Below are 144,179 nucleotides of genomic sequence, written 5' to 3'. Positions count from 1 at the left end.
ACACAAAGCCCTGCAAGGAGAAACTTCATGCACTAAACTGAGCTGCTGTTCTTTGCCAGATAATCATCTAGGCCCTGAAGACACAGCAATGAATGAACCAGGCGGGGTCCAAAGCCTCATGGGACTAATCTGCCATTGAGGAAGGCAGATGATAAACAAGGGGAGATATGGAGGACAAGTTTAGGGAGCTGTAAGAGGCTTCAACAGGGGGTCCAAGGACTGTGTGTCTGAGGAAGTGGCTGTAGGCTGAGATCTGAAGGAGCAGAGGGCATTAGTCAAACGACAAGGGGGTGCCATTGGGAAGACCCTTGTCCATTTATTCTCCAACTTCACTGCTGGAAACACCCCTTTAATTATCTTGACAACCTTTTCTCACAGTGACTATGGTCTCTAACCAATTCCCTGATGGCTGATATAGTCTATGCAGATAAGGTGAGTCTGCAAATATTTATTTTCCTCTTCTAATACATAGGCATCCTCCAGCTCCCGAGATGTAGGTCAGCTGGCAGGTCCTGAGTGTTTGCAGATGCTGGGAAGAGGCTTTTCATATGGTGTGGTTTGCAGTTAACCCTGGACAGTGTTTACGTTAAATTACCAGTGACCTTTAGGCTGTCAAATACAGTATCTTTATCTTCAGGCTTCATCCTCCTCCTCAGTGTCTGTCACTGCTCTGAAATTCTGACTTCGTTAGTTTTCACAACACTGAATTACGCTTGTTCAGACTCTCTGGCAAGTTCTTTCCTATCTGCTGTTCCTTTTACTGGGTCATTTGGGGTTAAGTTTGGCTGCAAAAAACAGATACCTATAATAACAATGGATTAAACAAGATGGAAGTTCATCTGTCCCTCATGTCAAAGTCTGGGGATCCACAAATTCATCGAGAGCCCTGGCGCCATACCAGCTTCTACTGTTCCATCCTTAATGTGTAGGACTCATTCTTGTGATCCAAGAGGCTGCTATGACTCCATCCAGTCTTTCACATCAGAATTCTAGGAAGCAAGGTAGAACATGGGACAAAAAATAAGAAGACAGTAGAGACGTGCCAGATGTCTATTAAGACCGGTTCCTGAGAGCAATTACATGACAATGATTCTTAAATCTCTTGGGCAAAACTTAGTTTCATGGCAACACCTAATGACAAGGGAAGCTGGAATATACAGTCTTTATTTTTTAATTTAATTTAATTTTTTCAGTGTTCCAAGATTTATTGTTTACACTTCACACCCAGTGCTCCACGTAATACGTGCCCTCCTTAATACCCACCACCAGGCTCACCCATCTCCTCCCACCTTCCCCCTCAGTTTGTTTCTCAGAGTCCGAAGTCTCTCACGGTTCATCTCTCCTCCAATTTCCCCCAATTCACTTTTCCTTTCCTTCTCCTAATGTCCAATATGTTATTCCTTGTGCTCCACAAGTAAGTGAAACCATTACAGTCTTTATAACAATAAATAATATAATAATAAATAATCCTGTACTTAACTATAAATGTGGGGTCTATTACTGTGGAAGCAGATGAGGATGGGGAATGATGAACAACCTCTGCACCTATGACAGATGTTCCCACCATGAGAGAGTCTGACTTGGTCCCTTTTCTTTATAGCTCCACACTTGCCAGTTCAAAAAAATTTTTTTAATTCTACATATAAGTGACACCATACCTACCTGTCTTTCTGCGTCTGGCCTATTTCATTTAGCATAATGTCCTCAAGGCTTATCCGTGTTATTGGATATTGCAGGATTTCCTTTTTTATGGCTGAAAAAAATCCCATTGTGTATATATACACCACATTTTCTTTATCCATTCATCCATTGATGGACAGTTAAGTTGTTTCCATTATCTTGGCTACAATGAGTAATGTTGCAATGAACACAATGCAGATAGCTCTTCAAATACTGATGTTATTTCCTTTAGATATATATCCAGAAGTCAGATTGCTCCATCACATGGTAGTTCTACTTTTAATTTTGGGGTGAAATTCCATATTATTTTCTAGAATGGCTATACCAGTTTATATTCTCCCCAACAGTGTACAGGGGCTCTCATTTCTCCATATCTTCAACAACACTTATCTTTTCTCTTTTTGATAATAGCCATCCTAACAGATGTGAAGTAATATCTCATGGTAGCTTGATTTGCATTTCGCTGATGATTAGTGATATGGAGTACCTTTTTATGTACCTATTGGCCATTTGTATGTCACCTTTGGAGAAATGTCTACTCAGATCCTCTGCCAATTTTTTTCATTGGGATATTTGGAGTTTTCTTTGTCATTTGTATAAGTTCTTTCCATATTCTGGATATTAATCCCTTATTAGATATATGGCTTGCCAATATTTTCTTATTCCATAAGTTGCCTTTTCCTTTTTTTTTAAGTTTTCTTTGCTGTGCAGTATGTTGTTGTTTTTTTTTTTTTAATTTCTTTTCAGTGTAACAGTATTCATTGTTTTTGCACCACACTCAGTGCTCCATGCAATAGGTGCCCTCCCCAACACCCACCACCTGGTTCCCCCAACCTCCCATCCTCCCCCTTCAAAATTCTCAGATTGTTTTTCAGAGTCCATAGCCTCTCATGGTTCACCTCCCCTTCCAATTTCCCTCAACTCCCTTTTCCTCTCCATCTCCTCATGTCCTCCATGCTATTTGTTATACTCCACAAATAAGTGAAACCATATGATAATTGACTCTCTCTGCTTGACTGATTTCACTCAGCATAATCTCTTCCAGTCCCGTCCATGTTGCTACAAAAGCTGGGTATTCATCCTTTCTGATAGCAGCATATTACTCCATAGTGTATATGGACCACATCTTCCTTATCCATTTGTCCATTGAAGGGCATCTTGGTTCTTTCCACAGTTTGGCGACTGTGGCCATTGCTGCTATAAACATTGGGGTACAGATAGCCCTTCTTTTCACTACATCTGTATATTTGGGGTAAATACCCAGTAGTGGAATTGCAGGGTCATAGGGAAGCTCTATTTTTAATTTCTTGAGGAATCTCCACACTGTTCTCGAAAGTGGCTGCACCAACTTGCATTCCCACCAACAGCATAGGAGGGTTCATTCCCCTTTCTCCACATCCTCTCCAACACATGTTGTTTCCTGTCTTGCTGATTTTGGCCATTCTAACTGGTGTAAGGTGGTATCACAATGTGGTTTTAATTTTAATCTCCCTAATGGCTAGAGATGAACATTTTTTCATGTGTCTGATAGCCATTTGTATGTCTTTATTGGAGAAGTGTCTGTCCATATCTTCTGCCCATTTTTTGATATGATTATCAGTTTTGTATTAGAAGTCCTAGCAACAGCAATCAGACAGCAAAGAGAAACAAAAGGTATCCAAATTTGCAATGAAGAAGTCAAACTTTCTCTTTGCAGATGACATGATTCTTTATATGGAAAACCCAAAAGACTCCACCCCCAAACTACTAGAACTCATACAGCAATTCAGCAACATGGCAGGATACAAAGTCAATGTACAGAAATCAGGGGCTTTCTTATACATCAACAATGAAAATACAGAAAGGGAAATTAGAGAATAGATTCCATTTACTATAGCACCAAGAACCATAAGATACCTGGGAATAAACCTAACCAAAGAGGTAAAGGATCTGTACTCAAGGAACTACAGAACACTCATGAAAGAAATTGAAGAAGACACAAAAAGATGGAAGACCATTCCATGCTCTTGGATTGGAAGAATAAACATTGTTAAAATGTCTATACTGCCTACTTGTAATGCCATTCCAATCAAAATTCCACCGGCATTTTTCAAAGAGCTGGAGCAAATAATCCTAAAATTTGTATGGAATCAGAAGAGACCCCAAATCCCTAAGGAAATGTTGAAAAACAAAAATAAAACTGGGGGCATCATGTTACCTGATTTCAAGCTTTACTACAAAGCTGTGATCATCAAGACAGCATGGTACTGGCATAAAAACAGAAACATCAACCAGTGGAACAGATTAGAGAGCCCAGATATGGACCCTCAACTCTATGGTCAAATAATCTCTGACAAAGCAGGAAAAAATATACAGTGGAAAAACGACAGTCTCTTCAATAAATGGTGCTGGGAAAGCTGGACAGCTACATGTAGAAGAATGAAACTCAACCATTCTCTTACACCATACACAAAGATAAACTCAAAATGGATAAAAGACCTCATCGTGAGACAGGAATCCATCAGAATCCTAGAGAAGAACATAGGCAGTGACCTCTTCGATATCAGCCACAGCAACTTCTTTCAAGATACATCTCCAAAGGCAAAGGAAACAAAAGCGAAAATGAACTTTTGGGATTTCATCAAGATCAAAAGCTTCTGCACAGCAAAGGAAACAGTCAGAAAAACAAAGAGGCAACCTATGGAATGGGAGAAGATATTTGCAAATGTGCAGTAGCTTTTTTATTTGATATAGCCCCATTTATTTATTTTTGCTGTTGTTGGCTGTGCATTTGGTGTCATGTCTAAAAAAAATCATTGTAAAGACCAATGCCAGGGAGCTTTCCCTTGTTTTTTGTTTTTATTGTTGTTGTTATTTTGTTTTGTTTTCCTAGAGGTTTTATGGCTTCAGGTCTTACATTTAAGCCTTTGACCCATTTCAAGTGAATTTTTATGAGTGGTAAAAGATAGGGGTCCAGCGTCAGTTCTTTGCAGTTGTCCCAACACCATTTATTCAGAAGACAATCCTTACCCCATTCTGTGTTCTTGGTACCCTTGTCAAAGATTAGTTTACCATGTATATGTGGATTTTTTTTTCTGGGCTATCTATTTTGTACCATTTGTATACATACCTGTTTTTTTTTTTTTTATATCGGCTCCATACTGTTTTGATTACTGAGACTTTGTAATATAGTTTGAAATCAGCTTTGCTCTTCTTCCTCAAAATTGTTTTGGCTATTCAAAATGTTCTTTTGTTCCATATGAATTTTAGGATTGTTTTTTCTATTTCTGTGGAAAATACATTTGGACTTTTGATGCCTTTTGAAAATTTGTGTTGAATGTGTATTGGGTAATAAGGATATTTAACACTATTAACTCTTCTAAACCAAGACACAAGTTATCTTTTTATTTATTTGTATTTTCTTCCATTTCTTTCATCAATATCTTATGGGTTTTGGTTAAATTTATTTCTAAGTGTTTTATTGTTTTTGATGCTATTGTAAATGTAAATATCTTAATTTTTCAGATACTTCCTTGATAATGTATAGAAATACAAATTATTTTTGTATGCTAACTTTATGTCCTGCAGCTTTACTGAATTTGTTTATTGATTCTAACAGGCTGGAGTTTTGTTTTGTTTGTTGTCTACAGTTGTCATATGCTTATGTATAAGATCATGTCATCCACAGAGAAAGTTTTCCTTCTGCCTTTCTTATTCAGGTGCTTTATACAGGCATACTTTCTTTCACTTTACTTTCTTGCACATCATAGATAATGCCTTTTTTTTTTTTTTTTTTACAAATTAAAGGTTTGTGGTAATCCTGCATCCAGCAAGTCTACTGGCATCATTTTCCTTAGCATTTGCACACTTCCTGTCTCTATGTCACATTTTGGTAACTCTCACAATATTTCAAACTTTTCTCATGATTATTATATTTGTTATGATGATCTATGATCAGTGATCTTTGATGTTACACTGTAATTTTTTTAATCTTTTTTATCTTTTTAAAAGATTTTATTTATTCATTTGACAGAGAGAGAGAGAGATCACAAGTAGGCAGACAGGCAGGCACAGAGAGGGGGAAGCAGACTCCCCACTGAGCAGAGAGCTCGATGTGGGGCTCGATCCCAGGACCCTGGGATCATGACCTGAGCCGAAGGCAGTGGCTTTAACCCACTGAGCCACCCAGGCACCCCTACTATTTGTAATGATTCAGGGAACACAACAATTAGAAAAATCCAAACTTAATCCATGCAGGTTTTGCGTGTTCTGATAATCCACTGACCTGTGGTGTGGTATCAGACCTAACCCTCTTCAGGTCTTGCTAGTCCCTGAAACACAACAATATTGAAATTAGGACAATTAATAACCCTGCAATGGCCCTTAAGTGTTTAAGTGAAGGGAAGGGTCACATGTCTCTCACCATAAATCAAAAGCTAGAAATTATTAAGCTGAGTGAGGAATGTATGTTGAAAGCCAAAAGAGGCCAAAAGTTAGGCCTCTTGTGCTAAAGAGTTAGCCAAGTTGTGAATGCAAAGGAAAAGTTATTGAAGGAAATTAAAATTGCTACTCCAATGAATACATGAATGATAAGAAAAGGAAGCAGCTTTATTGCTGATATGGGAAAAGTTTTAGTGGTCTGGATAGTAGATCAAACCAACCACAACATTCCCTTAAGCCAAAACCTAATCCTGACCAAGTCCCTAACTCTTCAATTCTGTGCAGGCTGAGAAAAGAGAAGAAGCTTCAGAAAGGAAGTAGGAAGCTAGTAAAGGTTGGTTCATAAAATTTAAAGCAAGAAGCCATCTCCATGACATCAAAGTGCAAGGTGAAGTAGCAAGTGCTGATGTAGAAACTATAGCAAATTATTGAGAAGGTGTAGCTAAGATAATTAATAAAGGTGGTTACATCAAACAATAAATTTTCAATGGAGATGAAACAGCCTTCTATTGGAGGAAGATGCCTTCTAGGACTTTCAGAGATAGAGAGGAATAGTCAATGCCTGAATTCAAAGCTTTAAAGGATAGGCTGACTCTCTCATTAGGGGCTAATACAGCTGGTGGCTTGAATTTGAAGCCAATACTCACTTATTGTTCCAAAAATTCTATGGCTCTTAAGAATTACACTAAGTCTACTTTGCCTATGCTCTATAAATGGAAAAACAAAGCCTGGATGACAGCACATCTATTTACAACATGGTTTACTGAATATTTTAAGCCCACTTTTGAGATCTACTGCTCAGGAAAAGAAAATCCTTTCAAGGTATTCCTACTCATCGACAATGCACCTGGTCATGCAAGAACTCTGATGGAAATGAACAATGAGATTGATTTTTTTTAATGCCTCCTAACATAACATCCATTCTGAAGCCCACAGATCAAAGAGTAGTTTTGACTTTCAAGTCTTATTATTTAAGAAATATATTTCATAAAGCTATGGCTGCCATATATAGTGATTCTTTTGATGGATCTGGATAAAGTAAATTGAAAACCTCCTGGAAATAATTTGCCATTCTTGATGACCTTAAGAACATTTGTGACTCAGGGGAAGAGGTCAAAATATCAAGGTTAGTGCTCTCTTCGGCAGCACATATACAAAATATCAAGGTTAATAGGAATACGGAAGAAGTTGATTTCAACCCTCATGGATGACTATGAGGAGCTCAAGGTTTCCCTGGAGGAAAGAACTGGAGATGTGGTAGAAATGGCAAGAGAACTAGAATCAGAAGTGGATCCTGAAGATGTGACTGAACTGCTGCCATCTCATGATAAAATTTGAATGTGTGAGGAATTGCTTTTAATGGATGAGTAAAGATAGTGGTTTCTTGAGATAGACTCTACTACTGGTGAAGATGAGATAAAGATTTTGAAATGACAACAAAGGATTTAGAATATTGCACAAACTTAGTTGATAAACCAGTGGCAGGATTTGAGAGGCTTGACTCCAGTTCTGAAAGATGTTGTACTGTGGGTAAAATACTATCAAACAATGTTGTATGCTATAATAAAATCAGTCATGAAAGGAAGAATCAGTTGGATGTAGCAAACTTTATTGTTGTCTTATTTTAAAAAATTGCCACAACCACCCAGCTTCTAGCAACCACCAACCTGATCAGTCAGTACTCATCAACATGGAGGCAAGACCCTCTACCACCAAAAAGATTATGACTCCCTGAAAGCTCAGAGAGAGATAAGTAATTATTTCTAATCAATAAAGTATTTTTAATTAAGGAATATATATGGGTTTTTTTAGACACAATAATATTATACACTAAATAGACTACAATAAAGTATGTAACTTTTATTAGCACTGGGAAAGCAAAAAGTTCGTTTGATTTGCTTATTACAATATTCACTTTATTGTGATGGTCTGGAACCAAATCCACAATATTTCTGAGGTATTCTTGCATTTCTTTTTCTTACCTAGTTGCTCTCACTAGAACTTCTAGTACAGTACTGAATATAAATAACAAAAGTGGACATTCTTGCCATGTTCTTGATCTTAGAGGAAAAGCTTTTAGCTCTACACAATTGAATATATGATATTGATTGTGGGTTTGTCATATATGGACTTTATTGTGTATATTCCTTCTATACCAAATTGTTGAGAACTTTTATGATGAAAAGGTGTTGAATTTTTATCAAATGCTTTTTCTTGCCTCTATTGAAATGATCATATGATTTTTTTATCCTTCATTTTGTTTATGTGATTATCTATCACATTTATTGATTTGTATATATTGAACCATCATTGCATCCCTGGATAAAATCTAATTGATTATGGTGTATGATACTTTTAATGTGCTGTTTAATTTTGTTGATATTTTTTCAAGATTTTTCATGTATGCACACAAAGAATATTGGTCTGTAATTTTCTTTTCCTATGTGGCTTTGTCTTCAGTATTTAATAATGCTACCCTCATAAAATGATTCTGGAAGTATTCCCTTCTCTTCAACTTTTAGGAAGAATTTGAGAAGGATTAGTGATGATATTTCTTTAAAGGCAAAAAATTAAATTATTTCCCACATTACCTCTTTATTCTGTGTTTCCTACTTTTATGCATTGCCATTCTTTCTCCACCCCATTCCCATTTCCCAGTCTGTCAGAGATGGCTTCTCCTCATCTCCCTCCACATGCTATCTGTATCCAAACCTCTATTATCTCCTGCCTGGACCCCTGCAACAGCCTTTTGGCTATTTCTTGGGGTCATGTTCTTCAATCTTCTGACATATGACTGTCTGATTCTCGATATCTAGAATAGGTCACCCCTTTCTCCTACTCCAAAACATTCAAATGTCTCCATGTCACTCACAGAAGAAACCAATACTTCCCAGACCAGTGCTCAACTTTCTATTAAATGATCCTAGACTCTCCCCCTCTATAAACACTGTTGAGTTTCAAGTATGTGCCAGACTCTATTCTAGCTGTTTGGGGTCCACCATGGAACAAAATGGATACACACACACACACACACACACACACACACACACACACTGTGGAGCTTTTATTCTACTTTTCCACTGTTTTGATAATTCTCTTTACATACCCTTCATTCCAAGCAAACTGATTGACCTGCTGTCTGTCCCAGGCTTCTCCTTTGCTCATCTTTTTTTTTTACTCTCTCTGGAATATTCTTTTGCCTATTCTTTTATAGCTGTGGTTCTCAACCATGTGAGGTTTTTTTTTTTCCTGTAGGGGACATTTGGCAATGTTTGGAGATATTTTTTTGTTTGTTGTAACAGGATAGGGACCTACTAGTACCTCATGAGTAGAAGCCTGCAGTGCTGCTAAAAAATCTTACAATGTACAGGACAGACCCCTGAGAATTAGAAGAGCGAATATTCTAGAAAATATAGAGAGTTACCTGATCCAAAATGTCAATAGTGTTGATGTTGAGAAACACTGGTATAGATAGATCCAAGTTGCACCCATCCCGAATCCCAGCTCATATTCCTCCTTCACAAAATACTCACAATTCCTTCTTCCATTCCTGTTTGCTCAAAGTTATCTGCTGGCCCAGCTGAATTCCCATCTCCCCCATGTGTAGCTCATTAGTGGCACTCATTGCTTTTCATGGGCTTTAAGAGTCTACAAGTGTGGATTTACACCTGATTTTTCTGAGTTCTCAGAGGCCAGCCTGAAGCTTAGCCCACAGAGGAGGGTACCCACAGATTTGTTATTTGCATGCACAGAGGAGGGTACCCACAGATTTGTTATTTGCATGGGTGGGGAATACCTAACGTCTGTCTCTTCTCCCAGACTTCAATTCCTAGGAATTAAGCAGCCGGAAAGCTCCCACTTCAGAGGGGAATCTGCCAGGACCCTTCCAGCCATACCTGGAAGAAACCCAACTGGCATCAAGCCACAAGAAGACTGCCTCTACCAGCCTGAAGGAAAGAGGCCAGAGGAAAAAGAAACTAAACAAACATGGCAAGAAATATGACTCTGTGTGCAAACAGAGGTCCCCAACAAAAATAATTGAAAGAAGGAAGGACATTTGGTTGGATGGGAGCTTGTCCAGCTTTATAAACGAGTTAGGATAACTAGTAACCTCAGCTGCCCTTGAAGTCACAGCCCTAACAGTGCAGAAACCAGGAGCCACATGAAGCCACAGCCAGAGATGGCTCCCAGCCAACGAGTTCTGTGCTGTCACTGGGCCATCGCCCGATGCAGGCCTGAGCACAGACACATTGCTGCTGTAAGGTTTGGAACTGTGTGTCAACCATCACTCATTAACTCAACTTTTCCTGTCTAAGTCCTTGAGCTGTCTGGGAGGCTGAAGTGTCTTGGCAGGCCTAGGAAACTGCTGGATCTAAAGGAACTGGCTCAGTTATCTCAGGCTTCTCCTGAATCCAAATGTGCCAGCTTCAGCCTCCTCCTTTAAGCTGCTGAGAGCAGGGAGCTCTGTCTGCTATGCACCATTTTTTATCTGCCTGGCAGCTGAAATGGCAAAAAAATGTGTGGAGTCCCAGCTCTGAATCCCTGAAAGCAGGCACAAGGGAGCTTTGTGGCTTTTGCAAAAGGAGTGATTGAAGTCAGGTGGTGAAGAAGAAAATGACTCAAAGCTGCAGCCAAAGCCCAAAGACACAGAGCATTTGGTGAGCACTTTACTGCTATATCTATTCCACTTGGGAGTATCTGTCATTCAACCAAATTAATGCAGAATGAGCCTTACAATTAATAAAATAGCATAACCAAATACCTAACCCTCTGTTTCTACATGGTTTGTGGTGAGGTTGGATGTTGTGAGAGAGTGAGTCAGGAAGAGCTCCACTAACTCTTTTTCCCCTTACCCAGGACTCTGGGGGCTTGAGCAGAGAGCAGGGGGATGAGATTCTTTCCAGACAGGGAATGTTAGTATGGTGCCCCAGGCTCCAACTCTTGGCTCTAAATTGGCCTTTCAAACAGAAATACAATACCAGCCACAAACACAAGCCACATATGTCATTTTAAATTTTCTAGTAGCTACATTAAAAATGCATAAAAATAAGTAAATTAATTTTAATAAAATATTTCATTAAATTCAACATATCTGAAATATTATCATTTTAACATGCAATCAACATTAATAGTATTATCAATAAAATAATTTGTGTTCTCTTTTTCATACTATGCCTTTGAAATTCATTGTGTATTTTATACTTACAGAATAGCTCAGTTTTAACTAGCCATATTTCAAATGCTCATCTACGGGGTAGATCTAGAATAATTTAGGACTTTCACAAGTCATCAAATGGTGCCCATGGGGATGCCTGGGTGGCTCAGTTGGTTAAGCCGCTGCCTTCGGCTCAGGTCATGATCCCAGAGTCCTGGGATCAAGTCCCGCATCGGGCTCCTTGCTCAGTGGGGAGCCTGCTTCTCTCTCTGCCTCTGCCTGCCTCTCTGCCTGCTTGTGTTCTCCCACTCTCTCTCTCTCTAACAAATAAATAAATAAAATCTTAAAAAAAAAAATGGTGCCCATGCACTAATGTATCACATTATTCAACAGGGGGCTAAAATAGCACTTGAAATATAATGAGATGGAGAATTTTTTTTTTTTAATTTACAAAACTACCTCAAGGGGAACACATACCACATGTGGTTGAGAGAAATACTTTGAAAAGCTTACTGTGGCCAGAATGAGGGTAAGGGATAAAAGTGGGAAACCCCCATGGAGAATGTTGGGGTAATAATAGACCAACAGCTGAACTTGAACCTCTCAGGGATTTCACTGACACTTGAAACTGAGAGCAACCCTTAATTATTTTTCTAGGACCAAGACTGAGGAAACAGGGAGATGTACCAATAGAGACTCATTTAATTACTGAAGAAATTGTAACAACTTCAATGTCTAATGAGAGGAAATTGTGAACCCACATGAAAGTATATTTTACTATGATGAAAACACTATTTAGAAACGTGGGGATGTACCTACTTTAAATTGTTCAGTGGAAGAGAAAAGCAGAATCAAGTGTAATTGCATATACAAGCTGATTTATAGTTAATAAATGCAGAAAAAGAAATGCACCAAAATGTTGCCATTGTTTTTATGAAGAAATAGCATTATGGGTTATTTTTCTGGACAAGTGCTTTTCTAATAAACACATGTTACTTTGAGAATTAGGACAAAATGATAAAGTAAAAAAAAAAATCCAGAGATTCACTTGTCAGGATTTCCCCCTTATATAACTACGAAATTACATGTGCATGTTTGTACTATGTATGTCTGGGTTAAGTATGCAAGTGTGTGTGTACATGTGTGTATTTGAGTATATGTATATCTTCCTGAACCTTCCCAGAATAATGCTCAGTAGGTCTGAAGAAAGGCAACCTTCTTCCACTTGAACATATTTCCTTGAATTCTGTTAAATTGGCTAAAATAACCTTTCTAAAGCCATTCCAAACTCATTTCTAATCCCCACACCCCCACTTGATTTTTGAGAGACTATATTTCTCATGAATATTTCCAGCTAAGTGTAGAATGGTTTTCTCCTTCACTTTATGTGTAAATAAGAAAATAAATCACCTCTGACCTCCAAGTTCTCAACCCAGAGGCAAAGAACTCAAGATGATTATGCAGAAAAAAAAATTAAGCTACATCACTGTCATGACATCTAATCATATCAGGCTGACTGCACAGCTTTTTAGAGGGTCATTTTTCAATTGTGGGTTTTATATTATAGGGTTAAGAGGAAGAAAGAAAGCTGACAGTAAATTGAAAGTAGAAATTTTAAACTATTCAGAAAAAAGTACCCTAGTAATGACCAAAAAGAGTTTAATCACTAAATATTTATGGCTGTGACATATTCAGCTAAGAGATATATGCTAAAATGATAAGAGTTTGTAACAGAAAATCATATATTATGAGAAAACTCTTTTTCCAGCAGTATGGCAGATTGGATACCCTGAATAACTCACCCAAATAAAATAACTCGTATACTGGATAAGAAATCTTTTAAAGTCTTTTTTGAACATTAAGTTTGTGTAAAGTACATGCCAATCTCCAAAGTAAAGTGAAACTAGGAACTCTAAGTGCCAAAGGCAGCATCCTTCTTGGAAAATTTTGGCAAAACCTAAAATCCTTGAGCTTGAAGTTTAATGATTGCACCAGTACAGGGGACAGAAAATGAAGTCTGGAGCACACCCCAGATAGGAACTGAAATTGAAATTCTCATAAAAAGCTTGGATTCACAATGAAGTCTCACTGTGCAGAAGGGCACAGCAGGGAAACTGACTCTCAACCCTAGAGTTAGAAGGAACAAAAGTAAAGGAATCCCTTGGGAATGCATAACCACAAATTGAACTTCACATGGATTTGTGTTCCTATTACCTATGTAGTCTGAAAGACCTCAAAGGAAAGAGTTAACTTGAGGTGCTTATTTGTTGGTATTGTATTGCTCCAAGACTGGGAAAAAATGTAAGCTTCAACTTCAACGCAGGCCTCAAAGAATCTCCAAAGATACATTTCTGGTAAAAAATGAACAGTGCATGGTAAAAAATAACAAAACACAAGAAAATAAGGCACGTTCTAATGCCCTTAAAGAATAAGTTAATTTTATGGACAAATCCTCCCAATGAAAAAGAGTAAAAATTCTGGCTTAAAAAACATGGGGATAATCTCTTGCCAACAACACAGAAATGGTTAGAAAGTTAATCTTCCCCACAAAAGTAATTTTCCCAAGAGAAGAGAAACAGTTTTGAGGGTATAGATGAGGTGCAATAATAAGAATGTATGTTTAAGATGTTTGTGGAGCATTCAAGTGAGAATGTCCAGTGACAGCAGGAAATAAGAGACCAAAGTTCAGGGGAGAAGCTGGGACTAGAAATACGGCTGTAGAAGTTGAGGGCATAAAGAAAATATAGAACCCAGAAGGATTTGGCCAAAATATTTTTCAGGATCTGAAAGAAAAAATAAAACCTGTGAACTCAGAATTCTATGCCTAGGAAAAATGTCCTTTAAGAGTAAAGGGAAAATCAAGACATCCTCAGAAGGGAAACAAAGCAAATTTGTAACCAGCGCACCTACCCTAAAGAATGACTAAAAGAAGTTTCGTAAACAGAAAGGAAATTATAAAAGAAGGAAACTTGAGGGTTACATGGGTGGCTTGGTGGGCTAAAGCCTCTGCCTTCAGCTCGGGTCATGATCCCAGGATCCTGGGATGGAGCCCCACATCGGGCTTTCTGCTTGGCAGGGAGCTTGCTTCTTCCTCCCTCTCTCTGCCAGCCTCTCTGCCTACTTGTAACCTCTGTCTGTCAAATAAATAAATGAAATCTTAAAAAAAAAAAAAAGAAGAAGAACAACAACAACAACAACAAGGAAACTGGGAATACCAGGATGCAAAAAAGATCATAATAAGCCAAAATATGGATAAATACAAGAAGCTCTCTTCCTCTTGAGTTTTCTAAATTATGTCTGATGGTTGAAGCAAAAATTATAGCATTGTCTGATTTAGTTCTAAAAAGTATTTTTAAAGGCATCAAAGATTTGACAAGAAAGCAAGGTGTTATCAAGATATCTAAAATCTGTATCTTGAGACAGAGGTTAATGAACATAAAAACAATTAAAGGTCTTATCTCTTATCTATTCAGAGTTTAAGAATAAGACAATAGGGGAATAGAAAATGTTCTACAGACAAAACCTGAGACTTTTCCAGAATTATTGAAATACATTAATGTACAGGTAGAAGCCCCAAAAATATACCCCAAATCAATATCTGACTTATGATAGTGCAATTTCAGAACACTGATAGAAAGAGATCTTACCAGGAAGTCAAGGACATCATCCACAAATAAACAACAATTAGACTGACCGCTAACCTCTCATAGCAACAATGGAAATAAGAAGATAATGGAATATCTTCAATAAGCTGAAAGAAAAAATAATTGTCAATATAGAATTCTATAACCAGAATATTAACTTTAAAAAGAGGGAGAACAAACTATTGTAACAAACAAAAATTAAAGGTTTGTTGCCAAATTCTCAGTAAATTAAATTCTAAAGGTTGTACTTCAGGTAGAATAAAGGTGATCACAGATAGAAGGTATGAGATCCAGAAAGGAAGGGTGAGCAAAGTTTCTGGTGAGCATGTAGGTAAATTCAAACATTGACTTTGTCAAGCAATAATTATAAGAAGTTGGAAAATAAGCTACAAGTAAAATGCTGGAAAACTGTAGTGTGTAAGTTGGAATGCAGGTGATTAGGGCGAATGCATTTCAAGGTCACTACATTATTGAAAGAAAGGTAAATGATGTAGAAATGCAAATACTTGAAAGTCAAATACAAAAACCGATAAATCAAATAAACTAACAAAAAATCTGAGTAGTTATATCAATATCACAAAATACAGACTCTAAGGCAAAAGACATCACTAACAATAAAGAGTGTCACTTAAAAATGTTAAAAAGTCTCAATTAACCACAATTCTAAATTTGTATGCAGTTACTAACACAGCCAGCCTTAAAGTATATGAAGTAGAAATTGACAGATCTACAAAGAGAAACTGACAAGTCCACATTTATAGTAGGAAATTTTATTTTTTTTGTCAGTAGTTGGTAAATTAAGGAAACAAACAAAATAAGAAAAGATATAGAATATTAGAATAGCACACTAAATAATATCCATTGTTTTAAATGGATAGCATGTAATATTCAAACACATCAAGCACTTATAAAAATTTATCACATGTTGGACTTCAATGGATTTTAAAGAACTGGTATACATCATACAGCCCAAATTTAATGACCACAGTGTACTTAAACTGTAAATGAACTACACAAACAAGATGCATTTACAAAGTTAGAAATAAAAGGATAAAAAAAATATATTCCATGGAAACATTAGCCAAAGGTAGCTGGAGAGGTCATGTTAATATTAGAAAAAGTAGTATTCTAATTCTAATTTGAAGTAGGGCAACAAATATTACTAAATAAAGAGGGACACTTCATAATGGTAAATGGGTCAATCCAATAGGACAACATAGAAATCACAAACTGATATACATCTAACAGTTTCAAAATATAAGAAGCAAATAACAGAGCTAAAAAGAGAAATAGATTTTCTTTTCCAGTCATAATTGGGAATTGCTTTCATGTGTACACAATTTAATGGGTTTAACACACAATAAACACACCCAGTTCAAAAAAAGAACATTATTTGTAACACAGAAGCTCCTCTAAAAGCCCTTCCCAGTCAACTCTCCCTTCCTTGACTTTTTTAAATGTACGTTATTCCTTAGAACAATTTTATTTTCATAACAAATTGAAGGGAAGCTACAGAGATTTCCAATAAACCCCCTTACCCACACATTCATAACACATCCCCCCAAGAGTGATACCTTTGTCACAATCAATAAACCTTAATTAATTAAGCATCATTTTCTCCCCAAATCCATAATTAACCTAACCAAGGATTCACTCTTGGCTCTGCAGGTATGGACAAATGTATAATGGCATGTATCCACCATTATAGTGTCATACAGTATAGTTTCACTGTCCCTAAAATATTCTGTGCTCTGCCCATTCATCCCTCTGGCCTAACTCCTAGAAACCACTGCTCCAAGGTTTTTTACTGTCTTCATTATTTTGCCTTTCCCCAAATGTCATGTATTTGGTTTTATACAATATATACCCTTTTCAGATTGACTTCTTTCACTTAGTAATACATATTTAAGCTTCCCTCATGTCTTTTTATAGCTCAATATCTCATTTCTTTTTAACACTGAATAATATTCCATTATCTAGATGTACCACAATTCATTTATTCATTCACCTACTGAAGGACATCTTGATTGCTTCAAAGTTTTGGAAATTTTTAATAAAGCTGCTATAAACATCAATATACAGGTGTTTGGGTAGAATGACTAAGGGTTTTAACACTCTCAGTGCCTGATAGACCAAACAAGTAAAAATATCTGCAAGAATATAGTAAATTTAAACACTATGATTAACCAAGTTGATCACATTGACTTGTGTACACAAAATCTAACAACTATAAACTGTGGATTCTTTTCAAGAGTACACAGAACACTGATCTGGATGGACTACATTCTAGGCCATAAAGCAAGTCTTAACAACATTCAAAAGATTGAAACCATACAAAATATGGAGTTAACCTAGAAATCAAGTTTTTTTTAAGATCATTAGAAAATAATGCAAGATGACAAGAGATCATACTATATATACCTTTGTTGGCTACTGGCTATTTTGTCCCTAAGAATGCCATGTTTTATTAACATATCCATAACTTCCTTAGGAATTTATCCTGTATCACATCACAATGGCCATTTGACCCCAAGCCTCTGTGCTCCAAAAGGAGTATCAGAGCAAAGACTACCCTTTAGAAGAGCCCTTTTCCCACCATCTATTTCAGTCTCTGGTTGGGAGCTACCCTAAGAAAAGCATGCAGTTAGTTACCATTGACTTGCTCAGACATTGGATGGAAAGTTTCTCCAAGAATGGTATGACGTTGGCTTGAAGACCAGAGTATACGCTGAGGGAGCTAACAGCTGGCAGCTGGCAGATGACCATACTCAGAGCAATTGGGCAGGTTCTTTGTGAAGGGTTATCCAGTTGGCAATCTCCATGTCTGCCACAGCTTATACTAGAAAAGAAGAAAGGTTGAAAAATCAATAATCCAAGTACCCATATAAGGTGTTAGAAGAACACTGGAAAATAAACACAAATAAAATAAAGGGAGGAAATAATAAAGATAAGAGCAGGAGACCATGAAATAGAAAACACATGAACAAGAGAGAAAATCCAAGAGTCAAAATTAAGTTCTTCAGAAAGACTTAATAAAATTGATGCCCCCTAGCAAAACTTATCAAGAAAAAAAAAGAGAAAAAGACAGAAAGAAAAGATAAACTGTGAATATCAAGATTCGATATATACTAAAAAGGTAATAAAAGGATATTATGAATGATTTTATGCCAAAACATTTGACCACTTAGATGAAATGGACAGATTCCTTGAAAAGCACAACTTACCGAAACAGTCTCTCTCTCTCTCTCTCTCTCACACACACACACACATAACAGCAAACTGAAGTCCTGTATTTGTCAAAGTAATTGAATCCATAGTTTAAAGTTTCCACAAAGAAAACTCTAGTCCCAGGTGGCATCACTGGTAAATTCTTCCACACATTTAAGGAAGAAACCATACCCCTCTACACAAACCCTATAGAGAACCAGGGGGTGAAGCAACAATTTCCAACTTTTTTATGAGGCCCTAGGACCATAATCTGTCAAAGATATTACAAGGAAGTAAAATTATACAGTGATTTATTTCTGTCAGACTAAGACAAAAAATTCAAAACAAAAATAAATCAAATCCAGCAAGTGTGGTTTATCCCAGGAATCCAAGATTGATGCATTCAAAACCAACCTATGCAATTCACCACATTAACAGAATAAAGGATAAATATATAATTAATTCTGTAGATTCAGAAAAAGTATTTAATAAAATTCCATAGTGATTCATAATTTTAAAAAATGCTCAGTGGACTAGAGCTAGAAGGATGCTTCCTTAATGTGATAAAGGGGCAATCCAAAAACCTCCCACTAACAATATACATAAAGTCAGAATATCAAACACTTGCCCCTAACTTTCAGGCTGAACCAGACAAGGATGTCTACAATTGTCACTTCTGTCAATTTTGCATTAGTGGTTAGTCTCTGTAATGTGGCCAGAAAAATAAATTAAAGGTATAAAGTTTCCATAAAAAATATAAAACTCTCATTTGAAAATAATGTTTATATAAATAAAATACTCTAAACAATCTACAAACTTAGAATAATGGCTAAATTCATCAAAGTTATTAGACAAATGATTAATATAGAAAAATCAAATTATCTAGGAAGTGCCATCAATATTCTAAAACTTGTCTTGAAGTCTTCTTACCCTTGGCAATGTATTTTCTGCATTCAGATGACCTTCTTAGTATAGATGGGAGAAAAAATTGGCTAGAAGAACTTCCACATTCTTTGGAGGAGGGTGAAGGGTGCTCCCAAAGGGAGAGCAGACTTTTGTTTAGGGGAATAAACCTTTAGAGTGCTGTTGCTTAGGAAAGGTAAGACCCAAGGTATTGGCTACAATGGAAAGATGTTTTTAGTAATACAAAAGGCTAGTTTTTGTGAAGTGGAGTATGATCTAATTTTAAATGATTTTCAGTTCTCTCTAGAAAAGGGACAAAAAAAGAGGGTAGAAATGACCCTGGGTAGGGAAAGTAGACTCCATAAATATGGTGAGACACAGCACCTAAAGAGAAAGGATTTCGAGTTGTTTCCAATTTTGTATCTTAATTCCTCTCCATTCTCCTCCAATGGCTTCAGCAAAACTTTAGTCAGATTTATTTTAGTATTTCCTTGGGAAATAAAGGAGGGGCTGTGATCATGTTGGTGAGTCAGTTGGACCACAGAAAGACAGAAGGCAATAAAGAGGTATGAGGAGGAGACCAGGAAGAAAACCAACCCAAGAGCTACAAGCATTCTAGAAAAAGCCAATAACTGGGGTTTGCAGTTGACCCACACTCTCCAGGAATTCTCAGAAATATCTGGGTTTATTAGTGCCAGATAAGGGATATGGACTCAGGTTGCTTTATTTAGATATCCAAAATATGGTGGCTCCCTTAGTTATTTTTAGAATTGAGGACACTCAGGTTATATACTTTATTACTATATTGATAAGAAATAACATTTGTGTGAAGATATAACATGACCTGGTTTGCAAAACATTTTCATTTCTTTATTATATTATGTCATAAGTAATTCATTACTGTTTTACTTTCCAAACCTATCCCCATATTTGGAAGAGACAATATATTTTTTCTTAAGTAATATATTTAATGATATTTAAAGAGGACCTAACACCATTTTAAAGTAGAGTTATATAGTGATTTATTTACAATTATTAAATGATTCATTCTCTCTGCAATAAAGCAAACATATCAGGTCATTTGAAATAAATTTTTAGTTACATTAAATTTATTCCCTGGGGTTCCTGGGTGGCTCAGTGGGTTGAGCCGCTGCCTTCGGCTCAGGTCATGATCTCAGGGTCCTGGGATCGAGGCCCGCATTGGGCTCTCTGCTCAGCAGGGAGCCTGCTTCCTCCTCTCTCTCTGCCTGCCTCTCTGCCTGCTTGTGATCTCTCTCTGTCAAATAAATAAATAAAATCTTAAAAAAAAAATTATCCCCAATATTTCAGAAATGTATTTATTAGAGAGCCTTGCTAACATTCTCTAGTGGCATAGGCCAGATGGTCTTCTGAGCCTCCTCCTCTCAGATCCAATGGTGTGCGAAAGTGAAATAGAGTAAATAAAGAGAAGCTCAAAAAGACTCCTGTGCCAATAGAGAAATGCAGCAAATATCCCACTTCCCCCAGCAGATGTGAACCTGTGTTCCCCATGGCAGCAATGGAGGTCATGTTTGTGATGAACAGAGCCATCATTAAATGGCATTTGCATTATCAGTGGGTAAGCTCATCTGGTTTTTCTTCCCCTCAGTTGAAGCTAATTGCTTAGATCTCTGTCCCTCAACAAAGTGTTCATTTTCTACATTAACTACAAAAGCACATTCAAAGTTTTGCCTGATGCAGCCCAAAGCAATGAGGGAAAGAAATTCTGTATGTGAAAAGGAGGTTGGGACCCTCTAAAATTTTTTTCTGTGATAAGGCTAGTGTCAATGTATCATTTTTTTAAAAAGTTAAGAAACATGATTAAAACCTAGAAATGGGAAGAAGGGCAAGATAACAGAGGAGTAATGGACTGAAATGACATCAGGTTACAGGAGTTCAGCTAGATAGTTATCACACCATTCTGAACACCTACAAACTCAACAGGAGGTCAAAGAGAAGAGCGGCAATTCTAGGTGATCAAAAAGAAGAAGAGCAGCAATTCTAGAAACAATTCTAGGAATGACAACTTTGTGAGAGGTAGGACTTTCACAAACTTTCTGAAAGGTGTTGAGAAGTGAATCCAAAGCCATGGGAAGATGGACCACAGGGGGAGGGGATGGATCCCAGCAAGCAGTGGAGCAGTGGAGCACAAAATCAGAACTTTTAGAAGTCTGCTGCACTGACGGGCATTGCTCCAGAGGTTAAGCGGGGGTGGAGCCCTCACCAGTACAGTGTGGTCTCAGGACACACAGGGTCACAGAAGGATCAAGGGTGTCTGTGTATGCAGAGTTGCCAGGTATCAGAGTGGGGAAGCCAACTACAGAGAGAGAACTGAGAGGAGTGAGCTCTCAGCTTGGGGTGACCTTGAACTGTGATCCACAGCACAGTTGGGCCACTGCTATTTAAGCAGGGATCCCACAAGTGGCAGACCCAGGGAGACTCACTTTCCTCCTCTGAAGGCAGGAATCTGCTGGATTTGGAGACTCCGAATGAGGCTGTGCGCTAGAAACAGAAATGATCTGTCACAGGCCGGGTGAGCCCAGAGCATGGCTGGAGACCAGGGAGATGGGACTGATTGACCCCCTTTCTCTGAGGGTACACTGAGGAGTGGGGCCCTGAGCTCTCAGCTCCTCCAGGCTGGAGACTGGGAGGCTGCCATTTTCATTCCCATCCTCCAGAACTCTACAGAAAGCATTTAGGGAACAAAAACACCCAAGAGCAAACTTGAGCAGATTTCTTAGCCTGACCCCTGGCAAGGGTGGTGCGATTCCACCTAGTGAGAATCACTACAACAGGCCCTTCTCCCAGAAGGTCAGCAAGAACATCCAGCCAAGACCAAGCTCACCGATCAAGAACAGCAGGAAATCCAGAGCTAGAGGAGAGCAATGCATGGAATTCATTGCTTTCTTCCCATGATCCTTTAGTCTTGCAAAGTTAAATTAGATGTTTTTAATTTTTTTATTCTAATTTTTTAACTTTTCCTCTTTCCTCTTTTATTGTTTTTAAACTAGTTTATCTTAACAATACTTTTCTTTTAAAAAATCTTTTTAAACCTTCATTTTTATAGCCATATTTTATCCTTCATTGTATTTAACCTTATTTTTGTGTGTATATATATGTATACACACATACACACACACACACACATATATATATGTTTTTCTCTCTTTAAAATTTTAAAAAGTAGTCTCTTCTAAGAGACCAAAATACAACAAAAATCAAGCAGGTGATTCTGTTCTATTCATCAGTCTAATATATATTTCTCCTACTGGTTTGGGGTCTCTTCTGATTTGGTTAGCATACATTATTCTGGGGTCTTTGTCACCCTTTTTGTATTTTATTCTCTCATTCATATATTCTTATCTGGATAAAATGACAAGGTGGAAAAACTCACCACAAAAAAAAAAAAAAAAAAAGAACAAGAGGCAGTACCAATGGCTAGGGACTTAATTAATACAGACATTGGTAAAATGTCAGATCTATAGTTCAGAATGATAATTCTCAAGGTGCTAGCTGGGCTTGAAAAAGGCATGGAAGATATTAGAGAAACCCTGTCTGGAGAAATAAAATCCCTTTCTGGAGAAATAAAAGAACTAAAATCTAACCAAGCTGAAATCAAAAAAGCTATTAATGAGGTTCAATCAAGAATGGAGGCTCTTACTGCTAGGATAAATGAGGCAGAAGAGAGAATTAGTGATACGGAAGATCAAATGACAGAGAATAAAGAAGTTGAGCAAAACAGAGACAAAAAACTACTGGACCACAAGGGGAGAATTCGAGAGATAGGTAATACCATAAGATGAAACATTATTAGAATAACTGGGATTCCAGAAGAAGAAGAGGGGGGGGGGAAGAATGTATATTGGAGCAAATTATAATAGAGAATTTCCCTAATATGACAAAGGGAACAAACATCAAAATCCAAGAGTCGCAGAGAACCCTCCTCAAAATCAATAAGAATAGGTCCATACCCCATCATCTAACAGTAAAACTTACTAGTCTTAGTGACAAAGAGAAAATCCTGAAAGCAGCCTGGAACAAGAAGTCTGTAACATACAATGGTAGAAATATTAGATTGGCAGCAGACTTATCCACAGAGACCTGGCAGGCCAGAAAGAACTGGCATGATATATGCAGAGCACTAAATGAGAAAAACAAGCAGCCAAGAATACTATATCCAGCAAGGCTATCACTGAAAATAGAAGGAGAGATAAAAAGCTTCCATGACAAACAAAAACTAAAAGAGTTTGTGAACACCAAACCAGTTCTGCAGGAAATATCTCTCTAAGAAAAGAGAGAGCCTAAAGTAACAGAGACAATATATAGTAACAGTCACCTTACAGGCAATACAATGGCACTAAATTCATATCTTTCAATAGTTGCCCTGAATGTAAATGGGCTAAATGCCCCAATCAAAAGACAAAGGGTATCAGAATGGATGAAAAAACAAAACCCATCAATATGCTGTGTATAAGAAACTCACTTTAGACCCAAAGACACCTCCAGATTTAAAGTGAGGGGGTGGAAAACAATTTACAATGCTAATGGACATCAAAAGAAAAGTGGAGTGGTAATCGTTATATCAGATCAATTAGATTTTAAGCCAAAGACTATAATTAGAGATGAGGAAGGACAGTATGTCATACTCATACTCAAAGGGTCTGTCCAACAAGAAGATCTAACAATTTTAAATATCTATGCCCCTAACCCGGGATCAGCTAACTACAGCCAACTACATAAACAAATTAATAAGAAAAACAAAGATAATATAATATACTATAACATAATATAATAATATAATAATAGTAGGGGACTTTAACATCCCCCTCACTGAAATAGAAAGATCATCCAAGCAACAAGGAAATAAAGGCCTTAAATGACACACTGGACCAGATGGACATCACCAATATATTCAGACCATTCCATCCCAAAGCAACAGAATACGCATTCTTCTCTAGTGCACCTGGAACATTCTCCAGAATAGATCACACCCTGGGTCACAAATTGGGTTTCAGCCAGTACCAAAAGACTGGGATCAATCCCTGCATATTTTCAGACCACAATGCTCTGAAGCTAGAACTCAATCACAAGAGAAAAGTTGGAAAGAACTCAAATACATGGAGGATAAAGAGCATCCTACTAAAGAATGAATGGGTCAACCAGGAAATTAAAGAAGAATTGAAAAAATTCATAGAAACAAATTATAATGAAAACACAATGGTTCAAAATCTGTGAGACACAGCAAAGGTAATCCTGAGAGGAAAGTATATGGCCATACAAGTCTTTCTCAAGAAACAAGAAAGGTCTCAAGTACACAACCTAACCCTACACCTAAAGGAGCTGGAGAAAGAACAGCAAAGAAAGCCTAAACCCAGCAGAATAGAAATATGCAAGATCAGAGTAGAAATCAATGAAATAGAAACCAAAAGAATAGTAGAGCAAATCAATGAAACTAGGTGCTCATTCTTTGAAAGAATTAATAAGATTGATAAACCCTGGCCAGACTTATAAAAAAGAAAAGAGAAAGGGCCCAAATAAATAAAATCATGAATGATAGAGGACAACCCAACCAACACCAAAGAAATACAAACAAATAGAAGAACATATTATGAGCAACTCTATGCCAGCAAATTTGACAATCTAGAAGAACTGAATGCATTCCTAGAGACATATAACCACCACAACTGAACCAGGAAGAAATAGAAAACCTGAACAGACCCATAACCAGTAAGGAGATTGAAGCAGGCATCAAAAATCTCCCAACAGGGTGCCTGGGTGGCTCAGTGGGTTAAGCCTCTGCCTTCGACTCAGGTCATGATCTCAGAGTCCTAGGATCGAGTCCCACATCAGGCTCTCTGCTTGACAGGGAGCGTGCTTCCTCTTCTCTTTCTCTGCTTGCCTCTCTGCCTACTTGCAATCTCTGTCAAATAAATAAATAAATCTTAAAAAAAAAAAAAAATCTCCCAACAAACAAGAGCCCAGAGCCAGGTAGCTTCCCCAGGGGATTTCTACCAAACATTTAAAGAACAATTAATACCTATTCTCTTGAAACTTTCCAAAAAAGAAAATGGAAGGAAAACTTACAAACTCATTTTATGAGGCCAGCATTACCTTGATCCCAAAACCAGACAAAGACCCCGTCAAAAAAGAGAATTACAGAACAATATCTTTGATGAACACAGATGTGAAAATTCTCACCAACATATTAGCCAATAGGATCCAACAGTACATTAAAAGGATTATTCACCACAACCAAGTGGGATTTATTCCTGGGCTGCAAGGTTGGTTCAACTTCCCAAATCAATCAGTGTGATACAATACATTCATAAAAGAAAGAACAAGAACCATATGATACTCTCAATAGATGCTGAAAAAGCATTTGACAAAGTACAGCATCTTTTCTCGATCAAAACTCTTCAAAGTGTAGGGATAGAGGGTACATTCCTCATTATCCTCAAAGCCATCTATGAAAAACCCACAGCAAATATCATTCTCAATGGGGAAAAACTGAGAACTCTTTTGCTAAGATCGGGAACATGGCAGGGATATCCACTATCACCACTGTTATTGAACAGAGTACTAAAAGTCTTAGCCTCAACAATCAGACAGCAAAATAAATTAAAGACATCTGAATCAGCAAAGAAAAAGTCAAACTCTCACTTTTTGCATATGATATGACTTTATGTGGAAAACCCAAAAGACTCCACTCCAAAACTGCTAGAACTTGTACAGAACTCAGTAGAATTCTGTAAATTGTGTAGATTCTGTAGTGTAATCTAATGTAAATTTTGCGATTGTGCTAGAATTCAGTAGTGTCAGGATATAAAATCAATGCACAGAAATCAGTTGCATTTCTATACACCAACACCAAGACAAAAGAAAGAGAAATTAAGGACTCAATCCCATTTACAATTTCACCCCAAAACCATAAGATACCTAGGAATAAACCTAACCAAAGAAGCAAAGAATCTGTACTCAGAAAACTATAAAGTACTCAGGAAAGAAATTGAGGAAGACACAAAGAAATGGAAAAGCATTCCTTGCTCATGGATTAGAAGAACAAATATTGCGAAAATGTCTACACTACCTAAAGCAATCTACACATTTAGTGCAATCTCTATCAAAATATCATCAATTTTTTTCAAAGAAATGGAACAAATAATCATAAAATTTATATGGAACCAGAAAAGACCCTGAATAGCCAGAGGAATGTAGAAAAAGAAAGCCAAAGTAGTGGCATCACAATTCCAGACTTCAAGTTCTAGTACAAAGCTGTCATCATCAAGACAGAATGGTACTGGCACAAAACAGACACATAAATCAGTGGAACAGAATAGAGAGCCCAGAAATAGTCTCTCAACTCTATGGTCAACTAATCTTCGACAAAGCAGGAAAGAATGTCCAGTGGAAAAAAGACAGTCTCTTCAACAAATGGTGCTGGGAAAATTGGACAGCCACATGCAGAAAAATGAAATTGGACCATTTCCTTACACCACACACAAAAATAGACTCAAAATGGATGAAAGACCTAATTGTGAGAAAGGAATCCATCAAAATCCTTGAGGAGAACACAGGCAGCAACCTCTTGGACCTCAGCCACAGCAACTTCTTCCTAGGAATGTCGCCAAAGACAAGGGAAGCAAGGGCAAAAATGAACAATTGGGACTTCATCAAGATCAAAATCTTTTGCACAGCAAAGGAAACAGTCAACAAAACCAAAAGACAACTGAGAGAATGGGAGAAGATATTTGCAAATGACATATCTGATAAAGGGCTAGTATCCCAAATCTATAAAGAACTTATCAAACTCAACACCCAAAGAACAAATAATCCAATCAAGAAATGGGCAGAGGACATGAACAAACATTTCTGCAAAGAAGACATCCAGATGGCCAACACATGAAAAAGTGCTCCACATCACTCGGCACCAGGGAAATACAAATCAAAACCACAATGAGGGGGCACCTGGGTGTCTCAGTGGGTTAAGCCGCTGCCTTCGGCTCAGGTCATGATCTCGGGGTCCTGGGATCGAGTCCCGCATCAGGCTCTCTGCTGAGCAGAGAGCCTGCTTCCTCCTCTCTCTCTCTCTCTCTGCCTCTCTGCCTACTTGTGATTTCTCTCTGTCAAATAAATAAATAAAATCTATAAAAAAAAACAAAAAACAATGAATTACCACCTCACACCAGTCAGAATGGCTAAAATTAACAAGTCAGGAAATGACAGATGTTGGAGAGGATGTGAAGAAAGGGGAACCCTCCTACACTGTTGGTGGGAATGCAAGCTGGTGCAGCCACTCTGGAAAACAGCATGGAGGTTCCTCAAAAAGTTGAAAATAGAGCTACCCTACGACCCAGCAATTGCACTACTGGGTATTTACCCTGAAGATACAAATGTAGTGATCGGAAGGGGCACATGCACCTGAATGTTTATAGCAGCAATGTCCACAATAGCCAAACTATGGAAAGAACCTAGATGTCCACCAACAGATGAATGGATGAAGAAGAAGTGGTATATATATACAATGGAATACTATGCGGCCATCAGAAGAAATGAAATCTTGCCATTTGTGGCAACATAGATGGAACTAGAGGGTATTATGCTGAGCAAAATAAGTCAGTCAGAGAAACACAATTATCATATGATCTCCCTGATATGAGGAAGTTGAGGCAGAGTGGGGGGTTTGAGGGCTAGGGAAGGAAAAAATGAAACAAGATGGGATTGGGAGGGAGACACAACATGAAAGACTCTTAATCCCACAAAACAAAGAGAGGGTTGCTTGGGGGAGGGTGTATGGAGAGGGTGGCTGAGTTATGGACATTGGGGAGGGTATGTGCTATGGTGAGTGCTGTGAAGTGTGTAAATCTGGTGATTCACAGACCTGTACCCAGGGGCTAATAATACATTATATGTTAAAGAAAAAAAAAACTAAAAAGAAAAAAAAGAAACATGACTCTGATACAGGTAGAATATGAACATGCTTCAAAAATTAACTCATTAATGAAAGAACTAGCAGAATGATAAATAAAGCTGGTTCAAAGAGAATTGGAGATACTAAGCAAATACAAGTGTTGAAAGAAAGAATTCTGTGAGAAGATTAAGTTAGATATAAAGCTGATTACTAGGGCAATGAAACCATAATGTTTATCACTACCTTTTCTAAAGGAGAAAAATCATATGCATCTCTAATCACTTCCACTTTCTAAGTCTATAGGTTAACATCTGATTTCACAGAATTTGAGACCTAACCAATACTAAACAGTAAGGAAAAAACAAAGGTAAAACTTCCCTAAACAATACTTGAGTATGACAACAAAGACACATGGTCATCCTTTTACTTTGTATTTTTTCCTCAACACTTAAAATTCATAATAGAATGAATAGAAAAAACTTGAACTACACGGTTGTAAGAATTTAGCCTTTTCAACCTATTAATGGCAACAAGTTTCACTGGGACTTGTGTTTTTATTGGTGTGTTTGTTTGATTGCCTATTTATTTTTGCAATAAGCAGAGACTCCAAGGCACTTGCTCTCCCCAGAGAAAACACTCTTTATGAAAATATCTGATTTTTTTTCTTTGGCTATTACTGATGTCTTTAGGGAGAAAAGACCCTGCCAGAAAGAGTACAAAGTTCAGAACATTCAGACATTTCCCTAAGCTGGAAAGCCAGATTTAAAGAACTTGATTATTAAATCCTTAAAAAAAAAAAAAAATACCGGAACAAACCTTCCGGAAAAGAGGTTAGGCCAACTCAGAAAAGGAAAGGGAAAGGAAGGTAGGGGAATAGGAGGGAAGAGAAAGGAAGGGGGAAAAAAGCTTATTCTGGAAAGGAATAGTTAAAAGTTCATTTGACTTTCTGTGGGAATGTATCTATCAAAATTTACAGGAAAAGTATTATGAAAAGGCAAACAGATGCTGGCATAGCCCTGGGGACCTGCGCATGCTTCAGTCATTGTCTGTTGCTACAGGAGTGAGGGGACAGTTTCACAGGAAGATCCACAACGAAGTACATGGGGGATCCATCCCTTGCTCTGACTTGGGCAGAAAGGGGCTCTGAACACTGAATGCCAGGTACGCAGGGAGATCCCAGGCAGGAGAGAACACACCAGGGCAGAACGCAGCACTTCAGTGGATCAGAAGAGACGAGGAGTCCTAGCACTCGCAGCTGGTCCCACTGACCCATGAAACAGGCAGCCATAATATCTTATAGAGATATTTGGAAGGAAGCGAAGGCTACCATAAAAATCAACAAATGAAAGTTGGTGTCCAGTGACCACTTCATGTCCTGGCTGGGTTGGAATTTTAAATCCAGTGTCACAAATCTAACACATCAGTAGTGGTAGTCGCATTGCCTGCGTAACTGTCACAGGCCTTGTGGGGGCTGTGGGTAATACACTCCCTATTCCATTGAAGGTGGGCAGCCATTTCCCAGAGCTGTGGATTGCTGCCCTGTGAGAACAATGACCTCATGTTGCCAAGTCTTCAGAGTGTTTTTAAGCTAGAACCTCAATTTGTATGAGCAGTCTCCTAGTTTTAACTCTGAGTCCATTTTTTTTTCTTGAAATGTCCATGAAAGGCTAACAAAGCACATCTATGAGCCAACATTTGGTGACCTCTGCATTGATAGCTGCCCTTTTCTCATATCCAGTATCAAGGATGCTCTAAAAAATCCCTCTTTCAGACCATCTGATCTCCTTCCCCAGATGCCTCATCCCCAGATTCTCTCTTTCTGACTTACTTCTTTGGATGGAAAACTCTCTGCCAAACTTTTGATTTAACCTCTCCTAAGATTTGCCTTTCAAATAATTTTTCTTGGCTTAATCCATTGCAATCTTTTAATGACCAATGTTCTACCTCTGTTTGACCTTAGTATCCTGAGGATACACCCCAGGTTGGGCCCAGCATCCCTACTACCACTTGTATGAACAGAGGTTCTAAACTAGAGCATGTCTGTGCCTCTGTGAGTGTGTGTGTGTGTGTGTGTGTGTGTGTGTGTGTGTGTGTGTGTGTGTGAGAGAGAGAGAGAGAGAGAGAGATGGAGAGATAATGAGTGGGGGGAAAGAGAGAGAGAGAGAGAGAGAGAGAAGTAATAAGAACACTGAATTGAGTTGAGAGAAAGGGATTTGTTCCAACACAAAGATGGGATATGAATAGCATGGAACATTGAGAATTCGAACTTGACAAATTAAGACTATTCCCTTAGCCACACTGGTTAATAATTACTAGCAGTGGCTCTCAACCCTGGCTTCATATTACAATTACTTAGGAAGGCTTTATAACATACAAATGATTGGGCACCACCCCCAGAGATTCTGAAGCAATTTGTCTGCATTATATGATTTGGCATCAGTACTTTTTAAAGTTCTCCAGTGATCTTAATGTACAGCAGGGTTACAAGCCACTGAGTGAGGAAAAGTCCCAAAGCATCATGTTCAGATGGTGGGCTTTAAAACCAGCTTTGACATGAGCTTCAGTTCCAATTTTCTAACCCAATAGCTATGTGACCTCGGCTAATGTGCCTAGGACGTCTAAGACTCACGTAGTCATGCAAAACACAGAAACAAATGCCTACTTCATGAAGCTGGTTAAATAGGACACTGTAAAGTACTTACCAAGTGTAGGATAAATGTTGGCTGTTATTATTATCAGCAGGTGTGAAGGAGACCTGCTGTTCTCCATTGATAACCATTGATTATTTAACAATATTTTAAATAATCTTGTTATAGAAAAAGAATTGTTAAACACTCACATTAAAATTCTACTGGAGATGTGTGTGTGTGTGTGTGTGTGTGTGTGTGTGTGTGTGTGTGTATATACACTCATCTATGTAGGTATGTATATATGTACTCTCATATACACATACATATATGTGTGCGTGTATATGTACTCAGTCATATTGTTTCAACAAATCATTTTGATGATGACATAGAGATTGCAGCTGAAGAAGTCCTTCAAGCATTGTAACATGTGGACACCTGGGCAGAATAGCCATTACAATCATGTGCAGGTAGGTTATAAAAAAAGAAATACATATGGCTTTTATATATATGATAACATATTGAGCCATCTGATCAATCTAAAAAATTCTGATTAAAACAATAGTGAAATGCCTTTGTGGTCTATCATATTGGCAAAGACTTTTTTTTAACAGTAGCATGAAGAAATTTTGAATTTTATGCAGTGATAGGATAGTAAATTGGTGTGCAATTCTTAGAGAAAAATGAAGTGACATGTATCAAAAGAGCTAAACAAATAGTATCACTTGGTTCAATAATATCACCCCTAGAAACTAATCCTATAAGGAAAATAATTGCTTTATATACAATCATCATTATCACAGTGCTGTTTATAATAACAGAATGGCTGAAAAAAATGTCAATTAGAATATAAATAAATTGTGGTGCATCTATATAATGGAATGCCACACTCTCATTTTTTAAAAAGTCATGTTTTCAAAGATTTCCAAATGACATAGAAAAACACTCACCCAAAACTGTAAGTAATAAATCCAAACAGAAAAAAGTCTCGGGAAAATTATCATTTAAGAAATGAGGAAGGGAAAGATAGCAGTGGTGGTAGCAGACTTTTAATTTTCTCAAACTCCTCCATAAAAGTAATGAAAGAAAGTGAGGACAGCAAAAACAAAGGCCCATTGACAATATCTACAATATAACTAGGTGGACAAGATGTTCCACAGATTTCAAAATCCAAGCAGGTGCAAACAAACATTGGCAGCTACAAGGTCTACGTGGCATTAACATCTGTACCAAAGAAAGCTGAGTGAAGCAACAGGGCATCTGCTGGACCCAGAAACTCCAAAATTACTACCAGTGGCCACTTAGAAAAGCTCAGCAGAACAAAGTAGAGCACAGCAGATGAAACTGGAGGGGTTTGCACAACCCAGTATCATATGAGTTGGAAGGGTCTTGAGGAAGGTGTGCAGGGGCTGAAATGGTCTATGAACTCCCCTCAAAACAAAATAGCCAAACTCCCCTCCAAGTGTCCCACACTGAAAACAGAATCCATATAGAGCAGGCAAGGACAACCAACACAGAGAAAGAAGAAAGTGTGGAGAAGTGTGGGGGAGGGGAATGGAACCAGGAAATATAAGGAAGCAAATTTCCATAGTTTTTAATACAATGTGAATCAATAGAAGAGGGAGGTCTCTGAAGTCAGGAGAGCTCTCTGGAACACAACGTGCTCTAAAAGTTCAGTTAAACTAATTCACATTAATACAATCAATAAAAATGTTTGAGGTGAAAAAGATCAAGAAGCAGAATAACATCCCTCAGAAAGAAAAGCAGAAGAACAGTATAACAGAACATTTCAAAATGAGCAAAAAGACATCAAAATGGCAAAATGTACAAAAAGAAAATATATTTCTGAATTAGCAATCTCAGAAAGGGATAAAACTATCCAAGAATGAGAAATGTAGAAAAATCATTTTGGAAGTACAAACTAAATTAGAAGGAACACAAGAGTACAGAAGCAGTGTAGATTATAGTACAACTATGGAAAATGAGGAAAGCTTATGTCAAAAAATGTTTAATTTTGATCGTCTTTAATAATTGTACTGGTCAAGTGTTGGGATTGTTATTCTGATTGTTATAAGATTGTTATTCTTATGTTTGGGGAAAGCTAGTTAATGACTTTGTGATATCTAATTCTATTATCAGTGTATCCTTGAGAACCAGGATACTTAGTTTGGGAACAAATGGATATAAATGTAAAATTAAAAGATTAATCATCCTAGACTGTCGAATTTGGAAAAGAAGTAACATCCTAAACTCATGAGGTGTTTTTTAAAAAATCTTTAAATACCCTAGTTCTGTCCATTGAAAAGTCCTGAGATGATAACCTAACCAGTAGCAATGGTTTCCAGGTTGTGGTCTTAGAGAAATGGCTGATTTCAGGCATCGTGCTGCAAATATACAAAACAAGCCTGGAAAATCATGTCAAACCGCAAAAGAGTTACCAGAGACTATTAGGGGTGGTCAAAGAATGCAGGAACCAACTTGAAAAGACTCCTACAGACCAAGGTAGAACAATATGACCATCGATAAAGATAATCACTGTCATCAGTGATTATCACCAAATACTATTTGTTCCCTGGGTTTATAAAGTGTAACCATCAACCCCCTACAAAAGTGCCCTTTCCCTAATCAGTTGCCTTTGGAGGATGCTAAGGAATTGGCTATTTTGAAAGCCAGTAAATAAAAGGAAGATTTCAAGATATCATTTTGCCTTCCCTTTGAAAACTCTTCCACTGGGTAATCAAATTGTAAATGAGGGAAGTTCCTCTTTTGAAAAGTATTCCAGCTAATAAATAAAGAAGAAATGATGAATAGGGCTATCATCATTTTGCAATATCTAAAGAAGCAAAGGACCCAGGCATTGATTACCAGTAGCTGCTAACAGCACAGACATTAGACATTAGATGCCTCCCAATGAAGAACAAAATGTCACCTAAGGGGACACCTAGGAATTAAGACAGCCCATTTTGAAGTAAAACAAACAGGCAGAACTAAACTATAGTGTAAAGTGATAGTATGTGAGTGATAAAATTATAAAGAAAAGTAAGTGGTAAAGGTAAGAGAGTGGTTACTTATAGTGAGAGGTTTGGAACTGGTCTGCCAAGGTCCCATCCCATAACCTGGATGGCGGTTACAATGGCTACTGCCACACGGGAGAGAGTGTGAGGCTTGAGAAAGAAGAGGGTAGGCCAATGAAAGCTGGCAAGAGAATCAATACTTAGGGCAAGAGTGGAAGAAGGAAAGGAAGACAGGGGATACAAAAGGAGTGAGTAAAGGTCTAAATGAAAACCAGAGAAAAGTGGTCTAGAACCCAAAGGAAATGAAGGAAAGTGTGAGCCATGTGGAGACCAAGTGAAACAAGGCTGGTTCTCCTGAAGGCTACTGATATCCTATATGACCTCACAGTGGCGTCTCACAGGATTGACTACCCACAGCCTGAGAAGCTCTCTTCCCCTGACTTAGGTCATGCTCTAGTTCCCATTCTCACTCTGTGCCTGGATCTTCACTGGGACATTTTCCTGTTCAGAGACCATAAATGTTGGGGACACCTGGGTGGCTCAGTGGGTTAAAGCCCCTGCCTTTGGCTCAGGTCATGATCCCAGGGTCTTCGGATAGAGCCCTGCATCAGGTTCTCTGCTCAGCAGGAAGCCTGCTTTCCCCCTCTCTCTCTGCCTGCCTCTCTGCCTACTTATGATCTCTGTCTGTCAAATAAATAAATAAAATATTTTTTTTAAAAAATGAATGCAGATACCATAAATGTTGGATCAATTCTGGCATTATCTTCTTTCCCCTTTTTTGGCATTCTGCTGTGCCGATTTCTAATGCTCTCACGATCTTACTATCAATCTAAGGTAGTAAATCTGTGTCTCTGGTTCTAAACATTCTCTTCAGCTCTAACTGCTTGTTGAACATTCCCACAAGGACCCCCTGGTCCTCCAAGGCCAATACCTAGGAAACCAAATCAGTCAGCTCCCAACCGTCATCTTTTCCTGCCTCCCTGGAATCTATAGTCATGGTCACCATGCTTTCTTTCACATGAGTTTGAGATCTTGTGATCATCCAGGCTTTTCCTTCTCCTACCTTTCAAAAAAGTGCCCTATTTTATAAAGTCTGCCTTCAGAATGTCTTGTGAACAAACAACCAATATCTGTCTATTTCTCCTGCTACTTCCCCTGTGTAGGTTCTCCTAATTAATGTCATCCCACCCCACTTCACCCCCCAGACCACTACAGTCTTATTGCAACAACTTTCTGGTCCATTCCATTCTGCCTACCACCAGACTGCTCTTCCAGAACAGTTATTTTGATTGTAAGGGGAAAGCAGGATTTTCTTAACATTCCTAATATCACACCAAATAAGTAATTCCTCGCCAATTATAACAAACTATCAGTCAAATAAAGGGAAACCAGTACTGTGTTATGTATTGTGGCAGATGTGAAATAAATACAATATTCCTGTCTGGGCAATAGTTGACTATTAGCAGAAAATAAAACTACTTCTGCTTGTTGTCACAATCTCCATTTTTAAAAGAGACTTGGAAGGGAAATCATGGGTATAAACAGCACGCACAGAGCAGACAGACAGCCACAGGGACAGGGTACATCAGGGACATGTGTTGTATCACAACTGACCCTGAAAAACAAGGTACATCGTCCCAACCCTTGGCACAGACACATCAATCACTTCACTAACACTGGCACAGGATCAGGATCACAGCTGGCTGAAGGAAAGTATGTCAAGGGTCAGAGGCACACATTAGAGGAGCTACTCACTGTGAGTTCTTCAATTTCTTTGCAACAGTCCACCTCCAGGCTACTCCCCCCTTCATTAGTATAGAAAGCAGGTAATTGTGTGCCTGCTGACTTTGGGTATTCTGAAATCTCTGTCCCATTCCATCTAATATTTAATCCATTTTCTGCAAAGCTGAAAATCACAAGAGCAAGACCAAGCCTGTGTGTGTCTGTGTCTGTGTGTGTGTGTGTGCGCGCGTGCATGCGCGCACACACACACACACACACACACATACACACACATAGCAGTATCTAGAGGATACAGTGTTAGGAATAGGGTCTTCCAGGGGGTCTAAAGCTTGGCTGTATGTTAGAATCATTTGGGGAAATTTTTAAAATCCCAATGGACTGGCTCTTGCCTTCTCCTCAAACCAATTTCCACAGAATCTCCTGGCATCAGTATTTTTTTAAAAAGTCCCCAGGAGATTCACATATGTAGCCAACATTGTGAGTCACTGTCCTCTCCCACAAGTCACTGAACTCTGCCTTTCTCTTGGACCATCACCAGCACCAGAAAATCATGCCTTACTCTCCCCTACATTTTAAAACTCCTCCTATGATCGGGGTTGAAAAACCGGGCTGCGGAACCCCTTAGATTCACCGTGGCATGGCGTTGTTCTTCTCACTGCTTATTTTGAGAGACTGACCTTGGCTGAAAGTGGGAGTCATACCTGCCTTTTACGTGGGTCCCCTTCTTCAGGCACTCTAATGTGCTATTGTTTGGTGTGATTATCTGCGTGCATAGAAACCACAAACTCCCAAAGAGCAGGATCACATTTGACACCTGACTCTTCCCAGAGCTTGGCTTCATGCCTTGCACAAAACAGGTGCTCCATGTCCAGCCTTCTGATTTTTCTAGGGTCTTCCATTCCCGTTATATAGAAACAATGAAAACCATTTTAAAATGTAACGTGCTTTTCTGCTGCCCCTGACTATATTTTTGCACACATTTACAATGTAATCCCGAGATAAATGCCTTCTCCCCTCACCTTTCTTGTGGTTTTTGCCACACCTTGCCTCTCCAGAATGTTCCTTCTGGGTTTGGTTTCCATGGAAATCTATCTCTAGGGGAGAAAAGTGTATCTGCTGAAGGAGAACCATAAAAGCCCATTGTCTCCTGGTGTAATAAAGTCACCACAGGAGTAGAGAGAGAGCTGGCAAAGAGTGGGCTCCAACTCCAGTGGGAAGACAGTGTTCTTCATGCTGATTCCATCTGGGGCAGGTCTACAGGGCAGAGAATTTTCTGAAAGCTCAACTCAAGACAGAAGCAAACTAACAGTCACCTTGTCATACAGAATCAAGAATACTCTTAAAAAACAAAATCCAACTGAATAAACTTTAAAGATCTTATTGACTTTTCTTGATGATTCCCCAGCTGAGCAACCTCCTCTTGGACAGACAGAAAGGAGCTCTGAGGAGCTGTACAAAATGAAAGACTTTTGTAGGCATAAAGGAGAGAGACAAGATTATTCTAGCAAAAGTGGGTCTGTCAGACAGATTACTTCACTAGGTCATTCCTGATTGACTGATTCAAGATTCCATATCAGGGAGAGAACAAAACTGTCATTAAGTATTAGGTCTCGGTTTGGTGACATGAAGCTTAGCATAAGTGACTTCATTTTGGGCCTGTAGTCTTGTTTTTAACAATATCAATTTCCCATACTCCTATTCTAGAATGCTTGCTCTTCAGAGAATGATGTGGAGAGAAGTGGAAGGAGACAGTGAAGTTTTTGGTGGAGAAGAGTGAGCAATGGCCTGCCTCAGGCAGGAAGAGTCGGGGCTAGGATTTAGAACTGAAGCTGGGATGTAATCCCTAGCCGTGCCCACAAGGTGTCACAGTGATTCTATAGAAGGTTATTCTTCATCTTTATGAGAAAAAAAAAAAAAAAAAGCGACTGCCTAATAGCCAGCTAGAAGACGCAAGGAGAATCTCGGAAAATTCAGGAACGTAGGTACATTGAAAAGGAGACTATGCCAGCAGGGACAGAGGCCATGCAAACAGAGCCCCCTAGTCCACCTAGAATGTACTGACCATTCCACAGGACCCACGATTTAAGATACAGCACCAAAGATGGGTTTCAAATTCATTACTCATAGGAACAGTGACTGGTAGAAATATTGTAATAGCTGTCTTAATTTTTTTTTATTAATGCTATTTATCTGAGAGGAGAGAGGGAGAATGAGCTGGGGGAGGGGCTGACAGAAAGGAAAAAAGCAGACTCCTCTCCAAGCAAGGAGTCCAACACCAGGACCCCCAAAACCATGACCCGAACTAAAGGCAGATGTCCAACCGACTGAGCAACCCAGGCACCCCATACCTGTTTTAATCTTTAAATGCTTTCATTTAGGTTTTTGAATATGTATATACCATAACTATACACATGCAATGTGGAATTAATGAGGAATGAAAGATAAATAATATTGGGGACCTCCTTCCCAGGAACTCGAGATCTGGGCTTGGACATAGTCTTATAACCAAAGATGGTGGTGGTTGTGAGACCACTCAGCTATTGGAGCGTTATCTCTATCTCCCGGTGGGAGCCAATGCTGGAGATTTTGAGCACTAGTTAGAATTCACTCTCAAACAAGGGGCAAATGAGATGCTCTCATTTGGAGTGAGTAGTCCTAGGAGAAAAACATACTGGCCTTTAAGTGAAATGGGGATTCATAGGCTCCCTTCTAACACGGGGTGGGGGAGGGTATGCTGCTCCGCGATAGTTGTTCCCTTTCTGGCAGTATCACGGTGGTCTGGCCAGCAAGCTGAGATGTAGGGCCAGCAGGAACCCCATCAGTTAGACCTCTCTGAGCCCCATGTACCATTTGAGGCCTGAGTACTAGAGCAAGTCAAGAGGCTAGAGTTTAGAAATCAATTCAGTTTACAGGGCATCACGGGTAGATTCAAAATGTGTAACACTCAAACTAGGTTTTAATACAATTTAATTTAATTGTATTAATTTAATACAAATGACTCTGCCTCTCTTTGACTCCCTCCTCTTGCTGCCTCCTTCCACTGCCTCTTCTATCCTTCAATTCCAGTAGAAACTCTGTCTTAGTTCATTCTATTCCATGTCTCTATTACCATCTTGCCAGTTGACGGTTGAGATGTTTCCATGGTGATGCTAAAGTGCACTTGCATAGAGATTTGGATACAAAAAGCTCTTGGGCTCTTAGCTTGCCCAGCAGAGGCTAGGTCCTCCATCACTGGGATCCAGTAAGTCCAAAGAGTGGTTGAGTATCCCTCTCCTATCTCCTGCATCTGTGTTTTATGGATGAAGAAAGTTGAATCTTCTAGAGATGGGCACTTACCAACATGGGTTAGGGGAAGCCCTCCTTGAAGATATTTGCTTCATGGTCATGAACCTGTTTGTCTAACACATTCATGAGGATCTTCAAAGTCCACAACCTTGAGATTGGCATAAAGGGACATTCCAGGGAGTGACCTTGGGTGATATTACTGAAATGTCTCCCCAAATTCATCCTGTAGGAATTCATTCCAGGCTGCATCAATGAAAGAATAGATTATTTGGGGGGAACTGTTCTTGACAAAAGTTGTGACTACCTGAGATTTTCCTGGAAGAATTGCACTGATTAATTTGGAGTGGAATTCTGCTCTCCACCCGATTATCACAGTGGTCATAACTGTAACAAAAAAAAGAAGAAGAAGAAGAAAAAGGGGAGTATAGCAAAGGTAATACCAGAGCTCTTTTACTTCATCCGTTAAATTTGTTGAGGTCTTTCATCAGCCCTAGCACTGGATAAGCACTGAGGGTGTGGGAACTGTCACTTGGGGCTGGTGAGGAGAGAGAAAAGCAGAAATCCAATGATGGTACAGCAAGAACATTTTGAAGCCTGCAATCATAACCCAGAATCGAAGAAAAGATAAGACAGGGCTTAGAGAAGGGGCAGCTCCGCAGAGCTAGGTGCCACAATTATTCTTGAGTGTGCCCATGTGGCTGAGGGAAACTGGAGACACCTAAGTAATTACAACACAGTGTGGTGAGTGCTAATAATAGAGGCAGGAACAAGGTCGTGTGGGAGCACAGAGAAGTTTCTTTCTTGTCCTCAGGGAAAAGATAGCAAGAAAGGAGTGAACTTTGCATTTGATAGTGAGGTTCCTGGTGGCCTTGTGGAGCCCCAGCGGGCAGGGGGCCTGACTGAAATCAGGTGGGTCAGGTGCCCAGGGCAGGGGGGCACCATAGGACTGATCAAAGGCATGCAGAAATCTTTAGGTGGATCCAAACCACCTGCTTCAAACACTTAGTGAAATTGCCCTTGGTCATCCAGAAAAGAAGCCCTCACAGGCAAGGAACATAAATTTAAAGAGGAAAATGTACAGATAAATGGGGTCTAAAAAGTACTTAGCTCCTGGGTCTCTGCCACCTTCTTTCAAATATCTGCAAAGGAATCCCTGCTCCTTAATTACAGTTTTCTGGAATCCGTGGGGCTTTGGAAATAAGCATATCACATGGTTGGAAGCAGGGGCCCTTCCTGATAAAAGAAGAAGGACAAAGAAGCAGGACTAAGGAAAGGGAACTAGGAAGCCCCCTCACCTTCCATCCGGGTCATGGCTGCACCCCTCTGGCACTGGCCACTGGGCCCATGGGCACAGAAGTTTAGTCCGGTTGCCACCAGCTCCCCACAGAGGAAACTAGGGGTGAATCAGCAAAAGAGGAGGATGCTGGCCAGTTTGCTGTTTTGCTGTAAATAACACTCAAACACTGTACAAAGAGCCTAAAGCAGAAGTAAATGAAAGTCATTTATCTGAAAATCTGGAAACAACTCTGGGAACACAGACTAAATGGAATGGTAACCCCAGCAAAATTTATAAAAAAAGGAAAAGAAGAAACTGTCTGAAGCTAACTTTGGAAACATATACGTAAAATTAGTAAAACTCCCATGACTGTGTCATTAGAATAATGTTTATTAAGGATCGACACAGGTAACAGAAGAGCCTAAGACAAATTCTGTTAGATTTACCAGACAATGTGGATTCATAGCTTATATTTTTGGTAGTTTCTGTCACTTAACTAAGCTCTACTCAGGACTGAGAAGGATTACATATTAGTGGCCAGAAAGGGGGGGGGCGGGGAACAACTGAAACCGGAAACTGGGCAGAGTTGATGTTCTTAAGGGAATTAGCATTTTTCTGGTGCTCTTCTTGACCCTTAATTCTTCTCACTTTCACTGTACTAAGCCCCTTCCCTGATACTAGTAATTTGTTTCCTATCATTGTATGGAATTTCCTTTTTTTTTTTTTTTTAAGATTTTGCCACCTTCTTGTAGTGATATCCCCCTGCAGAAATAAAAAGCATTAAGAAGTCTATGTGAGAGCTCTTTCCTGGTTTGGCTCACCTTGGACTTTAGATTTTTAAAATATGGTTGTTGAGGTACTGTCTGCAGGATCCAGATATTTACATATAATAATTATAACAGTTTGCTTTAAAAAAAAAAATTCAAGGCCTTAAGCAGACAACTAAAGTGTTTGTTGAAAATGACTACACTCACTGCATAACAAGAATTATGTTTAAACCACAACATATGGTTATAAAAGAGATACACTGCATTGTGAAATCGATTTCCAAGTTCCTCCAAGGAAACCACAGGTGATTAGAAGGAGCCTTCCTCTGGGTCCCCCACATTGTTCCTAAGTGCTCTGATTTGGAGAATGTTGAGACAGATGAGAAAGTTCTAGGTCTCATTGCTTCTGTGAAGTACAGGATAATAAAGTAAAATGTTAAATCAGTGCATGATTCTACTCATTCTTGCACAATAAAACTGTAGCTTTTTCTTCCAGATACAATAAAAGACCCAAGAAGAACCCCAATGGACACCATGTTGATTACTGTCAATTATCTGCACTCTTCTCCTTCTTTAGTTTTGTTTTATTTTTCATGAAAGACTGTAGGATATCCACGTGAATCAAAGGCCATTGCCCGAAGGAAAGTCCAGATTTTTTTAAGTGAAACAAGTCTAAAGTCACAGCAGAGAAATGGCACTGTGCTGAGTTAATAGAGTAAGGAATCAAGTGAGGTAAATCACAGAACAAGGACCAGGAGAACCAGAATCAATGCAGAACGCCAAGGCCAACAGATGAGTGTACACAGCAGAGGATAACAGGATGCCCACCCGCTGTATGACATGGAGGTGAGTTTAACAGCCTTAATAAGCTAAGTGGGACAATGACAGATAAACAGATAGATGGGAAAAAAACAGAGCCTGGAGTTATGTCTACACATGTCAGGTTAGTTCCTATAGAAGCAAACTCCGAGACAAGAATTTGATGTACACTATCTGTTTGGGAGACATGGGTCAATGAGATAGGGAGAAGGCAGTCCCTATGGGGTGGCAGGGGGAGCTAAGAGAGCTAAGTCAGCCACAGCAGTGGACTGTGGAACTATTTCCTTGGGGAAATGCCAGGAAAAGGTCTAAACCATGTCTCGGGATTATCTCACCTGAAGAGTGAGGGAGGAAACTGGGATAAGCCAAGTCCTTTTGGACTTTGGTTGTGAACTGCTTCCACAGGATGTCAATTCCCCAGCACTTTCAAGCTTCTGTGGTTCTGTAAAAGTCCCAAACATATGTGTTACATTTGGTTGTTGAAAGAGGTAACCATACATCTGAGTGAAGGAAAAACGAACTATTCAATAAATGACTTTGTGACTAGTGACTACCCATATGGCACAGATAGAGTTAGTTCCCTATCTCACACTCTACGCAAAAATAAAGTCCAGATGGATTAAAGACCTAGATGTTAAAAAAAGAAAAAAATATGTAAAAAATCATGGGCAAATGTCCTTGTGACATGCAGATATGGAAAGATTTGTTAAGATGTGAAAATCACAAATTAAGAATATATGTGTATTTGACTTTCTTAAAAATTAAAACATCTGTATCACAAAAGAACCACAAACAACAGGAAAAACCAATCTACAGATTTAAATAAATTGTTTCTAGTGAAAAAATATGATAAAAGATTAATATCTACACTATAGAAAATTATCCTTTCGACTGACGAGGGAAAGACAGCCCAGTTGATAAAGGAACAAAAGTTATAAACAGAATTTGCAGAGAGGGAAACCACTGTCCAATAATCATATGAAAAAAGATTCAATCTTGATAAAACTCAGGGAAATGTAAATGAAAACAATAAAATAATGTGTCATACACATCAGAGGGATGCAAATTTCTGTCTGGTAGCCCCAAGTATTAGCAAGGATATAGAGGAGCAGGAACTTCCATATGTTGCTGGTGGGAGGGAGAAAGCGATTTTGCAATAGTGAGGGAAGGATGTGTACATTCTACAATTGAGCAATTCCATTTCTAAGCATGCACCCTAGGAAAAAACCACCCACACCGAACCCAGGACACATCCCAAAGGATGTCTGCTGCTGTGTGTCATAACAACTAGAAAGAGGAAAGGAGAAAGGAAGGGAGGGTGGGAGGGAAAAAGGAAGGATCTAAATGTTCCTGAGTAGGAGGAATATATATATATAAACTACGTTACATTATATAGAAAATACTGTTTATTGGTTAAAATGGCTGAGGTAAGTACATGCATATGAACATGGTTAAATCTCGAAAAACATACTATTCAGCGGATGGGAAGAGAATTTGCAAAGAATACTGAGATTATATCATGACACTATCTATGTAAAGTTTTTTAAACAAACAAAGAACAACGTAATTGTTTATGGATACCAAAGAGCCAAACCTCATGATGGAATGTTGGTGACCTCGGGAAACAGGTGGCAGGGGAGTTCCCAAGGCGGGAGACAGCTGCTCAGCCATGTTTTAATGCTTCTTAAAAAGATCTAAGCAAATATGGCAAAATCTCGGCTTACATTTAACAACAGTGGAGGGTACAGAAATTCTCGTTATATTATTTTTATAATTTGGGGGATGTTCGGAGTATTTCCTAATTTAAAATGTTAAAGTATTACTAAATTAGAAGAATAGCAGTTGCCCTAGAGGTCCCACCCTGGGGATCTTTCCCCACAAGGATAGTCTTTATGCTCCAGAACCTCACTATCGCCTGTGATGGTCCTGAACTTCATCTCCCACATGTCCGCTATGGAGCATTCTTTTTCCCCAAAAGTCATCAGTAGGAATCAGATTGATTTGCTAAACTCAGGACAAGCCAATTTTGTGGCTTACAATATTATTTCATTAATAAATAGCCAAATAAAAAGCTAATAGTACTCCCCTCAGCACATTAGGAGAAGGGGGGGGAAAGTGAATAAATCGGAGGGGGAGACAAAGCATGAGAAACTGAGGACTCTGAGAAACAAACTGAGGGTTTTGGAGGGGAGAGGGATGGAGGTTGGGTGAGCCTGGTGGTGGGGATTAAGTAGGGCACTTACTGCATGGAGCAGTGGGTGTGGTGCATGAGCAGTGAATCTGGGAACACTGAAAAAAATAAAATTAAGATCCCAGAGGTGTGCGTCAGTTTCAGCCGGAAGCGTCACCAGTAATCGGTGTCATTATCAGAGGGCAGCATCTTCTATAAAGCAGGTGGGGGGCAAACGGTGCTGCACCTGCCCGGGACCTGGAGCTGCCCCAACTCTCAATATGAGCAAAGTCACATTCCGAACACAGGACCTCCCAACAAGGGATGTGTAAACTGTCACTTCCTGCTCCAATCCTCTCTCCTTTCTCCGTGTTAGCCCATTTTTGTTCCCCTAACAGTAACAAGGATCCTCCACGCTCTGAGACAATCCGCACCCCCAAGTGGTCCGAGAGCACAGTATCAACATCAGGTCCACGTTGCGGCCGCCACGGCCGGTCCTACCCTCATAACCCAATCCCAGAAGCTGTCTAGTGTCTGCTGGGACACCTGCCCGGCCGCCGGGGCCAACCTCCTGCAGCCTGGGATCCCCATCTGTTCAGAGGTCCCGCAGGATGCAGCTCCCAAGCCCAGGCTTGGGAGAGAAAACCTCCAGGTTTTATTTAATCTCAGATCCTCTTTCTACAGACGCGCTCTGCGGCTTTCAGCGTGTTATTTTGCTTTTCTGGATCCAGTTTCCTCGTCAGGAATAGAGACGATAATAATAACAGCTATATGATAAATTTATCATGAGGAGCAAATAGAGAAGAGCGGAAAGGTGCATGTTAGTGCGCTGCCTGCCGCTAAGGGGCGCGCTCGGCGCAGCCGTGGCTAGCCAGGAGCTATCTGCAGCACCAGCTTGCCCTCTGTGGGGTCCCCGGATTTGTACATAGCTCCCACCGCCCTGGGCTCCCCCTGCCCTGTCCTGCCCGCCTGGAAGATCCCTCTATCCCCTGGGAGGCCTTTGGGATACTTCTCTGTCTCCACGCCCTTGAATTCTGTCCTCTCTTACAGGGCCTCACCGCTTCTGCCCTCTCGGTAGAGCCAGAGGGCAAAGACAGGACCCAGTCCTGGATTCTAGACTCTCCCACTCGCTGTGCCCTGCAGTTAGACAGACATCCAAGCTGGACCTTCCTTCAACAGATGATGGAAACGATAGCAGGCTGTCGGTGTTCTGTAAATAACGTTGGCCTCGGGGATGGCAAAGTTAGTGAGATAAGAAGTTGCAGCCAAATCTGAGCCCACAGGTTTTAGACGCATCATGAACCTGGTCCCGTATCTGCAAAGGGTAGGGAGGGATCAGGGTTTCTCAACCTGATGCTATGGACATTTGGTCTGCTTTTATCCCTTTTGCTCAGCATTGCACTGGGTGGGGGGGGGGGGTCTTCGCTTGGAAGAAGATCTTGCAATTCGGCAAGAAGGTGGGGGTAGAGGGTGTAAGGTTGAAAAGGAAAAAATAAAATTATCATTATTTGCAGACAAATTTGGGTATATATAAAACCCAAAAGGAAAAATTTACTGCTTTTATTTACTATTTATACTACTATTTTTAAATTTATTATTATTTTCACAGATTTTATTTATTTGTGAGAGAATGTGAGATAGTACAAGGGGGGAGGCCAGGGGGAGAGGAAGAAGCAGACCCCCCACTGAGCAGGAAGCCTGATGCGGGGCTCCAGCCCGGGACCCTGAGATCACGACCTGAGCCGAAGGCAGATGCTTAACCTACGGAGCCACCCAGGTGCCTGCTCCGCATTTTATAAAAGAGGAAACTGAGGCTCAGAAGGATTAACTATTTTGTCTGAGCTCCCAACAATGTGTGAAATGGCCCAGGATTCATTCTCAGTCTGCCTGACTCTGAAGTCCGTACTCGCCTTAATCGCTTCTCTTGTGTCGACTGTCCCGGCCTGGACCTCTGGTGGAAGAAGATGGTGAGGTTCAAGTGTGAGGATCATACCGGCATTGACTGTCCATGTCTGCCATGGACTTGGTGAGTTAGGACACGTGTTCTGTGTTTGTGCTGTGTCCATTCTACCCCAATGAAAGAGTACTGAACTGGCAGTCCAGCGAGCTGGGTTCTAGGCGTGACTCTGTTCCTTCTATGGGCTGCAGATGTCACTCAGCTCTCTGTGTGTCTGTGGCCTCACCCATAAAACAAAAACAATGAGATCATTTCAAACTCCCCTACGTGTCCTAAAATTCTACAGTTTCTATAAATAAAACGATTCATTTACTCTTCCTCTTCCTGTCTCCTGAAGAACAGTTTGTAAATGTGTAAATTTATACATATGTGCCTACTTGTACATAAAATATTAAGATTTCATAGAAAAAAGAGCACATATTTCTCTCTGAGTAGGATTACTTAGCAAGAGTATAGGATTTCTTACCCAAAAGAGGAGGACGTTTGTCAGAGAAATAGCTGTCCAGTTGTTAGCAAGAGCCTCTTGGATGACTAGTATTCAGAATAATGTGACTCCTGGGTGTTCCTTGGGTAGGAGCTCTCGATACCTCATCAATATCCCACTGGCACACAGGAAGGAATTCCTCCATCATTCATTGTTCAGTTTGGGAACGGGTGACCGTAGGTGGGAGATCATTTGCATTCATCTCAACTATTCAACTGCATTCTTCATTTCTCGGGGGTGCTAGAAGGATTAATGACTGTCTGGCACTTTGACATTTGTAAGGCATTTTGCAATCCTTCAAACAAAAACACCAGATACAGGTAAGGTCTTCGCCAGCCGAGAGACCAACCTCATCCCACTCTCTCCTTCACAACCTGCCAATAACTTTCTCTTTATACAAATCCTGGCATGCTGCTGCCAGAGAATTTAGAAGAAAAGCCAGGGGAACTTATCCCATCTTCTCCCTCTGTGATTCACCATCATTCTCCAAATAAATGTTTCTCCTGTGTCTGAACTATTCAGACCTTGAGAGCTGGGCAGAATCTGATTTGATCTGTCCATTTGGAAGTTGGCTCCTTTACCCCACAGCAGCCCAACTTTGGTCAAAATTTCCCCATGAGCAAAGGACAGGCTGCTTTTGTCTTCTTCTCTACCACAGGCTCTACTCTATATCAAGGAGAACTCCCCTAAGGTCCTCTTAGGGGACAGGAGAACAGAGGCAGTCTGTCTGCAGGAAGATGGAGGTGGGGCTCAGGCCAAAGGAATATGATACAGAATGACCCGAACAACGACCCCAAAAAGGAAAAACCAAGTCAAAGGCCTAACTCTAAGTGATTTCAAGACTTATTACAAGTCTGGGATCAACAAGACCCTGCAGCTTTAGTGGGAATGTAGACAAAGTGATGACTGGAACGGAAGAGCCCAGAAACAGACGCACATGGATATGGTCATTGATTTTTGACAATAGTACTAAGGTGACTCAATGGGGAAAGCATAACCTTTTGAGCAAAGGGTCCTAAAACGATTAGGTTTCCATATGCAAGAGGATCAATCTGAACCCTTACTCAACATCACATATAAAGTTAACTGAAATGGACAGAGACCTAAATGTAGGAGTTGAAACTATCACTTTTCTAGGAAAAGCCGAAAAGAAACTCTTACTGACTTCTGTTTTGGAAATATTTCTTTAAATACAATACAAAAAGTGCAACATTTAAGAAGCAAAAGCAAATAAAATTTACATTCTTAAAATGTTCACTTTGCCTTTCGAAAAGGAAAGGAATATGAAAACAAAAGGTAAGACACAAACTGCGAGAAGACATGCAAAACTTACAGGCAGCCAAAGACTCGAATCTAGATGACATAAAGAGCCCTTACAACTCCACAATAAGAATTCAAAGAAACTGGTTTAAACAATCATGCCCAAGAGATCGGAACACACAGGTTACCAACGGAGATACGCTGACAGCAAATAGATGTTTGCCCCCAAAATTCACTGGATAAATGCATATTAGAATTACAATAAGATACTACCACACTCCCACTAGAATGAGTAAAATTTGAAAGACTGACCATACCATATGCCTGGATACCACATGGTACCACTGGAACATGCATGGATGAGAACATGCAAAGGTATAGCCACTTTGGAAAACAGCTTTCTCTTAGAATGTCAGATGTGCACGTACCATACGATTCAGCCATTCCACTCCTAGGTATTTGTCCAAGAGAAACAAGAGTAGACACACGTTATAAACATTATGTGCACAGATGTGGTTGAATGTCCCTAGAAGCTTTACCTATAGTAACAGTCCAACTGAAAATAACCCAAATGTTCATTAACAAGTGAGTGGAACATTCATACAACAAATGATACCCACCAATAAAAAGGACCAAACGTTTTACTGACACCTGCAAAAAAAATATGACTGAATCTCAAAATCATATTGCTGAGTAAAAGATGTCAGATAAGAGAGGGTACACACTATATGACTCCAAATTTGTAATATTCTAGAATATGCAAATTCAACTATAGTGACCGAAAGATCGATGGTTGCCTGGGGAGAAAACACCCCCCAAGGTCACAAGGAAACCTTTGCAGGGGATGGATGTGTTCACTCTCTTGATTGTGGCAATGTCTTTCTCTGGATTTGCATCTGGCCTCCCCATACTTCCCTCAAGGTAATACGGTTCACAGTCCATTTTACTCCAATAAAGATGTTTAAAAACACAAAGAGAAAGAATATAAAGATATTTAAAACCACCCCCATCATTTTACAGAAGAGAAAGGAAAGGAAAGGAGGAAGCCATCTTTGCCTCCTGGTGTGGGGGAGGCGGGGTGCGGAGGCTGAGAAGCCCCAAGCCAATTCAGGGGCTGGCTGTGTAAAGGCGACAAGGTTTAACTGGAAGTCTCTGAGCTTGGTTTAATGGGAAGAGGAGTGAGTAGGAAAAGGCAGGCATCTCAGCAGTGGAAAGCATACCTTTGCAAAGAAAGGACAGCACAAACCGCAGGGCAAATCGAATGGCCCTGGTACAGCCCTGGAGGGTGCATGAGTACACAGGATGCGGAGGCTGAGCACAGGCAGCTGATGAACGCAGGCAGCATCTCCGAGCCTGGGACACCAGACAGGCCGGCCTGACCCAAAGGAGCCTCGTCCCTTGGGGAGGTTTGGGCAGCCAGACTGTCTGGGGTAATGATGGTCTTGGCAAGCAGAGGACATCTGGCACATGGAAATGAGCAAGCTACACCCACACCGCCTGCCCAGCGGTGAAGACACGGAATGTTCTGTCTGATCCCTCCCACCCACAACAGCAGTCTAAAGCAGCCCTTTCCTTTCTTCTGGTTCCCAGCCCCTTCGCTTGGTGTCATTTCCCAGACACACTTCTCTTCTCCTGCAGCACACAGTTCTGGCGTGGAGGGCACAGGCGCCTCGGGGAAATTCCGCCCCACCTGCAAAAAACCTATCCCTTTTAAGCTCCAACTCAACCTAGAAATTGAGCTATTTAGACTTTCTGACCTAACTGTGTCTATCGGACTGTGAGACAGGCCCTGGAGAGTTCTCGTTCATTTCTCCAAAAATCAATTCTTCAAAAACTAATTCACCAAATGACTAAATTTGCTGAAGGGCTGATTCACCAAAAGCCAATGTGCTGAGTTGTAGATTGAGGCTCACAAAGTATTGATGGGGACCCAAAGATCCAGGCCCAGGGGCTTCTCCCCAGGGCCGGGGGCCAGAGCTGTAGAGTCATGAACAGATTTTGGTTGGTCTCTCTTCATCTTCCCTGCACAGTTGTCCCCAAAGCCTGAAGACGCCACTGGCTGTGAGTCCTAGGATTGGGGCATGCTAGTTCCCACTATTGCTCTCTCAGACTCTTGTCCTGGAGATGTGACTCATGAAGCGGGTTCCCCTTTGCCCGATATCTAATCCCCATATCACTGCCCCCCCTTTACCTTCCATTCCTTTACAATCTCAACATTGTAAGACATAAATCTGTATATAATTTATCTGGGGGAGGGTGTTTTAAAAACCTTTTTATAGGGGTGCCTGGGTGGTTCTGTGGGTTGGGCCTCTGCCTTCAGCTCAGGTCATGGTCTCGGGGTCCTGGGATGGGGCCCTGCGTTGGGCTCCCTGCTTGGCGGGGAGCCTGCTTCCCCCTCTCTCTCTCTGCTTGCCTCTCTGCCTACTTCTGATCTCCTGTCTGTCAAATGAATAAACAAAACCAAAACAAGCAAACAGACAAACAAAAAAACCAAAAACCCTTTTTATAAAGCCATTTTTAAACAAACGTTTGCAAAAAGAGAAAATGATACAGAAAAATAATTAAAATAGAGGGGACAAAGCCAACATGCTCAACAATAAAGGGTTCTTTTTCTTATGCTTTCAAAAAATTTACTTGAGAGAGAGAGCGTGTATGGTGGGGAGGGGCAGAAAGAGAGGGAAAAGCAGGCTCCCCACTGAGTGCAGAACCCAAATCCACTCAACCCAGGGCTGGATCCCAGGACCCTGAGATCATGACCTGAGCTGAAGTCAGACAATTAACCCACTGAGCCACCCAGGTGCTCCTTTCTTATTTTTCTTTTTTTAATACAAAGTACAAGCAAAGGAGGCACATACTCAGAACAGAGCTCAGGAGCAAACACGGAGTCCTGGGGACCCTTCAATAAAAGAGAGCAGGAGTTTGTTTTTCTTCATCTGCAGATAAATACAGAGACTGGGATATGTACAAATCAAGGAGCACAAAAGACCATCACCCACTCCCCATGCGCAATGCATCTGTAACTGACAAACATGGTCAATGAAATCATATTCTCCTCAACCTCATTTCATTTAAATTTAAAAAAAAAAAAAGTCTTGTAAATACAGTGGTTACATTCAAACTTTAATTTCCCTAGTAGGGAGCAACAGACTCAGTACACTGAAGGTATAACAAGAATGCCCAACTCTCTGGTGTCTGATTCTGTATCTAGCAACATTGTAGTCGAAAGAAAGGGCTGTCCCCTTCTCAGCCCATGGGCTAATTCAATACATTGAAACAGGCTCCTCTCTGTAATCCTTCCAGCTCAGAACGGAAAAGATTAAGAATGTAAAACCCAGGAAGACGGGAAGTTTTAGAGCTGGAGCAACAGTGGGAAGGAGGAATCAAGGCAATTACTGAGAACTTGGCTGCTTGCTTCACCTGGCAAGTCTTAGTCTTTCCTTAAATACCTGTGTACAATTTAAATAACAATTTTGAAATCCGCCTTTGCTTGCGTGGGAACTAGAGTTTGCAGATTTTCCCATGGCCTGCTTCACATGCTGCCTCTCTCCCTCCGAACTGAGAAGCCATCGGTTGGTGGGAGCCACAGAGCCAGACTTGACAAAGGAGCAACTAGCGGGCTTCCTGAGGTCTGAGCTGCATGGAAGCCCATGTCACGTGACACCGGGGCAGGCGTGAGCCCCTGGGGGAGGGCAGCTCACACAGCTCTGGCCATCCTCTCTGAGCCTCCGCGGAGACTTTTGGAAATTGACCTCTTGACTTCTTTCATGGCAGGTCCTCATTCATCACTCAGCATTTTACTTCAACAATGTATCTAACACCAATGTCCTACAGCAGGAAGAGAATGAAGGTGGCAGGGTACTGGTCAGGTGGGAGCGCCCACAGCCCGAAGGTGTTAAGGAAGACCGAGGGCACATGGTGGGGTCCGTCTCTGTCATTCCTCACTTTCTCCACTAAGGTGCTTTTCTGGAACATCTTTCCAAGCGGCAAGAAAACCCTTTCCATCTTAGGATGAGAGCCCAAACGCACACCCACAGTGGGTATGTTTCTGTTTCCGTGGATGTGACCACTGAAAACCTGTTCAACCTGCCGCTTTGAGATGTACCTATCTCACAAGACCTGCTGTTTTCCTGACTCTCTTAGTGCCTCAGGGATGTTTGGAGAGGGAGAGCAAAGTTCAAGGACATACAGAATCGATATTGGTATTGAAAATTAGACTGATCTTTGTTCCCATCTACAAGGATTGGAATCAATGTCTTTGTCGAACTTTCTTATCAACAGCTAAGACTCAGGGCTGAGGTCCTGAATTTGGGAATAAATGCTCCTCTACAGATGCCTGGAAAATTTTCAAAATAAGGACTAATAGAGTCTAATTGTCTGACCCATACAGTTCTGGGAACAATCAAGGACTTGGATAAGAGTTCCATGAAGGTTTGGCCCCAGTCGCTAGCCTCATTCCCCCGGATATTCTTCCCACCCTCTGCTTGTAGACCCCAGATGTTTCTCCTTGTTTTTGCTTTTCACTTCTCAGAGGTTTCTTTATAATCCCCTGTGCTCTGTTCTTCCTCAACTTCAAGAAGGACTGCCTTAAATTATTATGCGTCTTCTAGCCAATGAGCATATGGCTGGCCTCTGAGCAGACAGTGCAGAGACTGGGCCCCTTTCTGGTTCAAAGCTCCCTTTAAGTCTTCAGGGTGGACATAAAAAGCCAATACTAAGAACAGACTCAGAGATGGTCATAAGCTAAAATGAATAAACCAACCAACCAGGAAACAGGAAGTACACCATCAAAGGCAATGCCCTAAGGAAATAGGTCGATGTCAAGGACAGAGTTAATAGCAGACAGCTCTAATCCAGGGGACGTGACCCTCGAAGGCTACAAGCAATCTGAGATCTGAGGTAATGAGAGTTAAGAAGAGGCAGGGAAGGAAAGGGGTGTTTGCACCTCTACGGAAGGCATGGGTCTCTGACCTGAGCATCAGATAGTCCCTCCTTTGATGGTCTTTAAGTAATCTAGCCTGGATGTGACTAAAGGCTCCAACATGGCTCTCAAATCAGATATTTAAAACCCTCTGCTTAGAAACAGCAAGCACTGTTGGAGTACAATACCCAGCATGCACTTGAAACCATCCGGCCATCATGCCGGCCAGTTTTCTATGTGGAGGGCATGTCTTACAGTTCTTACTGACTCGTGGACACAGAGGGCCCCAGAGATTAAGACACTGCATTTGCCAGTACTTTTTTAGTAAGCTCTTTCTTAGGAATTTAGTTATTTATCATAAATCATTTATTAAATAACTGAGAATATTTTGGAAGTTGCATCATGGGATCCAGGGATCCCTGGGATCCGGCCAGCAAGCCCTAAGCAGGCATGTGTTTGGGCCTCTGGAATAATTGGAGTCAGAGTCTGAACGTCTCCAGGACTCTTCATCTCTTCCAGTGCCTTCCTTGAGGGGCCTTCCTTCTCCCTCGCTGCTGGATAGCTCTCTCTACAGGGCGAGCAACACAAAGGCCGGCTCCTGCATCCCCCATCTTGCTGCCCTTAGCTCCACAAAGACTCTGTGTTTCGGTGACAATTCAAAGCATTCCCGGGGAGGACTCTCAAAGGCCTCCTGAGTCAGTGTCCAACTGAGCAATCACTCGTAGTCAAAGGGATGTGAGGCTCCACATACCTCAACCATAATACCAATTAACCAGGGGGAGGGGGAGATATGGTAGAGCACTCCATGAGTATGGTAGCTCCCAGGAGAACCACAGAGATGGAGTAGGAAGGGAAAGGGTTAGGTGTCCCCTAACACAGATGTCCAATGCAAGCTAAGAAAATGCTTCACCTGGATGTCTCCCATTTTCCCTCAAGGCTCACCTCAAGGAAACCTTCTCTGATCACGGGTCCTGCCTATGCATTTCCCAACACCTCGCACATACCCTTATCCCTATATTGTGTTTCTGGTCAATTGCCCCACCCCCTACCTGAGATTGCGCTCCCTTTGGGAATACAATGGTGGCCATATCTCTTTGCATTTGGACCACTGGTGCGAAGATAAGACCCTTCAGAAGATCCTGAGGCAACATCACAGCAACCAAGGGCATTCACAGAGTCATCGGAAAAGGGCTAGACTCTGCTCAGTTTATATTGTTTAAAGCAGAGAATGCACATATATTTCAAGGTTTTTATTTAAAATGATGAAAAAATAAATATTCATTGCCTTGATTTCTATGACATTGTGCTATCTGATTCCCTTCTCTATTTCTTTTTTAATGAAGGCACACAAGCAGCCCTTAGCCTGTGCCAATTATGGGACAAAGTGCGAGGTATCAAAGTCATTCACAGCCTGCCGAGGCCAGTCAAGCATCCTTGGGAGCAGAGGATGGAGTATTTCTGGTCAGGTTAGGCTCCCAGGAGCTGCAATATAGAAAAAAAGACGGTGTTGATTTGGGTTTTTTGGTCACAAACGCAGAATTCAACTCTGGCCAACTAAGGAAATGAGATGATAGTAGAAAGACCCTAATGAAGACAGACTCAGGAAAGGCAGGAGTCAGAGCAGACCAAGGGATCTGAGGGTCCAGCCAGCAAGGGACTGCTGGCCATCTTCAGAGCTGGGTGAAAGAGCTCCTAGTATTTCTTGTCCTTCCTCCGGTCATATTCCCCAATCCTCAGATGAGGATTCAGGGGCCCAGCCTCAGGCCCACACTTTGTCCTTTGCCAGGGGAGGCTAAAACCTGAAACTGGCAGATCCACCATCTTGCACCTTCTGGTGGAGAGAAAATGTCCCCTAAAGAATAAGGAGGAAGAGATGTTGATCATAAAACAGGAAAGGATGATAAGCATGGCAGAAACTAGTGAAGCGAGGAAAAAGGGAGATCCTGGCAATTTCATGGAGATGCAATGGCTTCTGTTACTGGAGCCAAAGGCAAATGTCAAGACTGAGTAAGAGGACTATGTGGGTACCAGCTGCAGAGAATTTCCAGCGCCAAGGTACAACCTGAGCTTTCTCCCAACAGCCTGGAGAACCACTGGAAGACTTGAGGCAGGGAAGAGACATGATGGGTTTGCACTTTCAAAAGAGGCCTGGCAGAGACAGAACTGACTGGGAGAGGGTCACCCGGAAGGAGGCAGATCTACTTGGAAGCTATTACAGGGTCCGGGTGAAGGGTGAGAAGGAGCAAAGCGGGAGGGCAGTGAAAAAGAGCAGGGGGAACCAGGAACGACTGTTGGGATGGAATCCTAGAACCCGACAACTGGACGTGGGAAATGGGGCCAGGGAATGGAGGATGACAGGACTTCTGGCTTGATGACTCAATGCGTAGTGACCAGGGTACAAAAGCTGAGAAGTAGCTTCAGAAGAGGACAGAAAAACGTTGAGGGCAATTTGGGGACATGTTGAGTCTGAGGTTCTTAGGAGGCTTACCGGGGTCTTAGAATCACCAGTCTACCCCAAGTCTAAATGAACAACAGCAAGAGTGGCAACGTTATTCCTTCATTCGTTCATCAAACATTTACTGACCACCTGTAGTGTGCAGGTGTTAGAATATAGCACTTAACACAATCCCTATCTTTAAGGACCCGCCATCTGGTAGAGATAAGCTAACGAAGGAATACAGCAGCACACTGAGGTAATGAGCTATTACTTAAGGATATAGTAAGAGGACTACAGCCAGTGTCCTCATTTACTATTGTGATTTGGCCAAAGGCCAGACCTAAATGGAAGAAAGATTAGAAATGATTTTCAATATACTCCTGATGTCATTTTCTTGTGATCCCTAAAGTTTATATTTTCAACTCTCCAGAGGTCTTCAATTTTCATACTAAGACATGAAATTACCAAAAACAAACAAACAAACAAAAAAACCTTCCTCCATAATTCACATCCACTAGTTTCCATTAAATAAGTCTATTTATTTTCACACAGGAAATTGATGAAAACATAACTTGATAGAAATCCAGGCTGTGAAACGAACCCCAGTCATTCCCACCACTGCCATATTCTCTAACACAGCAGCGCTGGGGGTATGTCAAAAGCAGGAAATCTGGAAACACCTGTCCCTTGCTAGTCCCAGTCCCAGACCCAGAGGGTAATATGTTGCATCTTCAGAGATACACAGATCCCTCTAGTCACCCATTTTCAGAAAATAGTGGTGCCAAACTCATCTTGGGCAATGGACTCTGAAAATATCTTTGAAAATATGAAATGTGTTATGAATAGTAGAAAGCAGAGGTGAGGGGAAAGCCTTTCGAGGACTGTCCTGGACTCAGGAGTGGTACATGCTTTTCGTCAGCAGCTTGCTACCTTCTCGCTGGAGGCACACAACTGCCTCTGATATCTCACTGGTGGTCACTAAATACATCTGCTTGATGTTTCTAACTGTATCAGTTAATTTTATGTCACCTCAGCTGGGCCATGATGCCCCCATATTGGGTCAGATATTATTCTGGATGTTTCTGCGAATGAGGTTTAAAAAAAAAATTAAGGAGTTATTTATATAATTTTAGAAGAGAAGAAAGAGAGAAAAAATGGGCAGAGGGACAGAGGGGGAAAATCTTCAAGGATACTACCTGCTGAATGTGGAACCTGACAAGGGTCTCAATCCCATGACCCATGAGATCACAATATGAGCCGAAACCAAGAGTCAGACGCTTAACTGACTGATCCAGTCAGGTGACTCTTTGAATGAATTTTTTGAGTGAGATTAACATGTAAATCATGTAAAACATGTAACATGTAAAAAATTAACATGTGAAACATGTAAATTAACATATAAATTAACAAGTAAATTAACATGTGAGGTAAAGCAGATTTTAATGTTGGGTGGGCCTCATGCAATCTGCTGAAGGTCTTGATAGAACTCTAAGGAATTCTTCCCACATACCAACTCTGTATTTGAACCACAACTCTTCCCTAGATATCCACCTTCTGGTTCACCCTGCAGCCTCCACAATCCGATGAGCCCATTCTTCAAAATTCCTGTCCCTCCCCGATTCTTTCTCTCTTTCTCTTTCTTTTTCTCTTTCTCACACACACACCCTGTTAGTTCCATTTTTCTAGAGAACCCTGATTAGTACACTTGGCTTTTCTTCAGCCGTGTTGTCTGGACACTGCCCCCAGGACTGACAGTCAGTGCCTACTGCCCTAAATCCCAACTGGTTTCTGGAAGCCGCCAGTTTGCGGAGCAGAAGGAAAGGTGGGAAGCAGATGGGTGACAACAGCAAGCCCCTCCCTCAGGCTTTCCGTGACCTTTTTCTAACATCAGTGCACATCTCAACTCACCTCTGAGAATTGGGGCTTCCAACCATGCTAGGTTTCATATGAGAGTGGCAGGAAGGGACCATAGCAAAAAGTTTCAGTCCAACACAGACCATCTCTAAGGAACCAATGAACGCATCAGCTTCTTGCCCCTCCCACATTTATAAACATTTGTTGAGCTCCTATTGTGACCCAGCTGGTGCTGGAACAAGGGACGTAAATAGTAATGAAACACGACCTGTCCCTCAGGGGATCAGAATCTCATGTCCAGTTTCTTTTATGTTTCTTCATAACAGAAAACATCATCCAGACATTAGAATTTCAACTACTTTTTAACCTTGCAGGAACCACTCAAAGGAGAAGCTAAAGAAGGAAAAGGCATAGATCTCCAACTGGGCACCAAATTTTGACAACCCGTAGCCTTCAGGTGACCAACTATACCCAGGAGCATAAGGCAATTTAAGTGCTGAAGAACCAGAGGCACGTATCTTCAGATAAATACAGAAGCATGTTTAGAGACTGCTGTTAAATACATCTGTCTAGTCTCTGAATTGGGGACAAAACTTTTACGTTCTTGAAAATGAGGATTAATCCCTCCGGGTGCAGGTTTTTTAAATATGTGTAAGACTTTTTGAAATTTTAAAAAAAACAACTATTTTTAGTTTTAGTCAAAACACAGCACTAGGAGGGAATGCAGCCTTCATTTTGGTGAGATAACCACGGTTCAAATCTTCGTGCTCCCAGGAGACACAGTACAAATGTGTAGTTTTACCCACTGTGGTCAGTAGGTGGCAGCAGAGGGACTTCTGTGAATTCTGTCCACTGACTTTTATTTGTGGATTTTATCAATATCAATGTTAATGTCAATGTTAATATCAATGTTTATCAATGTCAATATCAATATCAAAACTACAAAGGGCTGAGACCAGGTCTGGCTGTACTGCCCATGATATCCCCAGGACTTTGCATACAGTAGGAGCTCAGTGGTTCAGTGAATCACCACATGAATGTCCACCTGGCGTTCATCACTTTTCCTGGTGAAAGCTATCTGCAGGCCTATTTCTTTGTGCCCAGCATTCAGTTCAGTGAGGTGGCCCCAGACTTCTGTAGCTTAGCTTAACAAACATAGGAGACATTGGTGTTAATTCTCTGGGGCGGCCGTGATCTCCTTGCGCAAACTTTCTATTTGCAAAGTTTACACTTTTTGACCTGAGAAGACAAAAGGCTTCTCTTGGGTCTGTTCCATCACACTGTGACACCTACATTCAGGAGGGAAATCTTTATGTCTGCAATTGACACAAAACTCACCATCTTTTATCAAAACCCACCACATCACTGCCATTCTGGTAATGCTTCCAAATTCCTGCAATAGGTACTTCTCCCTGAGGAAAAGGGGACAGCAGGATGGAAACTATTTACTAGGAGACAGAACAGTAAGGAGGGGAGGGTGCCAGCCCAGAGTTACGGCATAACCCAATGTAACCTTCAACTGATTCTTTGCTTGTTGGGTTTATTTTATTTTTATTTTCCTCTTCAGTAAAAAAAGAAGGTTTGAACAGATAGTATCTCTACCCCTCCTATGAATTTCTAATTATGCCGGGGATATGGTCTGGGAGCAGTCCCATTCCAGGTGAAGTTATTTGCTGAGCCCATATTTGGAAATACCAGTTGGAAGCCTACTTCAACTACTTTAACTACTCCAAAGGTAATAGAAAATTCTAAGAGCTTTTCCTAGATTCTTAAAGTTCTCCTTAAAATGCCATGGCTGAGTCTTGTGGATAGACGTTGACCATGACCTAGTTGAATTACTTCTCCAAATGCTAACAATCAAGTGGACCCTTGTCATTTCTTTGTTTACCATCTGCATTTTGAATTTCCTGAAGGATTGCCCAAGGTTTGCATGATATGGAACCATGGGTAATTTTTCTGGGGCCCCCATTTGAATAGCAGGGTTTATGAAGCAAGACACTTGGCCAGTAAGTGGGCCAGCCTGCCTCTACCTCCATAGGAAGAGGTGGTCTTGTTTTCTCTGCTCCCCTAAATATACTTAGTAACCATCACAAAGTGATAAAAAGTTTGCTTCTTTGATGAACACAGCCTCAAAAGAGGCTTACAAGTTTTTGTGAATTATGGAATGGTTGTGGCTGTGGTCTCTAAAGGGAATGGACCCACTAAGAGTTCTGCTCAGGAGGGACAGCATGGTTCAGGACACTCTTGCAATGAGACTTCCAGCCAGGGCCAGAGATGCTCAGGGAGGGAAGAGGAAAACTTCAGTGATTTATTTCTGGAGTTGTGTTTTCATAGGAGAAAGTGCAGTTTATAACAGAGGTCAATATGCTTTTCCCATAAAGGACAAGATAGTAGATATTTTAGGCTTGGTGGCCCTTTGGTTTATTATGGGTTAAATTCCATCCCTGGCCCTTGCCACCACCAAATTCACATGTTGAAGTCCTGAATCCCTGAGAATGTGACTGTATTTGGAGACAGTGTCTTAAAAGAGGCGATTAAGTTAAAAGGAGATCATTCAGATGGATCCAAATCCATTCTAACTCATATCACTAGAAGAAAGATTAGGACGCAGGCACACAGAAACCCAGGGACAGCCACATAAAGACACAAGAAGAAGACAGCACTGTGCAAGCCAAGGAGAGAGGTCTCAGCGGGAACCAGCCCTACTGACATCTTGATCTTGGATCTCCAGCCTCCTGAACTGTGAGGAAATGCATTTCTACCGTTAAGCAATTCAGTCAGTGGTATTTGTTACAGCAGCCCTAGCAGGCTGATACACTGTCTCCACTGTAACTTCTCAGCTCTCCTGTGGCAGAGTGAAAGCCATCTCAGAGGATAGGAAAACAAAGGGATGCTACTGTGCTCCAATAAAATTTTCTTTACAAAAACAGTGGGAGTCAGATTTGACCCAGGCACCATAGTTTGTTGATCCTTGATCATGGCATCCCTTGTAAGCAGCATTAATTATGCAGGATGTAACAATATAAGCAAGAACAGCAGGCTCAGTGAGTGGATGAAAACATAAGTCAGAACAAGTTCAAGGCTTTGTGTATTATGACACCTGACACTAGTCTGTATCCAGTTTGCTAGTGGGAAAAACAGAGATTCTTCTCTTAATTGTACCTGAGGAGATATTGTATGGTTTGCAAGGCAAATAATAATTCTAAGTTGTTTCATTTTCTAATTAAAAATGAGAACTCTTTGTGTGTAGGAGAGCAAATCAAGTATGATAGCCTACCACCACAAAGTCCTGCCTGCTTGTCTTCTGTGCTGCGAATTATCCCTTGGGTAGAGTTCAAGATCCTTGCTTCTGCGATCTTTTTCTGTACAACAGGTTGGCTGGGGCAAATGCTCTCCCAGAAAAACACACTAACATTTTATGACTCTTTTTATTGAGGTCCTAGTCAACACAGTACAACAAAAGGCACCAAGGAAAATATGAAAGAAATACAAACTTGACTACACGTAACTCGGATGAAACAATTCATTAATAATTAAAAACTGTACATCACGGTCGCCTGGGGGGGCTCAGTCATTTAAGTGACCAACTCTTAGTTTCAGATCATGATCTCAGGGTTGTGGGATAGAGCCCTGTGTTGGACTCTGAGCTCAGCAGCGAATATGCTTAACATTATCTCTCTCCCTCTGCCCCTCTCCCCTACTAATTTTTTCTCTCTCTATCAAATAAATAAATAAAATCTTAATAAAACAAACAGTACATCATTAAGCACTATGTTTATACTCTAGTGCCTCACAACTTTGTAGAGAATTCAGAGGATAGATTAAAAAGATCAGAGACTGGGACACCTGGGTAGCTCAGTTGGTTAAGCATCCGAATCTTGATTTTGGCTCAGGTCATGACCTCAGGGTCCTGAGATCGAGCCTTGCACTGGGGTCTGCAATAGGCATAGAGCCTGCTTAAGATTCTTTTTCTCCCTTTCCTTCTGCCCCTCACCTTGCCTAAAAAATTAAAAAAATTAAAAAAATTAATTGAATATTTTTTAAAAAGAGATCAGAAAAAACACCAGAGCCCACATCAGAGAAAATATAAGGGTTTAGTTTGTGAAAGATGGGCCTGGGGCTTTGGCAGTGGAAGGAGAGAGGCACTTTATTTTTTTGTTTGTTTCTTTCATCTGAGACTGAGATTGTGATTGTGTTTATAATGGAATATATTCATAAATAAATCCAGTAATACAGTAGTTCCTCCTTAACTACAGTTTCACTTTCCATGGTTTTATTTTTTTTTAAGTTAAATTTTTTTAGTTAACATCGGTGCTATATTGGTTTCTGGAGTAGAATTCAGTGACTCATCAATTACATACAACACCCAGTGCTCATCACAATAAATGTCCTTCTTTATACCCATCACCACACATCCGGCCCTGCCCCCATCCACATCCTCCCATCAACCTTCAGTTTGTTCTCTGTCTTTAAGAGTCTCTTATGACTGGGGCGCCTGGGTGGCTCAGTGGGTTAAGCCGCTGCCTTCGGCTCAGGTCATGATCCCATGGTCCTGGGATCGAACCCCGCATCGGGCTCTCTGCTCAGCAGGGAGCCTGCTTCCTCCTCTCTCTCTGCCTGCCTCTCTGCCTGCTTGTCATCATTCTCTGTCAAATAAATAAATAATCTTTAAAAATAAAAAAAATTAAAAAAAAAATAGAGTCTCTTATGACTTAGGGTGCCTGGGTGGCTCAGTAGGTTAAGCTGCTGCCTTTGGCTTGGGTCATGATCTCAGGGTCTTGGGATCGAGCCCTGCATCGGGCTCTCTGCTCAGCAGGGACCCTGCTTCCCCCTTTCTCTCTGCCTGCTGCTCTGCCTACTTGTGATCTCTCTTTCTCTCTGTCAAATAAATAAATAAAATATTTTTTTAAAAAAAGAATCTCTTATGACTTGTTTCCCTCTCTTTTTTTTTTCCTTTCCCCCTTCTCACATGTTCATTGGTTTTCTTTCTTAAATTCCACATATGGATGAGATCACATGGTATTTGTCTTTCTCTGCCTGACTTATTTCACTTAGTATAATACACTCTAGCTCCATCCACATCATTGAAAATGGCAATATTTCATTCTTTTGATGGCTGAGTAATATTCCACTGTATATACACCACCTCTTCTTTATCCATTCATCAGTGGATGGACATTTGGTCTCTAACCTTCCATAAATTGGCTGTTGCAAATAATGCTGCTATGAACATCGAGGTGCATGTAGCCTTCAAATCTGTATTTTTGTATCCTTTGGGTAAATACTTAGTAATGCAATTGCTGGACCATAGGGCAGTTCTATTTTTAACTTTTTGAGGAACCTCCAAACTGTTCTTCAGAGTGGCTGCACCAGTTTGCATCCCCACCAATAGTGCAAGAGGGTTTACCTTTCTCCACATCCTCGCCAACACCTGTTGATCCTTGTGTTGTTAATCAGCCATTCTGACAGGTGTGAGGTGGTATCTCATTGTGGTTTTGATTTGCATTTCCCTGATGCCAAGTGATGTTGAGCATCTCTTCATGTGTCTATTTACCATCTGCATATCTTCCTTGGAAGTGTCTGTTCATGTCTTCTTCCCATTTCTTACTGGATTATTTGCTTTCTGGGTGGTGTTGAGTTTGGTTAGTTCTTTATAGACTTTGAATAATAATGCTTTATCATATTTGTCATTTGCAAATATCTTCTCCCATTCAATAGGCTGTCTTTTAGTTTTGCTGATTGTTTCCTTCACTGTGAAGAAGTTTTTTAACTTGATGAAGTCCCAATAGTTCATTTTTGCTTTTGTTTCACTTGCCTCTGGTGATGTGTCTGATAAGAAGTTGCTATGGCCAAGGTCAAGGAAGTTGCTACTTGTGCTCTCCTCTAGGATTTTGATGGGTTCCTTTTTCACATCTAGGTCTTTCATCCATTTTGAAATTATTTTTGTGTAACAAAGTGGTTTGGTTTCACTGTTCTGCATGGGGCTGTCCAATTTTCCCAACATTTGTTGAAGAGACTTTTTTCCATTCAATATTCTCTCCCGCTTTGTTGAAGATTAGTTGACTGTAGCTTTGAGGGTCCATTTCTGGATTCTCTATTCTGTTCCATTGGATTATGTGTCAGTTTTTGTGCTACTACCATACTGTCTTGATGACTACAGCTTTGAAACATAACTTGAAATCTGGAATCATGTTGCCTCCAATTTTGTTTTTCTTTTCCATGATTGTTTTGGCTATTCTGGGTCTTCTGGGGTTCCATACATATTTTAAGATTGTTTGTTCTAGCTGTGAAAAAAAAATGCTTATTGTATTTTGATAGGGATTACACTACTGTGTAGATCGCTTTGGATAGTATAGACATTTTAACAATGCTTGTTCTTCCAATCCATGAGCATGTAATTCTTTTTCATTTCTTTGTGTCCTTTTTCAATTTCTTTCACAAGTGTTGTATAGTTTTCAGAGTACAGATATTTTACTTCTTTAGTTAGAATTATTCCTAAGTATAGGAATAAATTAAAATGGGATTGATTCTTTGACTTCCTTTTCTGCTGCTTTGTTAATTGGTATATAGAAATGCAACAGATTTCTGTACATTGATTTTATATCCTGTGACTTCGCTGAATTCATGTATGAGTTCTAGCAATTTTTTGGTGGAGTCTTTCCGGTTTCCATAGACTATCGTGTCTTCTGCAAATAGTGAAAGTTTGACTTCTTCCTTGTGGGTTTGGATGCTGAGAAAAGCATTTTAGCTGTGAGAAACTATGTGAATACAAGAATGAAGGCCTTTAGAGGTAGGTAACAGTTTGAGTAGCAGAAGATGTATCTAGAAAGACATGGAAACTAAAATGGTGGTTCTCAATGGCAAGTGGGAGAAGAGGACTGTCAGTAAAATGAACTGGGAAGTTTTCTAAAATACAGATGCTACCTCTTCCAACCAGAGCACTTCATAAGGAGATGAGTATATGATTTGATTCATTGATTCATTCATTCCCTGGTGATTCTAATATCCCCATCTCCATTCTTATGGGTGAAAGTTCAGTGGTTTTCAAAGTGTGGCCCCCATGCTTCAGCATCACCTGGTAACTTACTGGAAATACAAATATGCATTGGCCATGTCCAGTGAACTGAGACAGAAACTCAGCAATCTGTGTTTTAACAAGACGTCTGAATGCCTCTAATGCATGGTAAATTCTGAAAACTCTGGGCAAGGGATCAGTACTTTTTCACCCTGGATGCACAGTAGAGTCATTTGGGGAGATTTTAACAATTGTCCTGGTGAGGAATCTCAGCATGTACTTTTTTTTTTTAAAAAAATTGCGTTTATTTATTTTAGAGAAGGAGAGAAAGCACAGTGCATGCAAGTCGAGGAGGGGACAGAAGGAGAGAGAGAATCTAAAACAGGTTCCATGCCCAGAACAGAGTCTGACATGAAGCTTAATGTCACAACTGTGAGATCATGACCTGAGCTGTAATCAAGAGTTGGATTGCTAAAAAAAAAAAAAAAAAAAGAGTTGGATTGCTTAAGTCACTAAGCTGCTCAGATGCCTCACTGCATCTATTTTTTTTTTTTAAGTTTCCCATATCATATGCAGACAGGATTGAGAACTCCTAAGCAAAATAGTTGAGCCAAATCTACAGTATGGGAAATAACCAAGGCAAATATAATGCCCCCATGTGAACTAAAAATAGGGACTAATTCTCAGACAAATACTTGTACATGAATGTACGTAGAAGCACTATTCATAATAACCAAAAGGTAGAAACAAGTCAAATGTCTATCAGGTGAGTGGATAAACAAACTGTGACATAGACACATAATGGAATGTTATTTGGCCTTAAAAGGAAGGAAATATTGATACCTGCTGCAATGTGGATGAACCTTGAAAACATATGCTAAGTGAAGGAAGTCACTCACAAAAGACCATATAATGTATGTCCACATTTGTATGAAATACTCAGAATATGTAAATCCATAGAGATCAAAAGCAGATTGGTAGCTGTGTAATGGTGTTTTCTTCCAAGGTGATGAAATATTTCAGAACTAGATAGTGGTTTTGGTTACACAACACTGTGAATGCTCTAAATGCTTCTTTAAAATGGTTAATTTTAGGGAGTGCCTATCTCAGTTAGAAGAGCATGTGACTCTTGACCTCAGGGTTGTGAGTTTGAGCACCACATTGGGTGTAGGGCTTACTAAGTAAATAAATAAAAAATTTAAAAACAATTTTAAAGATTTTATTTATTTGTTTGTCAGAGACACAGAGAGAGGAGAGCACAAGCAGTGGAGGAGCAAAGGGAGAGGGAGACAAAGGCTCCCTGCTGAGCAAGGAGCCCAGCTCAGGTCATGGGATCCCAGAGTCCTCTGGGATTCAGAGGACTCTGGGATCCCATGACCTGAGCTGAAGGCAGATGCTTAACAGACTGAGCAACCCAGGTGTCCCTAAATTCTTTTTAAAAAATGAAATGCTTAATATATTTTGCAAATTTCACCTTCATAAAAAATGGAAATTCAAAACTATATAAAAGTCCTAAATTTAAAAAAAAAAAAAAAACAAGTCCTAAATAAGAGTGAGAATGAGCTTACATGATTTTATTGTATGATTTTACTGCCAACATTGCACTGCAGTCCTGGGCTGTTGGTTTTCTCCACATGAACCTGTTCCCACTCCCCCATGTCAAGCAGAGAGACTGGCTTTGCCTCTCTTACATCAGATTCAAATTTGTGGCTTAAAGTCAAAGTTCTCTGTAAAAGTTCAAGGACTTTGCAATAGTCATTTCATGGGTTGATGAAGACAGAAAGTATTGAAGAGAAAGTTTGAGGGTGGCTGGAAGCAGGCAATAGATATTTTCTCCCAGGCTAAGTGGAAGCAAGGTACCTTGGATCCAAGAGGACAGCCAGAACACATTCCCTGGAAGCCTCTGTGGGAAGATGGCAGAGCTCCAAGGCACTGAAAGGTAGTCCTACCTCTGCAATAACAACGAAGGACCTTGAACATCATGTAAGCTTCATCAATACAGCTGCCATCAGAAACAATGTTACTCTGCGGGTCCAAGGATCCACCCCCATCTTCTCACTATCACATAAGCTTGTGACCCTGGAGATGGAACTAGTGTTGAAATTTTTTGCATTAGACAGGATGGGAGTTTTGAATGGAATTTAGGTTGAATTTAAGTTGATATTTAAAGATTAAGAAACCTGACTCTTCTTAGAGCACACCCATGTAGACTGCATTAATAGAAGCACCTACAGGGAACAAGGTAGTGGAGCTAATGGTTCATCTTTATTTTGAGCTGTAGGACCACATCTGGAGTGTCATGGGTAGGGACACTGACAAAGATAGCTAAAAATAGCCCTTGTAATGATTATTCTTTGCCATGCACTAGGCACCTTGTTAAGCACTTATGCCATTACCTTCCACTGCCTTACTTGACATTACATTATCCTTACTGCCATCTTACAAATTTAGAGACCCATTTAATCAACATGGTAAGTGACAGAGCTAAGGGCTTAAGCCTTCTGTCTGATTGCAGAGGCAAAACTTGAGAGCAGCCAAAATCTGATGATACTCAGAAACTCCCAGTTGAGGAAATGACTGGAAAAGAAAGTTTTAGACAAAAGAAGCCATCATCAAATACCGGGAGGACCACTTGCCATATGAGTCAAAATTGAACCAATGACTGAAATTGATAAGGAGGCAGAGTTTGACTCTGGAAAATTGAATTCTCTACTCTCTTCACTAGATGAGAGTCCCAGGGCTCGTGATGAGCAGTAGCACTTGGGACCACCTAAAAGGCTATCTGCTGTTTTTGTCACCAGTTCAGTGCTGAGTGCTATAAAGTTTACACATGGTATTTCTGTTACAGGGCATAATACTGCCACCTAAACCCCAAAACGAGGTCAGTAACACCCTTTTTCCATTCTCCCAAAGCCAACACCAGAGCCTCAGGTGTCTACAGGTTTTGAAAAAGGAGATTTTTGGTTTGTGGGGGAGATTTGGTTGTGTTTCTTAGTTTTATTTCTGCCAAACATGTCTGTTTTTTTTTTAAAGGATAAATTGTTTGTGTGTGTGTGTGTTTACGCTTTAAATGTATATTTTCAATGTAGGCATTGATGTGTTTCCACAGTGAACATCTAATTCAGGCCTCATTCTCTCCCCCACTTTCATCCTCCTCTTTTTTCTCTTTTCATATTCTTGTACTGGTCCTAATAAATGGTTGCTCAAAAAAAAAAAAAAAAAAAGGCTAAAGGAGCTTTCTAACATTCATATTGGTTCTGGTCAGACATGGAAGAAGTGATCCTACAGAAGCAGAGTGGGACCCTACTATAATGGCCCTTGGGGGCCAGGCTGAGGAAGAGAAGAGGTAACACTTAACAATGAACAATTGTTAACAATTGTCTCCCCATCCCCTTGATGTCAATGCTGAGGAAGGGAATGCTGTTCCAGTCATCAGTGGGTGCCATCTTGGTCCTCTTCCTATCCACCAATTCCTCAGGGCAGGAGGAGGAGAGAAAAAGGAAACACAAGAAAGGAAAAAAGAAGGAGAGGAGGAAGATCAGAAGGAAAAAGGGAAAGGAAGATATTTGGTATCTAATAGACACTATTCCTATATCTCCAAGAGCAAAAAGCAATAATCATAAATTTTCAGTTCCAGGAATACACACACACACACGCACACATTGATACACACGCATAGAAATACATATTATAGATATGTATATCTATACATATAACCAACTGGGTGATGAAGGATAAAAAAAAGTCAAGGAGTAGTAAGCATTCCATTATTATATTAAAGTAATACCTAACTCACCCTTATAGATCATAAACTCATCTGGGTGGGCAATATGTCTACTTTACTGACCATGGAATTTACAGGTCTACTCTAGTGCACACACAGAGTAAACTCTCAGGAATAAGTTGTTGAATTATTTTTTAAAGAAAAATAGTAGCTCCAAGCCAGAGCCGAGCATTTTTTGGCATTCTAAGGAATCACTGTTCTAGTAGGAAGGCTGCCGAGAGCTTCTGTTTGCCCCACAGCCCTTGATCTCTGCCTCAGGAGGAGGAAGACGTTATGGGTTCCTCTTTGTGTTGCAGAACTTGATTTACCTGTAGTCACTCTGAGGTCAGATGTTCTTTCTGGAACTTCATGCTCTGGTGTATTCATGTACTGGCATTGATCACAGAGATATGAAGTGAAGCTTCCTTTCTCTGTTGTTTAATTTGCCTATCTTTGTCTATGTTTCTAATCTGAAAGCCTTCTGCCTTAATCCACACAGTCTGCTATAACAAAAATACCTTAGAGTGGGAGACTTCAACATTTATTTCTCACAGCCCTGTAGGCTGGGACGTCTAAGATCAAGGTGCTGGCAGATTCAGTGTCCAGTGAGAAGCTTCTTGCTGATTCGTAGGTAGCCATCTTCTCCCTGTGTCCTCACATGGGAGTGAGAAAAGACTGAAGGAGCTCTCTGGAGTCTCTTCCATAAGGACACTAATCCTCTCATGAACTATCACCTCCTATAGGCCCCACCTTCAAATACCAACACATTAGAGGTTATGTGAATTATTATGTGAAAATATGTGAAATATGAATTTGCAGAGGACACCTCAGTCTATAGCACCTACTGAGACATTAAGAGAGAGACACATTATTTTCTCTTCAGAACCCAGACCACATATTTTCATCCAAATATGAAGTGCAATGATTACAAGGTTAGGTCTCAAATGTTAAGGGGCTTGAAAAAAACGTACATAGTTTTGTGTGTGTGTGTTTTATTTCAAAAATAAGTTGTCTAGCATATGGGCCCAAACCTATTGTGGTCATGTCATTTCTGATTTGTTAGTTTATACATTAAAGATTATTTTACAAATGTCTACCTCTCTCCTCTTCTCTATCTGCCTCCCCATCCTGTTTGTCACATACACACATAGATGCTCACTTTGGTCAGCTGTTCCTGTTTTGTTTTTGTTTTTGAATTTAATTAAGTAAATAAAGTCATTGGCTGAATGTTCAATCTACCTAATGAGTTCCTGCTTCAGTCGTGGCTGGCTGTGTGTCTCTGGGCAAGGCCCCTCCTCCTCTTCTGGCTCCAAATTTCTCATCTAAAAAGGACTAAGTGCCCACTTAGATTTCTTCTATCACCGTGATGATTTAATGTTCTTACATATATATGTACATGTACATACAATAACAAAGAACTTATTCAAGGTAAAGTAAATAAGCATTTTAGAAAGAGTGACTTAGAACAAAATTGGGCATTTGAGCTATCATTAATTCTTCTGAACAGGCTAACCAGTTCATGCTGGAAATGTAATATCAAGAGTCGAAAGACCTGTGATAAGGCTCTGACTCTACCACATCTGATCCCTAATGCTCCTGGACTTCCAACCTGATTCTTTATACCGTGTGTCTATCTCTAGAAATAATCTTATGAGTGAAAAATAAAAAATGAAATGTCCTGAAACAATTTCCACTGTTCTAATGATAAATCTTACCTCAAATTTGGAGTTTCTATAGTTAAAAACATAATGAAGAAAATTCCTTCTGCCTCATTCATTGTCATGCTAGACTTATGTGTAAATGCCACAGAGTACAAGTTTTCTCTTATGAAAGATTATGCTGTATATGTTGTCATGATTCTCAGCTTGGATTAATTCTACTGAAAAGTACTAATGAAACAGGTCCATACAGACTAAGGAGGCTGGAGAGAAAGAATTCATCCTAAAGCAAATCTTAGTCCAATAACAATGTTTCATTAGTCACATATAATGTTTTGTCTGTTGCTACATCTTTCTCCAGATCTACTCATGGTAGAACTGAGCTAAAGGTGATTTCTGAGTGCTATGGTTACTATAGACAAGACTAATGCAAAGTTTTGTGTTTTACAGTAGAAAAATAAATATTTGGTGCATGTGAGAATATGAGTCATATAAATCAAATTAATTGAAGAAGAAGAATGTTATTAAGCAACATAGTATGGAGAATGCTAAGACCATATTAATTAAGACCAGTCTGGCCCACAGAATGGCCTAAATGTTTTTTTAGGTCTTTTCAGATGTGCTGATGATTCTGAAACTTGGAATGACAGAGGGTCCCATCAAAATGAGGAGATATGTACCAAAGATGACATAAAAGAATCAAGAGGATAGGTGATTTTGAGGAAGATTTGACATCCAAAAGTTACATGCGGACAACATGTAAGTCGGCTCCATCTCTCTGGAGCCCAACCTGACAGCACATGATGACTGACCGAGATGTGAACCAGTAACCCAGTGTGTAGCCTCACCCAAGCTGACTCTAAGCCAAAGGAGGGTGATGACCCAGCGAGACCCAAGAAACAACCCAAAGCCAGCAATGAAGACATGGGCTTGTTGGGGGGAACTTATATACAGGGAGTCCAGGAGCAGCAGACTAGACAAAGCACCCATTGCTGGAATCTGCATGCAATAAATTTGTATAGTATAGCAACTAGCCCAGCAGCTATCTGTAGCTTTGCCCTTCCTTGGGTGACCAACATTCCAAAGAGATCAAAGCCTTGACATCCTGCTTTACTAAGGAGATGGCCCAGTTTGGCCACCTCTGGAACCTCTGAACTGGAAAGCTGAACATTTCTACATATCTTGCTTGTGGGAAATGACAGGTAGAGGACAGGATCTATACACTTCAAGATAATAATTATTAGGGGCATTTGGGACAAATCAGCCTTCTGGCCCTTCCCATACAGTCAGTCTTCCATACCTAGAAATATATTGTAGGAAAACAAACTATGCAAGACACAAATATGTGGTTGTTTATAAAAATGAAAACCAAATCTCAGCCCAAAAGTCAAATAATAGTTTCCTTATTAAATGACTGGTGATAGCACATCAATACAATAAAACATTATTTAGTAATTACAAATAAACAACAAAGGTTTCTTAAATAAATTATAGTTCAGTCATCCAATTAAAAATGATTTGTGGGAAGATTTATAAGTCTTCTATTTTCAGGCAAGATGGAGTAGAGGAGACCAGATTTACTCCTTCATCTGAAATGACTAGAAAAAATGAACAAAATTCATGCAACAATGGTTTTCAGACAACAGTTTTCAATAGCACAAGCTAGTCATTCCAGAGAGAAGAGAAACAAATAAAGTGATGTCTACAGTTATCTCCAACTTACTGCCTGGAGAAATATTCCAGACTATGGCACAGAAAGTAGGACCTTGGTCAGAGCCCACTGATCTCTCTGAGTTAAGGAGACAGACAGATGAATCCAAGGAGGTCAAGACAGCTAAAGTTCACAGGACTGAGTACCAAAGGAGAGAGCTGAACAATGAGACAATTCCAGAGACATGCAGATGGTCCTCCCCAGGTACATGATCATGAGAAAATTACCCAAGAGCAAGGAGTAAACTACCCAAAAGTATGAGAAGGAACAATCACCAGTGATACACTGGGTCAGGAACAGTGTGTGACACGGGGTCAAGAACACTGTGTGCTCCCACTAGTCAGAGTGGAGAACATTATAATTCACAGAAAATAGGTATGATACTCAGAAGGGTTTTGTCTTAATTGTGGGGAAAATCAATGCTAGACTAAACCCTGTTCTGATCATCCCCAACAAAGCCTAGAAACAACACCCAAAAGAAGCAAACTATTTATTTGATAATTTAACCATATTCCAGAACAAAGCTCAAGAATATTTATGGAATATAAAAATATCTAGCACCCATCAAGATAAAATTCATGAGGTCTAGCAACCAATTAATAATTACCAGGCATGCAAAGAAACAAGAAAACATAACTCATTAAGAAGAAAAAAAGCAACCCATCCAATGTGATCCAGAAAAGACACATATAATGAACTTAGTAGCAAAGATACTAAAACAGTAATTATTACTGTATTCCATATGCTCGTGGGACTAGAGAAAAGACTGAACATGGTAAGACCCAAATCAAACTTCTACAAATAAAAATACATGTATGAGATGAAAGATTCACTGGATGGAACTAACAGCAATTTAGACACTGTAGAAGAAAAGATAAGTGAAATTGAAGGAAAAAATAATATAAACTAACAAAAATAAAACACATAGAGGGAAAGAGCCAGAAGAAACTGTATAGGGTACCAGTAGGTTATGGGACAACTTCAAGAGATTAATGTATATGAAATTGGGTCTCCAAAGGAGAAAAGAGAGGGTGACAGGAAAAACAATTCAAAGAAATACTTGAAGGCTTAAAAAATATGTTGAAAACTATAAATCCATATGTCCAAGAAGCTCAATAAACTTGAGCATAAGAAACATGAAGAAAATTATACCATAGTCAGATTGCCTAATATCAGAGATAGGTCAATATGTTAAACATAGCTGGAAAGAAAGACACATTGTATACAGAAGAACAAAGAGGAGGATGTTTGCAGACTTCTCTCCAGAAGCTATGTAAGCTAGAAGACAGTGAAATGATACCTTTAAGCTGCTGAAATAAAAAATTGCTATCAATCTATAACTTCTTTCTTTTCTCTCTTTTTTCTTAGAGAGAAAGTGCATACAAGGAAGGGGGGGCAGAGGGAGAAAGAGGGAGAGAGAATCCTAAGCAGCCTCCATGCCCAATATGGAGCCCAACTCAGGACTCAATCTTGCGACCCTAAGATCATGACCTGAGCTGAAAATCAAGAGTCAGAGGCTCAACCAATTGAGACACACAGGTGCCCCTCTATAATTCTTTTTTTTTTTAATAATTTATTTATTTGACAGAGAGTGAGAGAAGGAGAGAGAGCACAAGCAAGGGACAGCAGAGGGTGTGGGGAAAGTAGACTCCCTGCTCAGTAGGGAGCCCGATGTGGGACTCAATTCCAGGACCCTGAGATCATGACCTGAGCCAAAGGCAGAGGGTTAACCCACTGAGCCACCCATGCACCCCACCCCCTCTCTAATTCTTTACCCAACAAAAATATTTTTCAAAAATAGTGACCCCCCAAAGTATACACAAGTATACTTTGTATATGGACACAAGTCCATACTAATTGTGTCTGTTTCCCATTGGTGTTTTAACAATTACCATATATTTAGCAGTTAAAATGACAGAAATTCATTATCTTAAAGTTCTGGATGTTGGTAGTCTTTTGTTTTTTTTTAAGATTTTATTTATTTATTTGACAGAAAGAGATCACAAATAGGCAGAGAGAGAGAGGAAGGGAAACAGGCTCCCTGCTGAGCAGAGAGCCCCATGTGGGGCTCAATCCCAGGACCCTGGGATCATGACCTAAGGCAGAGGTTTTAACCCACTGAGCCACCCAGGCACCCCATGTTGGTAGTCTTTAAAACTACTCTCACTGGGCTTAAATCAAGATGTTGGTAGTGCTGTGTTCCCTCTGGAGAATAGGGGAAAATCCTTGCCTTTGTCAGCTTCTAGAAGATGTCTGTACTACTCCAGTCATAGCTTCCATCATCTCTTCCTCTGACTCTAACCCTTCTGCCTCTTTCTTAAAGGGACACTTATGACATGGGGCCCACCCAAATAATCCAAGGTCCCCAAGTCACATTTGCAAAATCCCTTTTGCCATATAAGGTAACCTAGTTACAGGATTTAGGGGTTAGAATGTGGACAGCTTTGGGAAGCTGCTTTCAGCCTATACACTGATAGGAATAAATAATGCATAAATTTTTAAGTTGGGGAGAATAGACAAATATGCCTTACTGAAGAATTCCAAACAATTTTAAGCAGATACTCCTTCTCCAGGATGTGGACCATAACCTCCTATTTTTTTCTTTCTTTCTTTCTTTCTTTCTTTCTTTCTTTCTTTCTTTCTTTTTTTTCTCCCTTCCTTCCTTCCTTCCTTCCTTTCCTTTCCTTTCCTTTCAGATTTTATTTATTTATTTAAGAGAGAGAGAGAGCATGTGAGCAAGCACAGGAGCTGGGGGGTGGGGTGTGTGCAGAGGGAGGAGAAACAGACTCCCTACTGAGCAAGAAATCTGACACAGGGCTTGGTCCTATGACCCTGAGATCATGACCTGAACCAACAGCAGACATACTTAAATGACTGAGCCACCCAGGGGCCAAGATAATCTTCTGCTTTCTTGAGTGTGGGCTGGACTTAGTGACTTGCTTCAAAAGATATATTATGAAAAATGAAAAATAGTAACTTTACAGTCCCGAAACCTGGCAACAAAGACTAATTTGATAGCAACCAGCATTAACATTCCCAGTGAGAATTCATGACAGTAGAATGTACCCTTGATATGGTGTTAAGAAGGGAACTTCCTCTGTTGTATTCTTGGTCTTGTCACGATGGGAAAAAAAAGAAAATCAGGCAATTTCAAACTGTCACAGACCAGGAAAAACTAAGGATACATGAGGACTAAGTTCTACATAGTATCCAGGATGGGGTTCTGGAATAGGAAAAAACTGTTAGTTGGGGGGAAAAAGGTGAAATCTGGATAAAATCTCAAGTTTAGTTGTTAGTAATGCATGAACATTAGTTCCTTTGTTTGCCAAGTATACCATGACAATGTAAAATAGGAACATCAGGGGACACTGTGAGGGGCATAAAGGAGCTCTCTCTGCTATTTTTATAACTTCTGTGTAAGTCTAAAATTACTCTATAACTTAAATATTCAAGTGAAATGAAGACTTTTCAAGTGTACAAAAGCTGAGAATACATTGCCAGCAGATCAGCACTACAAGAAGTGGTAAAGGAGGTCTTTCAGCAAGGAGCAGCTTGATACCATGGGGACCCCTGGGGCTACACAGAAGAACTGAAGTACCAGAAATGGTAAGTATGTAAGTAAATATCATTACTCTTTTCCTACTATTTGTATATCTTTAAGAGGTAATTAAAAATAACAATGTATTGTTGAGTTTGTAGTACATGTAGAAATAGAAGAGAGAACAACCATAGCACAAAAGTCAGAAGGTGGAAGAGAAATGGAAGGATACAGTTGCAAGGTTCTTTTTCTTTTTTTTTTTTTAAGATTTTATTTATTTAACAGAGAGAGAGAGAGAGAGCACATGCAGGGGGAGCAGCAAGCAGAGGGAGAGGGAGAAGCAGGCTCCCTGCAGCAGGAGCCCAATATGGGGCTCGACCCCAGGACCCTGGGATCATGACTTCAGTTGAAGGCAGATGCTTACCCATCTGAGCCACCCAGATGTCTCCCTTTAAATTAAAAAATATATATACATACACACACACACACACACACACACACACACATTAGATAGATAGATTTAAAAGAGAGAGTGGGGGAGGGGCAGAGAGAGAGGGAAACAAGCAGACTCCCTGCTGAGTGGGGAGCCCAGTGTGGGGCTCCATCCCAGGACCCTGAGATCGTGATCCTAGCCCAAAAACCAATTGAGCTACCCAGGCACCCCTAAAGTTAGGGGTTTCTGATGTTATATGTGATGTGGTTCAATATCAATTGAATGTAGAGAATAATAAAAGCTAAAGATGTATACTATCACCTCTAAATCAGGCACTAAAATAACACAATAGAGAAGTTATGGCTGATAAAAGCCAATAAGCCAATAAAAGGGAAAATGTAATAAAAGGTGAGATTAAAATATAGCCATAACTCCAAAAAGAAGAAAAGAAAAAGAAGAAGAAGGTAAATAGATAGTAACAGATGGGAAAAAATAGCTAGGTGAGATATTTATGCCCACACATATCAATAATCACTTTAAATGGGAGAGATTGGATTAAAGATGAATAATGTCCACCTGTATGCTGCTTTCAAGATACTCACTAAGAGACTCAAATAAGTAAGGAGTAAAAGGACAGAAAAAAATATATATCGTACTAACACTAATCAAAAGAAAACTGGAGTGCCTCTATTAACAACAGGTGAGGTAGATTTCAAAGCAATGAATATTGTAGAGATAAAGAGCATCATTGTGTAATAATAAAGGGATCAAGGTAATGATTAAGAGAATATAAGAATCCTGAAATTGGGGCACCTGGGTGGCTCAGTGGGTTGGGACCTCTGCCTTCGGCTCCGGTCATGATCCCAGAGTCCTGGGATCAAGTCTCGCATCAGGCTCTCTTCTCAGCAGGGAGCCTGCTTCCTCCTTTCTCTCTGCCTGCCTCTCTGTCTACCTGTGATCTCTGTCAAATAAATAAATAAAAATCTTTAAAAGAAAAAAAAAAAGAATCCTGAAATTTATGCATGTGAGCAGCAGCTGATAGAACTACAAAGGTAAGTAGAAAAATTCCCAGCAATGGCGAGAGATGTCAATATTCTCCCAAGTAAGTGCTAGAACAAATAAACAGAAAATCAGGAAGACCAGGGAAGACCCAAACAATACTATCAGCCAAATCAACATAACTGAATTCATTTATAGAACACTTTATTCAACAATTGTAAAATACACATTTGTTTTTTCAAGTGTACATATAACATTTCCCAGACAGTCCACATTCTGGGCCATAAAACTGGTCTCGATACATTCTGAAGGATTTAGGTCATACAAAGTATATAGTACATTCTTTGACCACATTTAAGCATCAATAGCAGAAAGATCTCTGAAAATAAAAATCCTCAAATATTTGGAAACTAAATAATATACTTTTATTCCCATTTTTAAAATATAGCCGTAATGGATAACTTGTACCTTTTTTTCAATCAGTATATTCCCCGAGAGTACCTGGGAAAGCAGCCATCATCAATATTCAATATTTTATTAATCACTGAGGAGCAACTAAAATAATGTTAAAAATGCATGAAGAGAATGCCTGAAAGGAGTTTCCTCACTGTGGAATGGAAAGTTTTTTTTTTTTTCCTCTCAAGAGATTCTTTTCTCATTCAAACCTGCATTTAGACCAATCACAAAAAAGCATCCCTGTTTGCAGTGGTGCAAAGTGGGGGCCTTTCTTCCCCTACCAAATTGTTCCCATGTCAAAAAGAGCAGAAATATCATCAGAGTATATAGGGTGGTTCAGCTGTGAACAATTTTTATATAATTACAACAATGACTGACTATTTAACCAAAAATGTGGTAAAACTCCACTGGGAAAATGGAGAAAAGAGAAAAGCAAATGAAGGGAGAGGAGAAAAAAGGATAAAAATCTTCATTTTCTGCAATACAAAATCAATTCCTAATTACTAAATGCAGATATCAAGAAATTTAAAAGTAAGAGTATTGTCTAGAAAGAAATTAATTAATGGCTCAAGGAATTAAAAGCAATGCCTTTAAAAACTAGCCTTCAGTTCTGATGAGAGATATTATCAGGGGACAGCTAGTCTGGGCTTTGCCATACTATTGACTTTCTAAATTTTGTGCATTACCTTAATAAAAAATATAAATATTTTAAGTAAAAGAAATAAACATTTTGAAAAAGGAAACTGCCCAGTCTTGGCTGATCACAGCATTTTGTAGACCAGAACTTGGGAAATGATCTTCTTCAATAATGCTCTCCTGACTGCAAAGTTTTCTCAGTGCCACAGGGATGGGCAATAGCTCTTCTCCCAAGAGTCATCTGGTCCTTGTCTCCACTGCAAACTATGCAAAGTGATATGGAGAACACCGATTTTGTTCACATCATATATTATACCTGGTCGATGGCTGAGAACTACTAAAGTCACCAATAGTTTCTGAGGTTTTAGAAGTATTCTGCAAGATTTCAGCAAGATATCATAAGAGGCCATTATTTGCAGAATCATTACCTAATACATATTCATAGTAACACAAAATTACATGTCAAAAAGAAAAAAATGACGAATTAAAATATTTGTTTGGCCTAGCAGTGAGGTTCACTTTCATGGCATCACTTGTCGGGTTTCAAGTCTGATCTTCCACATTCTTCTGAAGCACTTAAATTTCATCACCCTCCGTCAACTCTACCTTGAGTTAGCAATGTTTGCCCATACAACCATGTAGATCACAATCCAGGATTCCCAATTAGCCGTTCTCTTTATAGGCTTCCAAACTTTGCTGTACATTAGAATCACCTGGGGAGTTTTAAATGATCCCAATGCCCAGATTTCACACCGTAGCAATTAAGGCAAGGCATCAGTACATTTTAAAGATCCCAAGGTGATTCCAATGCATAGCAAAATTTGAGAACCATTGCAGTACCAGAATGACTTCTTGGGAGTCAATTTTGCAAATGTTAAATGGTGCCAACATACATTGGGAGTCAATTTTGCAAATGTTAAATGGTGCCAACATACACACAAGCTGCTGTTCTCATTTTCCTTTGAGTGCTTGAGTTTAAGGAAACTTTCTTTTATATGTTATATACAGCTGATAGAAGACATTCACTACTTCTTCTGGGATAGGTTGCATCACGCATGTTCTATTATGCATGTTACATTATGCATGGAATTGATGTATTCCACAAAGGGTAGACCTTTATGGAGGCCCAACATAATGATAAATATTTACCCAGCATAAGAGTGATGATTCATTGCGAAGTTTCAGAACACTGGTCATAGAGAGGAGACTTAACAAGCTTTCAGAGAGGTAATCAAGACAAAAGAAACAATACCATATGAAAAGGTCAGTTATCAGAATATCCTTACTTTCTTAATAGTAACACTGATAGCCAGAGATAATTGAGATGTATACCATCTCAAAATTTACTTTCTATATACAATGTTCCGAAAGCCACTGGATGATATGCTTTACAAAAACAAGTAAATAAATCAAGATAATGATGCATAACACAGGAAACAAGATTTCCAACACTAGACAGAGGCAAAGGGACTATCTACCACAATGGTAAAGGAAGAATTTGGATGACATCTAGCATCAACAGAAGGCAATAGGTCGGGTCTAAAACAGGTAAAAAGTTTGAGAGACTCCTTTTGGAAGAAAAAAATGATAAACTACTTCATGCAGATGAATGTATCGAGAGGAGATTTAGACAAATGGTGAAGAATTTCGGGTTGAGTTAGTAATAAATAAATGGAAAACTTATCAAGTAAACAACCAGAACCTCATAATCTCTAGGAAAAACAAAAAGGTATCCAGGACAGAAAAGTAACCACAGTTACTACATAGTCTGGCTCATAATAGCAAAAAGAGTCAGAATAATTATATTAATCTAATTAGAATTAAAATATGACTATATTAGGATGAAGGGACAGGATAAGTTGGAGGGAGGGGAAGGCGGGAGGGAGGAAGTAAGATAAACCTTCATCTTCAAGAGTGGGAAGTCAATAGGCAAACATCTAAAACTCAAAAATTAAAAAACAAAAATAAGTTTACTATTTAGAAATATGGAAGGCATACCAAAATCTCCGACATGGCAGCGGAGATATGTTGAAGATTCCTCTTTGCCTTCACAAATCTTATAATTTCAGTGGGCTCTTTAAATCATATGAATGTGGGGCGCCTGAGTGGCTCAGTGGGATAAGCCATTGCCTTAAGCTCAGGTCATGATCTCAAGGTCCTGGGATTGAGCCCCGCATGGGGCTTTCTGCTCGGCAGGGAGCCTGCTTCCCCTTCTCTCTCTCTGCCTGCCTCTCTGCCTACTTGTGATTTCTCTGTAAAATAAATAAATAAATAAAATCTTTAAAAAAAAAATAAATCGTATGAATGTAAAACTTGAATAAAAACTTAGAATTTAAAAAGTTCTGAGGATTTATATTATTTGCCCGCTTTATAATGTTAAGGTGAACCTCACCTACCACTCCAAAGATATCATCAGTATATGTACATTTCTCATGAATATTTTGTGGAATAGATTCCTGTGGTGGGATTCTTGCTGCGAGGTTGACGCCGGCAAGCTAGCAACTTCCAATGAGAGGCCAACCCCATATGGTTTGCTCTCATTTATATCTTTTACGAGGGTTCAACTTGAATACAGTTTTTACATATATTAAAATTCCAGCACGAAGCCTCAATAATTTAGCTAGTCCATGATTTGAGGATCTGTGCTGATTAGCTAACTTTCTATACTGCCATATATTGGCTAATAGCCTATGTTATTAAGCCATACATAATAGAACTACAGCAATATAAAATATCTTAATCTCACAACATTATTAGTTCTTTTATTAGATTTATTAGATATTTCCTATTCCATGTTTTCTATTTAAAAACCTTGTTCAGTGGGGCACCTGGGGGGTTTAGTCAGTTAAGTGTCTGCCTTTGGTTCAGGTCATGATCTCAGGGTCCAGGGATTGAGTTCTGTTTCCTGCTCCTTGCTGGGCGGGGAGCCTGCTTCTCCCTCTCCCTCTGCTGCTCCTCCTGCTTGTGCTCTCTCTCTCCCTGTCAAATAAATAAAATCCTTAAAAAAATAAAATAAAAGCCTTACTAAACATAAGCCATTAATACCCATTGGGGAATACTCTGGCAGCCAAATTTAAGGATTCACTAACGGAAAGGGAAGGTGGAGGGGAGAGTAAGAAAGAGGTGTGAGTCTGGACAACTTTAACAACAAGCCAGCCCATGCAGCTGGTTCATGAGAATCACATGAAATACTAGCCTTTGTTCTCCTTACAATTTACATCTGCTTTTCCCCACTCTTGCTGTTACATTTATAAATCCTGTTTCCATTCAGCCTTCGCATTTTCCCCATGGTCTGCTCAACCGTAATATTAAAGTCAGTCATATTTCAGTTAAAAATTTACCTCATTCAGCCTCACTCATTCTTCAGAACATTAAATTTTTTTCTCCCTAAATTAATCTCCCTACTTGTTAAAATTTGCACACACACCCCTTCAAGAGGGAAAAACCATTATCACCACTTTCCGGTGCTTGCATTGTGTACCTTTCTTTTTCACTACTCTTCTGGTTCACTGAGCTTCTCTCTCTAAATGTATAGGCTTTCTTCTTCTCAGTTAAAATCAGCAGGAGTATCAGCGATGTGTCCTAGCCTATGCTGCAAAGTTATTTACTGAAAGTACACTGTTAACCAGAATTTATCTAATAAGAACAATTTCATAAAGGAGGTTATATAGATATTTACACACACACAACACGAATAAGAATGAAGCATTCGAAATTTTCTCCCCAATTCAAGCAAAAAAAAAAAAAAAAGATGAATAAAAGTTCCAACTAAATCATCAAACTTCTTTTTCTGTGCTAACTTATCACAAAGGGGATCCGAGACCCTGAATTTCACCACAAGTGTAGTTTTTTTACATGGCTTTAGTTATACTCCAACAGACTATGAGAAAAATGAAAAATAGGAACTCAATAAACAAGAGACCAAAGTCCCTATTCCTCAGTGTGCTGAATGGTACCCTTAAATCCCGTGAAAAGGGTAGGCCAACTGTACATGAGAATGCATACATTATCTTTGGAAGATGTATCAAAGTCTTAATGATTTTACTAGGTCTTCATTCCATTACTCTACATAGATTGAGAATTACTGGCATTATATAAAAATAATTGCACTGAACATTAAAACTAATTTAAAATGTAACAGTAAGTTAAAATAGTCATCAAAGAGAGGATAGTAAATTGACCACAAAACCATTCTTAAAAAATATTTTAATAATGAAAAATTAGTAATAAATATTGGATAGGCTGTACATAAATTTTATGTACTTTTCTGTAATTATGGTGTATTTCAACCCCCCAGAAATGCCTTTTAAAAAAACTATACATCCAGACAGAAAGAGAAACTGCGTTTGAATATGTTTTAAAAGACTAGAAGTTGAAAAAGAAAGGATTAGAGAAATAAAAGCGTGATAAATGTGTTTCTATGCATGGAGATGACTTTAAAGTGTGATTTTGTTATTGATTTTTATAAATCAAGAAATGCATGTTTAAGTAAAAATTTAACAAACAAAAATAAACATTTTTGTTGAAACCAGCATGCAAGATGAAAAGACAAAAAACGAAATACAGTGTGCATATAAAAGAGAAGGACAGGAGGAGGGCAGGGAGGGACTGAGAGGAGAGAGAACAAAGGAAAGGAGCCGGGCCCTGCTTACACACACACACACACACACACACACACACACACACACACACACACGAAAACAGCCACATGGAAATTTAAAGAACTCCCCTCTTGGGACAAAAAGGAATTTAAAATTACTATTTACCAACTACATTCAAAACATAGGGAATATGATCAAAACTGTACTCAAAATGGAAGTTTTACACTTAATTACTTTTAATTAGTTTAAAAGGAAGAAAATAAATAATAACTCGAAAAGGCAAGAAAAACAAAAGGAAAGCACCAAGAGGATCTTTGAGAAAAGTGAAAGAAAAGAAAAAAAACACCAAAAAGGCCAAAGTTGCAGTTAAGGAATGAGAAAGCAGAACGTCTGTAGAACTGACCAAAAAATCTAAGTATGTCCTAGTTATTTGTGTTGTAAGAGGGAAATAAAGTAAAAGCTAAAATGAGGGGGAAAATGTGAATAAAAATGTAAGTTTTCTGTCACATATTTTTGTTTCTCTTTTCTTTTCTTTACTTTCCCTTCTTTTCCTTTCCTTCCATCCTTCCTTCCTTCTTTTCATTTTTTCCTTTTCTTTCCTCTCCTTCCGTCCTTCCTTAAAAAACCCTTTAAAAATGTAAAAAACCATGCTTAGCTCCAGGACACTACAAACACAGGCCTGCTGGAGTGGGCCAGTAGCAGCAGTTTGCCAACCCCTGGTTTGACCTATAAATTCAAGAACGGTTGAATATTAAGAATATATTACTTCTATACAAGGCCTCAGGGAAAAAGAGAATTCTTTCATTAATACCAAGAATATCTTCAATAAAATTCATCATCCATTTCTGTTGAAAACTCTTCAGAAACTAGATCCGGAATGATAATTCATTAATGTGAGAAAGATTCCCTCTACTAAACCAAAAGTCAACTTCATACATAAAACCCTCAAGTACGGCTTCTACAACCATTACCATTTTATAATATCTGGAAATGGCAGCAAATACAAAAAGGAAGATGAAACAGAAATAAGAATTATATTTGTAGGAGGGAAAAGAAAACATGTCATGATCTGTGGACAATAGTTATATTGTCATATATAAAATAATATAGTCATATATATATAGTCATATATAAAATAATTTATATATAAAATATAATTATAAAATAGTTTTTATTTTATAAATATAATAATTTTATATATTATATATAAATATTCAATATAAAATAAAATAAAAGTTCATGTTAGATCTTTGTATTTATATTTTATATAATATATTTATATTTATATTTTAAATTTATATTTTTATATTTAATATATATTAAATATCTTATATAATATTTATCTAATATATTAATGTATTTCTACACAATAATATATATTAAATATAAATATATGAAAAGATACATAAATATCTTTATATTTATGTTGAATATAAATAAATATTGTATATAAGTATACAATATAAAATAAACTAAAGGTTTATTTTAGAACTCTGTAAAGTTCTCTTCATTTTTGGAAGCTTCTCCCCTTTTCTGGAAACTGGCCCTGTGCCCTACCATCTTGTCCCTGTGGTCATTTAAAGAATGCGCAGGTTAGTACAATGGGACTCCATCATCTGGCAACAGCTGACTGATGGAGGGAAACCCTTTCCCTAAGCTGAACAAGCCTTTGTCTTTCTCTGAATACCTAAACTGTGGTATGTGAAACCCTGAAGTAGGAGGTAGCCATACTTGACTGAGAAGCAGGAAAGTGGTCTGCAAAGAGAAGAACCAAGAAGACACACTGACAGAAGTGAAGAGAGAGTATTCTGATCACCTTCAATCCCCAATTCCCATGCATACCTGAGACTCTCTCCTGTTCTTAGATTCCAGGAAGCATTCTTAAATCCTTATAATACATTTTCCTTTTGTTTACGCTAATTCAAATGCTATTACTGTTTCCTATTGCATCAGAAAATGTTTTAATTTGTAAACTAGAAAGTTTCAGTGAATCATTTGAAAATCATTTGAAAAATATTCATTTCTTTTTTAAATTCTGAAATAATATCAAACTTATGAAAAGACAGCAAGCACTATGCAAAAAACCTTTTTCCCTAAGGCATTTGAGAATAGTGCAGTTATTACAATCCTCACCTCTGAATACACTGGCAAATATTTCTTATAAACAAGGATATTCCCTAACATAAAAACAATATAATTGCAAAAACCTACCCTCCCATTACATAGACATTGACCTTGCTCTACCAGCCTAATGGCTTTAGGATTTTTCAGCAACGGAAGAGTAAGAACTATTAAATATCTGTTAAATATTGGAAAGATATCTGGATACAAGACAAACTGGACCTTTCTATTTGAGTTTTTATGGGTAAGGACGGGTGATTTATCATTAGGGAATACAATTTTCAAGTATGAATTTCATAGAGATGGCTATCAGAAAAAAAATGATATTGCATGTCAGAAACTTTCTGCTCTGGTGTTTTTCTCACTGAAATAGTTTTATAACATAATTTTTGATGCTTCAAATTGACATAAAAATTAAAACAAGCCACCCAGGTGGCTCAACTGATTAAGTGTCTAACTCTTGATTTCGGCTCAGGTCATGACCTCTGGTTCTGAGATCAAGCCCTGCATCTGGCACTGTCTCAGTGGGGAGTCTGCTTCAGATCCTCTCTCTCCCTCTACCTTTTCCCCTCTCCCAATCTGAGCACTCTCTAAATAAATAAATAAACTCTTAAAATATATATATACATATATATTAAAACAGGGGTTATTATGCATAAATATTGATGCCTTTCCTAAATACCAGAAACAATCCAAAAAATAGCTCTAAGACAGATCTGATTTTGAACTCCAACCCTATTTTTCCAACTCCCTACTTACTATACTAATTTGTATTTCCTATAATCCCTTTATACTTATGACATTCAAAATTAGACTTTTGATATATAATCCACCAAACATGTTTCCCATTCTCTCAGAATGCTCTGACCCAGCCCTTTGTTTTCCTCAGCCCAGAAGAACTTGAAGCCAACCCTAACTCTTCCCCTTTCTTGACTTCTCCCAGTAGTCCATCAGGAACATTTTACTCCCAAAATATACCCCTAAATCTGCTCTCTTTGCTCCATTCCACTCTTCTGCTAGCCAGGTGCCACCATCTCCATAAACACCAAATGATGGCCACATCGGCTCTCCACCTCTGTGGATAGAAATACCTTCCCAACCCATCCTCCATACCAGAGTGATACTTGTAAAACAAGAAGTAAATCAGGGTGTTCTCATTCGTTAAATAAATGAAGAAACAGGAAGATTAATGATTTTTAAAAATTGATCAAATGCTACCTTTTTTCCTAGAGAAAATATCTAAAACTCTTGTTTGGGGTACTTTCTAGAATATCTGAAGGAAGGATTCAGGCTATTTTTGCCACCACACTACCCCTCACCAGACCAGAATGTCTGGATGTCAACACCAAAATGCACTGGATTCCAGTCTGCTGCAACCCAAGGGGCATGACAGATGCCAAAGAAAAATTTAGAGATGTGGTTTATCTGCATGCCATTTATTCATAAGAGGGAAACACAGTCTGTAGTCTGGCCAAAAAAGGTCTTTAAAGACAAGAATTACAGGAGAGGGGGTGACAAGACAGAGGACAACTGCAGTGGACAAGGTGACCCATGCTTTAGGCTCTCCAGCTTCAATAGTTAGAAAATAGTAGTCAGCTTAAGTCATCTGTCCTTAAGCAAGTTGACCAGGAGATTTGAAAACAAATGTTAGTTGTTTCTGGGTTTTCCAAAAACCATAGGCATTGCACTCTGCAGGGTAAATGACAGACTGCCCATGTCCTTCCTGAAGACTTCCATCTTGATTAGGTCGATCTCACCCATTCTCTCCACACAACTTCTCTGATGCGATGATAATTTTAAAAGTCACTTTAATATTTTGCAAAGGGCTGATTCAGAGGCTAACAGTTTTGCCCTCAGATTATATTTGCAGTAATAATGTTTTCTTCTAATTCAACCAAGACCATACCATCCTGGATTACACCCTACCCTCCCTCAGCTGGAAGTTTGGTTACCCCTTGAGCTCCAGCACACCTGCCCCTTACCCATCTCCACCTGTGAAAGTCTGCTTAACTCTGATCTGCTCTTGCAACTTACCAGAACCTCTCCTCTGTTCTGAGGGGATTCTCTGTCTCTTTCCCACTTTCTCCTTGACTGCACCACAATGATAGCACAAATAACTGCCTGGACCTTAGGTAGAAACCCACCTGAGCTCAGAAGGAACCTTAAAACCAGAAACACTGCTGAGATAAGGTGAGGTCCGAAGCAGCTCGTTCCCTAGCAAAGCCAGTGTGAGGAACTCCCTGCCACAGCCCAGTCCTGCAGCCCCTGAGACCAAAGTCAGCCACAGCTCTATGTCTTCACAGCAGCCCTGGAAAGGAGATGTTACCTCTCTGGCCCATGCCTCCAAGACACAGGGCTTTCAGGGCCGCTTGCTAGTAGTTAAATCTATGACTACCAAGTTAACTCTCCAAGTGGACTTACCTAGTTGTCTGAATCTCCCAGTAGATGGGAAGCTGCTGAGGGTAGGTGTACTGTGCTCTTCTCTTTGGTCTCTCTTAGACCCACCCACAAACGGATGATCAAGAATAGCGGTTGAATCTAATTACCTTAATTGCAACCTAACACCTCCATTTGGAAGTCTAATATGTGTTTTTATAACAGTTGCATCACATTATATTTTTATATAATCACTATAGTATCTTAAAACACCTGGGTGGCTCAGTCATTAAGTGTCTGCCTTGGGCCCGGGTCATGATCCCAGGGTCAGCTCCTGGCTCAGCAGGGGGGGCAGTCTGCTTCTCCCCCTCCTTCTGCCCCTCCCCCTGCTTGTGTTCCCTCTCTCACTATCTGTCAAATAAATAAATGGAATTTTTTTTTTTTAAAAAGGCACATTATATGAGACAAAACACTCTTCATTCCCACAGCACTCAACTCTTCCTGTCCTAGGGTTTAGTGTTATCTGACATGTACCACCACAGCAAGCCAAATGTCTAGAATTTACCCATAATTCTTATCATCCATTCATCTTAAGGCCCTTTAGGCTCCCCTTCCGAAATACATGTTAGATGGAACTACTTCTCTTCACCTTTTTGCTCCATTTGGTTCAGGTTTTTCTCTTACCCGAACTACAACACTGACCCCCTAATTACTCTTTCCCTCCTTGATCCTTCTCCAACACTATAGCTGGACTGGTCTTTATAAAACATCTTCCTACTTAAAAAGTTTTCTGATGACTTCTCTTGAATTTTAGGGCAAAATCCAAACTCTGAACATAACCCACAAGGTCCTAAATGCTCTGGTCATTTCCTACTCTTCCTTCTTAACTTCATCTGTTCTCCATCTCTTGCCAGATTCACACCACATGAGTCTTTCCTCTGTTCCTTGAATTTCCCAAGTTTCTTCCTGCCTCAGGGCCTTGTCACTTGTTTCCTCGGCTTGGAACATTCTTCCTCAGATATTCAGATGTGTAGCTTCTTGCCGGGGTTTAAACTCAAACCCAACCTCCTCTGAGAAGTCTTTTTTGGCAAACTCCTTCCTAGCACCTTTAAAAATCAGTACCTTGTTCGAGGCACCTGGCTAGGTCAGTCAATGAAACATATGACTCTTGATCTCGGGGTTGTGAGTTTGAGCCCCGTGTTGGGCATAGAGATTATTAAAAAAAAAAAAAATCAGCACCCTGTTTTATTTCCTATATAATACCTGAAATTATTTTATTTTTCTGCCTGTTATCATTTGCTTCCCTCCAATAGAATATGAATTCTATGAAAGCAAAACTCTATCTGGTTTACCATCATCTCCATGATGCCTAGGACAGGCCTGGTACATGATAATTCTTCAATAAGCATCTCTTGAAGGCATAAAGGAATAAACTCCAATTTTCAATATCTATGATTTATTTTAAAAAAAAGTTAACCTATTTCTGTGGAAATCTTCAATAAAAGGGAATTAAATTACCCAGAATATCTGGAATATATCCAGAATATATGTTTTTAAATATGCTTGAGATCAGCAATTAGAAATTAATATGAATTTGGGACACCTGGGTGGCCCAGCTGGTTAAACATCTGCTCAGGTCATGATCCCAAGGTTCTGGAATTGAGGCCCACATTGGGTTCCCTGTTCAGTGGAGAGCCTGCTTCTCCCTCTCCCTCTGCCTGCTGTTCCCCCTGCTCATGCCCTCTCTCTCTCTAAATCAAATGAATAAATAGAACTTTTTCAAAAAAATATTTAATACGGGGCACCTGGGTGGTTCAGTCATTAAGCGTCTGCCTTGGGCTCAGGTCCCTGGCCTCTTAGATCCCAGGACCCTGGGATCTTGACCTGCATCAGGCTCCCTGCTTGGTGGGAAGCCTACTTCTCCCTCTCTCACTCCCCCTCTTGTGTTCCCTCTCTCGCTCTGTCTCTCTCTGTCAAATAAATAAATAAAATATTTTTTTAAGTATTTAATTTGAATTCAAAAAAGTATAGTAGCCAGAGACAAGTTGTCCCTGGCTCCTGAAAATTCATAAAGGTGAGTACAAACTGAGAAATCATTGCCTTGATATCCACAATTAAACAATTTTAAAAAGCTACAAGTAAAAAGATTTATGGCCTTTGGTTTATTTGTCGTTACTTTGAGTTAAGAAGCAACTTATTGCGGTTAAATACCCAGCATCAGCAATAGAAAACAGCTTAGTTACTATTTTTCTTTAAAAATATATCCTTTTACCGAGTGAGTCCTTATTCCTTTGAATATATCACATAATAGAATTCCCTGAAAGATGCTTAAATTTAGAAGTCTCTACCTTCTATGGAGTTTTTAAAGAAGATTGTTTGTATTAAAGAAGATTGTTGTATATCCTACAACAGTGCATACTACTGATCTATAAGCCTGCATTTGCCATGTAGTGTGGGCTTTGACTCCAACATGAAAGTAGATAAAAGTCTTCTGAAGAGAGACCATCTTTCCCTAGGTCCTAAGTATCCACTTTCTTTCCTCATTTTGAAGACCTTCCCTGGCCACGCCCACAAGGGCCACTCCCACCTCCAACTCTTCTGAGTCTGCCTGTTCAAATATTAAGGGCTTACTGAGCCAACAAACACACTGGGTCAACAAATATTTACTCAGTTTCACAGTTTAACTGGAAATGGGACCAGCAGAATGAGATTGGAATAAGCACGGTTGTGCAAGAACGGTTAGTGCCGAGCAAAGAGACAAATACGGGTTTCAATTCTGCAAGCCAGGGGCTGCCTAAACCATGTGTTTATGGGGCTGCTTAGGTCCACCTGATTTATCCTTTCTATTTCAAACAAAAGTGTGCCATGTGGATTAATATTGACCTTGATCTTCTCTTCTTCTTAAGAGAAGAAAAACAATATTCTTCAAGTCTCCTCACACCTGTAAAACAAGCAGGTATTCTCTCCTCTCAGACCAAACTTTTATTTTTTTTCATTGAAAAAGATAGGGAAATCACAGGATATCCGTGGTCAGGGACTGGCCCAAAGGGTTTTTATGGTCCCTTCATTCCCAAAAAGATGCAATGCTGGGAAAAATTCAGATATTGCCTGAACTGCTCCTTCAGTTTTTTGCATGGGGCTCCTCATTTAACTGAAGGCTGGTGACCATGGGAGCCCCATGTTTTCCAGCTGAATGTCTTTACTCTGTTCGGACATCCTCCAAAGCAGGGAGTTATTCATAGTCTTTTGACTTGCTCTGGGGCATAACTTATGGGCTAGTGGTGACCATTATCATAACTCAGTTTGTTCGACCAAACCTCTCTTAACTCAATTGGTTCAACAAAGTATAGTTGCTTTCTAGTCTTATTTTTCTGTAGAAAATGGAAAGCTGACTCATATAATTTATAAACCAAGAGCTTTTTTTCCCCCAGAAAATTCGCAGAAATTACCTATTCTTCTCACTGATTAAAACATAGAACTTATAGGAAAGAGAGTCACAAAATATTTAGAGATCCTTGGTTAAAAATAATCAACAACTGGGTATATACCCAAAAGAATTTAATGCAGAGTACACCTGTTCATAACAACATTATTCACAATAGCCAAAAGGTGGAAGCAACCCAGGTGTCCACCAACAGAGGAATGAATAACCAAAATGTGGTGTACATACACAATGGACTGTTACTCAGCCTTAAAAAGGAAGGAAGCTCTGACACAGGCTACAACATGGGTAAGCTTTGAAGACATTATGCTGAGTGAATTAATCCCTTTGCAAAAAGACAAGCACTATATGATTCCACTATATGAGGTCCCTAGAGTAGTCAAAATTAGAGACGAAAAGTAGAAGAATGGTTGCCAGGGCAGGGGGAAGAAATGGGAAGTTATTCTTAATGGGTATAGAGCTTCAGTTTTGCTGGATGAAAAGGGTTTTGGAGATTGGATATACAATAATGTAAATGTATTTAACAATATTGAACTGTACACCCAAAATGGTTAAGATAAATTTTATGTTATATGTTTCACCATAATCTTAAAAAACAATCAATAACAATTGTAATCCATTAATTTCATGTTTCCTTTAAGAAAATAAAAATCTGCACATATTTTTGTCAGATGGTTTAGACCCTTAAATGTATTTTCCCAAGAGTTTTCCTCATACCCCTCTAATCTGTAATCTCTTTCCATTCATATCAATTCATTTATTTAAATTCAATTTAGCATAGATTAAATTCATTGGAATAAATAATAAGGTATTTGATCTTTTTACATAATATTTGTATTTTCTGGCTTTTTAGAAAAGTATTGCTCAGCAGAAACTCTGTATGTTTTCACAATAATCATTTTCTTGGTTCTCTGATCACTGTGGGAGTGAGCACCATGGATCAAAGTTCAAGCTTCCGGATCAGAAAGCTGCTTACTGACTCAGATTTGCGGCAAGCTAGTTAGACTCTCTGTGCTTCAAACTCTTTATCTGTAAACAAGAATAATTGTGCCTATCCCTAAGGTAATTTCAGATAATACATGTGGTACATTGTGGCTTATTAACATTGTTAAGAAGAGTTATTGAACTCTTCTTCATGTTGTTATTGTTGTTATAGTAGATGGGCCCCTGACATTCTTCCTCCCTGGCGTGTGACTTCCTGGATTTGTTCTGCTGCAGACTCACTCTCCCTTCTCTGTATCAGCAGGGACAGTAGAGATCCATCATTACCTAGCTTCTTCTCAACAAACCTGTCACCCCACAGGTACCCAGGGCTCAACATGAAAGCCTCGGAACACACTCCAATGGCGTCCTCTGCTACTGCCAGACGCATAATAAATGTCTGCTAAAGGAAAGCTTGAAGAATGAGTGAATGAATGAATGAATCAATCAACTTTCCAGCCTTGCTAAATGCTGCCAATATCTTAATGAAGCAGATGAGCATGACAGAAGAATGGCAGGTTATTTTAACGGATGCTTGGTTTGAACTTGCTGTGATTGACAGTGACACTCTAAGACATGAATTCCACCTGGCCTGGGTACCTACGAAGTCTCTGTAAAATACAGAATTAGATTTATGAGGGTTGCCTGAAATTATAATTGGGCTACAAATGTTGAGAAGTGTGGAATGTGCACGACATTTCTGGTGCATGAAATTCCACAGATATTTGGAATGAAGAGAGTTAGTCAAGATAATAATCACATTGTAATGAAGTATTACACTGACTAACTTGGACCTGTGGATTTTCTATCAATGAATCCACTCACTTTAATTTAAGTCAAATTGTCCAGCATGATTGAAGACACTCTTAAGGGAAGAACTAACTGTCCTAATCTAATCACCAAAGCTCTAATAGCCTAGCTGAGGGCCCAAAACATACTTTTGATGTGGCACCATCAAATGCTGGACTGCCCAATGCAGTGAGCCATGAGGGTGGAGTTTTCCATCAGACAAGCAGGAGTGGTAAGGTGCCAGAGACCGAGAAAATCCAAGAGGTCAAATGCAAGAGACCAAACCCATAAGGCAGTGTTGAATAAAGCCAACAGGAATCCATCATTTAAAGCAGTCACTATAACATTCCTCCATGAGGTAAATGTGAACACTTCTAAAATGAAAATAAAGATAGGTGTTGTCAGTAGAGAAAGAGAAACTAGTCAAACGAGCCCAAAAGAAATTTAAGAATGAAAAAATAGAACGTCTGGTGCACCTGGGTGGATCAGTCCATTGAGAGTCCAACTCTTGGTTTTGGCTCAGGTCATGATCCCAGGGTCCTGGGATAGAGCCCTGCATGGGGTTCTGCACTCATCAGGGAGTCTACCTTCCCTCTCCCTCTCCCCCATCCCCTGCTCATGCACTCTCTCTCAAATAAATAAAAGGAAAAAAATAGAATGTCTGAAAGTAAAAAAACTTACTAGGTAGGCTCAATAACAATGGAAATGACAGAGAGAAGAATCAGAAAATTTGAAAGTAGATCAACAGAAACGATCCAGGGACACCTGGGTGGCTCAGTTGGTTCAATGTCTGACTCTTGGTTTTGGCTAAAGTCATGATCTCATGGGTTGTGGGATCAACCCCCAAGTTGGGTTCCATGTTCAGTGATGAGTCCACCTGAAGACTTTCTCTCTCTGCTCCTGCCCCCATTTGTGTGTGCCATCTCTCTCTCTCTCTCTCTCTCTCTTTCTCTCTCTCTCTCAAATAAATAAATAAATCTTTTTTTAAAAATAGAGATGATCTAATCTGAAGAATAGACCAAAAAAAAGATTAAAAAATAAGCAGTCACAGGGACCTATGGGATAATATCAATATCACTGGAGTAGTTAAGAAGAGAGAGACATCGTGACAAAGTATCTGAAGAAATAATGACTAAAAACTCCTCAACTTTGGTAAAAGACATAAATTTATAAATTCAAGAAGTTTAGTTAGCCCCAAACAAAAAACTCAAAGAACAACATGCTTATCCACATCAAAGCCATGCTGAAAAACAAAGATAAAGAAAAGTCTTGAAAGCAGCCATAACAAAATGATGCATTACATAAAGAGGAACAACAACTCTAACACTTCAGTCACTAGAGAATACTAAGGATTCCTCATCAGAAATTATAAAGGCAGTGGAGCAATATCTTGAAAGTGACAAAAGAAATATCAACTCAAAATTCTATAATCTGTGAAAATGCCCTCCAAGAACGAAAGTAACATAAGGTTATTCTTGATGAAGAAAAACAGAGAATTCATTGCCAATATATCTGCTATCAGAGAAATTGCTAAAGGAATTAAGGCTGAAGGAAAATGTTCCCAGAGGGAATCTTGGAACTTCGGGAATAAAAGAAAAACAATAGAAGTGATAAATGTCTTTAAAAAGTTTTCTTTTTTAAGTTCCCTAAAGTATGTATAAAGTTTGAAAGCAAAAAATTAGCCTTGTCTGGGAAGGTGTAAATGTGATGCCTCTAACAGCCATAAGATAAAAGGGGACAGATAAAGTGACCTATATGGTTATAAGTCCTATATTTTACCTGAAGCTATAAAATATGATCTCTGAGTAGACTGAAAACATAGTCATGTATATTTTAATCTGTACAGAAACCACTGGAAAAAAAAAACAAACAGATATAGCCAAAAAATCTAGCAAAGAAATTAAAATGGAATACCAAAAAATATTCAAAGGAAGACAGGAAGAGGTGACAGAAGAATGATAAGCACAGGAGACAAATGGAAAAATAACAAAATAGTAGGGTCAACCGTATTAGTTATCATATTAATTATAAATGATTTTAAAAACACCATTAAAAAAAGATTGTCAGATTGGACTTAAATAAAAAACAACTATATTTAAAAAAAAAAAAAAACCAACAACAACTATGTTCTACTGACAAGAAACCTACTTTAACTATGATGATGTACATATACTAAAAGGATGAAAATAAACCACAGAGACCACAATCAAAAGAAAGCTGTATTGTTTATACTAATATCAAATTATGTGTCAGGGATAAAAAGGGACAATACATAAAGATGGTCAAATAATCAAGGAGACATACAATCATCAATTTGTATGCCAACTAACAAAACATGAAGCAAAAACTAATAAGCCTAAGTGAACAAACAGACAAGTTCACAAATATACTTTGTTATATCAACATTCCTTTCTTAGTAATCTACAGGACAAGTAGACAGAAAATCAGTGTCCTTTAAAGAATATCTACCAGAAAACAATAGAATATGCACTCTTTTCTAAGACACGTGAAACCTTCACCAAGATAGACCATATGTTGGGCCTTAAGACAAATTTATTTAAAATGAATTTAGAAGAATTGAATTCATACAAAGCATGAACGTGGACCATAATGGAATTAAACTCCATGGTATGTGTTCTTCATCGGCTCTCAGAGTGCCTGGGTTGAGTTTCGGCTGCCCACAGAAGTCATTTGCTTTATTAACTCAACCTTTATTGGTTGCTTTTGCTTTTCTGTCTCACTTCCCTAACCCCATACCAACGTTTCCTGGGATCATTTCCAAATTCGCTCTTTCTGGAGATTTGCTTCTGGAACCCAAGCTAACATAGCTGCATATACAGTCAACTCTCATTATTTGTGAAAGTGAGCATTTCTAAATTTACCTCAAACAATGAATTAGTGAATACTGAGCCACATTGCTCCAAGGGAAAATACAGTTAGGTTCCTGTGAGCCTCTGGTCATGAAATTTTCATCAACTAATCAATATAGAACCTTGTTTTATACATGTTTCTGTTTAAAGACAACTTATTTTTTTTAAGATAAGAACTTTTTTTAAAAAAAAAGATTTTGTTTATTTATTTGACGAGCAGAGATCCCAAGTAGGTAGAGAGGCAGGCAGAGAGAGAGAGGAGGAAGCAGCCTCCCTGTGGAGCAGAGAGCCCAATGTGGGGCTCAATCCCAGGAATCTGGGATTATGACCTAAGCCAAAGACAGAGGCTAAGACACTGAGCCACCCAGGTGCCCCTGGAGGCCATTTTATTTTATTTTATTTTATTTTATTTTTTATTTTTTATAAACATTTATTTTTATCCCCAGGGGTACAGGTCTGTGAATCACCAGGTTTATACACTTCACAGCACTCACCAAAGCACATACCCTCCCCAATGTCCATAATCCCACCCCCTTCTCCCAAACCCCCTCCCCCCTGGAGGCCATTTTAAACGGCAAATCAACATCACCACCACCAATAATTCTCACACACACACACACATACACACACACACACACACAAATGTGGGAAACATGACACTAAATAGACCACAAAAAGGACACTTGTTTACAGACACTTGTTTATAGTGTCTGGAAGAGAGCTGGAAGAAGACGACAGAACGTCACCTTATTCCCCCCCCTCAGCTGGGAACATGCATGTAGGGCAACTTCAATATTTTGAGGCTCTGTACATATCTGTGAATAACTTGAAAGGCCCAGGAGTACACGCTATTTCCTACATGCTAATATCTATCAGTCCCAATCATTCTCAGAGCAGAATTCCTGAGGGAGATTTCTTTGCGTGAGAAAAGGGGTTGAAAGGTAATCAGCACAAGACTGGTTTAATGTTTGTGCAACATGCACACATACGATGTGGGTAAAATAGATGTGGGTGAATGAACAAATTATTCAGGCATAGGGAACTCGGGCAGAGGTGTTACAGTAAGTCAAATGTTTACTTCTGAAATGTCTTTCTTCTCTAAATTGTAATAATGAAAAAGACAAATAATGCACAAAAGCATAGATCCCAGAATATCATTTTTAACATCATTTTTATCATATATTTTTATAACATAGAAGACTATATAAGAGGATGGTACAAAGCCTACACAGAAAAAAGGAGGATTAATTTGGTAACATAATAGTTACCATTAATACCATTAATAGAGGTTTAGCAGATCGCAAGCAATGTCACAGAACTCAAGCAAGAAATAGTTATGATATGGAGCACAGAACGTGGACTAATGATCTTTAATGACTAATTGAAGAAAATGTATTTCTATGCTTCCCCCCTAACAGAAATTTAGAGATTTAAATAATACCATAGTTTCCTTGATCCCATGTTTTCTAGGAACATGACTATTTCCAGGAACCTGGCAATAGTCAAATTTCCTCTCCTTGCTGAAATAGTTCAAAGCACAAAAACATTGATATTAATTCCTTCTGACAACTTAATAAAAACACTGAAATTTACTCACAACTTATTATCAAAGGTGGAAAAACATGGCCTAGAGAGACATTTTCAATAACTCATCCATCATTCAACACACAATTTACAGACTATGTTGTAGCAAGCAGCGTGTCAGAAAACAGGATCTGGGGTTTAATGTATGTGGAATTCTTCTTAGTGTGAGCCATTGGGTGACTAACGAGACAAATAATTACTAACCAGACACACAGGTGCTATGAGAAAGAGAAGTAGGGGTGTTATAGGCCTTCAGAAGGAGAGAATATACCCAGTGGAGGGTCAGAGGCAACTTTCCTGGATAGGATGGTGACATGAAGATTCAGAGAAACAGGGCATTCCCAGTTCATCTGCAATGGAAGTTCCAAGTGTGGGGTCAGTGGGAGATAAACTGGACTGGGAGGCCAGGTCCAAATCTTGAGGGCCTTTAGATCAGGCAAAGAAGTTTGAATTTTTTCAGAAAACCAAGGTGACCCACCACAAGACATGTAATCATGAGGGGAGATTGGGGAGAATTACGAGTGTAGTGTAGTAAATACAACCAGCAGAGATGCCAGTAATTTGTCTAATAGGAAAAAAAAAAAATCACCCTAGATTTTATGGTTTTATTGCTCTGTAGACATTAACGAATTTTGTATATAACCTTGCAATCTATTCCAGCATTCTTTTCTCATACAGACTATATAAACTTGCTTTTCAATTTTTTTTTTTTTGAAATTTGAACTGTTGGTTTTTTGAACTTTGAACTGTTGGTTCCCTAATGAACAAGTTAAGTGAATCTTGGACAAATGTTCCTTCTACTTTGCTTAAGTTACACTTTGGCAAAGATAGCTAATTTCCCAACTCCACTCTTCTGTGTGAAATCTAGTAGACATAAACATGAGAAGAGTTCACCTGTATTATGAAGTGTTTCCCAACCCAAGTATGCTCAGCATTAAGGGACTTCTTAAAAATATTAATATTTCTTTGAGAGGTGTTTCCTTTTCTCGAGTCCAGAGAATTGCTGAGTATTTCTACAATTTCTGACTAGTGTATTTCCATCACCTTTGAGGGTCACCTAACTCAGCCCAGGACAGGACCGAGGTCTTTGAGAGACAGCTCAGCCTACCAGTCACTACCTTGTACTACCTTAAGTTTTAGAATAATTCTAAATTGTTCTACCCTGGCCTTCCATCTTGCCTCACCTGCACTATTACCCAGATCTGCCTGATGAGGCACAAATAGTAATGGGCCATCAGCATGAAATAATAAAATTACTAGGGACTTCACTCTGAGCTCTGAGTTGAAACAGGGTTCTGACCAATTCCAGTCTCTGGTCTTTGTGCAAGCCACCTAATTAATCTTTCTTGACCCCCGTTTCCACAACAGCAAAATGGGACAGCACCATTTTTCCTACAGGATTATGGAAAGAATTACAGTTAGCCTGGCCCATAAGTATTCCAGTGTCAGTTTCAAAATCTGACTGGCCCCAGGCCTACTTGGATATTGCACTCTGAGCACTGTAAATCACAAAAATTTAAACTGAGTAAATTTGAAGAGCTAACTGACTTTTTTAAATGACCCATGAATCAGGTAGCAAGCCATCTAACATATAGAAAAGAGCTCTGTTGGGTTGCAGAAAAGGAAATGTTTTTAAAGGGAGAAGCAGGAGGGAGGAAATTATTAGCAAAGAACGCATTGGTTTTTGGCAAGGTCACCCTTCTAAGAGAACAGAAGGCGTTTATCCATAAATTTCCTGTTGACTGGTTAAAGGTTTACATGGGTGGGGTGAATGGATATGAAACTGAAATTTATTTTTGTATTAAAACTAGTTTGCTAACACTGCAGCCTTACCATAAGTGACTCTATTTTGCGCCTGTGGTTTTCTTTTCAGCCCAGTTTAAACCAGTGATTTTTATTGTTCTTGAACTGGGGGAGGTGACAGTCAAAGACCCAACTGTTAAGGATTCTTTCCCAAAGAAAATACTTTCTTGAATGCTTTTTCCGAACTCGAAAATATCCAGTTATTGACATGAAACGACGGGTTTTAAACTACTGGGCAGACCATTTCTGATCCCCAGGCGCTCTACCGGCTCTGTAAACCTTTCATCTTCGGCAGCGGTAAATTCGGTGGGGTGTGTGTGTGTGTGCGCGCGTGAGTGTGTGTTTTAAACACACCTTTACTGTTTTCCCCCCGTAATGCACAACCCCTTCCCGGGGCTGAAGGGACATGGAGGTGCGTAGGGAAGCGATCGCCCCAGAGCTGGCAGTTCCTGTGTCCCCATGACACACCTTCGCTCTTCCGAACGCACCCCAAGGAGCTCGGACAGCCCGCGCCTCCGAGCTCGGTTTTTCCGGTTCCCGCCCCAGAGGGGGCGCGCGTCCACACAGCCCATCTTAATCCCCCGCGACGCGACCCGCTCCGTCTCCCGCCCCTCCTTCCCCTTTCTCCTCGCCTCCCCCTCCCTTTCCCACCCTCTCGGGGTCGCGGCTTCACCCCGGGCCCTGGAACCGCCCCCTTCCGACCCCGCCCCTTATCCTGACCTATCGGGTCCCGCTCCACTCCCCGCCCCTTTGCCTCCGGGCCATCCAGGTTCTAGATGCCACCCCAGAATTCCGCCCACGCCCCACCTTTCCGGGTAGCCATGGCGGGGGCAGTCGGTCGACTGGTTCGGTGCTGGTGTCGGAGAGCGGTCGGGGGGTAAGTGCTGAGCCGGAGATCCAGGGTCGCCCGTGGGATCCCGGCGAGCCGAGGCGGTCGCCGCGCGCGGGAGCTGCCCTGTCTCATCTTGTCCGGGTAGCCGCAGCGCTGTGCTTTTATGGTTTTTCCAAGGAGGGAGGGAGGGATGGCAGGTGTCCTTAAACGCGCGCCCTCTCTTCGGCTGGGCGCGAGTTGGTCCCGGTGCACGCGCGGGGAGGCCTGAGCTTCCACTCTTCTCCGCAGGCGTTCGCGCTCCGCTCTCCCCTCGGGCCACCCAGCCCTCCACCCTGGCTGCTGCTAGGTTGCCAACCTAATGCGCTAAAACGGGGTAGAACATCTCTGCGCGCTTGGCTTTTCGACTGAATGCTGTAGAAACGCAGGCCGTTCTCCTCCGTGTGGGGTCACACTGCTTCCTGGGGAACGCTTCTATGGTGTTAACCCGCGGGGGACACAAACTATGTGTGTGGTGGGATTATAAATGATTTTCCCGATTTTATGTATTAAACGGTAGTGCTTCGTAATTTTTTAAAGCTCACTTTACTTTCAAATAAGTGAGTTTGTGCGTATTTTGTGAGAGCTTGCACATTTAGGCTTTGTGATAGACATTTTGTTCTTTCGTTTTCTATTTGGAGCTTAACATACATCACGTAGGATGCAGAGTTTTTCCCTTTTTGGAGAGAAACTAATTCAGTTATTTAATGTAAAAATTATTGAAGTCTTTACTGAATTACTTATTTCAGTTAGTAATTAGAAATTGCAAAATTACTAATTTACTGAATTACTAGTATTTTAGAGTTTGAACCTAGGGGTTCTTTATGCTCTGAAAGTCGTATTATTGCAGAGGAAGTAATACATTGGGTGTGGGCATTATTAAAACTGTATTATTTTAATCCTCCTGGATCCCACTGACTTCAACTTTATATGCCAGGGTCTTCACTGGGAACATCAATTTTTTGCTTGTGGCCTCAATACTGTGCACCGAAATTTTCTCTTCCTCTGCCTACTAAACACTCTGCCTGGTTGTGCTCGCTGTTTCTGCTCTGCTCCTAGCTCGCTGGTTAACCTTCTCAGGGTGAGTCATTACGTGTTATCAGCACAGCTTCACAGACTAGCTTCCAAAACAGTTAGATTTCCTGTAGATAAGTCCCCCACCTACTAAGAAGTGGCTCTTTGTCTGGAATGCCCACAACAGCTCATCTTTTTGAACGCTTCTTGTATCTTAACCCAGTCTCTCCTCCTTCTGATGTGGGAAACAAAAGCAAAAGAAAAATTAAATTTTCTTACTACTTAACAGTCCATTGATGAGTCCTTGAAATAGACAAAGTGACATCCCTCTGGGAATTCAGTTGCCTTAATGTTAATACTTTGCTAAGGGCAAAAAGCAATCCTAAACCCAGCCCCCAGGCTCCTGTAAGTCCACGTTAACATATAAGAATTCCTTTGGAAATGTCCTTTATCTCTGCTCCCCAAGATACATCTTGACAATCATCCCCCAAGCTTATGACCCACAGATACACATCTGAAGGGTCTCATGACTAAGGTTTCATTAGACAGTAATAAATGACCTTTTCCTAACAATAGTTGGTCCTTGGAGGTCCCGGAAACCTTGCTTCCAAAATTCGCTAGAGACTTAGGCTGTCCCTAACCCCTTTCCAACTTGAAAGTGTGTGATGAAATACATTATATGTTTATTAAAAAAAAAAAATCTAAAAAAGAAAAAAACAAAAAAGAAAGTAAGTGTGTGATGGGCCACTCCTCATGACCCTGGTGCAGCTCTTTTTGCCCCCCGGTCCTGTCCCTGGGCTTTAATGAAATCATCTTTTTTTTTGCACCAAAGACGTCTCAAGAATTCTTTCTTGGCCATCAGCTCTGAACCCCAGCATCTTTCCAATATCACTTCCACCTATAGGTTGGGACACATTTTGCTGAACAGAAAGAATTGACCTGTTCATAATTTAGACTTTGTTAATCAGTGAGGGTGATGGGTCTGTAATCAAAGGAGCAACAAGGGCAGACAGGATTTCTGGCTGTTAGGACAGAGAAGACCAAATTCTGTGCACTTGACGTCTTCAGTCTCAGTTTCCTGCTCACTTCCATCTTACAGTGCCTTTCATTTACTTTCTTGCCTGTGGCAGTATTGACATGGCCATTCACAATCCCCTGGCTTTTATCAGTATCTAATTAGAATTGCTCTAATTGCTGTGCTGGATTGTAGCTTCCTTTTCCTTTAAGATTGCTACAGTTAGCTTCTGTATTTCTTTTTTTAGGGATCATTTTGAAAACCACTGTTGGGAAGGAAGAAATTTATTCTGCCCTTTAAGGGCCTTCTAGCTGGATTAGGAATCCAGTTGACAAGAGACAGATTAATGGGAGAAAATCAAATTTCGTTTCATACCCACATGGAATCCACATAAACGTGAAATTCCAAAGACGGGCTGCGTGAGGCTTACATGACTTATATTTTGAAGCTTCTATTCTGAGCTAAGGAGAAAGGTTAGGAGTCCGAGGATACAATACAGAGGAAGCCCACTAGCAGGAAGGTGAGAGGAGATCTTGAGAAAACAAAGATTGTCCCATTACACAGGTAAGTGTCTTAGCTAAAAAGGAATCTCTGTTCATGGGTCTCTTCCTGGTACAGGCTCTTCTTTCCAAGGTAAACTTGGGCAGTAGGTGGGGAGTCAGAGAACTTCTCCCACTTCTGCTGGGCTCTGCTTGCTTTTAACTCAAAATACTGCTCATGCCCAAGGGGCCCATCTTGGGACGGCCTGCCCGGGACCCTTACACCACTAACCGTTTGCAGCCATCTTGTTGTACAGGGTCAGGTACAGGGAACATATTTCAGGAGAAACAGAGCGTTTTGGTATATACGGATTGGCAGCCCTTAGAAATCAGCCTGCCTGTCTGCAGCTCCCTGAAGGTCCCGGCACTTCAGCTGCACGTGAGCAAAACAGCAATGGGAGCCAGTCAGAAGGATTTTGAGAATGCGATGAATCAGGTGAAACTGTTGAAGGAGGACCCAGGAAATGAAGTGAAGCTCAAACTCTATGCACTCTATAAGCAGGTAAATGCCTAATGTCTGACGTAACCTAGAGACATTTTGAGCCGATGGCTACTCAGATAGATCTGCCGTGTGTTTTACTGAAACGCAGCTTTCGTATTATGAAGGTTTGTATTGCTTCCTTTCCTCTGAAGAGTGTCTACATGGGAGTTTTTGTGTGCTCGTCTTTGCAGTACTGTTACAGCAAAAAGGAACCCACCAGGATCGCTCTGGAGTCAGAGAGACTTAAAAGAGATAACCACTGAAGGTGTAGACCTTATTTGGCTTCTGACTAGAAAAAAATCAACTGAAAAACTGTTTTGAGACCACTGGGGAAATGTGGGGACTGAGTATTAGGTGATACCTAGGAGTTATTATTAAAGACACCATGGTGATATAAGAAAATGTTGATGTTCTTGAGGAATGCACACTAAGTATGTAGGGCTGAAATAGAATGGCACTTTGAGAGTCACTAAAATGGGAGAAAGAAAGGAAGGAAAGAAAGAAAAAGAAAAGAAGGAAGGAGGAAGGAAGCAAAGAAAGAAAGAGAAAGAGGAAGGAAAGAAAGAAAAGGATGGACAAAACAATTATGGCTAGCAATTGATGGTTATTGAGTTAGGTTGAGTATTTGGAATTCGTTATAATACTCTACTCTTCTCTATGTTTGAAAATTTGTATAACAAAAATTTCAAACTAAAATTTTTAAGTTGTGATCTAAGGACAACCTCGGGAAGTCAGCTGGTTTTGGGCTCCTGTGTGTGATCTGTGTTCCTCTTCCCATGATCGGTATGAGCCTCTCTTAGTGTCCTAGAATTTGACTTTGCTCAGAAAGAGGCCAGGACTTCGCGCTTAACTTCTGGGAAGTAATCCCTAAGCCTCGAAAGGTCAGGCCTGCTAAGGAGTGTCTCTGTCGGCTTGAGTCTCACAGTAGTTTAGAGTGAGGGCTCCTGGCTACGTAATCAGCCATGCTATGCCGTGGAGCCCCAGATGAAAACTCTGACTGCCAGAGCTTAAGTGAGCTTCCCTGGTCCTGTGTGTTACCACACATCTGTTCTGGGGGAAGTACTGTTTCCTGACTCCCGGCTGGGTGCGGGGAGTGGGGCTTGCATACTGTGTTGCCTCTCCCTCTCCAGATATCTCCTTCTTGCGGGGTGACCCTTGCCTCTTTGTCTTTGGAAAATCTATGCCTCCTCCACTGCCTTTGTTTCTCAAAGCCTCTTTTCTTCTTTCCTCTTTCAGCTAATGGTGGAATTTAAAGTTTTTACAGGTGGCTACGAAAGCGGCATGGGATATTCATCTCAAAACATTCAGTCTACCTACTCTCAAACAAGTAAAATTTAGTTGTTTTCTGTGGTTCCTCGTTGCGTAGCCTTCATTTAAGTTTCTATAATACCAGTGGCTCTGGCACTCTCCCATCCCTGCGACCCCAGGTTCAACTCTGTTCGGCTCGCAGAAATCCACCACTGAATTTGTGGAATATTTTTGTGCCTTTGAGTTGGTTTCAAAATGGTTTCCAAATGTTTGTTGGCTGGTTATGTTTGAAGATAGTTTGCTTGAATATTTTGACTGTGTGTGAAAAATGGGATCATTGATACAAAACTATTAGGAGTTTTTAAAAAGTACTTTGCCAAACCCCTTGTGTGACTTTGTTTTCATATTCAGGCATTTATAACTTATTTTAGGGACCGATAGCTGATGGCACATTTTGTCTCTCCGGTCTTTTTTCTGTTGTATCTTTTCAGCAGCATCATCAAAGACAGTGCAGGGGGAAAGTTAAGATGAATTTATGTATCTTCTGAAAGTGTTTGGGAGGAGAAGGCGCATTCATGCTCGTTGTACATTTTAAATCTTAAATATTTGACACTCTAGTTTGCATGGACACGTAACTGATAATTGCCCCTCTCCTTTTCCCAGGCCACTGAAGGACCTTGTAATACACCCAAACCAGGTGTGTTTGACTTGATCAATAAGGCCAAATGGGAGGCATGGAATGCTCTTGGCAGTCTGCCCAAGGTACATTCACTTGCTACTTTGCTTTTATTTTACTTGCTGTATTCCCGGAGGAAGATGGGTGCTTCTCACTGTTAAACCATTGTAGGTAGAACCTGCAAGATCTGGTTGGATTCTGTTGAGTCAGACCCCTCTTCTTTCTTCATTACAAGGTGCTGTTTCTTAGCATGGTTAAGTTTCTCACAGTGCTTACTTACTGACTGAGGATCGAGGTTATTTGTCATCTTCTCCTCAGGAAACTGCTAGGCAGAACTATGTGGATTTGGTGTCTGGTTTGAGTTCTTCGTCTGACTCCTCTAGCCAAGTGAAGCCTGAAGCTGACAGGAAACAAGCTGGATACGAAACAGTGGTGATGACCTCTGAAGACGGCATCACAAAGATCATGTTGAACCGGCCTGCCAAAAAGAATGCATTGACCGAACAGGTAATGTGACTTGCCCTGGGAGTTTGTCCTACTTTTCTTTCCTCCCTCTGTCTGTTTCACTCAACAACTAGAATGTTTCAGCATCATTGCTATTGTTGTGATCTCTTGTTTGATTTGTGTAGGAAGATTAGTAATGGTGGCTACTTCTTCATACAACCAAGTTGGGTATTTGTTATTTAGAATTTGTTGGCTTTGGGTAGGTTCTGTGTGTCCAAAAAAGCACTGCAACTCTCCTAATGATAGAAGCACAAATAAATTAAATTAATAGAAATGAAACATACATTGATATAAGAGAGTAGGTGTAGAGGTTCTCTATGTTTGACACAGACTGTCCCCAGACTTTGCTCCTTTCATTTAGACTTGTGACTACTGTTCAAGTTGCATGGGCCTTTATTTATACAAGTAGAGGAAGAAAGGAAAGAAGACCTTCATTTTAAATATAGCATAACCCAACTCTGCTTCAGATGAGCTGCTCACAAGAGCTCCTTTGATCTTTGAGTCTTTCATCAAACTACAATGATAATAAAAATAACCACTTATACCCCTTCCCCTTGAAAAATATGTAGGTAATTAATTGGATGCTTGGTGCTGAACTGCAAGTAAAATTTGCGTGGCTATAATCCTTTTCATTGGGTTTGTCATCTATATTATAGCAGAAGGAGTCTGCTCACTTAAAGTAGTGTTAAATAAGAATTTCATGAAGTTGGATATGTGCCATTGACTTGGTAAAACATTTGATCCTCAAAACTTCATTGCTATTGCCTCATTTCTGTGTGATCATGATGATGATGGTGATGATGGTGGTGATGGTGGTGATGATGGTGGTGATAGTGATGATGGTGGTGGTAATAATAGCCTAGTGTATGTCAGCACTTTCCACACAGGGATTTCTTTAATTCCCACAAGGGTCCTACTTCTAGTACTATTTAACGATAAAATAAGTAGGAATGTGCTCAAATTCCCATAACTAATAAGCTGGAAAACCTAAATTAAAACCCTAATATATCCATGTCATAATCCCAGCTCTGGCCAGTTACCCAGTTATGCTGTGTCATCATAACCATAATAATAATAATGGAGTTATTTCCTCATTTCCAATCTCAGGGAATACAACTTCACCTTTACTTGTCTATTATGTCAAGTCCATATTTTTTTTCAGTGTCTGTGTATCCGTAAATACCAACCCTCTTCATCATTCTCTCCCACACAGATGTCTTATCTGAGGTAGAAATGACACCAGTGCATTAAAAACTGTAACAAAAGCATCTCCCAAGATTTTCACAGACGCTGCTAATTTAAAATATTGGACCCGTTGTCTTTGGCTACCATTACATTTCTTGAAATCCCAGCCTTTAACACTTTCCAGACTGCCTGGGACATGCACGCTCTGTTTTGAGGTCCCAGCTGACAGACTGCTTCTCGGAAATCTTCCCCCTGCTGCCTCCCATCCCACCCATGCTAGACATCAGTGCTTCCTCCAGGCTGTCTGCCATGATGTACTTTCCACCCAGTTTAGAGCTCCCCCTCTCTATTAATTGCAAAAGCTCAAAGACTAGGTCTTATTCATTCACTTTCTGGGAAAGGTGGATATATCCCCCAGTATCCACAAGAGCACATGGTACGTAACACACACCAAGTAATTGTAAAAGGATTGAAAATCCTTTCAGCTGTATTGGGCCGCCTTTTTAGTTATGTAAATACAACGTGCATCACAGTTGGCGCTTTGCAGAGGACAGGCTTACAGACGGACTTTTAGTGAATCCCACACAACGGTGGTCATTTTCAGAGTTCCTTTCTTTCTCGTCTCCCCCTTTCACATAGATGTATCAAGAAATCATGCTTGCACTTGAAGCCGCGAGCAAGGATGACTCTACCATAACCGTTTTAACAGGTAAGACATTTTCTTGAATTTCTTAATAATTAAGTTTACTTTGGGGGATTTCCAACCAGATAGGAAATTGAGTAAATAGCTGTGAGGTCTTTTCCAGTACTGATATATTCTATTTTTTAAAGGTTATTATTATTTTTTTTAAGTTTTTCATTTCTTCTAAGCTTTCTTGGAACAAACCCAGTGAAGTTAGGCCCTATGATTACTTATTTTATAGGTGAGAACACTGAAAAGTTAAGTTTTGATAAATAGTGCTTTTACTATAGTTATTTTCCATATACTCTCCGCTTTTGGTTTCTATTTCCTCTTTGATCCAAGCATTACATAATAATGTTAATTTCTTAGATTTCCAGAAAGGCTTCTTTGTTGTTATTTTGTTGGTTGGTTTTTGGTTTTCCATTTTTGTTAACTGATAACTGGTTTCACTTAATTATAATCAGACGATCAGTTTTATGAGATTTACTATTTATTTATTTTGGAATGGAAGGATAGGCAGGGGAGGAGGGAAAGATCAAATCTTAAACAGGTTCCATACCCAGTACAGAGCTTGACACAGGGCTTAATCTCATGACCATGAGACCTGAGCTGAAATAAGAGTTGGACGCTTAGGGGCACGAGGGTGGCTCAGTGGGTTAAAGCCTCTGCCTCAGGTCATGATCCCAGGTCCTGGGATTGAGCCCCACATCAGGCTCTCTGCTTGGTGGGGAGCCTGCTTCCCTTCATCTCTCTCTGCCTGCCTCTCTGACTGCTTGTGATCTCTGTCAAATAAATGGATGAAATCTTTAAAAAAAAAGAGTTGGACGTTTAACTGACTGAGCCACCCAGGTGCCCCACTAGATTTACTTTTTAAAAATCTACTTTTTAAAATCTTTCTGAATTACGTTTTACAATCTGCGTCTCATAGAACACATTGTTAGATTTTTTTCCCTCTTTGATCCAATCTGAATTTAATTTTTTTTTTATAAAGGTCCCTTTACCTGTTTTGATTTATGTATATGACAAATCTGTTATGTTTTAGTTCTGCATCTTACATATACTTATTACTTACGTTTCCTTTGACTGTTATTTTTTACTTCGTGATCTGGATTGGACTTGGTGTATAAGTATAAGCTTTGTGTCTATAGCTCCATATTGAACTCTCTACCTTGAAAATAAAGAACTAGAAATGGCCAACTTTTTATATCATCCAGGAACTATTCAAAAATAAGTTCATTCTTTGAAGATACAGAGTTTAAAATATATCAGTTAGACTGACCTTTCTAATTTATGTTAGATTCCCCCACTTCTGGTTTTGTCTTCTAATTAATCTCAGACTGAAAAAAGCGAAGGCATTTATTGCTATTATGTTTCTTTCACTTTCTCCTTCATGTCAAAAAAATTGCTTTAAAGCAAGTTTTTATCTTATTGACACTAAAAGACTTGTGAATAGTTATCCTTTATTATAAAATGGTCATCTTTTGTCTCACTTAAGGCTTTCTGCCTTGAAATCAACCTCATCAAATATTAATGCCTTAACACCTGCCTTGATACTATTTGCACTTGTGTGGCAAACCTTTACCCATCCTTTTAGCTTTCTGTCTTTCTGAATTACGTTTTACAGTCTGCGTCTCATAGAACACATTGTTAGATTTTTTCCCTCTTTGATCCAATCTGAATTTAATTTTTTTTTGTAAAGGTCCCTTTACCTGTTTTGATTTATGTATATGACAAATCTGTTGTGTTTTAGTTCTGCATCTTACATATACTTATTACTTACATTTCCTTTGACTGTTATTTTTTACTTCGTGATCTGGATTGGACTTGGCGTGTGCTTTACTTCTCATGGTTTGGAAGGGTTTTTTCCGGCTTGGTACCCATCAATATCTCTAGCTCATCTGATTCCCCTTGGACAGTGTCTCTTGGTTGCCCCTATGAGAGGCGAGGAAGGGAGCACGCATTTTCCAGTGCTCCTCAGACCTCTCTTCTGAGTATATGGTCTGTTAAGTAGTGTTCCATTATCTTCTCGCATAGAATGTTGCCCTGGAGAAGTTTGAGGCGACCATTAATTCTGTTTTTACAAAATTTTTTTTTTTAATTTTATTTATTTATTTGACAGAGAGAAATCACAAGTAGATGGAGAGGCAGGCAGAGAGAGAGGAAGGGAAGCAGGCTTCCTGCTGAGCAGAGAGCCCGATGCGGGACTCGATCCCAGGACCCTGAGATCATGACCTGAGCCGAAGGCAGCGGCTTAACCCACTGAGCCACCCAGGCGCCCCTTAATTCTGTTTTTATAAGATCTTTTTATTCCCCCTAGAAGACCAGGGGGTACTTTCCCATTCTTTATCACTTTTGCATAGAACATATGTATCCTGTTAAAACTCATTAGTAAGGCCTTTTTTTAAGTTTTCTTTGATAGTATCTCTGAATGTTGTTTCAGTTGATCTGTTCTTTTTGAAAGAAATTCTAGTTATAGAATGGTCTGCTGGGATTCTTATCTTTTATTGTCTCTGAATTCTTAACTCTTGTCTTCTGTTGCTTTGCTCACTATTCTCAGTCCTGTACTCTGATTGCATCTTGAGCGATGCCTGTCCTTTTTACGGCCTCTAATGCCATCATTCTTTAGTGGTTGTGATTTTCTTTCTTTCCTCTTGAACTCTCCCAGGCATTTTTCTTTTCCTTCTCTCGTCCGTCACTTCTGTTTTGTGTCCACAGAAAAATTCATCTGTTAATTTTTTATATATACATTGGAGACCAGCATAACAATGTGTTTGGAAAAGAAGCTTTATTACTCATAAAATTATTGAAAATATTATTTATGACACCATTTGCTCCTGATAGTAATGTAAGAAAAAGACTAAAGAACAAATTTATTATGTAAAAATACTGCCAATAATTTAGCTCTTTGTTTCTCAGTTCCCCAGGTATAACTGAAGCCCAACTACAAAACAAATACGTCTTCTGAGTTTTTCTTTTGAAACTTGCCCTTGAGTGCATTCGAGTGTGGTCGCTACCTTTTGCTTAGATTCCCACTCTGACCTTTGTATCATTAAATCCAGGGCCATTTTTCAGCCTTCCTCTGTCTTCTCCCCCTTCTTAAACCTCTGTCTTCCCTAGGCTTCCCTAGGTCTGCCCTCCAGTCGGCTGTCCCTCATCTCCTTTGCAGGTTCATCCTCTGTGTGGTCATCAGAAGGGAGGGTTCCTGAAAGCTTAGTTCTAGGCACTCTTCTCTTCTCTTCTTCTCCCCGGACTCTGCGTCCATGCCCTCTCTCCAACAAAAGTCCATATGCTGGTGCTTCCCCCCTTGGTATCTCTTGGGTCAAGATACTCACCAGGGCTCCCGTCCAGTATTTCCACCTGGCATTTCCTCATAGGTGTCGCCCCCCACGTCTTTCTCTCGGGAGCTTTCTCAGTGTTCCAGATCACAGTGGGTGGCTCCACATTGGCCCTGTTATGTAGACCATTCATTGCACAGACATTCATGATTGACCTTGTCCCTCTCTCACCTCCTCCGACCAGTCTAATCCCATTTCCTTTCATCAGTAGCCCCTCGCTCTCTGTCCTCTGCACTAGTCCAAGCTACCAGGGACTCTTGTCTGAACTGAAACAGTCCCTATCTCATCCTTATGATTCTCTTTTGTCCTCCTCTCTCCTGTGCCTTGTCCAGTCTCACAGATCCAATAGAATCTTCTTCCAAATAAAGATCTTATTCCTCCCCCAGTTAAAACTTCAGTGGTACCAAGACAATTCAGTGGAAAGAGAAAAATCTTTTGAAAAATGATGCCAGAGCAACTAAATACCCATATGGGGAAAAATGAACTTCAACCCCATCTTACACCCTATACAAAATCTAGTTTAAAAGTTTTGTAAGCATAAAACCCAGAAACATAAAGCTTCTAGAAGAAAGCAATCTCTTTGTGACCTTGACTACGGCAGAGATTTCTTGGACAGGATGCAGAAAGCATTAGCCATAAAAGAAACTATGTACAACTTGGACTTCATCAGAATTTAAAATATCTGCTTATCAAAGACAATAGTAAGAAAATGAATATACAGGTACTACAGGCTGGGGTAGGGGACTGTTTGCTCTACATAAATTGGAGTAAGGATTATTACCCAGACTATATAAAGAAATCGTTAGAAATTAACAATTAACAACCGGGGCGCCTGGGTGGCTCAGTGGGTTAAGCCTCTGCCTTCAGCTCAGGTCATGATTTCAGGGTCCTGGGATCAAGCCCTGCATCGGGCTCTCTGCTCAACGGGGAGCCTGCTTCCTCCTCTCTCTCTCTGCCTGCCTCTCTGCTCACTTGTGATCTCTCTCTGTCAAGTAGATAAATAAAATCTTTAAAAAAAAACAATTAACCAGATTTAAAAATGAGATAAAGGACTTGGACACCTCATAAAAGAAGATAACACAGATTGCCAATAAATACATGAAAAGGTGCTCAATATCATTAGCCTTCAGAGAAATGGAAATTAAAATCAGTGAGATATTTCACCCAGTAGAATGACTAAAATCTAAAAGATAGACAGACATGAAATGTTGGTGGTGATTCCGAGCAACTGGGACCTCTCCACATTTCTGAGATTGCTTCAGAAACTGGCAGCTTTTTATGGAATAAAACTGCCAGCTCAGTGACCTTTCAGTCCACTCCTAAGCAATTAGTTCTGCTAAATTGAACAGGTATCCACTGAATGATTTGTAATCTAGTTCACAGGAGCCAAAAACAACTCATGTCCACCAACAGATGAATGAACAAAGTGTTGACTGGACATACGGTGAACTACTACTCAGCAATATAAAGGAATGGAGAACTGATTCGAGAACATAGGTGAATCTTTAAGACACAGTTCAGCAAAGAGAACACAGACGCAAGAGTCCATATAGAATTCCTCTTATAAAATTTCTAAAATAGGCAAAAGTATTCTCCAGTGATTGAAGTCAGAAAGTGGTTGCGTCCGGGCAGGGTGGGGTGGGATGGCTGGGAAGGAGCTTAAGGGAACTTTCTGGGAAGGTAGAAAGGTCTTACCTCTTGTTTCAGATGGTAATTGTGCAGGTATTTGCCATCATTAAAAATCACTGAACTGAATGTTTAAAATTGGTGTTCTTGTCTGTAAATTATGCTTTATCACAGAACACCTTCAGTGGTGTCAAAAAGTCTTAATGGAGCAGCAAAGCCCCGAATGGTCCATGCTGCCCGTCCTCCTCCTACACCAGCTTCCCCTCTGGCTTTTTCTACTCTGGTACAGTGGCCAGAATTAGCCCTTTTCACAGGACCTTTGCACATGCTGTTCCCTCTGCATGAATTCTTCCTACCCTCCTTCTAGCCAACCTTGCCTGTCCTTCAGATCTCAGTTCAGTTTTTCCTTACTTAGAAACACCCCTCCTTAAACCTTCAGGTTAAAACAGATCCTCTGTTAGACTCTCTCATATCATCATTGAGTATTTTCCCATTGTATCAGAGTTGTATTATCTACATTTGTTTGTATGTTTCTATATCAATGTCCAGCTTACTCACCTGTCTGTAAATTAGGGCAAGAGCCATGGCTGGTTCACAAGTGTGTTTGCAGTGCTTGCTGTAGAACCCAGCACATGGCAGATACTCAGTAATTACAGAATGAATGAATGGTGAATCTGTTGATTTCATCTACAGGAAATGGAGATTATTACTCTAGTGGAAATGACCTGACTAATTTCACTAATATTCCTCCTGAAGGAGTAGAGGCGAAAGCTAAAAATAGTGCCATTTTACTGAGGTAAGAGTGATACTTGTCTGATCCCAGCGGACTTGTTCATATTTATCAAAGTGGCATTTAGGCCAGCAGAAGTAAGATAAATGCTTCTTTGTGTCAGTGTCATTAATGCGACTTGGACAAGCGCATTTCTCCAGACCGTCTCTATCAGTTGTGGGCACTTATTTTACCACCTTAACTGCTGTTTCCCATTCATCCTGCTGCTCTATGTGAGGTTCAATTAGAAAGCATAAAAGTTAACTACAGTTGTAAAAAAAAGTTCTCTCATAGTGAAGCAGGGAGATTCTCATCCAGCTAGAAAAATGCATGATTGCCATGATTGCTGGTAATGGGACATGTGAAGTCCTCAGCACAGAGGACATGAAGGCCTCTCTTCTTAACTCATGTATCCCTACCGGGTTCCTGATTCCCATAAGCTATACTGCAACATACGCTCAGCCAGCCATCCCGATCTCCAAGTCTGCAGCTGACCTACAGCCCTGACCTGGCTGAGGCTGAACCAAGGTCAAGCATAGAGGACTCATTCTATGAGTTTCCATCAAATGCCATCTAGATGGGTGTCCAGGCTAGCCAGAGTTCATTTCAGACTCGTGCTATCTTCCTTACTGTACTTCAGTCATGCTGCGTTGGGACATTGTTTATTATCATTACTATGTTAGTTAGCCAGCATACAGTACATCATTAGCTTTTGATGTAGTGTTTAACAATTCATTAGTTGCGTCTAACACCCAGTGCTCATCACCACACGTGCCCTCCTTAGTACCCATCACCTGGTTACCTCAACCTCCCACCCCCTCCCTTCTGTAACCCTCAGTTTGGTTCCCAGGGTCCAGAGTCCCTCATGGTGTGTCTCCCTCTCTGATTTCTTCCCATTCAGTTTTCCCTCCCTTCCTCTATGGTCCTCTGTTCTATTCCTTATGTTCCACATATGAGTGAAACCATAGGATAATTGTCTGTTGTTGCTCGACTTATTTCACTTAGCATAATCCCCTCCAGCTCATTTAACGATGCTTTTGTGTTTCCATTTCTGTAGGAATTTTGTAGGCTCTTTCATAGATTTTCCTAAGCCTCTGGTTGCCGTGGTCAACGGTCCAGCTGTGGGAATCTCCGTCACCGTTCTCGGGCTATTTGATCTTGTGTACGCGACCGACAGGGTGAGCGAGCTCCCAGCAACATAGAAAGTCATAGAGTAAAAATGAGGTCCTCTGAATTCTCTTTTATTGTTGGCTGTTAGTAGATGTATTACATGATATAGTAGAATGGACTAAATTGTGCTTTTTCCCAAAGAATTACTCTTAGTTTAATTTGAATTGTTTTATTTATCCTTCATTACTAACTTTGGTTTTCCTAAACACCAGTATTGTTGTGAACACTGTTCCAACTATTTTGGTTCTATATTCTAATCAGATTATGTAACAGTTCCTCAACTTTTGATTTTCCAATTAATTTAAAATAGGAGATCTTGAAAGCTGGCTATTGGTGGGATCAGGGGGAGACAGTATTTTTGCATGTTTTGCAAGTGGATAATTTGATACCTTTTTCCTTGTAAACAAATTGCGGGGTTTAGAATTTTAGAATAGTAGAATTTTTGAATAAGAAGGGATTTTAAAGGACTATCTACCCTCACTCCCTTCTTTGCATATAAGTAAATGAAAACTCAAGTTACTTACCTAAACGGTTTAGTGTTGTGTTCACCACTGAATTGCATTGATTTTAATTTCTGTTCTAACTATAGTATTAACGTATATCATAGTAGAAGATAAAATTTTGAAAAATCTGGAAAAGCACGAAGGGCTAAGTTAAAAATCACTTCTTAGCTTACCACTTAGACCTAACCAGTCCCTGACTGCTGAACCCTAGGATCTCTCCCATTCTGTCATTATAAACAAAGATGTGATGACCATGTATCTTAGAGCTTTACTGTAGGGTTATCGATTCTTAGAGTAATTTTTGTTTATGCAGAAGTACAGTTTCCTGCTCTACAACCTTATGGGAAACATTTGGTTTTTACCACTGAAGAGATGCCTAGTTTTGTCTGAAGGTGTTTTCACTGATAGACATGACCATATTTTAAGATCTTTATCTCTTGAATTCATCTCCCCCCCCCCCACTGGTTTCAGTTTGATTGGATTGGTCATCTTGTCAGACCTAATTGTTTTTAATAATTGTCCCATGAAAATAACAACTGAGAATCTAGGTGCTAGGCTGCCTAACCTTCATAGGTAGAAGATTTTGCTGAAAGGCAGAAATCAATAGGCTGTGGTCACATCATATATGTTAGAGGACTGATTGATCACCTGGTCTTGTCCAGGGGTGAGGTCAGGAGGTCCTGACCTGAACTTAAGGATCTCATTCTTCAGTACTTAGAAGGCAGATACATCATCCTGTTTAAATATTCTCCAGATTCTTCCTCAGAATTTAAAATGACTGTCACATCCATCATCTTTTCAAGTTATCTAGGACTGTGGTCCTATGATACAGAATGGAACTGAAATAGAAAGAAAACATATGTAGATATTTTCAGTGCTAAAACATTTGGCCCAGAGTAAAATATTTGACAAATAGAGATCACTGCTGACCAATTGAATTAAAAGAAGGTTCAATTTAAAATCAGAGACACAGAAGAAAGAACCTGTGGAGAGGAATGCATTTTATAGGATTTACCATTATTGGCTTCTTAAACAAATACCATATTAAATGTGGGTTTAACACTCTTAAAACCAGATTATTCTTTATTATGAGCAAGAGGCAAGAGTTAACAATGCCCATTAGCTTCTTTGTTGGCAAATCATACATTTCCCCTATGAGGTAATAAAAGGGTAGAAATCATAAAAATAGTATTTGAGTGCCCACGACGTTCTGGGCCCTCTGTTGATGCACATGATGCGTACTCACTTATGCACACAGCACCCTATGAGATAGGTACTTTGTCTCCATTTTACAAAGGCGTCTACTGTGGCATGAAGAGGCTAAGAAGCTTCTAGAGTCACCAGTCAGTGAGATGCCGAGCCTGACCCTTAATTACATTTACTGCTCTCTTTCTGAAAAGAAGCTAAATGTTGCTTACTGTCAGTTCTGCACATACCTTTAGCTGCGGTTGACGTTTTCTTTCACTTTCCTCTTATACTCCTTAGGCTGTGACTTCTCAGTACATCTTCTTGAATAAGCTTGCTTTTGGGGGGAGGGAGTGATAAGTGACGTTAGTAACTTTTTATTTGATATTTTCATTTTTACTTATATGCTGCATATATTATATATTTATGTCTTCTAACAATATTCATTAAGAAAGAGAGCCATATCTGATTATGGGATATGAAGTCGAAATGTTCTGCATACATATTGCCAATTATAAATTTATTTCCTTTCATAAGGACTTCTCATTCATCAAGAAATACACAAAAATATTTCTTAAATTAAAAAAAGGGGGCAGGGGGCATCTAGGTGGTGCATTCGGTTGAGTTTCTGACTCTTGGTTTCAACTTAGGTTACGATCTTGGGGTCATGAGATCCATCCCTGTGTCAGGCTCCATGCTCACAGGGAGTCTGCTTCAGAGTCTCTCTCCCTCTGCCCCTCCCCTCCAAAAAATAGGTGAATAAATCTTTAAAAAAAGAAAAACAAGGGGGGCCTGGGTAGCTCAGTCAGCTAATTATCCAACTCTTGATCTCAGCTTTGGTCTTAATCTCAGAGTTATGAGTTCAGGCCCCTCACTGGGCTCCATGCTGGGCTTGCAATCTACTTTAAAACAAAAACTAAAGATGACTCTATGGTCTAAATAACCAGTATTGAAATAGATTCTCGTATTTAAAGCAATTAAATAGATTCTTGTGTTTATTTTATTTTTTTTTTTAAGATTTTATTTATTTATTTGACAGAGAGAAATCACAAGTAGATGGAGAGGCAGGCAGAGAGAGAGGGGGAAGCAGGCTCTCTGCTGAGCAGAGAGCCCGATGCGGGACTCGATCCCAGGACTCTGAGATCATGACCTGAGCCGAAGGCAGCGGCTTAACCCACTGAGCCACCCAGGCGCCCAGATTCTTGTGTTTAAAGCAATTCAATAAAACCTCTCTGAGGTAAAATCAAGACAAATGACAGACTGACGAAACTATTTTCCAGGTGATACTATCAAACTAATCTCTGTAAAAAGACTTTTTATAAAGTGATCAACAACTTGATGTAAAAATGGGCAATGGACAGGGATACATAGCTCACAAAAAGTAAAATATAAATGGCTCCTTAAAACATATGAAAAGACCCTATGAAGAACCTATTACAATCAGAATATGTAAAGAACCACAAGTCACTAAGAAAGATAACTTATTAACTTAAAAATAATGGGCAAAGAGGTTTAGCAAGGATGTGGAGCAACTGGAATCATTCACTGCTGGGGGAGTGATACATGGTACACCACGCTGGAAATTCTTTTGTTGGTCTTAGACCACAGTTTACCACACATCCCAGCAGTTCCACCCCTATGTATTTACCCAAGAGAACTGAAAACATGTTCATGCAGAGATCTGTGTACAAGTTTTCATTAACAGTCTTATTCATCATAGCCAAAATACTGGAAGTAGCACCAGTGGCTTCAGCTGGTGAGTGGATACAGGAACCGCGGTGTCCATACGATGGAATTCTACTCCGAAATGACAAGGAACGAGCCACCCGTACAGTAGCGTGGTGACTGCCAAAAAGTCTTATGCTAAGAACCAATGGCTACAGAATGCATGATTCCATTTATATTAAATTCTAGAGAAGGCAAAACAAGGGACAGAAAACAGAGGCAGTGATGGTGTGTGGGTGTCAGGAATGGATTGACTCCAGAGGACACAAGATGCCCTTTGGGGTGATGGAGAGAATTCTACATCTTGACATGGTGGTGGCTACGTCACCATGTACCTTTCCTAAAACTCACCAAGCTGCATATCTAAGAGTGAACTTTGTGTTCGATAATACCACAGCAACCCTAATTTAAACAGAACTTCCTCAATTTAGTATCGTGAGGATATATACAAATAGTGATTTTTAAAAATCACATGAAAAAATAATTGTCTTTCTTTTCTTTTTTCTCCAAATAGGCAACATTTCACACTCCTTTTAGTCACCTTGGCCAAACTCCAGAAGGTTGTTCCTCTTACACTTTTCCGAAGATAATGGGCCCAGCCAAGGTAACTCTTGGAAACCTTCAAAATAAGTTGTAATAAGTAACCTCTGAGGGCGCCTGGGTGGTTCAGTTGGTTAAGCATCTGACTCTTGATTTCGGCTCGGGTCACGATCTCAGGGTCCTGGGATCAGGTACCGTGTCAGGTTCCTCACTCAGCAGGCATCTGCTTGAGGATTCTCTCTCTCCCTGTGCCCTACCCCCACTTACACTCTCTCTCAAATAAATAAATAAATCTTTTTTAAAAAGTAACCTCTGTTTAAAAAGTAATTCTATACTCTTTTCTTTCTCTTGATAATCTAGACAGAAGAAAAGTGAGTTATTTGCTCCTCAACTCTAAAAGTTTCAAATATAGAAGAGCAAATAAGCTATGGGAAATGTCTGATATGAGGGAAAATTAGAAACTCTCCCCAACTCCCAGGACTAGGATCTCCTTTTGCCCCTGGGTGCCTGGTGCCTCGTCCTCCACTGCTGTGTGGCATCAAGTCATTAGAGGACCAGGGCTATGCCAGCTTGGGGTCACACTTGATATCTGTGTAGATGAGCAGCGTCCCCTGGAAGCTGTCCTCATGGGGGTTTACGCCTTCCAGAGCTGCTCCCAGTCATAGCAGCCTCCACAGCAGTAGGTTTAGCTATATGTTCAGGCTTCCAGAAGGGTTCCGTGGCTGTGCAGGTCTGTCCCCGTGTCTCTGGAAGCCCAGGTTCCAGGCTCTGTGCATGATGAGACCCAACAGCAAAGAGCCAAGGATAGGGAAGGCTTAGCCAAATCTTGGAGCTCCGAATGGGGTGGGGTTGGAATGGAGCCTGTTTTCATTGACTGCCGGGTTTTCGCTGCAAATATATAGTTTTCTAAAGCTCATTATTCCATCACATGTCCTGAGTCTTTATGACAGATTTTAACTTTGAAAAGTTGTGCAGAGCCAACTCCAAGGCTTAGGGCATTTGACTATGAAATAATATTTTTCCGAAAGCACTACTGGAAATACAGAGGATATCCGCTTGGTGACCTCTGTTTTGTTAGAAACCGAGTATTAGTCCTTCTTGCCTTTTCTTTGGTCAGGTGAACTAATTCATAGTACCTGTGCAGGTAAAGAAAAGTGTCAGAGCTGGACCACTGCGTAGAGATTCCAAGGAAGGGAAGTTTGAAAGTTTGGGTGTCTCAAGTTTGGTTGGCATTCACTGTGACCTGGATTTTCTTTTCTTTTTTTTTTTCTTTTTAAAGTTCTTTTTTCTTTTATAATTGTTTGTAGTATATAAAACGGAAAATTCTAGCTGTGTGGGTTAAAGGATCAGCATCTACTTCAGGTCCTTTCTGCCCTGAGCTCCCTGATCTTGCCTTCTCAGCACAGACATACAGAAGCAAAAATACTCGCAAACCTTCCAGAGAGCCTGAGATGCTCTCAGCACAGTTTGTTAAGCATTGCCTATCTAGGTCTTCAGTTTCCCCCTTAAGAAATACTGGCAGCCTCAAAAGACAATAAAGGAACTGCCATCTGTCTCCTCAAAGTGGTTTAGTTCAGGGGTTAGTTCTGAGGTTAACTGACCTGTGTTTCATTAAGTTAATGTCTTAATCTCGCTTTTGTTTCAGGCAGCAGAGATGCTCATTTTTGGGAAAAAGTTAACTGCTGGAGAAGCCTATGCTCAAGGACTTGTTACTGAAGTTTTTCCTGATAGCACTTTTCAGAAAGAAGTTTGGACCAGGCTGAAAGCATATTCAAAGCTCCCCCAGAATGTTAGTGTTGTCTTTCGGTTTTTCGTTTTTTCTCCTAGTAGAAACCATGGAAATAGCTTATTTGCCTTAAGAGAATAAGCATTTTAAAAAACAAGATATACCTTGGTTGGCTTTAAGCACATCTAAATTTGAGATTAAAAATAACCATAATGATGTTAGAAATGCTGATTTTTTAAAAAAAAAAACTTCTCAAGGAGGCATTTTAGTGCGATGATACGTATGAAGGCAGAGGGACAGTTCTTTCTGGAGATAACTTTGAGGAGGAGGATGGGCGGTATTTGCCGAGCACTTTTCTTCTTGAATCCAGTAGCAAAGCCTTATCAGGTTGACTTTTAGGAGATTCTTCCTGTGTAGCACTTTGGTTTTTATATGTGATGACTCGTGACTGACTGCTCTTATATTCATTCTGCTGAAAATGTGGTCCTGGAATCAGAAGCTTTAGTGTCTCTCTGAGGCTTTTTAGAAATGTGGGATCCCAAGTCCTCTCCCACATCTACCAAGACGGTTCGCACACACATTACAGTTCGAGAAGCACTGTCCTATGTTACACATACATCTGAAGGCAGGACAGGATTCCGTGAGCCATGGAGAAACACAATTCAGCATTCTAGAATAAACTCCACTCCCTCTAGAATGCCCCTTAGCCTTACTGTTGGTTTTGTGTTTTCAGGCCTTGCGTATTTCAAAGCAGATCATCAGAAGTCAGGAGAAAGAAAAGCTGCACGCTGTTAACGCCAAAGAAAGCAGCATCCTCCAGGAAAGATGGCTGTCAAGCGAGTGCATGAATGCCATCATGAACTTCTTCTCCCAAAAAGCCAAGCTGTGATGCCTGTTACAGCAGTGTTATGCGTTTCAAAGGAAGGGATGTGCTGTCATTTCTGATTTTCAATACTTGAACTAATAAACTGTGCCTTTTCTCTGCGCTAACATATCATTTATGATTATCATAGTTCACTAGAGCCCTGATGACGAACGAGTTATGTACCAGAAGCTTTAAGAATTTATGTAAGATTTGGGTCATAGGGAGTCTTACATCTTTTGACATGAATCTGTGTTGCCAGGAGCACTGAAACATGGTGCCTGGGGTCCTGCTTTGAAAAGCATTCACAGCATTGCAAGCTGAAGTTATGTCTTTGAACACCACAATAGCGCTTTGCCGACCACAGAGGGTGACGGACGTAATTGGCCCAAACACCAACAGCCTCTGGATCACTGACTGAAGGTCTTCCATGGGTTGCATGTTCTTCTTCAACCACCTAGCAAGGGAACAAATGGAGCAGTAGTAGTATTAGAAAAGAAATTACAATCTTAATTCCATGTTTTTCCCCATAACTTAATAAAAAGGCAAGAAGGGAAGATGGCGCTATTTCACTGGAAATAAAAGCAGTGATCTGGATCAGCTATTATGTAATTATGTATGGCATAGTTCTTGTCCAATGTGGTATATTATGAAAGGCATACCTACAAACTCCCTTAACCATCCTTGTAACGTCCTGTTTTGATTAGTGCCAGATCTATTGTGAAGGACGAGGGCGTAATTCCAGTGACTGCCAAACTGGCATGAAATATTTTGCTCTCCTAAATACCCTCATTTCTACAGAAGCCAAACATCTACAGCAAACCAGTGAATGTCCAACAAAGAAAATATACATTGAAAATTGTAGGACACTGTGTGGTGGTCTGTCTTGGCCTTGCCCCACCCGCTACCCTGCATGGTGTGGTTGGAAGAAATGCACCTAATTTCTGGCTCCCTGCCTTGGGATGGAAGGAACAGATTGAACTTTGTTTGCAACCTTCTGGGCTGTGTGGGGGCTGCCTGAGGGACTGTTTGCTGTCTTGTCTGGCTCACAGTTCAGGAGGAAAAGGTTGGTGTAGTCTGGATGGGAGTCAAGAACCCCAAGAAGCAGTGGCATGCAATGAAACATGAAAGGTACAGCTGACTGCATACCCTCCAATGTGGGGAGGGAAATCACAGCAAAGGAATCATATAGAGCTCTTAAGGCCCTGACAAGAAGCTGGAGACTCTAGACATTGAAAGCAGCTGAGGAAAAATTAAAAACAAACAAAAAAACCTAAAACAAACAAACATACAGGCCTAGACAGGAAGCATGCCCAGAAAATATCTGAGAAGACCTGGGCTAAGCTGAAGACTCACAGGCCCACTCATGAGAGAAGGTCTACTCATCAGTGGAAGAGGAACTTGTTTTTGCAAAAATGCCCAATTTCCAACAAAGGATTATAAGGTGTGCAAAGAAACAAAAACAACCCACTAGAAGGAGGGAAAATTCTGGAAATATTCCCCCCCCCCCAAAAAAAGTGATTAGATTTACTAGATAAGGACTTCAAAACAAATGTCGAATACCTCAAAAGAGCTAAAGGCAACCATGGACAAAGAACTAAAGGACATCGGGAAAGCAGCACGTGAAGAAAATACAAGTATTGACAAAGGAGGTGCACATTATTATTTTTTTAAACCAAACAAATCCTGGGCTGGAAATTATAATTACTGAATGGAAGAATTCACAAGAGGGGGTTCAACATCAAAAACAAGTAGAAGAAAAATCAGCAAACTTAAAGAGAAATTGTTTGAAATGATCAAGTTCAAGGAGCTAAAAGAAGAATGAAGAAAAGCAGATAGAGTCTAAAAGGCTTATGGGACCGACTCCACCAAGCCAACCAATGTATACACAATGGGAGTCTTAGGCAGAGAAGGAGTGAGGTGGGCAAGGAGGAGAGAAAGGGCCAGGGTGGTTATTTGAAAAAAAGATGGCTAAAAAAAAAAAAAAAAAAAAAGAATGGCTAAATTTGAGGAAAGATGTGAATATACTAATCCAAGAAGTACAATGAACTTTAAGTAGGATCCACACAAAGAGACCTACAGTGAGACATGTTATAATCAGATCTGTCCAAGACAGAGTGGATCTTGAAAGCAGCAAGAGAAAAGCAACTCATCACATAAAGTGATCTCAAAAAAGATCATTAGATTTCTCACCAGAAACCTTATGGTTCAGAAGGCAGTTAGGATGACATATTTAAAATAGTGAGATAACCTACATCTGGCAAACTACATCTTCAAAGATAAGGAAGAAATTTAAGACATTCCTGCACGAAAACGGGATGTTCATTACCACTACATCTGCCCCTACCAGAAATACTAAATGACGTCCAAGTTGAAATGAAAGGATAGCAACTCAAAGCCACATAAATATATAAAGTTCTCCAGTGAAGGTAAATACATGCACAAATATAAAAATAGTATTTTTATAATTTTGGTTTGCAAATCTACTTTTTCTATAGGATTTAGAAGACAAATGCATAAGATGTAATTTATATCAATGGATATGCAACGTATAAAAGGAATATGTAACAAGTAACATTAAGTGGAGGGGTGGAGCAGCAATTGAGTTCAGTTGGTAATAATTAAAGGTACATTGTTATAGATTGTTACAACTACATATGAGATACAGTTAATAATCTGTAATACAGATTGTTATAACTTTAGGATGTTATTATGTAATGCCCATGGTAACCCCCCCACACACAAATACCCATAGAAGGTACACAGAAATGAAAAGAGAATTAAAATGTGTCAGTATAATAAATTAACTAAACACAAGGGGAAGCAGTAATGCAGGGAATGAGGGAACTATGTAAAACATACAGAAAACAACATGGCAAAAGTAAGTGCTTCCCTATGAATAATTAACTTCAAATGTAAATGGATTGAACTCTCCAAAAACCATAGACTGATAGAATGGATAATAAAACCAGTCAGGATTCAGTTAATATACTGCCTATAAGAGTCTCACTTTTTTTTTTAATTTTTTTTAAAGATTTTATTTGACAGAGAGATCACAAGTAGGAAAAGCGGCAGGCAGTGGGGGTGGAAGGGAGCAGGCTCAATCCCAGAACCCTGAGACCATGACCTGAGCTGAAGCAGAGGTTTAACCCATTGAGTAACCCAGGTGCCCTAAGTCTCACTTTAGATTTAAGGATGTGCATGGTTCAGAAATGAAAGGATGAAAAAAATATTCCTTACAAATAGTAAGCAAAGGATAATAGGGATGGTTATACTAATATCAGACAAAGGAGTCTAAAAAACTTAAAGACATGATAGTAAAGGGGTTAATACAGCAAGAAGATATAACAATCATAAACATTTACATGTCAAATATTGGACCCCCAATATGGAATAATATATAACATAATTATTCACACACACACACACACACAGTGTGTGGCATGGCATAAGGACAGACCCATAAACAATGGACTAGAACAAATCTTTGCATATGTGGTCAAATGTTGTTTTTTTTTTTTTTTTAAGATTTTATTTATTTATTTGACAGAGATCACAAGTAGGTAGAGAGGCGGGAGAGAGAGGAGGAAGCAGGCTCCCCACTGAGCAGAGAGCCTGATGCGGGACCCGATCGAGGACCCTGAGATCATGACCTGAGCTGAAAGCAGAGGCTTAACCCACTGAGCCACCCAGGTGCCCTTATTTTTTATTTTTTTTCAAATGTTTTTGATGATCAAATGATTTGGCAAGGGTGCCAAGACCATTCAACAGGGAAAGGATGACATTTTCAGTAAATGGTGGGGGGTTTTTGTTTGGATAAAACACTGTGTTATATACAGACAATGGAATATTCAGCCTTTAGAAGGAAGGAACTTCTGACATAGGCTTCAATATGGATGAACGTTGAAAACATGCAAGTGAAATAAGGCAGACACAAAAGGACAAATGCTGTATGGTTTTACTTATTGAGGGGTCTAGATTAGGCAAATCCATAGAGACAAAAAGTAAAATAATGTTTGCCAGATGCTGGAGGGATGAGAGAATAGGGAGTGAGTGTTCAGTGGGGACAGAGTTTCACTCTGGGAAGATGAAAAATTTCTGGAAATGGACAATGATGGTTTACACAGCAATGTGCATGTACTTAATGCCACTGAACTGTACACATTTTAAAAATGGGGAAAATAGGAAATTTTATGTTGTGTACATTCTTCCGTGATAATATTTTTAAAAACAATACAATTCACCATATTAATAGTAAAGATAAATACTATCAACTTGATGGATAGAGAGAAAGCTTTTGTATCCATTATGATAAAAACTAAGCAAACCAGCCACAATCACGAATTTCTTCAAACTGATTAAAAGTAACCTGCAAAAACCAACAGCCAACAAAATAATTATTTTCCCCTAATGTGAAGAACAAGTAAAGGATGCCTGCTTTTATGAGTCCTAACTTTTTTAAGGAAAGCCAATGAATGTTCATAGAAGAGAAAGTGAAAAAATATATCATTTCTTATGTTCTAACAATCAAGCTATCTTTTCAGAAACCAAACAAACTAGGATGTAAATTAAAATATATTAGTTCATGTCAAGACATTATGGCCTGAAATTGAGGTGTATAAACTTCCCACGATTGTGAAATTGCTTTTTTATCTTTTATAGGCCTCTAAAGTATAGTTAAATAATCTTAAGTCATCAGGAATCATCACTTAAAATAACTTATACCCTTAATCTAGATATAAATTTAGTTCCTTGTATTGTCCAAGGAGAAAATACCACTGTTCTAATTTTTTTTTATAACATATCAGGTGGATTTTTAAGTCAAATTGTCAAGTTATGCCACTGAGAATACTAGGGTACAAAAATAGACAAGGAAATTATTTCCATAGAACAATGACCACAGTAGGAGTGTCTACTACAGGCAAATTCATGAGCTGGATGTCTCTGCCTGGGTCTGTCACCCTCAAAGCAGAGAGAACTCTGTCTTTATAGCAAATTACATATTTCTCCTGTCAGCCTGGCAACATGTTTTGAATACCCACTAAGGACTAACTAGAAATCCTTTATTAGGTATTGTACAGCAACACGTACAGCAATACTAAAGAAACAAATATGGAGACATCATCTGTATGGCATAATTACTGAAGCAAGCAGACCAACAAAGATAATTTGCCAAGGAACCAAAGCTTATAACTTGCTTTTTTCTTTCTTTCTTTCTTTCTTTTTTTTTCTTTCTAGAGAGAGAGTGCATGTGCAGGAACTGGGGGGGAGGCAGAGGGAGAGGGAGAGCGAGAATCCCAAGCAGGCTCCACAGCCAGCACAGAGCCAGACATGGGGCTCGATCCCAGGGCCCCGAGACTATGACCCCGGCCAGACTCAAGAGTCAGATGCTGAACGTTGGTTCAGTCACCCAGGTGCCCCAAAGCTTATAACTTCAAATGTCAGGCAATTCCACATCCCCACTGCTAACACCTGGTCTGATGCTCACCACCCCTCAACTGCTACCACCCTCGCTCCCCAACAGGCCAGGGAGGTTTCGGATCAGATCTTGTCAGCCCTCTTTTGAAGACCCTGAAATGGCTCCCATTTCTGTCCATGTAAAATCTGGCAGAGGACAGACCAAGTCAAGCTATTAAAGCTACTGGATCCTGGGCCCTTGGGCATGCTGGGGATGAGCTCCTGCTTCCTGACTCATGCAGCATAAAAGGGCCATAGCTCAGTGTTGGGTCCCTCTCCAAGAATCCCATTCCAGTCCTGCTAGATCTCTGCTCACCAACCTGCAATGCAATGGCTCTTGGGGGACACACACCCACTCCTGTGTCCCTGAGTTTTCTCTGACTGAAGACTCCTCCAGACACTTGGCTGTGTGAAAATGGGGCTTATGTGCTTTAATAGCCATACTTGCTCTCAAGCCTATCATGTATCTCAAAGACCACATTAAGTCATTTATTTAGCTCAGGCATAAATAGAGTCTGTGGTCACCCTGTATATCTCTAAATATGTCGGCAGCAGACAAAAATTAGACACCTACCTGACAGCTATGGTCAACATTGGAGGTACCTCCAAGTTTTTATTCCACAAGTAGCATTTCTTCCACCCGCGATTCGAGTTGTTGATGGATTTCCTTTTCCACAGGGGCATGCTACTTGGCTTCGGGGTCACATTAATCTCTTTGGGGAACTGGTGTCTTGCTAAGATCCTTTCTAAGCCAGAGAATTCAGAATTCTGACCTAGTAATAGAAGAAATATTTACTGTGATTCAGCGTGCCTTTCCATGTTTGCATAGCAAGAGTAACATGGCACTCATTTGAGAAAGAGTATTTATGCTACTTCATAATTACTATTGAACTGCCATGCCTTCACTTCAAAAGCATTACTGAGCTCCACTTAGACCCGAGCCTGGTCCTGGACATCTAATAGACTGCAGAGCAAATGAATGAGTGAATGAACATACAAACCAGCACGAATACTGAAGTCTATTTAAACAATTTGTGCCTGATTCTCAAATTAATGACAACTGATTGCACAATTATTTCTATCTTCGGAGATGTTAACCACACTCTGCATTTACATCCATGCATGGCTTCACGTTGACCTCATTTGGCCCCTAACCAAATGCTCCTCTCATGGGACCAAGAGCTTGTGCCAGAATGTGATTCAATACCCTGAATCCTTCACCAAGACAGCCCTGTTACCAAAAGGAAGGGAAGGGAAAGGAGTCAGTAGAACTACACTATGGATTTAGTGACATAACCGACTTATACTGTAGTGTAAGCTTTTTCTTTGCCAACTGGTAATGATCAGAGGATCAACAGTCAGTGTTCAGGCTGCTTTGTGCATGGCTCTGCAATCCATCTGGGTGTATGAGAAACTAAGACACTGTCATCAACCTAACGCAGGAAGAGGAGTTGAGCCCCGGGGATTCAGGAAACACTGAATGCATTTTCAATGATAAAATTGCATTTTAATTACAATAGAAATTAGATCAGAACTCGTCCAGCCTCCCTTGTTTCTCAGACCGAACCACTGATGGTCTCTACTGGACAGGGTAATTGGCACAGACACCAACGAACCAAGAATTGAACCACGGGGCCATAGCTCGGCAATCTGACTAAATGATGTCATGATTAATAGATTGACCCTTAGAGGCCTGAAAATCCTTCCAAGTGAGTCAAAAACAGGGCTGGAATCTGGGGCTCCTGCCCAGTGGTCTCAAGCTAGGCCCAGACAGCTTCTACCTACTACTCTTAGAAGCAGTATATTAGCTCAGGATCCCTCAGCAGGGCACCCAGAAGCTCTCCCAGGCATTGGAATCATAGGAAGAACATATGTTCTGCTTTGGTTGTCAGAATTTCAAAGCTGAAGTTACTATTAAACTGAACTAATTAACCCAGTTCAGGTCTTCGATGCCTCAAGAAATTATTGGAGGAGGTGGCTCAGTCAGAAGACCATGGTCTTGGGGTCAAAAGTTTGAGCCCTGTGTTGGGTGTAGAGATCACTTAAATAAATAATAATTAAAATAGAAATTATTGGAAGTATAATAATATTGAATATCAATTTATAGTGACATTTTAGGTATATTGGACTGTGAGCTACTTGGGTGGTTTTGTATTTCTTATTTTAATGTGCTGAGGGCAATACATGTGAGATGGGCAGATGGATAGACAGAAGAATGGGTGGAGGAATTAGTAATCACAAAACAAATCAGCATAGATCAGGTACACAAGTACCTGAGCCAAGTACACAAGCCAGTGTGTGTGTGTGTGTGTGTGTGTGTGTGTGTGTGTGTTTACCAGAGGCAGTAAAAATAAGTAACTTAGAACTTCAGGCTTTAAAATGATTTGTTGCTTTCAGATATCACAATTGTCTTCTCCGGTCTACACACGGAAGTCATGGATTTGGTGGCCCTCGGTGGCCGGCCAGACTGTGAACAACGTATGTGTGCGCGTGCACACACACACACACATGCACACACTGCTTCGAGAGCTGCCCAACTGGTCTCCTTCCCCAGCCCACTCACTCTTTTGGAAACCACTCTTCCCACCTGCCTCGTCCTTTCCTATATCCAGTTAAGCAGCCTCCTGAAGCATCTGGGCTCAGGGGTGTGGGGAGCAGTGAATTAGCTAAGAGAGTCATCTTCTTAAGCATTAAAAACAACATACAAAAGCCTTAAACTTCTGCCCACTTTCTAGTTTTTGGTTTGGTGCCAGTCATTGAAACATTGGTTTGGACAGTCTTTAAAAAACATCATAGAACAAGGAGGCAGAGTCAAGATAGCGGAGAAGTAGCAGGCTGAGACTACTTCAGCTAGCCGGAGATCAGCTAGAGAGCTTATCTAAACATTGCAAATACCTGAAAATCCATCGGCAGATCGAAGAGAAGAACAGCAATTCTGGAAACAGAAAAACAACCACTTTCTGAAAGGTAGGACCGGCGGAGAAGTGAATCCAAAGCGACAGGAAGATAGACCCCGGGGGGAGGGGCCGGCTCCCGGTAAGCAGCGGAGCAACGGAGCACAAAATCAGGACTTTTAAAAGTCTGTTCCGCTGAGGGACATCGCTCCAGAGGCTAAACCAGGGCGAAGCCCACGCGGGGTCAGTGTGGCCTCAGGTCCCGCAGGGTCACAGAAGGATCGGGGGTGTCTGAGTGTCACAGAGCTTGTGGGTACTGGAACGGGAAAGCTGGCTACAGAGACAGAGCCGACAGTAAGCTCGCAGCTCGGTGTTACCTTGAACCGGTCGCAGGCTCGGTGAGCTTGGACTGTGGCCGGAGGTCAGGCAGACGGGAGTAACTGGGCGCTGTTCTCTGAGGGCACACTGAGGAGTGGGGCCCTGGGCTCTCGGCTCCTCGGGGCCGGAGACCAGGACGCCGCCATTTGTATTCCCGTCCTCCGGAACTCTACGGAAAGCGCTCAGGGAACAAAAGCTCCTGAAAGCAAACCTGAGCGGATTACTCACCCCGGCCCCAGGTAAAAGCGGTGCAATTCCGCCTGGGGCAAAGACACTTGAGAATCACTACAACAGGCCCCTCCCCCAGAAGATCAACAAGAAATCCAGCCGAGACCAAGTTCACCTACCAAGGAGTGCAGTTTCAATACCAAGGAGAGCAGCAGAATTCCAGAGGAGGAGAAAGCAAAGCACGGAACTCATGGCTTTTTCCCTGTGATTTTTTTTTAGTCTTGCAGTTAATTTAATTTTTTTCTTTTTCATTTTTTGTTTTTTTTTCTTGCCTTCTGGTAAATTATTTTTTTAACTTTTACGTTTTCTTTTTTAATGTTTTTTAAACTAGTTTATCCAATATATATACATTTTCTTTTTTATATTTTTCTTATTTGTTTTCTTTTTTAAATTCTTTTTTTTTCTTTTTTTCTTATTTTTTCTTTCTTCCTTTTTGAACCTCTTTTTATCCCCTTTCTCCCCCCTCACGATTTGGGATCTCTTCTAATTTGGTTAAAGCATATTTTCCTGGGGTTGTTGCCACCCTTTTAGTATTTTACTTGCTCCTTCATAAACTCTTATCTGGACAAAATGACAAGACAGAAAAATTCAACACAAAAAAAAGAATAAGAGGCAGTACCAAAGGCTAGGGACCTAATCAATACAGACATTGGTAATATGTCAGATCTAGAGTTCAGAATGACAATTCTCAAGATTCTAGCCGGGCTCAAAAAAGGCATGAAAGATATTAGAGAAACCCTATCGAGAGATATAAAAGCCCTTTCTCGAGAAATAAAAGAACTAAAATCTAACCAAGTTGAAATCAAAAAAGCTATTAATGAGGTGCAATCAAAAATGGAGGCTCTCACTGCTAGGATAAATGAGGCAGAAGAAAGAATTAGTGATATAGAAGACCAAATGACAGAGAATAAAGAAGCTGAGCAAAAGAGGGACAAACAGCTACTGGACCACAAGGGGAGAATTCGAGAGATAAGTGACACCATAAGACGAAACAACATTAGAATAATTGGGATTCCAGAAGAAGAAGAAAGAGAGAGGGGAGCAGAAGGTATACTGGAGAGAATTATTGGGGAGAATTTCCCCAATATGGCAAAGGGAACGAGCATCAAAATTCAGGAGGTTCAGAGAACGCCCCTCAAAATCAATAAGAATAGGCCCACACCCCGTCACCTAATAGTAAAATTTACAAGTCTCAGTGACAAAGAGAAAATCCTGAAAGCAGCCCGGGAAAAGAAGTCTGTAACATACAATGGTAAAAATATTAGATTGGCAGCTGACTTATCCACAGAGACCTGGCAGGCCAGAAAGAGCTGGCATGATATTTTCAGAGCACTAAATGAGAAAAACATGCAGCCCAGAATACTATATCCAGCTAGGCTATCATTGAAAATAGAAGGAGAGATTAAAAGCTTCCAGGACAAACAAAACTGAAAGAATTTGCAAACACCAAACCAGCTCTACAGGAAATATTGAAAGGGGTCCTCTAAGCAAAGAGAGAGCCTACAAGTGGTAGATCAGAAAGGAACAGAGACCATATACAGTAACAGTCACCTTACAGGCAATACAATAGCACTAAATTCATATCTCTCAATAGTTACCCTGAATGTGAATGGTCTAAATGCCCCTGTCAAAAGACACAGGGTATCAGAATGGATAAAAAAACAAAACCCATCTATATGTTGCCTCCAAGAAACTCATTTTAAGCCCAAAGACACCTCCAGATTTAAAGTGAGGGGGTGGAAAAGAATTTACCATGCTAATGGACATCAGAAGAAAGCAGGAGTGGCAATCCTTATATCAGATCAATTAGGTTTTAAGCCAAAGACTATAATAAGAGATGAGGAAGGACACTATATCATACTCAAAGGGTCTGTCCAACAAGAAGATTTAACAATTTTAAATATCTATGCCTCCAACGTGGGAGCAGCCAACTATATAAACCAATTAATAACAAAATCAAAGAAACACATCAACAATAATACAATAATAGTAGGGGACTTTAACACTCCCCTCACTGAAATAGACAGATCATCCAAGCAAAAGATCAGCAAGGAAATAAAGGCCTTAAATGACACACTGGACAAGATGGACATCACAGATATATTCAGAACATTTCATCCCAAAGCAGCAGAATACACATTCTTCTCTAGTGCACATGAAACATTCTCCAGTATAGATCACATCCTCGGTCCTAAATCAGGACTCAACCGGTATCAACAGATTGGGATCATTCCCTGCATATTTTCAGACCACAATGCTCTGAAGCTAGAACTTAACCACAAGAGGAAGTTTGGAAAGAACCCAAATACATGGAGACTAAACAGCATCCTTCTAAAGAATGAATGGATCAACCAGGAAATTAAAGAAGAATTGAAAAAAATCATGGAAACAAATGATAATGAAAATACAATGGTTCAAAATCTGTGAGACACAACAAAGGCAGTCCTGAGAGGAAAATATATAGCGGTACAAGCCTTTCTCAAGAAACTAGAAAGGTCTCAGGTACACAACCTAACCCTACACCTAAAGGAGCTAGAGAAAGAACAAGAAAGAAACCCTAAGCCAATCAGGAGAAGAGAAATCATAAAGATCAGAGCAGAAATCAATGAAATAGAAATCAAAAAGACAATAGAGCAAATCAACAAAAGTAGGAGCTGGTTCTTTGAAAGAATTAATAAAATTGATAAACCCCTGGCCAGATTTATCAAAAAGAAAAGAGAAAGGACCCAAATAAATAAAATCATGAATGAAAGAGGAGAGATCACAACTAACACCAAAGAAATACAAACTATTATAAGAACATACTATGAGCAACTCTATGCCAACAAATTTGACAATCTGGAAGAAATGGATGCATTCCTAGAAACATATAAACTACCACAAATGGACCAGGAAGAAGTAGAAAGCCTGAACAGACCCATAACCAGTAAAGAGATTGAAACAGTCATTAAAAATCTCCAAACAAACAAAAGCCCAGGGCCAGACGGCTTCCCGGGGGAATTCTACCAAATATTTAAAGAACTAATTCCTATTCTCCTGAAACTTGTTCCAAAAAATAGAAATGGAAGGAAAACTTCCAAACTCATTTTATGAGGCCAGCATCACCTTGATCCCCAAACCAAACAAGGATCCCTTCAAAAAAGAGAGCTATTGACCAATAACCTTGATGAACACAGATACGAAAATACTCAACAAAATACTAGCCAATAGGATTCAACAGTACATTAAAAGGATTATTCACCACGACCAAGTGGGATTTATTCCAGGGCTGCAAGGTTGGTTCAACATCCGCAAATCAGTCAATGTGATACAACACATCAATAAAAGAAAGAACAAGAACCATATGATACTCTCAATAGATGCTGAAAAAGCATTTGACAAAGTACAGCATCCCTTCCTGATCAAAACTCTTCAAAGTGTAGGGATAGAGGGCACATACCTCAATATCATCAAAGCCATCTATGAAAAACTCACCGCAAATATCATTCTCAATGGAGAAAAACTGAAAGCTTTTCCGCTAAGGTCAGGTACACGGCAGGGATGTCCATTATCACCACTGCTATTCAACATAGTACTAGAGGTCCTAGCCTCAGCAATCAGACAACAAAAGGAAATTAAAGACATCCAAATCGGCAAAGAAGAAGCCAAATTATCACTCTTCGCAGATGATATGATACTATATGTGGAAAACCCAAAAGACTCCATTCCAAAACTGCTAGAACTTATACAGGAATTCAGTAAAGTGTCAGGATATAAAATCAATGCACAGAAATCAGTTGCATTTCTCTACACCAACAGCAAGACAGAAGAAAGAGAAATTAAGGAGTCCATCCCATTTACAATTGCATCCAAAACCATAAGATACCTAGGAATAAACCTAACCAAAGAGACACAGAATCTACACTCAGAAACCTATAAAGTACTCATGAAAGAAATTGAGGAAGACACAAAGAAATGGAAAAATGTTCCATGCTCCTGGATTGGAAGAATAAATATTGTGAAAATGTCTATGCTACCTAAAGCAATCTACACATTTAATGCAATTCCTATCAAAGTACCATCCATCTTTTTCAAAGAAATGGAACAAATAATTCTAAAATTTATATGGAACCAGAAAAGACCTCGAATAGCCAAAGGGATATTGAAAAAGAAAGCCAACGTTGGTGACATCACAATTCCGGACTTCAAGCTCTATTACAAAGCTGTCATCATCAAGACAGCATGGTACTGGCACAAAAACAGACACATGGATCAATGGAACAGAATAGAGAGCCCAGAAATAGACCCTCAACTCTATGGTCAATTCATCTTCGACAAAGCAGGAAAGAATGTCCAATGGGAAAAAGACAGCCTCTTCAATAAATTGTGCTGGGAAAATTGGACAGCCACATGCAGAAAAATGAAATTGGACCATTTCCTTACACCACACACAAAAATAGACTCAAAATGGATGAAGGACCTCAATGTGAGAAAGGAATCCATCAAAATCCTTGAGGAGAACACAGGCAGCAACCTCTTCGACCTCAGCCGCAGCAACATCTTCCTAGGAACATCACCAAAGGCAAGGGAAGCAAGGGCAAAAATGAACTATTGGGCCTTCATCAAGATCAAAAGCTTTTGCACAGCAAAGGAAACAGTTAACAAAATCAAAAGACAACTGACAGAATGGGAGAAGATATTTGCAAACGACATATCGGATAAAGGACTAGTGTACAGAATCTATAAAGAACTTAGCAAACTCAACACCCAAAGAACAAATAATCCAATCAAGAAATGGGCAGAGGACATGAACAGACATTTCTGCAAAGCAGACATCCAGATGGCCAACAGACATATGAAAAAGTGCTCCATATCACTCGGCATCAGGGAAATACAAATCAAAACCACAATGAGATATCACCTCACACCAGTCAGAATGGCTAAAATCAACAAGTCAGGAAATGACAGATGCTGGCGAGGATGCAGAGAAAGGGGAACCCTCCTACACTGTTGGTGGGAATGCAAGCTGGTGCAGCCACTCTGGAAAACAGCATGGAGGTTCCTCAAAATGTTGAAAATAGAACTGCCCTATGACCCAGCAATTGCACTATTGGGTATTTACCCTAAAGATACAAACGTAGTGATCCAAAGGGGCACGTGCACCTGAATGTTTATAGCAGCAATGTCCACAATAGCCAAACTATGGAAAGAACCTAGATGTCCATCAACAGATGAATGGATCAAGAAGAGGTGGTATATATACACAATGGAATACTATGCAGCCATCAAAAGAAATGAAATCTTGCCATTTGCAACAACATGGATGGAACTAGAGCGTATCATGCTTAGCGAAATAAGTCAAGCAGAGAAAGACAACTATCATATGATCTCCCTGATATGAGGAAGTGGTGATGCAACATAAGGGCTTAAGTGGGTAGGAGAAGAATCAATGAAACAAGATGGGATTGGGAGGGAGACAAACCATAAGTGACTCTTAATCTCACAAAACAAACTGAGGGTTGTTGGGGGGAGGGGGTTTGGGAGAAGGGGTGGGATTATGGACATTGGGGAGGGTATGTGCTTTGGTGAGTGCTGTGAAGTGTGTAAACCTTGTGATTCACAGACCTGTACCCCTGGGGATAAAAATATATGTTTATAAACAAACAAACAAAAAAAACCATCATAGAACCAATACTAACATGATCTCAGGATAGCTCCTTACACTGCCGTGCTGGGACGCGGGGTGAGGAGGAAGAGGGTCACTCACAGACGCTTGTGATGTTTGGGGGACGGCTATCTGGGCACGGTAGATCTAAACGCATATAGTATAATGGCTCCTCATTCCTCATTTTATGTTGTTCGTATGATTTAACTTCCTATTATTTAAAATCCAGGAAAAAAAAAAAGACCCTGTGTTTCTAACTATAAATGTTTAGCTCTCTCTCTCTCTTTTTTTTTTTCTTCTGATGGCTCTCGGTAATAAATACAGTCTAATGCAGGCAAAGCTCCCCGGCAGGTGCAGATGGGGCTGGCGTGAGAAGAAACAAAACCCTTTTTAAGGCCAGGTGAAATTTCGACTAGACAGAGGCTTTAGACATGTAGCAGGGAGCCATTGGTATCCATTATTGAATTCATGATCTGACGGATGAAAGTGTGAGAAATGGGGTCATCTCTTGCAGATCAAGGCAATCACTGGAAATGGCATTCTGGAAATGAAACAGCCTTTGAGTGAAGAATTCAAGGTCTCAGAGGCTAATGTCCCCTCAATGACTGGATTCTGCCTCAGGCCCGGGTCCTTCAAGGACACAGGACTCTGAGGAGACATTTCTGCCTGATAATGCCGTTCACCTCAGCTACGTCACTCACTTTCAACTGACTTCTGACCACAGTGAGGAGTCCTGCGGCCCAACCCCTCTGAAACAAAGCCATCTCAGTGCTCAGGAGCGGCAGTTTTACCTGGCAGGAACACTCCCAGTGGCTAAAGGTGTATCAATACCTATCAGTGTCTCCATTGGCAGGCTAAGGGAACAAAACTGAAATCAACATATAACTGAAATATCACAAGAGAGTCAAAACCTGATTCTGCTACCTAACATAAACGCTGAATGCATATTCAATGGTAAAACTGCATTTTAATTGCAAAAGTACAGGATAAATTTCCATCGGAATAAAGTCAGACAACTTAAAGTAGTATACATAGTTAAAGGAAACATGTCATTCCTCTTTCTCCAGAGGTAGCCAAGGGCTGGAATATGTCCCCTTCCAGAACTCTTCCCTCTGCGTGTACACACATGTTTGTACGTACAGGCATACAGTCTTCTTTTGGTATAAATGGAATCAGTGTTTCTTATTTTGCAGATTATTTATTAATATTCTACAGTGTGTTTTGTAAATATTTAAACATCAGCTTCTTTTTTAATAGTATTCCTCAATACAGATGCATCCGCTATTTAATTGTTCTGCCATTGAATGACATGAAGCTATTTATAATCTGTCACCATGATAAACAATGCTTCAGCACACACACTCCTTCCTGCATCTGTGTGCACAGGTGCAAGAATTTCTCTAGGACACTAACTGGAAGGGGAACTTCTAAGTCAAAGGGCATAGGTATGTAATGGGAGGTTAAAATGTGAGTTTTTATGTTGTTTCAGTTTTTTCCTAAGGCCACACAGTCTGAGGAAAATCTTGTAGATGGGAATTTCTTACCTATGTACAGCATACCTATTTATTTAAAAAAAAATTGCTAAACATGGGATGCCTGCATGGCTCAGTCAGTTAAGTGCCTTTGGCTCAGATCATGATCCCAAGGTCCTAGGATTGAGTCCCACATTAGGCTCCTTGCTTAGCTAGGAGCCTGCTTCTCCCTCTGCCTGATGCTCCCCCTGCTTGTGCTGTCTCTCTGACAAATATAATCTTAAAAAAACAAACAAACAAGAAAAAGCTAAACATTCTTTAAGGCATGTGAGGATTTCTTTAGGCTGAGTTGTTGTAATGCTGTGCACTGTAGCACCTCTCCTCCCCCTGGCAGATGAAGGTACTTTAAGAGAACGACCTGCGACCCACAACTCTACAGTCAACTAATCTTTGGCGAAGCAGGAAAGAATATCCAATGGAAAAGACAGTCCCTTCAACAAGTGGTGTTGGGAAAATTGGACAGCCACATGCAGAAGAATGAAATTGGACCACTTTCTTAACACCATACGCAAAATAAATTCAAAATGGATGAAAGGCTTAACTGTGAGACAGGAACCCCTCAAAATCCTACAGGTGAAAAAGAAGCAGCAACTTCTTTGACCTTGGCCATAGCAACTTTTTACTAGACACATCACTGGAAGCAAGGGAAATAAAAGCAAAAATGAACTATTGTGACTTCATCAAGATAAAAGGCTTTTGCACAGTGAAGGAAACAATCAATAAACCAAAATGCAACCTATGAAATGGGAAAAGATATTTGCAAATGGTATGTTGGATATAGGACTAGTAACCATAATCTACAAAGAATTCATCAAAATCAGCACCCAAAAAACAAAAATCCAGTCAAGAAATGGGCAGAAGACATGAATAGACATTTCTCCAAAGTAGACACACAAATGGCCAACAGATACATGAAGAAAAGCTCCACATCACTTGGTCGAGAGAAATACAAATCAAAAGCACCATGAGATACCCCCTTATACCAGTTAGAATGGCTAAAATTAACAAGACAGGGAACAACAAATGTTGGCGAGGCTGTGGAGAAAAGGTTGGTGGGAATGCAAACTGGTGCAGCCACTCTGGAGAACAATATGGCAGTTCCTCAAAAAGTTACAAGTAGAGCTACTCTACAAGTCAGCAATTGCACTACTAGACAGTTACTCAAAGGATACGAAAGTGCTGATTTTTTTTTTAAGATTTTATTTATTTATTTGACAGAGAGAGATCACAAGTAGGTAGAGAGGCAGGCAGAGAGAGAGAGAGAGAGAGAGGGAAGCAGGCTCCCTGCTGAGCAAAGAGCCCGATGTGGGACTCGATCACAGGACCCTGAGATCATGACCTGAGTTGAAGGCAGCGGCTTAACCCACTGAGCCACCCAGGCGCCCCGAAAGTGCTGATTTGAAGGGGCACCTGCACCCCAATATCTACAGCAGCACTACCGACAGTGGATAAAGAAGGTGTGGCATACATGTACAATGGAAAAAGAATGAAATCTTGCCATTTGTAACAATGTGGATGGATCTAGAGGGTACTATGCTAAACGAAATAAGTCTTTCAGAGAAAGACGAAAATCATATGATTTCACGCGTATGTGGAATTTCAGAAACAAAACAGATGAACATAGGGGAAGGGAAGGAAAAATAGAATAAGATAAAAATAGAGAGGAAGGGGTGCCTGGGTGGCTCAGTTGGTTGACCACTGGACTCTTGATTTTAGCTCAGATCAGGATCTCAGGATCTCCAGATTAAGGCTCACGTCAAGGGGTGCCTGGGTGGCTCAGTGGGTTAAGGCTCACGTCAAGCTCCCTACTCAGCACTGCGTCTGCTTGTCCCTGTCCCTCTCTCTTTGCCCCTCCACTCACTTGCTTATTCCCAATCTCTCTCTATAAAATAAATAAATAAAATCTTTAAAAAAAAGGGGGGGGGGGGCAAAACATAAGAGACCATAGTTAAGAGGGTTGCTAAAGAGGAGGTGGAGGGATGGGCTAGATGGGGGATGGGCATTAAAGAAGACACTTGTGTTGAGCACTGGGTGTTACATGTAAATGATGATTCACTAAATTCTACTCCCAAAACCAATCTTGGTTTAAAGTTAGTGGCCTAACTTTAAATTTAAAAAAATAATAGTAATAAAAAAGCAAACAAGTAAATAAATAAGTAAAAAAACCAGTTGGGGAGCTGGGCTGTGTCCCCTAATGCCTGATGTGTTCATTTCCTAGGACTGCCATATGAAGTGTCACAATCTGGGTTGCTTAAAACCAACAATGTATTTTCTCCCAGTTCTGGAGCCTGGAAGTCCGAAATCAAGCCCTGTTCCCTCTGAAACCTCTAGGGGAGAATTCTTCCTTGCCTCTTCCTAGGTTTTAGTATTTGCTGCAATTCCTGGTGTTATCCTGACTTGCAGAAGCATCAGTCCAGTCTTTGCCTCTGTTGCCATAGGGCCATCTCCTCCGTCTGTATCTCTGTCCTCTTACAAGGAGAGTCGTGTTGGACTAGGAACCTACCCCACTCCCATCTGATCTCATCTTAATTACATCTGCACCTCTCTCAAGACCCTATTTCCAAATAAATTCACACCCTGGGATACTGGGGGGTTAACACTTCATCATATCATTTTGGGGGATGCAGTTCAACCCTAACACCTCAGAGTATAAGATAATTGGCTAGGAGCACAGCTGCCTGTGGCCACAGGGACAGAGATCAGTGTTGGGAGCTGGTTCCATTTCCACCAGCTGGGTGAAAGTGTGAAGGACAAGGGGTCAAGTTTTCTACATGCTATATGCAAACCCCTCGAAATGGGTGAGTTTGAGTCATCTTGAATAGGCTCTCAAGAGGGCTTCTGTCAACCGGTGAGGCAATCTCCACTGAAATACGTTGGGAGCACAGCCTACCGAAGCTGGGGCAGGGGTGGGGATGGGAGAGGGGAAATGTCAGCAGGAGGCTGAGTGAATGAGAGATCTCCAGCAAGGGAACCCACCAAATGCCCAGGAAAAAAGAAGCCAGCTTTGGAAAGCTGCCATCCCTAGAAGGTACGAATGACTGTTGACAATTTGATATTTCACAGTCAAGGAAGTCTTTTCAGTTCTTCCTACCCTCACCCTTGTTGACCCAATATCAGCCAGGGAGCAGGGAAGGAGCCATAGAGAAAAAGAAAAAAAAAATATGGTGAGTGCTGTGAAGTGTGTAAACCTGGTGATTCACAGACCTGTACCCCTGGGGATAAAAATATATGTTTATATAAAAAATAAAAAATTAATAAAAAAAAAAAAAAAGAAAAGAAAAGGCCCCACCATGTCACAGGAGTAGGGAGCAGGGAGGTTTTTACTCTGGTTGAGGTGTTTGGAATTTGGACACTAGAGTGGACTTTTTGTTATCTGAATGAGCATGACCAGGAAAGCTGTAAGGTCTGCTCGTAACTTCACCCAAAGGTGATGAGCAAAGAGCAAGAGAATGGGCCAAAGAGGAACGTTGTAAGAAAAATGAAAATTATTTTCTACTTACTCTTTGCCAAGTTCAACCCATTTAATAAGTCAGTAACATACATTTTATATTTTGACAAAGACTTTCAAATTATCTTCAAAAAAAAGTCTGAATCAATAAGCATGATAATACTGATTGTGAGGGTATTAATTTCCCCACTTGTTCATCACAATTGATCTTTCAAGATTTGACCAGTATGATGGCCTAAAAAATACCACCTTGATTTATTTTCTACTTCCTCCATTACCAGAGTGTTTGAACATTTTTCGTGCTTATCGATAATTTGCATTTCATCTTGTGAATTGCCTATCTATGACATGTATCACTTCTAGTAGGTTCGTTATATTTTCCTTGATTATTTTTATGTAATTGTTAGTGTAATCTAGATGTTGAGGTCAGTTCATATAACTGTGTTTTCAGGGACCAAGGACTAACCAGAATACAAATGGACAAATTTGCCATCAAACCTTCCTACCCATGACTTGTGTCTTAATCACTGTGGCAGCTGCTACTTTGCTTTCTAAAGTCCATGGGCACAAGTGGCTACCAGCTACCTTTGCTTCATTGAAACATGACAATTCAGGAGCCAAGCTCCACTCAATTCTGCAAATCAGTCCAGTTACCAACTGTCCTGATGGGATTCCAGCAGTGGTGGGCCACTCCAAACTCCAGAAAGAGAAGGTCATTTGTAGGCCTTGTGGGGTGGGGGAGAATATCCGGCTTCTCTCTGAAGAGGTACAAATGGAGGAAGAAGCAGCAGGAAAGAGAGCAAAGGCCTGACCTTCAACTTAAAGTTCTCTCACTCATCTCAAAATCACATCTACACCTTAAATTTTGTGGTTATTTCCCACTTAGTCCACTTTCCATCATTCCATAGGTAAGCTTTGCTGAGAGAAGAGTTATAGACTTATCCCAGATCATAAAAGACCAGTGAAAGAAAAGGAATGGGAAGGAGTGATGGTGGAGGCCGTTGCTGCGCAGGCTATGCATAGGACCAAGGGTCTCCAGGATGGACCACACCCACCTTGTAGAGTCAGTTCTTGGGGCACCTTGGTGGCTATCGGTTGAGCATCCAACTTTTGATTTCAGCTCAGGTCATGATCCCAAGGTTGTGAGATCAAGTCCCCTGTGAGGCTCGGCGCTCTGTGGGGAGTGTTCTTGGGGTTCTCTCTCTCTCCCTCTGCCCCACCCCCTGCTCTGTCTCTCAAAACAAAACAAAACAAACAAACAAACAAACAAACAAACAAAAAACAGTCTTTGTGGCTAAAGGAAGCAGGAGTTTGTGCCAGTGTAAGGTGTGTGTTTGTTAAAGGAACTCACAGCACTCTCTACCCACGTACAGTTTTGTTTGTCCTCTTCACTCTTGTAGGAATAAAGTTTCTCCATCAGATGGTTAGGCAGCAGTCTGTGAAGGCTGGACAGAGTCTCGAAGGTGTGACACAGAACCTCAGGCTGCGCATAGTTTTTCAGGGTCTTGGGTTTGCCTAGGAGAGGAAGTTTCAGTGGGAAGTGGTTGTTCTTGGCTGTCCCCATAATGACCCACTGAGTTCGAGACAAGAACAAACAGAAAATTGAAAAGGTGGGACTCCTTGTCGTTGTTCCTTCTCCACACTTTTCTCCATCTCTGAGGAGATGCTATGGAATCCCTTCTCTGGTCTCTGATCGCTTAGCGTTCTGAGAGTCACAATGGCCTGGACCTTGGTCTGGAACACTGAGTGCTCCTCCTATCTTCAAACCAGAGGAAATCGGCCAGTCAAAAACACCTTGCCAAGTCTTACAGGGATTTCAGGCAGAAACTCCGGTTTCCTGTCTGACCATGAGCAATACCTGAGGAAAACAGCGCGCTTTCCCGAGGGCATGAGGGGAGACCAGGGTGCACGCCTCCAGTGCCGTTTCTCCAGCTGGGGCTCCGCCTGGGCCATGCCACCTGGGTGTGCCTAATTACGACTCCACAGACAGACGGGGCCCTGAGGGAGAGCGCTGACATCAACACAGTTCCCGAGCAGAACTGAGGAACGAGCTCCATCATCCCAAACTGAGGAAATGTCCAGATTAACACAGGTAAGGAGCCCACCTGCTGCTTATTCTCTTCTTCAGACTGAACAGAGGAAACCAAATGCTCAATTCTAGCTTGACTGGCAGAAGCCATGCTTCACTGTGGACCCCGGACAGAAGTACTAAATCATCTTAAGTTCCCACACTCGATGGCACAGCCCAGAGCAAGACAGAAGGTGCCACGGGCTCCTCCCAGATTTGGGGCAAACATGCAAATACTAAGGGTGGTTCTAGCTACTATTTGATCTCAGCATGCTGCACCCAGGGGGCCGGGTTCACTGTCATTGCTCTGTCCTATGAACTGGCTGGAAATCGCAAAGTGATCAGAAACAGGGAAAGCCATGGGGGCCAGGCTTGCAGAGGGCAAGCGCTGGGAGAGTTGGCCAGCTTTTTACCAAACGTAAAACCCCTTGGCCAAGACTATAAAAACCCCAGGATTACACCGTAGGATATGTTAGTGCCCAGAGCAGAAGATACCAACTTTCACTTCTTAACTTTCGGGTTCATTTTCCATTTGCAAACTTAAAAATTAAGACTTTTAAACATACACAAACAGGTGTATTTTAAATATACTTAAAATATATTATAGAATCAGAGCCGCTTGAATGGAATGTGATTCTCATAATGTCACAGGTGTTTTGGGGAAGAGAAGGGAACGGGTGGAAGTGAGGAGGGGTAGAATATTTTGATAGATGGAGACTTCTTTCTTCTAAGCAAACTTGAGTGTATTACTCTAAGTATTTTAAACCAAAAAGAACAGACCATGTTTTAAGCCATTCAACAGGCCAAGGAAGTGATATATTAAAATTGATTCTTTATACTGCATGTAAATTTTTATATATGTATTTATATATAAACTGATATATCAATATAAAGTGATTGATACACATATATGCTATTATATATAAGGCTATATATAAATTTATATATCAATATAAATTAATCGATGAAGATGTATTTATATAATGCAATGTCAATACCATTGACTGTATTCCCTATACTGTACCCTTCATCCCCACCATATGTTCTTAATCATGGTTTTACATAGCAACTGATGGAGTGTTTCTAGTTATTTGGTTTAATGACTGAAATCAGAAGTAGGCCATAATTATGATATTTTATTTCTAAGTAAACTATCTGAAGGACACATGTCTTTTGCAACGGATGACTTCTCCAAGGAATCTATCTCCTTCGGTTTTCTCTAATTGTGCCGCAGTGGAGAGAACACTGTTCAGGACCCCAGTTCCCCCCTGCTGCTAACTAGTTCTGTAATCTTAACCTCAGCCAGCCAGGTCTCAGCCTACAGAAGGAATGTGCTCTGATGAAACAGACCCTTCTATTTTGTATTTTGTTTGGATTTTGGCTTATTTCCAACACCATTCTTCCATGATCGATGCATTTCCATTTCCACAACCACAGTGGTACCATATAATTATTTTCGCAAAGAAAAGATGAGAGAGAATCCTCCTAAGCCAGTCCCTCCCTTTCTATGGCGACCGTGAGTTGCTAGGAAGGGCCAGCCGCGCCGCTCAGGTAGAGCAACAGTTGTGTTATTAACTAAATTGATCCCACAGCATATCACCTGCAGGACATGGGGTTGTTTTTCTAGTTAGGCTGATCTCTTATTCATGACTTTTAGGTAAACGGCAATTCCTTTTTTTGTTCCAAAGAGGGCTGTTGTGTCTCCGGAACACCTTCCCCTTCCTCTCTGTCACGGCGGATGTGACAAGATCAGCTGGCTTCCAGAAGGCAAAGTGTTCAGTAACGTCCAAAGGGAAAAGATCATCTCCAAGTTTCTTAAAGAAAGCGTTCTAAAGAGAGTGTTCCGATCAAAGCAGATGAGGTGGGAGGGTTCCAGCCGCCAGGAGGAGGACCCAGGCTACACCTTTCCTGGCACCAGAAAGTAAGTCCTGACCCTGAAACTTAAAGCTTCCAAGTGTATTGGTGATGTAAGGCCAAGAAAACACGACTGCAGAGCATAGACATGTCTGAAGAACAGGAAGCCATAAAGTTATTCCAACGGCAGGCATCAAGTCCTGCAGAAAAATCTAAAATAGAACTGTACATATACAGTGGAGAATTTATTCTAAAGTCCTGGCTGCAACTTCTACAGGTGTAGAATTTGCCCATGGGTCTGTTTGTCTTTTGGAAAGATATTCCTGGCAGCTCTATCACATTCATTCTAGGAATGAATATATTTTAAAGATTTGTGACACTTTTGCAACAAAATCATGGTCTCCTAGACGAGGAAGCAAAGTGTTCAAGGTGAATTTTTAAAAGAGAAAAACAACTTCTAACTAAAAATAATATTTTTATACGTATTTCCTAAAAAGGAATTGTACGCACCCCAGAAAGTTAGGACATTTCAGGTAAATGTTCACAGAAATGGAGCCTCAGTTGGGGATAAATCTGATTGTCCCTGACTGAGGACTCCATTTCTGTGAACATTTACCTGTAAAAGAGAAAGCAGAAACTGAAAACAGGGGAACACACGAAATAAAATTGCCCAGCAATGAACTGCAGTGTTTCCCACTGCATAGCCTTGTATGTACCTGAGAACAAAAATGCATGTCATTAATTAGAAAATATGGTCTTGACCTCCTAAAAATATTTACATAATTACACTGAACAAGATTCCATGGCAGTAAATAGCCAGCCGTGACGCTGACCATGCAGCAGGGGCAAAGAAAGGGAGGTGGAGGCAAACATGCGGGTTACCTAAAAATATGAAGGGTTTTGAAAGAGGTGGACTGAAGAGGAAGGATTTCCCCACAGGATAATGAGAGGCTAAGTAGTGTCAACACTGACATTTCTTTGCCTCACCCTGGGCTACAAAAAGGAATGTCTTATCAAAGTGCTTTCCGAAAGTGTCTTCTGTGGGCCCAAACTGTCACCTCTCTCAGAGTAGGGGAAACTGAGGTGAGCAGCAAAGCATGCTTACCGACCAAGGGATGGGCCCACGGCTTCCCTTCTTTCCACCAATTCAGACCACCTCTGTGGTCATCAATGTAAGAGCTTGTTCAACGCCACGAGACAGAACATCACCTCACCTTTCCTCACTGGATTAGCTAAAGAGATACAGGTTTAAAGTAAGGCAAGCCTGATGCTACATCTGAGAGCTGAATTCCCAGAGGGGCCTTAAGGAGGCCTCAAAGGAAGGTGTGTTCTGTTGCGCTAAGGACTGATGTTAGAGCTGCCCCCGATCTGGAGACCAGTCCACTGTCTAGTGACTTCCTTCAAGGCTGGATGACAGCCAACCCAGACTCAAAGTCTCAGAGTGCATATGATTCTCATCGTTGCCCTTATATTTCCCATGACCACAGTGTCTCACTCTTACTTTCCCTCTCTCTCAGCCGTTTCTCCTCACTGTCCCGACTGCGTGGTCTCCTGTAGAACTTTCTACAGGGACGAGACTGTCACTATCATTTTAAAACTTTATGATTTTTATGCTGATGTCAAAGCATTCAAAAAGTCTCTGGAGAAAGGAAGGAGAGTCGAATTTATAAAGGTTTTTAGGAATATGTTCTGTCAAGAAAAA

The 144,179-nt window shown here is 40.1% G+C and overlaps 2 protein-coding genes across 8 annotated transcripts; one reads left to right on the top strand and one right to left on the bottom strand.

The window, feature by feature from the left end:
* The first annotated feature begins 98,065 nt into the window (after nucleotides 1–98,065).
* On the top strand, nucleotides 98,066–119,097 carry ECI2 (enoyl-CoA delta isomerase 2). 4 transcript variants are annotated; one of them, XM_082731162.1, is made up of 11 exons: nucleotides 98,115–98,198; nucleotides 100,466–100,782; nucleotides 101,106–101,259; nucleotides 103,150–103,248; nucleotides 103,481–103,669; nucleotides 105,491–105,560; nucleotides 111,188–111,290; nucleotides 112,321–112,441; nucleotides 116,361–116,450; nucleotides 118,032–118,175; nucleotides 118,846–119,097. In XM_082731162.1, the coding sequence occupies exons 3-11, from the start codon at nucleotides 101,152–101,154 to the stop codon at nucleotides 118,999–119,001; spliced, it is 1,080 nt and encodes a 359-aa protein (XP_082587288.1). In that variant the 5' UTR covers nucleotides 98,115–98,198; nucleotides 100,466–100,782; nucleotides 101,106–101,151; the 3' UTR covers nucleotides 119,002–119,097. The 4 variants fall into 4 exon arrangements, with proteins under 4 accessions (XP_082587287.1, XP_082587288.1, XP_082587289.1 ...); XM_082731163.1 differs by having other exon boundaries at nucleotides 101,015–101,259; XM_082731161.1 differs by lacking the exon at nucleotides 100,466–100,782 and having other exon boundaries at nucleotides 98,066–98,198.
* Nucleotides 103,582–140,216, bottom strand: LOC309865043 (testis expressed protein 56-like; the record flags this gene model as incomplete). Of its 4 annotated transcripts, none has more annotated exons than XR_014311918.1 (6): nucleotides 139,927–140,216; nucleotides 125,006–125,204; nucleotides 119,209–119,431; nucleotides 114,373–114,458; nucleotides 112,958–113,775; nucleotides 103,582–103,902 (listed from the first exon to the last, which is right to left on the bottom strand). XR_014311918.1 is itself a non-coding variant. In XM_082731170.1 (5 exons), exons 1-4 carry the CDS (start codon nucleotides 140,117–140,119, stop codon nucleotides 114,375–114,377), a joined length of 699 nt encoding a protein of 232 aa, XP_082587296.1. In that variant the 5' UTR covers nucleotides 140,120–140,216. The 4 variants fall into 4 exon arrangements, 2 of the variants coding, with proteins under 2 accessions (XP_082587296.1, XP_082587295.1); XR_014311919.1 differs by having other exon boundaries at nucleotides 113,585–113,775; XM_082731170.1 differs by lacking the exon at nucleotides 103,582–103,902 and having other exon boundaries at nucleotides 112,357–113,775.
* Nucleotides 140,217–144,179: the final 3,963 nt, after the last annotated feature.

The sequence above is a fragment of the Mustela nivalis genome, assembly GCF_964662115.1.
Source record: "Mustela nivalis genome assembly, chromosome: 5".
Taxonomy (NCBI): domain Eukaryota; kingdom Metazoa; phylum Chordata; class Mammalia; order Carnivora; family Mustelidae; genus Mustela; species Mustela nivalis.
Note: the sequence above shows the minus strand (reverse complement) of the source record. Positions and strands in the feature narration are given on the sequence as shown.

Excerpts from the sequence above, each read along its gene's own strand:
- ECI2 (XM_082731161.1), top strand. The coding sequence starts at position 98,098 with ATGCCACCCCAGAATTCCGCCCACGCCCCACCTTTCCGGGTAGCCATG. Across the intron at positions 103,249-103,480 it reads CTCTTGGCAGTCTGCCCAAG|GAAACTGCTAGGCAGAACTA; the intron begins GTACATTCACTT and ends TCTTCTCCTCAG. Across the intron at positions 112,442-116,360 it reads TTGTGTACGCGACCGACAGG|GCAACATTTCACACTCCTTT; the intron begins GTGAGCGAGCTC and ends TTCTCCAAATAG.